General features: G+C 44.2%; 1 protein-coding gene across 7 annotated transcripts; it reads left to right on the top strand.

The window, feature by feature from the left end:
• Positions 1-22,764: 22,764 nt before the first annotated feature.
• LOC148055464 (ras GTPase-activating protein 1-like) lies at positions 22,765-123,281 on the top strand. Of its 7 annotated transcripts, none has more exons than XR_015705372.1 (4): positions 22,765-23,486; positions 41,874-42,023; positions 62,479-62,552; positions 122,812-122,829. XR_015705372.1 is itself a non-coding variant. In XM_087760412.1 (3 exons), exons 1-3 carry the CDS (start codon positions 23,017-23,019, stop codon positions 123,122-123,124), a joined length of 933 nt encoding a protein of 310 aa, XP_087616538.1. In that variant the 5' UTR covers positions 22,765-23,016; the 3' UTR covers positions 123,125-123,281. The 7 variants fall into 7 exon arrangements, 3 of the variants coding, with proteins under 3 accessions (XP_087616538.1, XP_087616540.1, XP_087616539.1); XR_015705371.1 differs by lacking the exon at positions 122,812-122,829 and adding an exon at positions 90,105-91,717; XR_015705370.1 differs by lacking the exon at positions 122,812-122,829 and adding an exon at positions 78,092-80,170.
• Positions 123,282-124,085: the final 804 nt, after the last annotated feature.

The raw sequence follows: 124,085 nt of genomic DNA, 5'->3' as shown, positions 1-124,085 counted from the left end.
GACGACACTGCTCGTGGAGATGGGGTTTTGTATAGTGTGGTGGGTTAACCTTGGCTGGCCGCCAGGTGCCCACCAAACCGCTCTATCGCTCCCCCCCCCCCCCATCAACAAGATGGGGAGAAAATACAATGAAAACCTTGTGGGTCGAGATAAGGACAGGGAGATCACTCAGCCATTACCGTCACAGGCAAAACAGGCTCGATGTGGGGAAATTAATTTAATTTATTGCCAATTAAACAGAGAGTAGGATAATGAGAAATAAGAACAAATCGTCCCCCCACCCCTCCCTTCTTCCCGGGCTCAACTTCACTCCCGACTCCTCTACCTCCTCCACCCCCAAGCGGCGCAGGGAGATGGGGAATGGAGGTTGCGGTCAGTTCATCATGCGTTGTCTCTGCCGCTCCTTCCTCCTCATGCTCTTTCCCTGCTCCAGCGTGGGGTCCCTCCCACGGGAGACAGTCCTTCACGAACTTCTCCAACGTGGGTCCTTCCCACGGGCTGCAGTTCTTCAAGAACTGCTCCAGCATGAGTCCTTTCCACGGGGTGCAGTTCTTCAGGAACAGACTGCTCCAGGGTAGGTCCCCCATGGGGCCACAGTTCCTGCCAGAAAACCTGCTCCAGCATGGGCTCTCCACGGGCTGCAGCTTCCTTCAGGGCACATCCACCTGCTCTGGCGCGGGGCCCTCCACAGGCTGCAGGGTGGACATCTGCTCCACCGTGGACCTCCATGGGCTGCAGGGGAATCTCTGCTCCGGTGCCTGGAGCACCTCCTCCCCTCCTTCACTGACCTTGGTGTCTGCGTAGTTGTTTCTCTCACATAGTCTCACTCCTCTTCTCCCAGCTGCTGTTGTGCAGCAGTTTTTACCCTTTCTTAAATATGTTATCACAGAGGCGCTACCAACATCGCTGATTGGCTCAGCTTTGGCCAGCAGCAGGTCCATCTTGGAGCCGGCTAGAACTGGCTCCTTTCTGACATGGGGGCAGCTTCTGGCGTCTTCTCACAGAAGCCACCACTGCAGCCCCCCCCACCAAAACCTTGCCACATAAACCCAGTACATAGAGAAATTCACTTAAACAAACAAACAAACAAACAAACAAACAAACAAACAAAAAACAGGATCCTTTCCTTTGTAAATTATTATAAAAATTTACAAACACCTGGTATTCCATCAATAAGAATAAAAATACATACCACAGTCTACAAGATATTCTTTATCTTGTAAGAGTAGCAACTACATTGGTACTAAAAATGTATTTAATCTGCACTTTCCTGAAATTATAGTGTTTTTTTCTTATTACCCAAGCCCATGAGCTTTCACGCCCAAACTTATCTTTGTCATTAGATAATTCTGCTAACTTCAGTGGGTTTACTTGGATACATTAGGTTCACCTCATAGGTAAGTACCTCCATGATCAAGACATTGTGTGACACTTTACCAGGCAATATAACATGTAGATATCTTATGATTTTTTTTTCCATTATTAAAAGAGCTAACAAAAAATAGCATGTTGACACTTGCATGTCTCTCAAGAGTTCTCAGAAGGCATCTAAACATTCAGGTTTTCAAAGCTTTGTATTACCCAAAAGTATTAAGTGAATTTCTCCTGAGGCCACTAAAACAAACTAATACTCCCACTTTCACAGCTTTCTGGCCAACATCCTTTTATCTGCTGAAATGAAGTTTCATATCTTGCCTACTAAAGGCAAAAGTTACTTCTGGTTACACCACTAATGTCAGTGGAATTATGCTGGATTTGTGCCAGCGTCAATGAAAGCAGAATCAGGCTCAAGTCCTCAGTTTACAGGATTCTAACACATTTATACCCTGCTGTTTTTCTGTTTAAGAAATTGCAGCTTCAATAGTTCTTATGACTTTGACTTCTGTATTACCATGTTTCAGTATTATATATGTAATTTCAAATAATCTTGTAGTTTACTGTCTCTGTGGGCTTCTATTTAGTGCTGTTTGCTTTTCCTCACAGATTTTCAAGTAAAATGATTTTAGCACAATCTTGTTGCTTTTGTAGAAGTGATATTCTGAAATATAGAAATGCAGCGTAAATATTTATAGGATTCCCTTTATGAGGCAGTCTTTTCTAAGTGCCTTCAAGGGCAACAGCATGTGTATAGGTATGTGGGAACTAGAAGGACAGCTGCGCTAAGAATTCCTTGCAGGAGAGGGTAATGTAACTGCAGCCCTCCTTCATGAGATTTGTTTTAGGGAGAGCAGTTTTAAATTCAGCAAGGATTCCACAGAAAGAGAGTTTCTTGTAAGATCAGCTAAATTGTTGCATCTCTGCCTCTGACACACCATTTCTTTTCATTTTACAGGCAAAGCTGTCTGTCCCAGGTTGCTTGGCATTGCAGGTAACATTAATACCCATGCGTTTCCTCTTGCCTCTGTTAAGGCCTACAAGTTGTCTTCCATTATACAAGCTTTCATGGGGCTTTATTTACATTACTATATTTGGATGAAGGAACGCTACCAAAAGCTTGCCATGCAAACCCAATACAGGCCAGCAGTCTGGGGGCAGGCAAGAGGTTGGGAGGGGACATAGCCAGGACAGCTGACCCAAACTGACCAAAGAGATATTCCATACCATATGACGTTGTGCTCAGCAATAAAAGCTAAGAGAAAGGAGAAGGAGAGGGGGCATTCGTTATTAAGTGGCTGGACATCGCCTGCTGATGGGAAGTAGAGAATAAATCTTTTTGCTTTGCTTTGCTTCCGCGTGCAGCCTTTGCTTTTCTTTATTAAACTGCCTTTATCTCGACCCACAAGTTTTTCATCTTATTTTCTTCCCCTGTCCCACTGAGGAGGGGGAGTGAGAGAGCAGCTTGGTGGGCACCTGGCAGCCAGCCAAGGTCAACCCACCACATGGTGGCTGACCCCAGCCAGTAGCCAAGCACCCAAGGGTAAGGTGAAAAGAATCCCCAAAGCAACTTATGCCCCACAGAGAGAAAGGCCTCTGGGTGAGCTCTTTGGTCTGCGTGTGGCTTTTAACCAAATAGTCCACATGGAGTTCAAAACCAACTACATCTTATGCTGTCTCTTCCTCAGGCAGTATTTAGGGAAGAAAAGAAGAAATGGTGATAATGTGGGAAGATGCAGGAAGCAGGAATGCACAGGAATGTACGGCACAAATAGATAAGAAACTTCTCCTTATGGAATTGCTTGGCTGATTTTAACCTTCTTGCAGACTCAGCTGAGACCTTGCTTCTCTGTTGCCAAGGTACCGTTCTTAAATATGCTATATTTTCTTTTACTGGTTTTGTCTGGGATAGAGTTAATTTTCTTCATAGTAGCTAGTATGGTGCTGTGCTTTGTATTTGTGATGAAAACAGTGTTGATAACACACTGATGTTTTAGTTATTGCTAAACAGCATCAAGGCATTTTCTGCTTCTCACACCACCCTGCCAGTGAGTAGGCTGGAGGTGGGCAAGAAGTTGGGAGGGGACACAGCTGGGACAGCTACCCCCAACTGACCAAAGGGCTATTCCATACCATGTGACGTCATGCTCAGCATATAAAGCTGGGGGAAGAAGAAGGAAGGGGGGGGACATTTGGAGTGATGGCGTTTGTCTTCCCAAGTAACCGTTACGCGTGATGGAGCCCTGCTTTCCTGGAGATGGCTGAACACGTGCCTGCCGATGGGAAGTAGTGAATGAATTCCTTATTTTGCTTTGCTTGCATGCGCAGCTTTTGCTTTACCTATTAAACTGTCTTTATCTCAACCCATGAGTTTTCTCACTTTTACCCTTTCCGATTCTCTCCCCCACCCCACTGCAGGAGGAGTGAGCGAGAGGATCATAGAATCATAGAATCGTCAAGGTTGGAAAAGACCTTTAAGATCATCGAGTCCAACCGTTAACCTAACACTGCCAAGTCCATCTATACCATGTCCTCGAGCACCACATCTATCCGTTCTTTAAATACCTCTAGGGATGGAGACTCAACCACTTCCCTGGGCAGCCTGTTCCAATGCTTGGCCACCCTTTCGGTGAAGAAGTTTTTCCTAATGTCTAACCTAAACCTCCCCTGGCGCAGCTTGAGGCCATTTCCTCTCGTCCTATCACTCGTTACTAGGGAGAAGAGACCGACCCCCACCTCGCTACAACCTCCTTTCAGGTGGTTGTAGAGAGCGATAAGGTCTCCCCTCAGCCTCCTCTTCTCCAGACTAAACAACCCCAGTTCCCTCAGCTGCTCCTCATAAGACTTGTGCTCTAGACCCTTCACCAACTTCGTTGCCCTTCTCTGGACACGCTCCAGCATCTCAATGTCCTTCTTGTAGTGAGGGGCCCAAAACTGAACACAGTACTCGAGGTGCGGCCTCACCAGTGCCGAGTACAGGGGCACTATCACCTCCCTGGTCCTGCTGGCCACACTATTCCTGATACAAGCCAGGATGCCATTGGCCTTCTTGGCCACCTGAGCACACTGCTGGCTCATGTTCAGGCGGCTGTCAACCAACACCCCCAGGTCCTTTTCCGCCGGGCAGCTCTCCAGCCACTCCTCCCCCAGCCTGTAGCGTTGCATGGGGTTGTTGCGACCCAAGTGCAGGACTCGGCACTTAGCCTTGTTGAACCTCATACAGTTGGCCCCGGTCCAACGATCCAGCCTGTCCAGGTCCCTCTGCAGGGCCTTCCTATCCTCCAGCAGATCGACACTTCCACCCAACTTGGTGTCATCTGCAATGGATGTGTGGGGCTTAGCTGCCTACTGGGGTTAAACCACAACGTTTCTATATCTGACATCTAGGATTTGCTTTTACTTCTTCCTAGACTCTGATAACACCCACGATCTTAGCTCGGGTGAGGAACCACGGCACAGGTCTATCTAAAAAAGCATGTTTGCTAGCTATGCTGATATCAAAAGTGTAGGATAGAAAAAGGCACATGTCCAAGCCCTAGCATTCAAACAGAGATCTTATCAGGCATTGGTGATGTCCAGGGGCTTTATTCCCTGGGAAATAGAGGTCATACCAGTAAGTAGATTGGCTGGTTAGGACAATGAAGTGTTTGGAAGGGTGAATAATCAGAACAGGAAGGGAACTGGAGAATTGCTAGAAAGTTTGGCATGGATGCAACTAAATAAATTTATTTTAATGCAAAACACTCTTCATGCCCACAGGAATAAATTATCCAGAGGAATTATTAGTTACAGAAATGTGAGTTAAACTTAAGTTGTAGTCTGGAACAGCATTATGTACACTGCTGTAAACCTCTCATATACACAAGCCCCTAACTTTTTAAATTAACATCTGCTTTATCCTGAGGCATGAAATCGCCATACATTTAACGGCAATACAATTAATAGTAGGAGGTGATGTGGTAGTGCACAATTTCCCTACTCATACACAAAAAATCAGAAGCACCCTTTGTTAGGGAGAAGGGACGATTCTGTTTTCTTGTGCAGACATGACACGACCTAATCTCTCATCAGTTCTATAGGAAAAACATATTTTAAATGAAGCAGCAGTAAGCTCAAAAGCCTAGATAGGTATGCACTAGTAAAGTCCCATCCCCACTGCCAGCTCTAATTCAAATAGATAACTTAAGCCTTGCCTGAAACTTGCCAACCTGACTTTATTCCTTTTCTAGTTGCTGACTATCAACCTACATGGATTTAGCCACAAGCCAGAACCCTTTGTTCTCTTGAGAGAAAACAGCTTGTGATTTACTGCAGCTTGTCTCACCAGCCCCAGAGGAAAACCTCCAGTCTCTAACCTTGAGAGCTTCATTGATCCTCCTCTAACCACCAAATGCAGAGGTACCTTTAGCTCATAGCAGTCTTTCAGATACAAGCTGCTTCTCTCAGAAAGCAGAGACTCTCAAAAAAACAACTGGACTATATCTAGATCATCTGCTTCCTCTTCTTTTTGAGGTACTATTAAACTGGTTTTTGTCTTAGTGTTATAAGAAGTAGCACATTCCAACACGTAGCCTCTATGATCTCTTGATGCAGGGACTGTGAATGTGCTTATTACTTCTGTATGTCAAGGAGGCTTCTTGGTTTATAAATTCATTTTAACCTTGTACACTGAAACTTCTCATTAGTTGGGTTTTAGTATTTAACCTCCTCTAATTTTCCATTTACTGAGCTAATACTGACTAGAATCTGCTCCTGTTATAAATTCTGTGTATGTACTGTATAGAAAAATTCTCAGAATAGAGGCCATAGCTTTGTGTATTCCTATTATATACCGATTGACATATTTCTCTAAATAGTTGCACCTTTCACAGTTATTCATATATACATATATATAAAAAAAAGTGTAATCATTGATTATGAGGAAATTAATATCATTGCAAATTGCACTACCTCACGGAAAGTTGCAAAGACATTCCTAGACTCATATTCCTACTCTTTATGACTGTGGAACTGATTTTAAAGTCAGTAAAAGAAATGCAACTGTCTTAAAAGAATTTCATACAAACAAATACTATCATAAGCAAGAAATAAAATAGTAATAGAAATAGAAATAAATAGAAAATCTGAAAAAAGTATACGTTTAGATTAACAGATTATAAGGTCAGAAAAGTTATGAGTCTGGGCAATTACATAACATAGGCCATAGAATTTCACCTAGCAGTTCCTGCAACTAGATTAATTCCCTGTCTTAATTAAGCATACCTACCTCCTTGTATCCTATAAAGAAAATAACTAAAAATTGGTTTTAGCACACTGGATTTTTTTTAACATTTTGTTTCTTCTTTCTACTTTAGAAACATTTCATAACTGAAAAAATTATCCTAGGATGGAGGACATATAGGAACTAACCTGTAGGTAGAAAAACTGGACACCTAAATTATCCCAGTGTAATACTTGAAGGAACTTGTGTCATGGGAGTATAAACATACCCATATGGGAATAGGAATCTTCATATACAGAATAGATACTTTAGATGTGTAAATATGACCTTACACACAGTTACCAATTTTGCAAATACATTTTGTATGCCTAACATGAAAATATTGGTTTCTGTACATTCAGTAGGTGTATACACAAATTTTGTTGGCACCATGTAAGTAGCCATCTGTCGAGGACTGTTATGGAACCAGAATTGTCTCGACATTGCCGTTACACCGCCATCTTCTGGCTTCGACATCCAGCCCCCGACGAAACCGCCACAGGACGCCTGCGCAGAGACCAAGGCGCGAAAGGCGGGACCATGAACTGCACGTACGCCTGCGCAGAGACCAGGGCGCGAAAAGCAGAAGCACGAACTGCGCGTACGCAGACACGTTCTGCTCATGTGCATGGCCCTATAAAAGGACCGCGTGCGCCTTTTGAGGGTCTCTTCTTCTTCTCCTCCTCCTACCCCGCGAACTCCTCGGAAGCTGCTCCTGCGGACGCAGAGCCTGGACCGGCTGGACATTTGATCGACGGGATAACGCCGGACTCTGAAGTATAATGCCTTGCTGCAACTCCCGTTATTTTTAAGGAGGGAGGGAAAATGGGACGAAGCTATGTATGCAGATATGTTTTTCACCCTCCGAAATCACCCTGAGTGGCAGAAAGACTGTGGTTTTAATTTTGCTCCCCAAGATCCCATGGTGTTGGCTTTGGAAAAGGAAAATCAGAAGGAGTTAGGGAAATTGAAGCGGTTTTGTTCAGCATGTAGTATTGGACAGAGGTGTTTGAAGGTGAAAGTGAAACCCAGAAAGGCGGAGGAAAGGATAGAGGACTATGTGGCACCCCCGGGTCTGGGACCAGCTTCAACTTCAAACCTCTCCAACGGTCCCAGACAGTGAGGAGGAGGTTTCGGAAGGAGACGTGGGACCCTCTATTTCCCCGAGACATACCCCAATTACGACCAGGACCCGCAGTAAAATGAGACCTATTATAGAGGCGCCTTTAAGGCAGGCAATAGGCCCTGGGGGACCCACGGGTAATAATGGTGCCTTTCCAGATGGATGATGTGGATAAGTGGAGGGATGCAGTTAAGGGGTACAGGGAGGACCCAAGTGGGGTTGCAAAAAGGTTTGAGTGGATTACTAAGAATTTAGACCCGGATTGGAAAGATGTGGATTTTATGCTAGATGCTATGACTGAAACTGAGAAGCAGCTTGTATTAAAGGCAGCCCGAGCTCATGTAGAAACACAGATTGAGGGACGAGTTTTACAGGACACAGCCGAAGATCATGTGCTCTCCAGGGACCCGGGTTGGGACCCTAATGATCCAGCTCAGTACCGTTCGTTGCAACGATACTGAACCTGGATCAAATTGGGAATAGAACATGCGATCCCAAAGGCAGTTAACTGGTCTGCTCTGTATGCTATCAAGCAGGGGCAGAATGAAACGCCCACGGAGTTTTTGGATCGCTTACGGGCTGCTGTGAGAAGATTTACTACTATGGAACCGGAGTCAGAAGCTGCCACACAGCAGTTGGTATCTCTGTTTTTGGGACAATCCACTAATGATATCAGAAGGAAACTTCAGAAACTTAGGGAACCAGATATAAGGAATTTAGAAAAGTTGTTGGAGGAAGTGTGGAGAGTATATCGGAATGGGGAGGGGGAAGACAGAAGGAAACTGGGAAAGGAGATAGTGGCTGCTTTAGCTCAGCAAAATTTGGAAAGAATGCAAACAGGAGGAGCTGGGCAAGTAGGGCGAGGAATGAGTAATAGAGGTAGAGGTAGTTTGAGATATAATCAATGTGCTTATTGTAAAGGGTTCGGACACTGGAAAAAGGAATGCCCCCAGCAGACACGTAATTTGAAGACTGTGGCAGAAATACAAGAGAATGATTGACAGGGACCAGGGGAATGCTCCCTAGCGGAACCCTTGGTAAAAGTTCAGCTAGGGAAAGAAGAGAAACCTGTAGAATTTTTGATAAACACAGGTGCCACATTCTCTGTATTGAATCAAACCTTGTTACCTATAAGTAAACAAAATGTTAATGTTGTGGGAGCAACTGGGCAGGTTGAAAAGGCTTTTTTCTTGAAACCATTGAAATTTAGAATTGGGAAGAGTGTGGGGATTCACAAATTTCTCTACCTGCCTGAGGCTCCTAGACCGTTACTGGGGAGGGACCTATTAGAACAACTAAATGCCGAAATAAAATTTAGAAATGGGAAAATTGAATTTAAAATACCAGATGAAAATCACATTGAAATGTTAAGTTTGGTTCTTACTGAACCCCATATTAAAGAAGAAGAAATTATACAAGAAATAAAAGACCAGGTATACCCAGGAGTATGGGCCTCAGGAATACCTGGAAAGGCTAAAAATGCTGAATTGGTTGTTGTTAAACTCAAAGAAGGGGCACGACCTGTTAGGATAAAGCAATACCCCTTGAAATTGGAAGATAGGCGAGGGGTAAAAAGTATTATAGAAGAGTTTATAAAATTTGGACTATTAATTGAATGCTCTTCAGAATATAACACTCCCATTTTGCTCGTCAAAAAGCCTGATGGCAAAACTTATCGATTGGTGCAAGATTTGCGGGCAATAAATCAAATAGTTGAAGATTTGTATCCTTGTATCCGGTAGTGGCAAACCCATATACTCCACTGACTGGTTTAAACAAAACCTATGAATGGTTTACTGTGTTAGATTTAAAGGATGCATTCTTTTGCCTTACCTTGGCTCCAGAAAGCTGCAATTTATTTGCCTTTGAATGGGAAAACCCTGATACAGGACGAAAAAGCCCAACTGACCTGGACAGTGTTACCCCAAGGCTTTAAAAACAGCCCTACCATTTTTGGGAATCAATTAGCTAAGGAATTAGAGACCTGGGAGAGGCCCCCAGGAAATGGGATTCTTTTGCAATACATAGATGATATCTTAATAGCCACAGGAAAGGATGAAGAGTGCAAGGAATGAAGGATGAAAAGGATGAAGAGTGTGAGCTTGTTGAATTTTCTGGGATTAAGTGGTTATTGAGTCTCATTACAGAAAGCCCAAATCCTGAAGAAGGAAGTAATATACCTGGGATTCGTGATTTCCAAGGGACAAAGACAGCTCGGGAATGACCAAAAGGAAGCTATCTGCAGAACTCCAGAACCGACCACGGTACTTTGAACCTTTTTGGGAATGTCAGGTTGGTGCCGATTATGGATCTATAATTATGGACTTTTGGTTAAACCTCTATATGAACTGTTGAAAAATAGCCAGACACAATTAATATGGACTGATGAAGCTAAGAGGGCATTCAAGGAACTGAAATTGGAGCTAATGAAGGCTCCAGCTTTGGGCCTACCAGATGTAACGAAACCTTTCTGGCTGTTCTCGTATGAAAGGCAAGGAGTGGCTCTGGGAATTCTGGCCCAGAAGCTGGGTCCTTATAAACGAGCTGTAGCATACTTCTCTAAACAATTGGATGAAGTAAGCAAAGGATGGCCGGGATGCCTTCGGGCAGTGGCCGCTGTTGTTTTGATTATCCAAGAAGCTCGAAAATTTACTTTGGGACAAAAGATGATTGTGCACACTTCCCACACTGTAACCTCCGTTTTAGAACAAAAAGGGGGACACTGGCTTTCACCATCAAGATTCTTGAAATATCAAGCAGTTTTGATGGAACAGGATGATATAGAAATCGTCACATCTACAATTATCAACCCTGCTTCCTTTTTAAGCGATAAACAGGAAATGGAGACTGTCATGTATGATTGTATAGAAACTATTGAAACTGTATATGCAAGCAGACCAGACTTGAAGGAGGAGCCGCTGGAGGAAGCCGACCGAACGTGGTATACCGATGGGAGCAGTTTCGTAAAGAATGGAGTTCGAATGACAGGATATGCTGGAACCACCACAGACCCACTGGTGGAAGCAAAGTCACTCCCTAAGGGCACATCTGCACAACAAGCTGAAATAATTGCCCTAGTGAGAGCCTTGGAGCTGGCCGAAGGGCTGCGAGTAAATATTTGGACGGATTCAAAATATGCCTTTGGTGTAGTCCACGCCCATGGAGCAATTTGGAAGGAACGAGGACTCTTGACTGCTCAAGGGAAAGGTATAAAACATGCTGATATAATTTTGTGACTTTTAGATGCTGTACAGCTTCCGTCAGCAGTGGCGATTATGCACTGCAAAGGGCATCAGAAAGGTAACACTGACAGGGAAGTGGGAAATAATTTGGCTGATTACGAGGCAAGATGAGCTGCGGAACAAGGTGAGGTATTAAGTATAATTCCTGAAAAATTTTTGCCACTACCTGAAACAATTGAATATGATGAAAAGGATCAAAAGCTGATCACTAACTTAGGAGCTGAAATCAACCCATTAGGATGGGCACTGTTGAAAGATAACAGAATAATAGTTCCCTTTAGCATATTATGGAAACTTATAAAAACAGAGCACGACAAAACTCATTGGGGAACTGAAGCCTTATACAACTCTCTTATTAAGCAAATTGTAGCTAGAAATTTATATCAGACTCTAAAGACTGTAGTTAATGGATGTGACGTATGCTTAAAGAACAACCCAAAAGCGGAAAACCATGTGAAATTTGGAAATATCAGCAAAGGAAATGTTCCAGGTCAAAATTGGCAGATAGATTTCTCGGAACTCCCCAGAAAAGGGGGATATAGGTATTTGCTAGTATTAACTGACACTTTTTCTGGATGGCCTAAAGCCTTCCCTTGCAGAACAAATAAAGCCCGAGAGGTAACGAGAATTCTATTAAAGGAAGTTATTCCTAGATTTGGAGTACCAGAGGCAATGTCTTCTGACAGGAGACCACATTTCATATCACAAGTGGTCCAGCAAGTTAGTAAGTTTTTAGGAATCAATTGGAAATTACATACAGCTTATCGCCCGCAAGCAAGCGGGCAAGTGGAGAAAATGAACCATTTAATAAAAACACAACTAAGTAAAATTTGTCAGGAAACCAATTTAAGATGGGATCAAGCCCTCCCTATTGCTTTGCTAAGACTCAGAACCAAACCAAGGACTACGGAAAAATTGAGCCCTTTTGAAATCCTATATGGGAGACCATTTCAAACCAGATATCAGGGGCAAGATCTTACCCAGGTGGGGGAGGTTAATCTGCAACAATATTTAATAGCATTAGGGAAACAATTACAAAAGGTAAATGAATTAGTGATGTCCAATAGGGCATGGGGTTTAGACTCCCCGATACATCTGTTTAAAGCTGGAGACTGGGTTTATGTTAAAATTATTTCAGGTGATCCCCTCGAAGAAAAATGGAGCAGCCCTTTCCAAGTTCTGCTCACGACCTACACTGCGGTCAAGCTGGAGAAGCACGCTGCCTGGATCCACTATTCCAGGATTAAAAAGGCTCCCGCTCCATGGACAGTAGAACAGCAAACTCCTCTCAAACTGAAACTGAAAAGATTATGATTGGACTTTACATTCTATCTATGACAATCATAGTAACCATGGGCCAAATTTGGCTGGACTCACAATGGAATCAAAATCTCCACTTTGTTATGACCCAGGAAATTGCTCAAACTTTACACAAGAATGATTGTTGGGTGTGTACTTATTTTCCCGAACACGGCAATAAGGGAGTGCCCTTAATAGGAATACCAATTCCTTTCAATACATCCTGGAATAATTTGTGGATAAATCCCAAATTCACCAAAAAGAATGAAACTAACCTTCAAATTTGGGATGTATGGAACCCTAATGTTTCAAATGTCAAGTGCGTAACAACAAACAAGACTGGAATGGGTAATATTTCAGTAGGACATTACCCATATTGTGATTGGTCGATGCAACTACAAGGAAAGAAACAACAGAATGATTATTGGAATGTTCCTAGAGGTAGCGGTTGGTATTGGTTATGCGGTGGTAAAGCCCAAAAAGCCTTGCCTCCAAATTGGTCAGGAACATGCACACTAGGAACATGACTAGGTCCCTAACATGACAATAATCAATAGGTTACAGGAACAAAGTGGTTGGATAAAAACCTATGTTAAACGAATTAAAAGGACTCATAATGCCATAGCAGATCGCCCTCATACTTTTCACAGCTTTGTAAGATGGTTTCTCCTTTGGCTTGGAGTAAGTGAGCTAGAGAAAACAATCGTAAACATATCTGCTGCAATGGAAAAGATAGATAGTAAATAGAACCACAGACACCATACAGGCATTACAAATCGAAGTATCCAGTCTGTCTCGGGTAGTGTTACAAAACAGAATGGCCCTTGATTTATTGCTGGCCTCGCAAGGGGGAGTCTGTGCTGTAATCAATACCAGTTGTTGTATGTATGTCGATCAAAGTGGGAGGATCTCTATGGATCTGGCAGAAATTTGGGAACGAACAAAAGTCCTACATCAGACTGCCCAGGACAACACATCCTGGGGTTTCGAAGAATTATGGTGTGATCTTACCTCATGGCTACCTAATTGGACATGGCTAAGGAATCTGTTTGTAATAGGGATAATGGTGATCTGTGTATGCATCCTAGCCTGTGTTATGATACAATGCTGCTCTTGTATTTCCAATCTCCCTAAACGTTGATTGAGGCTTGAGCTCTAAAGAGCTGCAACCCTCAATAGGTAAGGGGGGAATGAAAGGGTTAAAAACCACAAGAGCAAGAAAGATGTTGTAAATACCTTAGTCACTTAATTAGATCAAAAGACACCCTGGTGTGATTTAAGGGTGTTGTGAATGCCTTACATTTTGATGTGATTTAGGGAGTAGCTAGAAGAATAGTTATAAGATAAGGGGGCTCCGGGATAATCTCGTTACAGAACTCGGCCTTGGGAGAACAGATGCATGGAACCATGAAGACAGGAAGAAACAGAAGAATGGCAACAATAGTCTTGAACGACAACATCTACGTGATCCTAGGACTGAGTTTGCGCAGAAGCAAGGGTCAATCACCGAGCACAGTGAAGAAGACTACGAGCCTTCATCCGAAGACCCCCAAAGACCACTTGAAGACCACCACGGGAGAGGACTGCGCATGCGGATCGGACATTTGCATATGTTAATGAGTTCCAGGAAATCTCATGTTTATGTAAATGATTTTTGGGAAATCCTGTGAATATGTAGGACTTCATAGTATATAATCCCTGAAAGTCCACCAAATCGGTGGAGCACTTATGGTGGAGAATCCCCAGTGCTACCCAGCGCTGCAATAAAGAATACCTGCTTAATAGTGACTTCGTTGCTATTGAGTTTCATTTCAGGGACTCTCTGAATACTCCGTTTCTCCCTTGGGGAGATTCAGACTGTGAGGAGAAGCATCCGTGAATTTTTGTATCACTGCCACCACTCCGAGTCCGGCGTTATCCCGTCGATCAAATGTCCAGCCGGTCCAGGCTCTGCGTCCGCAGGAGCAGCTTCCGAGGAGTTCGCGGGGTAGGAGGAGGAGAAGAAGAAGAGACCCTCAAAAGGCGCACGCGGTCCTTTTATAGGGCCATGCACATGAGCAGAACGTGTCTGCGTACGCGCAGTTCGTGCTTCTGCTTTTCGCGCCCTGGTCTCTGCGCAGGGGTACGTGCAGTTCGTGCTTCTGCTTTTCGCGCCCTGGTCTCTGCGCAGGCGTACGTGCAGTTCATGGTCCCGCCTTTCGCGCCTTGGTCTCTGCGCAGGCGTCCTGTGGCGGTTTCGTCGGGGGCTGGATGTCGAAGCCAGAAGATGGCGGTGTAACGGCAATGTCGAGACAATTCTGGTTCCATAACAGTCCTCGACAGATGGCTACTTACATGGTGCCAACAAAATTTGTGTATACACCTACTGAATGTACAGAAACCAATATTTTCATGTTAGGCATACAAAATGTATTTGCAAAATTGGTAACTGTGTGTAAGGTCATATTTACACATCTAAAGTATCTATTCTGTATATGAAGATTCCTATTCCCATATGGGTATGTTTATACTCCCATGACACAAGTTCCTTCAAGTATTACACTGGGATAATTTAGGTGTCCAGTTTTTCTACCTACAGGTTAGTTCCTATATGTCCTCCATCCTAGGATAATTTTTTCAGTTATGAAATGTTTCTAAAGTAGAAAGAAGAAACAAAATGTTAAAAAAAATCCAGTGTGCTAAAACCAATTTTTAGTTATTTTCTTTATAGGATACAAGGAGGTAGGTATGCTTAATTAAGACAGGGAATTAATCTAGTTGCAGGAACTGCTAGGTGAAATTCTATGGCCTATGTTATGTAATTGCCCAGACTCATAACTTTTCTGACCTTATAATCTGTTAATCTAAACGTATACTTTTTTCAGATTTTCTATTTATTTCTATTTCTATTACTATTTTATTTCTTGCTTATGATAGTATTTGTTTGTATGAAATTCTTTTAAGACAGTTGCATTTCTTTTACTGACTTTAAAATCAGTTCCACAGTCATAAAGAGTAGGAATATGAGTCTAGGAATGTCTTTGCAACTTTCCGTGAGGTAGTGCAATTTGCAATGATATTAATTTCCTCATAATCAATGATTACACTTTTTTTTATATATATGTATATATGAATAACTGTGAAAGGTGCAACTATTTAGAGAAATATGTCAATCGGTATATAATAGGAATACACAAAGCTATGGCCTCTATTCTGAGAATTTTTCTATACAGTACATACACAGAATTTATAACAGGAGCAGATTCTAGTCAGTATTAGCTCAGTAAATGGAAAATTAGAGGAGGTTAAATACTAAAACCCAACTAATGAGAAGTTTCAGTGTACAAGGTTAAAATGAATTTATAAACCAAGAAGCCTCCTTGACATACAGAAGTAATAAGCACATTCACAGTCCCTGCATCAAGAGATCATAGAGGCTACGTGTTGGAATGTGCTACTTCTTATAACACTAAGACAAAAACCAGTTTAATAGTACCTCAAAAAGAAGAGGAAGCAGATGATCTAGATATAGTCCAGTTGTTTTTTTGAGAGTCTCTGCTTTCTGAGAGAAGCAGCTTGTATCTGAAAGACTGCTATGAGCTAAAGGTACCTCTGCATTTGGTGGTTAGAGGAGGATCAATGAAGCTCTCAAGGTTAGAGACTGGAGGTTTTCCTCTGGGGCTGGTGAGACAAGCTGCAGTAAATCACAAGCTGTTTTCTCTCAAGAGAACAAAGGGTTCTGGCTTGTGGCTAAATCCATGTAGGTTGATAGTCAGCAACTAGAAAAGGAATAAAGTCAGGTTGGCAAGTTTCAGGCAAGGCTTAAGTTATCTATTTGAATTAGAGCTGGCAGTGGGGATGGGACTTTACTAGTGCATACCTATCTAGGCTTTTGAGCTTACTGCTGCTTCATTTAAAATATGTTTTTCCTATAGAACTGATGAGAGATTAGGTCGTGTCATGTCTGCACAAGAAAACAGAATCGTCCCTTCTCCCTAACAAAGGGTGCTTCTGATTTTTTGTGTATGAGTAGGGAAATTGTGCACTACCACATCACCTCCTACTATTAATTGTATTGCCGTTAAATGTATGGCGATTTCATGCCTCAGGATAAAGCAGATGTTAATTTAAAAAGTTAGGGGCTTGTGTATATGAGAGGTTTACAGCAGTGTACATAATGCTGTTCCAGACTACAACTTAAGTTTAACTCACATTTCTGTAACTAATAATTCCTCTGGATAATTTATTCCTGTGGGCATGAAGAGTGTTTTGCATTAAAATAAATTTATTTAGTTGCATCCATGCCAAACTTTCTAGCAATTCTCCAGTTCCCTTCCTGTTCTGATTATTCACCCTTCCAAACACTTCATTGTCCTAACCAGCCAATCTACTTACTGGTATGACCTCTATTTCCCAGGGAATAAAGCCCCTGGACATCACCAATGCCTGATAAGATCTCTGTTTGAATGCTAGGGCTTGGACATGTGCCTTTTTCTATCCTACACTTTTGATATCAGCATAGCTAGCAAACATGCTTTTTTAGATAGACCTGTGCCGTGGTTCCTCACCCGAGCTAAGATCGTGGGTGTTATCAGAGTCTAGGAAGAAGTAAAAGCAAATCCTAGATGTCAGATATAGAAACGTTGTGGTTTAACCCCAGTAGGCAGCTAAGCCCCACACATCCATTGCAGATGACACCAAGTTGGGTGGAAGTGTCGATCTGCTGGAGGATAGGAAGGCCCTGCAGAGGGACCTGGACAGGCTGGATCGTTGGACCGGGGCCAACTGTATGAGGTTCAACAAGGCTAAGTGCCGAGTCCTGCACTTGGGTCGCAACAACCCCATGCAACGCTACAGGCTGGGGGAGGAGTGGCTGGAGAGCTGCCCGGCGGAAAAGGACCTGGGGGTGTTGGTTGACAGCCGCCTGAACATGAGCCAGCAGTGTGCTCAGGTGGCCAAGAAGGCCAATGGCATCCTGGCTTGTATCAGGAATAGTGTGGCCAGCAGGACCAGGGAGGTGATAGTGCCCCTGTACTCGGCACTGGTGAGGCCGCACCTCGAGTACTGTGTTCAGTTTTGGGCCCCTCACTACAAGAAGGACATTGAGATGCTGGAGCGTGTCCAGAGAAGGGCAACGAAGTTGGTGAAGGGTCTAGAGCACAAGTCTTATGAGGAGCAGCTGAGGGAACTGGGGTTGTTTAGTCTGGAGAAGAGGAGGCTGAGGGGAGACCTTATCGCTCTCTACAACCACCTGAAAGGAGGTTGTAGCGAGGTGGGGGTCGGTCTCTTCTCCCTAGTAACGAGTGATAGGACGAGAGGAAATGGCCTCAAGCTGCGCCAGGGGAGGTTTAGGTTAGACATTAGGAAAAACTTCTTCACCGAAAGGGTGGCCAAGCATTGGAACAGGCTGCCCAGGGAAGTGGTTGAGTCTCCATCCCTAGAGGTATTTAAAGAACGGATAGATGTGGTGCTCGAGGACATGGTATAGATGGACTTGGCAGTGTTAGGTTAACGGTTGGACTCGATGATCTTAAAGGTCTTTTCCAACCTTGACGATTCTATGATTCTATGATCCTCTCGCTCACTCCTCCTGCAGTGGGGTGGGGGAGAGAATCGGAAGGGTAAAAGTGAGAAAACTCATGGGTTGAGATAAAGACAGTTTAATAGGTAAAGCAAAAGCTGCGCATGCAAGCAAAGCAAAATAAGGAATTCATTCACTACTTCCCATCGGCAGGCACGTGTTCAGCCATCTCCAGGAAAGCAGGGCTCCATCACGCGTAACGGTTACTTGGGAAGACAAACGCCATCACTCCAAATGTCCCCCCCCTTCCTTCTTCTTCCCCCAGCTTTATATGCTGAGCATGACGTCACATGGTATGGAATAGCCCTTTGGTCAGTTGGGGGTAGCTGTCCCAGCTGTGTCCCCTCCCAACTTCTTGCCCACCTCCAGCCTACTCACTGGCAGGGTGGTGTGAGAAGCAGAAAATGCCTTGATGCTGTTTAGCAATAACTAAAACATCAGTGTGTTATCAACACTGTTTTCATCACAAATACAAAGCACAGCACCATACTAGCTACTATGAAGAAAATTAACTCTATCCCAGACAAAACCAGTAAAAGAAAATATAGCATATTTAAGAACGGTACCTTGGCAACAGAGAAGCAAGGTCTCAGCTGAGTCTGCAAGAAGGTTAAAATCAGCCAAGCAATTCCATAAGGAGAAGTTTCTTATCTATTTGTGCCGTACATTCCTGTGCATTCCTGCTTCCTGCATCTTCCCACATTATCACCATTTCTTCTTTTCTTCCCTAAATACTGCCTGAGGAAGAGACAGCATAAGATGTAGTTGGTTTTGAACTCCATGTGGACTATTTGGTTAAAAGCCACACGCAGACCAAAGAGCTCACCCAGAGGCCTTTCTCTCTGTGGGGCATAAGTTGCTTTGGGGATTCTTTTCACCTTACCCTTGGGTGCTTGGCTACTGGCTGGGGTCAGCCACCATGTGGTGGGTTGACCTTGGCTGGCTGCCAGGTGCCCACCAAGCTGCTCTCTCACTCCCCCTCCTCAGTGGGACAGGGGAAGAAAATAAGATGAAAAACTTGTGGGTCGAGATAAAGGCAGTTTAATAAAGAAAAGCAAAGGCTGCACGCGGAAGCAAAGCAAAGCAAAAAGATTTATTCTCTACTTCCCATCAGCAGGCGATGTCCAGCCACTTAATAACGAATGCCCCCTCTCCTTCTCCTTTCTCTTAGCTTTTATTGCTGAGCACAACGTCATATGGTATGGAATATCTCTTTGGTCAGTTTGGGTCAGCTGTCCTGGCTATGTCCCCTCCCAACCTCTTGCCTGCCCCCAGACTGCTGGCCTGTATTGGGTTTGCATGGCAAGCTTTTGGTAGCGTTCCTTCATCCAAATATAGTAATGTAAATAAAGCCCCATGAAAGCTTGTATAATGGAAGACAACTTGTAGGCCTTAACAGAGGCAAGAGGAAACGCATGGGTATTAATGTTACCTGCAATGCCAAGCAACCTGGGACAGACAGCTTTGCCTGTAAAATGAAAAGAAATGGTGTGTCAGAGGCAGAGATGCAACAATTTAGCTGATCTTACAAGAAACTCTCTTTCTGTGGAATCCTTGCTGAATTTAAAACTGCTCTCCCTAAAACAAATCTCATGAAGGAGGGCTGCAGTTACATTACCCTCTCCTGCAAGGAATTCTTAGCGCAGCTGTCCTTCTAGTTCCCACATACCTATACACATGCTGTTGCCCTTGAAGGCACTTAGAAAAGACTGCCTCATAAAGGGAATCCTATAAATATTTACGCTGCATTTCTATATTTCAGAATATCACTTCTACAAAAGCAACAAGATTGTGCTAAAATCATTTTACTTGAAAATCTGTGAGGAAAAGCAAACAGCACTAAATAGAAGCCCACAGAGACAGTAAACTACAAGATTATTTGAAATTACATATATAATACTGAAACATGGTAATACAGAAGTCAAAGTCATAAGAACTATTGAAGCTGCAATTTCTTAAACAGAAAAACAGCAGGGTATAAATGTGTTAGAATCCTGTAAACTGAGGACTTGAGCCTGATTCTGCTTTCATTGACGCTGGCACAAATCCAGCATAATTCCACTGACATTAGTGGTGTAACCAGAAGTAACTTTTGCCTTTAGTAGGCAAGATATGAAACTTCATTTCAGCAGATAAAAGGATGTTGGCCAGAAAGCTGTGAAAGTGGGAGTATTAGTTTGTTTTAGTGGCCTCAGGAGAAATTCACTTAATACTTTTGGGTAATACAAAGCTTTGAAAACCTGAATGTTTAGATGCCTTCTGAGAACTCTTGAGAGACATGCAAGTGTCAACATGCTATTTTTTGTTAGCTCTTTTAATAATGGAAAAAAAAAATCATAAGATATCTACATGTTATATTGCCTGGTAAAGTGTCACACAATGTCTTGATCATGGAGGTACTTACCTATGAGGTGAACCTAATGTATCCAAGTAAACCCACTGAAGTTAGCAGAATTATCTAATGACAAAGATAAGTTTGGGCGTGAAAGCTCATGGGCTTGGGTAATAAGAAAAAAACACTATAATTTCAGGAAAGTGCAGATTAAATACATTTTTAGTACCAATGTAGTTGCTACTCTTACAAGATAAAGAATATCTTGTAGACTGTGGTATGTATTTTTATTCTTATTGATGGAATACCAGGTGTTTGTAAATTTTTATAATAATTTACAAAGGAAAGGATCCTGTTTTTTGTTTGTTTGTTTGTTTGTTTGTTTGTTTGTTTGTTTAAGTGAATTTCTCTATGTACTGGGTTTATGTGGCAAGGTTTTGGTGGGGGGGGCTGCAGTGGTGGCTTCTGTGAGAAGACGCCAGAAGCTGCCCCCATGTCAGAAGGAGCCAGTTCTAGCCGGCTCCAAGATGGACCTGCTGCTGGCCAAAGCTGAGCCAATCAGCGATGTTGGTAGCGCCTCTGTGATAACATATTTAAGAAAGGGTAAAAACTGCTGCACAACAGCAGCTGGGAGAGAGGAGTGAGACTATGTGAGAGAAACAACTACGCAGACACCAAGGTCAGTGAAGGAGGGGGAGGAGGTGCTCCAGGCACCGGAGCAGAGATTCCCCTGCAGCCCATGGAGGTCCACGGTGGAGCAGATGTCCACCCTGCAGCCTGTGGAGGGCCCCGCGCCAGAGCAGGTGGATGTGCCCTGAAGGAAGCTGCAGCCCGTGGAGAGCCCATGCTGGAGCAGGTTTTCTGGCAGGAACTGTGGCCCCATGGGGGACCTACCCTGGAGCAGTCTGTTCCTGAAGAACTGCACCCCGTGGAAAGGACTCATGCTGGAGCAGTTCTTGAAGAACTGCAGCCCGTGGGAAGGACCCACGTTGGAGAAGTTCGTGAAGGACTGTCTCCCGTGGGAGGGACCCCACGCTGGAGCAGGGAAAGAGCATGAGGAGGAAGGAGCGGCAGAGACAACGCATGATGAACTGACCGCAACCTCCATTCCCCATCTCCCTGCGCCGCTTGGGGGTGGAGGAGGTAGAGGAGTCGGGAGTGAAGTTGAGCCCGGGAAGAAGGGAGGGGTGGGGGGACGATTTGTTCTTATTTCTCATTATCCTACTCTCTGTTTAATTGGCAATAAATTAAATTAATTTCCCCACATCGAGCCTGTTTTGCCTGTGACGGTAATGGCTGAGTGATCTCCCTGTCCTTATCTCGACCCACAAGGTTTTCATTGTATTTTCTCCCCATCTTGTTGATGGGGGGGGGGGGGGAGCGATAGAGCGGTTTGGTGGGCACCTGGCGGCCAGCCAAGGTTAACCCACCACACTATACAAAACCCCATCTCCACGAGCAGTGTCGTCATCCTGTGTGAAGACAGTCAGGCCCAGAAGTGGTGAATTGATGCTAGATCTTTTGAATCGTTCTGGGCTTTTTGCATCTAGGCTCTTATGCAGTATTTTCAAACCACTGTACAAGCACAGCAACTTTCAGTGTGCTGAGAAAATCTGGATCCAAGTACCAGAGCATCACCAAAAACTACCCCTGACTAAATCCTGTCAGAATACTACCCAATTTTACCCAGAAACTAACCCACCAGGAAGGCCCCACTTGCGGCTCGAAGCACACCACCGTCTGAATAAGCACGTGAGTACCCAGCGAGACCTTCATCACCGTGTATACGGCGGCTGGGAATGAAAACCGATTTCCTCTCGATCCCCTGCCACCCCCGCCCCTAATGGCCGGAGCCTGTGGCACCGCCCCCCACCCGGATCTGCTCCCCCCTCCCCAGCCCCTCGCCGAGCACGCCCGCTCTCTCCCCGCACTTGCAGCATCCGCGCTACGGTGCCTCACTAGACCTCTTCTCCCTGTAGGCAACAGCATAGCACTGAGCAAATTCCTGCTGCTTTTTTTTTTTTTTTTTTTTTTTTTTTAATCACGCTGGAATGACCTGCGAGCCACCCTGTTTTCCCTACAGACCTACGTGTGTATTTACTGCTTCACGCTTTGGTAATGCAAGAGGCTCGCACAGTTGTTCTCAACTTCGACGCCGTAACTCGGGGGAGGAATAAACTCTGGCACGATCTGGGGAGATCCGCCTTTTCCGGTTTGGTTGTTGTGGCGTTATTTTGCCTTTTTTTTTTTTTTTTTTTTCTCCCCTGAGGCGGGGATGGTGGGGGACTCCTTATTCTTCTCTCCCCTCCCTGTATCCCTTACACTCCTCAGGAGGGAGCAGGAAACCTGCCCCCATCTTCTCTCTCGGCTACCTCGCGCTCCGCGAGCTGCTGCCTGCTCCCTGCATGAGATAAGCTAAGCTGAGCCGAGCCACTAAACACGCAGGTGCAGCTCACCAATCTGCTCTTTTCTCTGTCGCTAGCTAGCTCCCTCCCTCCCTCTTTTCCTCTTTGCCCCGCCCATGCAGCCGCGCGCCCTCGCTGGCTCTCGGAGGAGTGGGGTGAGAGCGTAGAGCTGTGTCTCTGCAGGAGTTGCTCCCCTCGCGGCCGCAGGGGGATGAGGCAGCAGCGCTGGGGCCTTGTGGAATTGCTTTAGGCGCCCAGACGGCTATTGTTCGGAGCTCGTCTCTGCTGGAGAAATCTTTCCCTCGTCCCGGCTCTGCTCCCTGCAGGCGGAGGCGCGGGGAGGGGGAAGTCGTCGCCACCTCCCCGGCGTGCGGCGGTCGGCGGGGGGGAGGGGGGGAGGTAGGAGGGGGCGAGGCTCAACATGATGGCGGCCGAGGCCGGGGCTGAGGAGGGCGGCTCGGTTACCTCCGCCGGGATGGTGGGAGCCGTTGGCGGAGCTGAGTCGGAGCACTACCCCACCTTATGCCGGGGCAAGGAGCTGGGGCCGCAGGGCCTCTTCCTGGTGGGCTCTGGCGGGGACAGCCCGGGCGCCGGCGGTCCGGCTTTGTGTTCGGCGCTGGGGCTCCTGGCGCTAGGCTCGGGGCCTGCCCCTCTGGTGTCCGGAGGCGGTGGCGCCGTGACAGCAACTGGTCAGGGCCAGGGGCCGGAGGTGTCCGGAGGGGTGCTGCCCCCACCGGAACCCAGTACTGTCGCCTTTCCCCCGCTGCCGCCGCCACAGCCACCTTCCTTGGCGGGGGGGCTGGGGACCGTGGACGAAGGCGACTCGTTGGATGGGCCGGAGTATGAAGAGGAGGAGGTGGCCATCCCGCTCAACGCTCCCCCCACGAACCAGTGAGTAGCAGCGCTTCCGTGCCACGCCGGGCGCTCGCCACCCCTGGGCACTTCCCCCGTGGGGAGGGGGAGCGGGAGCGCCGCAGCGGGGAGCGCGGTGTCGGGCCCCCACCTTTTCTCAGTGGAAAGTTTGTGTCAAGCTTCCACAGAAGTGTCGCAGAAGTTTTTAATTGGGTTATGTTTGGGGAGAAGAGGCAATTGAAAAAAAGAAACTGCAAGTCTTCATTAAGGTTTTTATTATACTTATCCTTCCATTAGGTTAATCGGGATTCCTACAGTGCTAGTTATATAAAGAATCTTGCACTAGAGGCAGAGCAGTTCTGTGTTTATATTTTGTGAAATAAAAGAAAAAAAATCAGATAATGTTATATAGGGTTCATGTAACTAGCGAGTGCTCTAAACGCAACCTTTGGATTTAACAATGAACTAATTCTAGGAAGTCTGCAGATTTACATAAAAAGGTTGAAAGGCTTGTATCGGAACAGCCCTCAAGCAGGTACCTTGTTCTCCCCAAAATGAAACAGTTTCAAAGGCTTAAATTGCTTGCGTTGGTATCTAGAAATATGTTATTCCTGAAGTTATAGTAAGTATAGAGGATAACAGGGTTTCAAGATACAGGATGGCAGATATGTTCAAGGTATAGGTCAAAGTTCATCTGAAAACCCATCTGAATTTGGGTTCATTTTTACCTTCTCTCATAACTCCAGTGTCAGAGAGTTAACTTCTGCATTATTTCAGGTATTTCCAAGGTTTCAGAAGCCATTGCAGTTGTAAGGAGGAGGTAAACTGTAATATTAAATGATTTTTTTTTTTTTAAATTAATCTCTCTAACCTTGACAGGCTTTCTACTAATCCTTTCCTCTCTTAAATTCTTGACTTTTTGTGGAAGTTAATAAAGGATAAGACTTTGTTTTGTGAAGACAGTGTTTGAATAATTTTGAAGTTTTACACTTTCATAAAGAGCTAGCAATATAATCAGACAGTTTAGATAAAGGTGAAGTTACTTCTTCAATATTGTGTATTAAGTCAGAGAGATACAGAATTCTGGTCTTCTGGCTTTCTCTCTGAAAGATCAGACTGCTTTTTCTCTTAGAACTGTTTTCTCAGAAAGTAGGGTTTTTTTTTTTTGAAATATTTTTAGAAAGAGGGGTAATTCTTGATGAATGATCATGTATTTGATACTAAGTAATTGTTACTACTTTCACTGTCAGAGTGTTGTCTTGTAACTCATATGATAGCATGAAGGTTAACTTTAATAAAAGAGGATACAAAATTTCTGACAAAAAGCATGTTCTAGGGGGAAGACTGCGAAGGCCCTAATTTTCTGTATTGGTCGATGAGGCTACTTACCTTATTAAGACAAAAGGGATATTGAAGTCTTTGCAGGACCAGCATAACTGTGTAGTTGAGTATTTGCTCTTGCAGATACTTTAATATAAAAACATCTAAGCAGTAAAATAGATTTTTAAAAAATTGATTCAGAAACTTATACCTCCATCTACTTAACTGGCTTTTCTTCGTAACCTATCCTTTTTGTGACTTTTAAAAAAAAAAAAAAAGTTGTTGGCTAACTAAAAATAATCAGAAACCTTTTTCTTTTTCATGCATCTATTTTAATACAGAGTCAGTTTTTTACCATTCTTAGTTAAGTCATTTAAATTAGCTGTATGTTGATAGTAAGTTGTATCCTTTCAGTCCTGATGTTTTATTTTGGAAGCGTCCTTTCTTTGTAGTCACACCATCTGCTTTTATAGAATCGAACTCCTGATTTATTACCAGAACAAAGATCTGTCACCTTAATGTTATAAGCAAACACCTAATACACTTAACAGGGCTTTAAGCTAGATTCAGCGGGGGGAGGGGACGTACTTCAGAGGAACAGGGAAGAACAAGGGAACACCTCAGGAGGCAGCAGGGAAATGCCTGTAAATCATCCCAAAGAAACTAGTGAAGGCTCCTCCCAAAAGGTGACGAGGTTGGCAGCCCAGCTGTGAAGTGCCTCTATGCTAATGCATGCAGCATGGGTAACAAGCAAGAGGAGTTGGAGACCATGGTGCGATCAGATAACTATGACCTGATTGCTATCACAGAAGCATGTTGGGATGATTCACACAACTGGAACATGGCAATCGAAGGCTACAAGCTATTCAGAAGAGACAGACTGGGAAGGAGGGGAGGGGGTGTTGCCCTGTATGTTAAGAAATGGATAGATTCCAAAGAGCTGCCTCTGAGAACCAACCATGAGCTAGTTGAGAGCTTGTGGGTAAAACTTAAGGATCAGACCAATAAAGGTCACCTTGTGGTTGGGGTCTACTATAGACCGCCTGATCAAGAGGAGCCTGTTGATGAGGCCTTCTTGCTTCAGATGCAGGAAGCATCACGCTTGCCGGCACTCATCCTGATGGGTGATTTCAACCACCCAGATATCTGCTGGGAAAGCAATACAGCAGGCTGCAAGCAATCCAGGAGACTCCTGGAGCCTGCTGAAGATAACTTTCTGGTCCAGGTATTAGACAAACCAACCAGAGAAGAAGCATTGCTGGACCTGGCGCTCACCAATGCAGAGGAACTCGTTAAAGAGGTGAAGATTGGAGGCAGTTTAGGCTGTAGCGACCATGCCCTGGTTCAGTTCGTGATCTCAAGAAACATGGGCCTGGCAAAGAGCAAAGTCAGGACCCTGAACTTTAGAAAAGCAAACTTTCAGCTGTTCAAAGATTTAGTGGATGAGATCCCCTGGGAAACTGTCCTTAAGGACAAAGGAACGGAACAGAGCTGGCAACTCTTTAAGGACATTTTTCTTAGAGTGCAAGAGCTCTCCATCCCCCTGTGTAAGAAATCAGGCAGGGCAAGAAGGAAACTGGTGTGGCTGAGTGAGGACCTCCTCCTCAATCTAAGGCGTAAGAAGGAAATGCACGGCCAGTGGAAGCAGGGACACGTAGCCTGGGGAGAGTACAGGGAAATGGCTAGGACATGTAGGGATGGGATCAGGAAGGCCAAGGCACAGATGGAACAGAAATTGGCAAGGGATGTGAAGAATAATAAGGAGGGGTTCTATAAGTACATTAGTCAGAAAAGAAAGGCCAAGGAGAGTGTCCCCCCCTCTGATAAACATGAATGGGGAACTGGTGACAACGGATATGGAGAAGGCTGAGGTGCTCAACAAGTTCTTTGTCTCAGTCTTTGCTGGCAGCCAGGCTTCCTGCACCTACCAAGTACTGGAACCTCTAGGAGAGGGCTGGGGGAGTGAAGGCCCTCCCACTGTAAGCAAAGAGCAAGTTTGAGACCACCTGATAAAACTGAACAAGCAGAAGTCTATGGGACCTGATGACATACATCCCAGGGTCCTAAGGGAACTGGCTGATGTAGTTGCAAGACCACTCTCCATCATATTTGAAAAGTCATGGCAGTCAGGTGAGGTCCTCGGTGACTGGAAAAAGGGTAACATCACCCCTATTTTTAAAAAGGGTAGGAAGGAGGACCCGGGGAATTACAGACCGGTGAGCCTCACCTCTGTGCCTGGGAAGATCATGGAACGGATCCTCATGGAAGCAATGTTAAGGCACATGCAAGACAAGGAGGTGATCCGAGTAAGCCAGCACGGATTCACTAAGGGCAAATCGTGCCTGACCAATCTGGTGGCCTTCTATGATGGAGCGATTGCAACAGTCGATAAGGGAAGACCGATCGACGTCATCTACCTAGACTTCTGTAAAGCCTTTGACACAGTCCCACACGACATCCTTATTTCGAAATTAGAGAGATATGGATTTGAAGGGTGGACCACTCGATGGATAAGAAATTGGCTGGATGGACGCATCCAGAGAGTTGCGGTCAATGGCTCTATGTCCAGGTGGAGACCGGTGACGAGCGGTGTCCCTCAGGGCTCTGTCTTGGGACCAGTGCTTTTCAGTATCTTCATCAATGACATAGTGGGATAGAGTGCACCCTCAGCAAGTTTGCGGATGACACGAAGCTGAGTGGTGCAGTTGACACACCTGAAGGACGGGACGCCATGCAGGGGGACCTGGACAAGCTTGAGAAGTGGGCCCATATGAACTGAATGAGGTTCAACAAGTCCAAGTGTAAGGTCCTGCACCTGGGTTGAGGCAATCCCAGACGTGAGTACAGACTGGGAGAAGAGCTCATTGAGAGCAGCCACGCAGAGAAGGACTTGGGGGTCCTGGTGGATGAAAAGCTGGATGTGAGCCAGCAATGTGCACTAGCAGCCCAGAAAGCCAACTGTATCCTGGGCTGCATCAGAAGAGGCGTGGCCAGCAGGTCGAGGGAGGTGATTCTCCCCCTCTACTCTGCCCTCGTGAGACCCCACCTAGAGTACTGCATCCAGCTCTGGAGCCCTCAGCACAAGAAAGATGTGGACCTTTTAGAACGGATCCAGAGGAGGGCCACAAAGATGATCAGAGGGCTGGAGCACCTCTGCTATGAAGACAGGCTGAGAGAGTTGGGGTTGTTCAGCCTGGAGAAGAGAAGGCTCCGGGGAGACCTTATAGCGGCCTTCCAGTAACTAAAGGGGGCTTATATAAAGGAGGGGGAGAGACTCTTTATAAGGGCAGATAGCGATAGGACAAGGGGGAATGGTTTCAAACTGAAAGAGGGGAGATTTAGATTAGATGTTAGGAAAAAAATTCTTTACTGTGAGGGTGGTGAGGCACTGGAACAGGTTGCCCAGAGAGGTTGTGGACGCCCCGTCCCTGGCAGTGTTCAAGGCCAGGTTGGATGGGGCCCTGAGCAACCTGGTCTAGTGGGTGGCGTCCCTGCCCATGGCAGGGGGGCTGGAGTTAGATGATCTTTAAGGTCCCTTCCAGCCCAAGCCATTCTATGATTAACTTCCTCTTCTCTTTTCCAAGTACCTCAGGAAAATGGGAATACATTTTAATGCGATTTCTTTAATTTTCTAGCAGTGGGAGGAGTTTGTCAATATGTAACAGATTCTTTTTATTAAAATACTCAAAATCCCAAAGTATGATTGATATTTATCTCTGATCCTTGTAAGGGCCTAAGGTGGCACCGCCAAGTTATAGGTTCAGGATACAGTAACAGATGCTAGACCAACAGCTTTAGGGATAAACAAGTTATTGCTAAACATAGGTACAGTAATAAATACAGATCAGTAGTGTTGCACGTAATTGAGAAAACCCTCCAAACAAAAGACTAGAAGTCTAGTTTAGAGAGCCGACATTGCTTTATTCTGCGCAGGGTGCTCGGTGGTAATTCCACAAATCAAGCGCACCGTCATACAAAACTACAGCATGTTTGTCAGGTTACATGATTAGTATAAACCTGCCTAAATTTACACTTATTGGTTGGTGATTAACATTTCATACACTATTGATTAACTGTATTTAAATTAGCCTCGCTTGCTATGTAAATCAGCACGCATGCTCCTTTCAGGTGTGTGGGGGGGGCCAAGTCTTTTCGGTCCTGAATTGAGTCGGTGGTCGCGATCTTCCCTCGCAGCATTTACCTTTCACCCGGTTACTGCAGTTTTATCAGACTTCATGCTTCTCTGGCCACCTTCCAGTCTTTGGTGCCAAGATGTTCCCTTTTATTGGCTTGTTAGCTCTTCTTCAAGGTTAGAGCTGTTAGTTTTCCACGGTTCGTTACTTAAACAAATACTTTCATATCTTTTAGCTCCCTCCCAAATTCTTTTCCCAAGGCACAGATGGTTTGTAGTTTTGCTAAGTGGAAAATTTCACTTTCTGCAGGACATCAGTAGTACAATTATCTGTGTTGTTACGACAACAACACATCCAGTAATTCAGTAGTCCAATTATTCAGGTCAAAACAACAGCAAATCCAATAATTTACCAATATTGGGCTAAACTTAATATCAAGGAGTGCAAAGGCTTACATAACCATGGTTATCGGGCAGGGTGGCAGGAAGCAGGGCGTAGCTTCTTCAGATGAGTGACACAGACCAGCCGACGGGCTCGGGGAATTCAGAATTCCCTGATCGGGCTGTCCTACTTAATTGTTGAGTTGCGGAAGCACTATCCGGACGTGTTAACCAATCATCACGCATCCTACCTCTGTTCCAGTTCTGTCCTTGGTGTGCAGGGGGCATGCAAATACTGTGTAAGGCAATGCTAGCCCCACAATTCTGAGCGAGACTGACTTAATGATTGTCTGTTCAGTGTGTGCTTTTTCACTTGAGTATAGAAGTAGCATGTTTATGCTGTAGCTTAATGGTAGGTGGGAGGCACAGGATGCTAGGGAATAGAGTGAGCAATTCTCTGTGCGTTTTGGTCTTTTTCTCTGCATTCTCTACCCCATCTGCAAAGCTCGCTGCCAGAGGTTGATGGCAGTCTGAAATGGTGTTACGGAAATGCCTACAAAATTAACGAATGAATGATACTTAATTTAGTAGCAAACCAGTGATATGTGAAATAGTTTAGTTGTTTATGTATTTGAATAAAAATCTTAAAGTTGACAAGATATATTTTAGCATTGCATTAAGATGGCAGAAGCAGTTCTAGTATATTCCAACACAATTCATATTTTCATATGGTGTTTCTTTAAGCAGTGATTATCAGTTTGAAATGGAAATCGATTGAAGTCAAAAGATATTAACCTTACAAGATGAAATAGGTTGTCAAAATACTGTCTTGTTGAAACAAAAATCCTACCCACAGTAAATGTATTCTTACAGTCACTCTTGGTATCTGTTGAGGCAACATATTAGTGAGGGGAAGAAAAAAAAAAAAAAAAGAGTTGAAGATAGAGAGCTGGGTAGAGAAATATTAAATAAACATGGTTTGAGTGAAAGTAAAAAATGTTTTGTCTCAATGTAGTGTGAAGTTATCCTTTCTTCAGATGAGCCTGTCAGAGGTAGCAAGTCCAGAGTTCTATAGCATTTTTTTATTTCAGTAGCTAATAAAAGAAAACAATGCTTTTCTGAAAGTGCATAGTTTTACAATAATTATTGAAGGCCATACTCTGTACCAAAGAATAAATTTGTGTTGTGTTGAAAACTGAGGGGAAATACTGTTGGCATGTTTGGACTCTACAACCTCTCTGGGCAACCTGTGCCCAGTGCTCAGTCACCCTCACAGTAAAAAAAGTGTTTCCTTATGTTCAGACAGAACCTCCTGTGTTTCAGGTAGTGCCCATTGCATCTTGTCCTGTCACTGGGCACGACTGAAAAGAGCCTGGCTCTGTTGTCTTTGCACCCTCCCTTCAGGTATTTATATACATTGATGAGATCCCCCCTGAGCCTTCTCTTGGCTAAACAGTCCCAGCTCTCTCAGCCTTTCCTCATAGGAGAGATGCTCCAGTCCCTTCATCATCTTTGTGGCCCTTTCCTGGACTCTTGCCAGTATGTCTGTGTCTCTCCTGTACTGGGCTCCAGGTGTGGCTTCACCAGTGCTGAGTAGAGGGGAAGGATCGCCTCCCCCGACCTGCTGGCAACACTCCTCCTAATGCAGTTCAGGATACTGTTAGCCTTCTTTGCAGCAAGGGCACATTGCTGGCTCACGTTCAACTTGGTGCCCACCAGGACCCCCAGGTCCTTTTCTGCAAAGCTGCTTTCCAGCTGGTAAGTCCCCAGCATGTGTACTAGTGCCTGGGGTTATTCTTCCCCAGGTGCAGGATTTTGCACTTCCCCTTGTTGAACTGCATGAGGTTCCTGTCAGCCCATTTCTCCAGCCTGTCAAGGTCCCTCTGGCTGGCAGCATGACCTTCTGGCGTATCAGCCGCTCCTCCCAGTTTTGCGTCATCTGCAAACTTGCTGAGGGTACGCTCTGCCCCATCATCCAGATCATTAATGAAGCTGTTGAACAGGACTGGACCCAGTATTGACCCCTGGGGTATACAGCTAGTTACTGACCTCCAACTAGTAGTGGCTGCTGACCACCACCCTCTGGGCCTGGCCGTTCAGCCAGTTTTCGGTCCACCTCTCTGTTTGCTCATCCTGCCCATACATCAACAGCTTCTCTATGAGGATCTTATGAGAGACGATGTCAAAAGTCTTCCTGAAGGCTAGGTAGACAATATCCACTGCTCTCCCCTCGTCTACCAAGCCAGGCATTTCATCATAGAAGGTTATCAGGTTGGTCAAGCAAGACTTCCCCTTGGTGAATCCATGCTGACTACTCCTGGTGATTTTTCTTGTCCTTCATGTGCCTGGAAGTGGTTCCCAGGATTAGCTGCTCCATCACCTTCCCCAGGGATCGAGGCGAGGCTGACTGGCCTGTAGTTCCCTGGGTCCTCTTTCTTGAAGATAGGGGTGACATTTGCTTTCTTCCAGTCTTTGGGCACCTCTTCCAATCGCCGTGATCATTCAAATATTATCGAGAGTGGCCTTGTGATGGCATCAGACAGCTCCCTTGGCACTCGTGGGTGCATCCCATCAGGGCCCGTGAGCTTATGTACATCCAGTTTGCTTAAGTATTCCCTGACCTGATCTTCTTCCACCAGGAGTACATCTTCCTTGCTCCAGTCTTTCCCCCGGTCTCTGGGACCTGGGATTCCTGAAGGCCAGTCTTGCCAGTAAAGACTGAGGTGAAGAAGGCATTCAGTACCTCAGCCTTTTTCCATGTCCTGTGTCACCAGTCCCCCCGCCCCATTCAGCAGTGGGCCCGCATTTTCCCTAGTCTTCCTTTTGCCACTTGTGTACTTATAGAAGCCCTTCTTCTTGTTGCCTTTGGTGGAGGTGATCCTTGAATATTAACCAGCTTTCTTGGGCTCCTCTTCCCTCCAGGGCCTTATCCCATGGAACTCTTCCAAGCAGATCCCTGAAGAAGCCAAGACTGCTCTCCTGAAGTCCAGTGTTGTGATCTTGCTTTTTGCTCCCCCGAACTCTGCCATCTCATGGTCGCTGCAGCCAAGGCTGCCTTTGACCTTCACATCCCCAATGAGCCTTTCCTTGTTTCTGGGTATGAGGTCCAGCAGAGCACCTCTCCTCGCTGGCTCCTCTATCACCCGTGTCAGGAAGCTGTCGTTGATGCTCTCCAGGAACCTCCTGGATTGCTTATGTCCTGCTGTGTTGTTCCTCCAGCAGATATCGGGGTGGTTAAACTCTCCCCCCTTCTCCCCCCTATCCCTCGTGGACGTGAGGCTAATTCTAGCTGTCTGTAGCTGTGATGTAACTTGATTTTAGTGTATGAGGTTTCTCTTCTGTTTCACAGTTAATGTGGTTAGCAGGTAACCTTTTTTCTTCAGTTAACGAGTGTCTTACTAATGCCTGTTCTCGAATTGTAGAGGGAAGATACACACCTCCCCCCCCCCCCCCCCCCCCCAGTTGCTGGGTATTTTGCTGATTTGTCCAGATCTTATAATTTGTGTACTTACAGAATAGAATTGTATATAAATCTGGTTTTATTTCTGTCTGAATAGATGGTGTCAGAAATGCTATTTTAAAAGAATGGTTAGGAGCAGCAGAACAAAATTGTACTTTAACCTTATGTTGGAAGCGAAGCAGTAAGTAAACTGAACATAAGTACATATATAAATGGAAGCTTCAGATTTGGAAAAACAAAAGTGGAACAACATTTGATGCTGGAAAAGGTTTGAAGAGGAATTTTCAGGGGGGGAGGGTTGTTGTTGGGTTGTTGTGGGTGTGGTGTGTTTTTTGTTTTTTTTGTTTTTTTTGGTTTTTTTTTTTTTTGTCAGTACTTCTAATTAACATCAGTCGAAGGTTATTTAATCTAAACAGTGAATAGAGACTCTTAACCTGTACTTATTTTGTTGTATATTGCCTCCTAGAACTTCAACATGGGACTTATGCACTTCAGCTACTGGCCTACCCTATTGAGAAGCATACTATCATACTATCATGCCGTATTTCCTCACCTTTTGTCTTCCTTTTGGACTCTATGCTCTTAAAGGTCTTTTCCAACCTAAATGATTCTATGATTCCTCTGTTTGTGGGTTTGGGGTTTTTTGGTTTTGTTTTTTTTTTTTTGTGGGTTTTGTTTGTTTTTTTGTTTTTTTTTTGGCTGGGAAGGAAGACTAACTTTGCTGTTAGGAGGCATAGATCTCTTCAGCGTAGGAACGCATCTGTTGTTTCAGCCATAAATTCTTAGGATTCCTGCAGTAGTTTTCCTGTTTTCCCCCCATATCTTCCGTTTTCCTTTAAAAAAATCCCTTGATATTTATCTCGCTTGTGGGCACAGTAAGAGGATGGAGAAGGCATCTTATTTCAACATTGTGTTTGTGTTGCATAGAAGTATCCCAATGAAACAAGAATTCTGTGTTATTCTGCATTATTCTGTGTTCCTCTAGGTTATGGTCGGCACCAATAAAATTTTACCGGTTCTTGACAAGTTCCCTCTACTGTTTTATATACTTTCAGGCAGTCTTAATTATTTTTTATTTTCATGTAAAACATTTGCTTGATCACTCTGGAATAGAAAAAAAAGTTAATTTTTTTTGCATGGATCTATCTTTAAATTATGTTTTGTATATTTATAAATATACTGTTTATAGTTGAGGACCATTATTAGGGGACCTGCTTACTGAAACTCGTTACTTGAAGTAGTCTGAGATTATGTCAGTGGGAATAGTTATTAGCAAAGGCTTTGAAGAAAAGTACAAGAAAAGCCGAGGTGGATAAACAGGGTATTTTATTATTTTCTGTATAGACAATTTTCCTTCTAATTTCTTCTGTAGAAGCTCAAGAATTCGTCTTGTCTTTTTTTAATTCTTTCTAAGGTAGCTAACAGTGTTGCTTTAAAAAGGTACACATTACAAAATGATTAAATATTTATCTTTCTATTAATTATTAATGTATAGAAACCAATGTTGCTAAATAAACTTGTAAGCTGTGGTAACATTTGAGGAAAGGTGCAGCCAGCTTGCTAGGGCGCTCAGTGTACCCATTCAGTGTTCTGATAAGTTAGTTAGAAGTCATTCTCATCTTAATGTTCAACTTTATATTTTCAACAACTTCTTGGGACCAATTTCACATAGAAGCAATTTTTTTTTTTTTTTATTAAAGGTTGGTTGTTTCATTCTGTTAACACTGAAATTGTAATACTTGTTCATCCTTAAGTGGGATTTGAGATTATATAAGTATAAAGTTTCCTCAGGTTGGAATATGGATGTTAAGGTATTTTAGCTATATGTAATTGTATTTAAAGAAGTTGAGTATGTAACTATATGGAAATATGTAAAATCTTAGTTTGCTGTTAAGGAATCCTGTTATCGGCTCAGCAGGGGTGGGTATATGATTTTCTCTTGTTAATACCTACTTATAGATATTTGGAAAAGGGTTTCTTTTATGAACTTCCCCATGCAGAGTACGTTGCTTTATTTTTCTGGGATAGTTTCCAGAAACTGAGGTTAATGATGCGTTTAGATTTAGGTAACATTTGATAATCAGCTCGGGAGTCTATGGTGATTCTGTGTAGTTTGTATAAGCAGTTTTTCTCTTAATAAATAAAAAAATTAAGTCTACCTGTTTTTTCTGTAAAATTATGCATATGTATATACACGTTCCCCCATATGTAGTATCCCCCCAAAAGGATATTCTGTCTGTGGCTTACTCATTGGGTTTTGCTTGGTTATTTTATAGATAACGTTTATATAATATATATATATATATAATATATATATATATATATATATATAATATATATATATAAAAAGTTTGGTGCAATTTAAGAGGAATCATAAATCAATTAATTCCTTTTCCATACATCCATCTGTTAGTAGAATAAATAACATTGTAGACTTTGCAAGATCCCAGCTTGAATATTTGCTTAGTCTGGAAGATTAAGGAATGGCTTGCATTGTCTTGTTCAAACCACAGCCAGATTTCTACACCCTTTCTTCTTATAAAGATTTCCTGAGCATCTGTGGAGAGAGGGTATTTTTTGTTATTCTTTCTACTCCTTGGCAATCTAAGGGATGCTACAGAAATGTCTTTGTCTTTCCAAAAGCAGAATGTAACAAATAGCCTCTGTAGTAATCATCTTATTCTATATTCAAGTCTAGAAACAATGTTTTATTTATACCCATACACACACACACACACACAATTAATAGAATCGTGAGGTCGCAAGTCATTCAAAACAAGCATTGAGTTGGATAGTTTACATCCTATTTGTTCTTTTCTTAGTTCTACATGCAGTTCTTTTACATCACACTATTAGATTCAGTGTGTATATGGATCGTACTCTATAGGTAATTCCCACCTGTTCCTATTGCAGGTGTGAAGCATTGAACATCTATTGATTTAGGCATTGTTTCTATCTTGGATTTTAGTGTATAAAGCTCTAAATTTTGGAGTTTAGGAAACTCTGAGCAGCAGTTCTTCACTGATGAGACATACCTTACTAGTGAGCCATTTTAGCATCAAAGATTAGGTGAGAGTGGAGCACAAAATAAAAAACAAACTGTGCTTGGTTAGTTTGGTCTCTAATCCAGAGCTGTGCTGCTGACTGGGAGGTGAAAACAAAGATTGGTATGAAGTAAGGTTCAGCACTAGTAGAGGCAGGGAACTCTCTATTTCAGCCCCTTGGAACACCAGTGTTGCTTCCAATGAGCAAAGCTGACTGAGTGGGTAGAATAGTAAAAGGATGAGGAGAAAGTCCAAGAAGGCTGGAGGTAGGAGAGGATGAAGTGCAAGGAGAAAGTCAAGGAAACAGTGGTACTTTTAATGAAATTAATGGCAGACGAGACAAATAACACTTTAGAAATTCTTAACTATTGCCAACCAAAATCTGGTGATTTGCACAACAGTATTAATATTGTTTCCATAGGAGCATTACTCCTAGTTTAAACAGAAAAAGGCATATCTTTGACCTGAGGGCACAAGAATGAAGCATGTAAAAATGAGATACTTCTTGCTAAGAACTCTAATGAGTCCCAGAATTCATTTCCGAAGCTGAGCTTTCAGTAAGAAAATGCGAGCTGCTTCAAGAGCCTATTTAGCTAAATTTCACCTATTTATTTGTGCCTTCCCCCCCCCGAAATCTTCTGGAGTTGCAAAGCTTGATCTTATGCTGTTGTCACATCTCTGTCTGTTTTAAGGCTTATTATACTGTTTGTCCTTACAGTACTTGAAACTTTTAGAACCTTGCTTTAATAAAGTTATTAAAATGTATTACCTTTTGAATGTACACTTATTTCGCCTTCTATCCTTCTTTACTCTTTTTATGAAGCTTTATTGAGGTTTTTGTTCATGTTTTGTGTAAGTCCATAGTTTGTGTACGCTCTGAAGGTATTTTAATGGCTGGTATTGGTAATGTGTACAACTCCCACAGTTAATGTCTTGGCATGGCTGGTATACTGAGGAATGTCTATGAGAGTGACTTTCCATTTTAGTTGCCTGGTTCCTAATCTTGAAGTGCAGTAGTGTTCTGTTTTTCTACATACCGTTTCAAAGGGGTGTTAGAACAGGTAACTGAGAAAGGCAGACTTATTCTTTATTAGGCTTATATTTGCTTTGTACCTCCACTTAGAAAAATGTATAGGGATCAAAAAAGGATTAAAAACCCCACTTTCCTAGAAGAGTGTGAAACGCTCTTAATTTCATGTATGCTGGATAAAGGACAATTGCTTGGCTTTTTTGGTCCCTCCCCCCCCTTTTTTAGCTTCAGGTTAGTTTGAACTCTTCTGTTTCATTATCTTACACATGCATCCATCCACTGTAGAAGTTGAAAGGTTTGCAGAGCTTTTTCTGTCAGGAAGTTTTGTAAAGTGGAGAACTGCAAAGACCCAGTCAAAAATTGGTAACTAACAAGACAGAGGAAGGCAATGAATTTAATAAAGTATGAGTGAAACTAAACTTACCTTAATCTTTATGAATAATGCGCATAAAGGAAATAATGCAACCTTGCATGATATCTGCATAAATCTAACAAAGATGGGACAAGGTGTTAAAAGGCATAGTTTGGATAACTGCATTCTTAGCATCATCGTTTTTTAACATTTTAGGCTGAGAGAAGCTAGAAAGGCTAATACGAAGCTTGAACAGTGAAATATGAACATCAACTCTTCAGCTATTTATTATCAGGGATGGAAAGCAGAATAAAAAAGAAACAAATGAGAATACAGGATATCTTGGTTGTTTTTTCCCGTCTTCATGAAACTGTTCTTGAGATTTCTGTATGCCACTTAAATTGAGGATTTTTCCTGGTTCAAGGTAATTGTATCTCTGCTCCTAATGGGAATAGAACTCACATAACCTCGGGAAATGATAATAAGATTCTGTAATGTTGTGAAAGGGATGAAGGTGGTGATTGTGAATTTATAGGTAGGGAGCTTTGACCGTGTCTCCTAGAAGTTCTCCACTCTTCTTTTGGATTTTGTTGAAGCAGTCAGGTATGGCTAAGGAGAAGAGTGAAATGAGAGTGGCATTTGATGATGGATTTTTGTACTCACTATAATTTGTCTTTTAGACTGAAACAGGGAGGTTTCCAACAGTTATCAACATCTTCATTTCTACTAAGTTGCTGAAAAACATTTTTGCTCCCTTCCAGTGCTTTTTCCTTCCATTCCTTCCTCCCTGGGCTACTGTGTTCCTAAGTTAAAATTGCAGCATACTGTAAAAGCAAAATGCTTTAGTGGAACAACAAAGCCTCAGACTATTTGATTTTCCCATCTGTAAAAAGGAAATATGTAAATAAAGGGATTTGGTTGAACCACATGACCTGCTTCCACACGTGGTAGCAACTGCCTCCTTCCAGATGGTAAATTCACTTATCTACTGCCTCTCTGTGAACAGCCTGTCTTTCATGAACCTTGTAGTGCTTCAATGTTGGGGGCTGCTAAGTGTCCTGTGATTGTCCCATGAGCTTGCTAGGGGGCTGCAGTGTAATAACATTCCTGCTCACAGTAGAAGGTGTGTTAGCTGGGTCTAATGAGACTGGTGTGACTAGATTTCTGGTACCTAGCTTCTTCAGTGGAAAACTAAGGAGCTCTTGTTTGTAGGCTAGAGATAACAACTCTCTAACTCCCTGTGCAACTCATTTCATGAAATTAATGACCTGGCTTATGGCTCTTAACTACATAAAGTGGCTGAAGTGTCAGGAATGGTCTCTTATGCAGCTGTATGTTGCTTGTGCATATATCACAATGCACAGAATCCAAACTGTTTATGATTTCATAGCTGTGTCTTCATTCTGTTTGTTTACTGTAATTAAGGTTGCGATGCATAGGGTTGGAGTTTTGAACATGCTGCTTTTGATTTAAATTGACAGATGGAAATATTTCCTTGCGCAGCATCTGATTGCTTTGTGAAGCATGGAAGTCTATTATTGATATTCTCAGAATTAAAAAAAAAAAATTTTAAAAATTGCAATATAGGTAACAAGTTAGTTGTAGCAATGGTTAAACAGCTGATCATGGAAGCAACTACCTAAACCTATGGTCTATAATTAGAAAGACATCGTGTTGTTGGATCATTTCATAACCTTCTGTTGCAAGGCTACTTACGTTTTCTCTTTTGATGCATCTGATAATAGCTATTGTATTGTCAGGGCACTAGCTGTGTGATTCAGAATGTTGTTTAATTATATTTGCTCAAAACATTGTGAAAATAGTGGATTATTGTTGTGGTTTAACCCCAGCCAGCAATTACGTACCATATAGCCGTTTGCTCACTACCCCCCCCCGTGGGATGGGGGGAGAATTGGAAGAGTAAAAGTGAGAAAACTCGTGGGTTGAGATAAAGGCAGTTTAAGAATTAAAAAAAGGAGGGGGAGAAAACAAGGGGGGGGGCAGGGGGGAACCCACCAACAAACCCAAGAAAAACAAGTGATGCAAAAGAAAACAATTGCTCACCACCAACTGACTGATGCCCAGCCAGTCCCTGAGCAGCAGCAGCCCCTGCCAACCTCCACCCCCCACCCCCCCCACCCCCCCCCAGATTTATTGCTGAGCGTGATGTCATATGGTATGGAATATCCCTTTGGTCAGTTGGGGTCAGCTGTCCCAGCTGTGTCCCCTCCCGACTTCTTGTGCACCCCCAGCCTACTCACTGGCAGGGCAGCGTGAGGAGCAGAAAAGGCCTTGACACTGTGTAAGCACTGCTCAGCAGTAACTAAACCATCCCTGTGTTATCAACACTGTTTTCATCACAAATCCAAAACATAGCCCCATACAAGCTACTATGAAGAAAATTAACTACATCCCAGCCAAAACCAATACAATTATAATTGCTTAAAACTTGCAAGGTTAATGTTGGAAATACAAAAGTGTTCCTAGTCTAGGACTAGGCAGGAAAATAAGAGGTGACTAGAAATTATAGGGAACTCATCCTTGGCAATGATGAAGGGTATAAATCTTAGTAGTGGTGAGTTACTGTTTGGAATGAGTACACTTGATAAGAGTCATGGCCAGAGGGGCAAGGTTTTTTTACTTTGATACCCTCCTATCCAAACTTTAATTCTTTTCATGAAGCTAATATTATAGTACACTGTAGGTAAGACAACATTTTGCATCTCTTCAGGAAAAAAAATATATTTGGTGTAAAGCTGAGAGATGCTAAGCATTGCTTCTAACTGAATGCATTAAGCATTTGGCAGTCGGAACAGCATCAAATTGAAGTTATTGATCTTGACCTATAAAATTCTAAATGGTACAGAGACTTCTAAGAGAGTGTCCTGGGTCTGGCTGGGCTGGAGTTAACTTTCTTCATAGCAGCCCCTGTGGTGCTTTGTTTTGGATTTGTGGCTAAAACAGCGTTGATAACACACTGGTATTTTGGCCATTGCTGAACAGTGCTTGCACAGTGTCAAGGCTTTCTCTGTTTCTCTCTGTTCCCCCCTGCCCTCCAGCAAGTAGGGTAGGGGTGGGCAAGAAGTTGAGAGGCAGCCAGGACAGCTGACCGAAATTGGCCAAAGGGATATTCCATACCATATCAAGTCATGCTGGGGGGGAGGGAAGGGTGTGTGTGTCTTCCAAGGTAGCCATTGCTCAGAGACTGGCTGGGTGTTGGTCTGCTTGTGGGAGGTAGTGAGTGATTGCCTTTGCATTGCTTCTGTTGTTTTGTTTTCTGTTTCCCCCAGCCCCCTTCCTTCATTCTTCCTTCACTTATTAAACTTTATCTCAACCCACGAATTTTCTTGGGTTTGCTCTTCCTATTCCCTACCCTGTTCTGTTGGGGGTTGGGGGGAGTGAGCAAGCAGCTGTGTGGGTGGTTAGATGCTGGCTGGGGTCAACCCACCACAGACATGATCTTTCTAACATTGCCTCAAGTGCTATACAGTTGTACAGACAAAACAATTCTTTCGCTGGTTTAATTTGTTTTAATCAAGATGAGGAGAAGCAAAGGAGAGAGCTATACTAACAAGACTGCAGCTTTGCCAATGTAAACAATATCTACGCTCGTACTGCTTCTGCTGGTATATGTGATCTGTATCTGTATAGTCTATTTGACTTTCATTCTGATAGAAGTTCTCAAAGCTAACTTTCACTTCCATTTCATAGAAAAAAATGTTTCTGGCAAGTTTTTTATCAACAGCTAAGCTGTTCTTTATTTTTTACTCTAAACGTTGCAATTTTTCATTTTTTTTCTTGTGCATGTTAAGCCAAAAGATCACTTTAATTTCTTCCAAAATGCTGCTTTTTTTTTTTTTTTTTTTTTTTTTTTGCAACTCTTGCAAGACATGCATGAACTGGTAGAATCAATAGGTGAATGGTCTGAAATAGTTGATAATTTAAATAGTATAAAACAGTAGCTGTATAGAAGTTTTCCTTTTTAAGAGGTTTTGAGAACAACACTTGGCTTTGCTTCAATTGCTCCCTCCACTGCTGCTTCCCCCTCGATTTGATTGTTTGGGGTAGAAAGAGGTCTGACTAGAGTTTTGTAAATAAAAGAAAATTGAGGTAAGGGTAAGGAATGTTTGAATGATGAGTCTAACCTTTGCCTTAAACTGAAGTGTTCTTTTGTCATATTTTGCAGTCTGTGAGTTGCTGTGCATCTGTATTTGCTTTTAATAGGCTGTGTGTTGGGTTTGGGGAAGACTCTTTTTTTGGCTGAAATATGGTCTGGTGACTGCTTAAATTCAGGTTATAGCCTGAATTGAAGCCTGAGTAGGCTTAAAATACAACAGTCTGACTCAGATCAGTTACCTCTGGTTCTGCTTGTTTACTGAAAATGAGCAAATTGGGGAGGAAAGAAAAAGCTGGTTATAAGAGAGCCTTTGTCCTCTTTGGATGGTTCAGAGTGCTTTCCTCCAGTTTGAGTTATTAGGGGAAATGGCCTATCTGAACTTGTGAAGTTTTTAAAACTCTGTGTATTGGAAATGAGTAATTTGAGAGAGGTTGCACGTGTAAATATCTGATAACTTTATTTGAAACAAAGGTTTGGAATTGCATCAGTTTTAACTGAGAACTTTCATTAGTTTCACAGGTCTGGTCTGTGAAAATAAACAGAAGCCTTAAATTCTAAGGACACCCATTGTTACATTGTTTGTTTTTTAGGTGGTATCATGGAAAACTCGACAGAGCAATTGCAGAAGAACGTCTTCGGCAAGCGGGAAAACCTGGAAGTTACCTTATTCGAGAGAGTGATCGGAGACCAGGTTCATTTGTGCTTTCATTCCTTAGTAAAACAAATGTCAATCATTTTAGGTGAGAATTAAATGTTTTCTTTTAAAATGCTGTAACCTGTTTATTTGTGGTTTTAAACTTAGTACAGTATAGAAAACAATTGTGTTATAAATTGAATATTTTTTACTTCTCTTTTTATCCATGTATGGTATGGCTCTTTACTAGGGTTTAATTGTTTTAAACCATGCTACTAAAAAATTCCTTTATAGGCTAAAGAATGAAAATCTGAGGAAATCAACATCATCAGAACAGAGAAGCTACTTGTTGTGGTTTAACCTGGCAGGCAGCTAAACACCACACAGCTGTTTGCCCGCTTCCCCCCCCCCCCCCCCCCCCCCAGTGGGATGGGGGAGAGAATCGGGGGAAAACAAAGTGTAAAAAAAAAGGTAAAAGGTAAAAAAAAAAAAAGAAGGGTTAGAAAAGGAAGCATAAAATTTGTGGGTTGAGATAAAGGCAGTTTAAGAGGACAGAAAAGGAAGGGAAAATAATAATAATAATGTTGATAAAAAAAATATACAAAAATAAGTGATACACAGTGCAATTGCTCAGCCAGTTCCCGAGCTGTGGTCACTGACCTGCTGGCCAACCCCCCCAGTTTATATACTGAGCATGATGTCATATGGTATGGAATAGCCCTTTGGCCAGTCTGGGTCAGCTGTCCTGGCTGCGCCCCCTCCCAGCTTCTTGTGCATCTGGCAGAGCATGGGAAGCTGAAAAGTCCTTGACTGGTGTAAGCACTACTTAGCAACAACTAAAACATCAGTGTGTTATCAACATTATTCTCATCCTAAATCCAAAACACAGCACTATACCAGCTACTAGGAAGAAAATTAACTCTATCCCAGCCGAAGCCAGGACAATATCCACCCCTTGTTCCATACCATCTATGTCATGTCCAGGTCTTAACCTTTCCAATACATTCCAATTAATCACCACCGCTTTGTCTGTCTCTTGATATATACACACAGATATCATTCCCTTAGTCTATTGGCTATCCCTCTAAACTGTCCGATGAGTTCATTTAGTCCATGACTTTGGGCTTCACTCATCATAACAGTCTTTCAGGGTAGGAGAGATGGTGTGTGGTGTTGGACTGTTGCATGCTGAAGCCAGTTCTGGTTCCATCACAGTTCCATCTGGTTCCATGCTCGGTTTCCTCAAAGTTCATTCTTCATTAATCTGGGTGATTCTTACTGTAATACTGTTGATATGGCATATAGTCACCATAGAAGTGATGACATCCAGTATTATATAGCAATTAACATCATACAATTCAGTTCATTGGCTATTTTCACCCAAAATCACATCCCCTTGAGGTACACATCGGACTTCCCCATCCTCCTGCATCACCCACCAAGTGCACTCTGATCCTTGAGCAAAAGCAATCCCACGAATGGGTTTGCCTTTGCCCGAGGCGGGAGTAACCCAGACTGTCTTCCCCGTCATATTTTTTAGGTGCACTACAGGGTCTTTATCCCCCTCTACAGTACGTAACAGTTCTGACTGGGCAGGGCCAGCTCGATTGGCAGATCCCCTAGTGTTGACTAACCAGGTGGCCTTTGCTAAACGGGTATCCCAGGGTTTGAATGTCCCACCACCCATTGCTTTCAGTGTAGTCTTTAAAAGTCCATTGTACTGTTTGATTTTCCCAGAGGCTGGTGCGTGATAGGGGATGTGATACACCCACTCAATGCCATGCTCTTTGGCCCAGATGCCTATGAGGTTGTTACAGAAATGAGTCCTGTTTCCTGACTCAATTCTTTCTGGAGTGCCATGTTGCCATAGGACTTGCTTTTCAAGGCCCAGGATAGTGTTCCGGGCGGTGGCATGGGGCACGGGATATGTTTCCAGCCATCCGTATTTGTATTTCAGCCATCATCCTCTATACCAGAGAGGCTTTAACCACTTCGCTTGCTTGATTGCAGCGCATGTTTCACATTCGTGGACAACCTGTGCAATAGTGTCCATGGTCAGGTCCACCCCTTGATCACGAGCCCATCTATATGTTGCATCTCTTCCTGAGATGTCATGGCCTGAGGTGTCATGGGCCCACCAATCTAGCAATAATTCACCCTTATGTTGCCAGTCCAGATCCACCTGAGCCACTTCAATCTTAGCAGCCTGATCCACCTGCTGGTGGTTTTGATGTTCTTCAGTGGCCTGACTCTTGGGTATGTGAGCATCTATGTGACGTACTTTTACAACCAGGTTCTCTATCCGGGCAGCAACATCTTGCCACAATGCGGCAGCCCAGATGGGTTTGCCTCTGCACTGCCAGTTGCTCTGCTTCCATTGCTGTAACCACCCCCAGAGGGCATTTGCCACCATCCATGAGTCAGTACAGAGATAGAGCTCTGGCCACTTTTCTCAGTCAGCAATATCCAAAGCCAGCTGGATGTCTTTCACCTCTGCAAACTGACTCGATTCACCTTCTCCTTCAGCAGTTTCTGCGACTTGTCGTACAGGACTCCATACAGCAGCCTTCCACCTCCGATGCTTCCGCGCAAGATGACAGGACCCATCAGTGCACAGGGCATATTGCTTCTCATTTGCTGGTATTTTATTATACAGTGGGGCCTCCTCAGCACACGTCACCTCCTCCTCTGGCGATATTCCGAAATCTTTGCCTTCTGGCCAGTCCACGATCACATCCAAGATTCCTGGGCTCTCCAGGTAGGGCCGTTCCCCCCAGCTGCAGTGTAGAGCCTGCCTGGACTGGCCCAAGGGCTACTGCATGGACTATCTCCTGTTTAATTTGTTCAAAGGCTTGTCGTTGCTCAGGGCCCCATTTGCAATCGTTCTTCTTCCGGGTCACTTGATAGAGAGGCCTTACGATCAGACTGTAATTTGGAACATGCATTCTCCAAAAACCCACAATGCCCAAGAAAGCTTGTGTTTCCTTTTTGCTGGTTGGTGGGGACATGGCTGTTATTTTGTTGATCACATCCATTGGGATCTGACGACGTCCATCTTGCCATTTTATTCCTAAAAACTGGATCTCCTGTGCAGGTCCCTTGACCTTACTTTGTTTTATGGCAAAGCCGGCCTCCAGAAGGATTTGGACTATTTTCTTCCCTTTCTCAAAACCTTCTGCTGCTGTGTTGCCCCACACGATGATGTCATCAATGTACTGCAGGTGTTCTGGAGCTTAATCCTGTTCCAATGTAGTCTGGATCAGTCCATGGCAAATGGTGGGGCTATGTTTCCACCCCTGGGGCAGTTGATTCCAGGTGTACTGGACCCCCCTTCAAGTGAAAGCAAACTGTGGCCTGCACTCTGTTGCCAAAGGGACTGAGAAAAACACATTAGCTATGTCAGTTGTGGCATACCACTTGGCTGCCTTTGACTCCAATTCATATTGAAGTTCTAGCATGTCTGGCACAGCAGCACTCAGCGGTGGCGTGACTTTGTCCAGGCCCCGATAGTCTACTGTTAGTCTCCACTCTCCATTAGGCTTTCGCACTGGCCATATGGGACTGTTAAAGGGTGAGCGAGTCTTGCTGATCACTCCTTGGCTCTCCAGTCGATGAATCAGCTTATGGATGGGAATCAGGGAGTCTCTGTTGGTGCGATATTGCTGCCGGTGCACTGCTGTGGTAGCGATTGGCACCTGTTGTTCTTTGACCCTCAGCAACCCCACAATAGAAGGGTCCCTCAAGAGACCGGGCAGGGTAGGCAGCTGTTTAATTTCCTCCGTCTCCAAGGCAGCTATACCAAAAGCCCACCGGTACCCTTTTGGGTCCTTGAAATACCCTCTCCTGAGGTAGTCTATGCCAAGGATGCACGGGGCCTCTGGGCCAGTCACAATGGGGTGCTTCTGCCACTCCTTCCCGGTTAACTCACTTCAGCGTCCGATACAGTTAGTTGTTGGGATCCCCCATCACTCCAGAAATACGGATGGGTTCTGCCCCTTTATAGCTTGATGGCATTAGGGTACGCTGTGCACTGGTGTCCACTAGAGCCTTCTACTCCTGTGGGTCTGATGTGCTAGGCCATCAAATCCACACAGTCCAGTACACCCGGTTGTCCCTCTCCTCCACCTGGCTGGAGGCAGGGCCCCTGTATTTCTGGTCATAATATCCATTACTCACTTCTTGTAAATAAGTGTCAGGTGTTCTTTCATTACAGTCAGGAGTAAGATCAGCCCTTCTACTCTCTCTGGGGAACTGCTCACTGGAAACTGGAGCAGCATTTTTCCTGGGAGAACCCCCTTTTGTAGTTGTTTTTCCTTGCAACTCATGTACCCGTGCCTCTAGGGTCGAGGTAGGTTTTCCGTCCCACTTCTTCATGTCCTCTCCACGGTCACGCAGGTAAAACCACAGGGTGGCCCATGGTGTGTATCCACTATATCCTCTCTTTTGAGCAGAAGGACGCTTACTCCTAATGGCTAAGATACCGGTCTGTACAGGTGGAGAGTAGGACCTATCCTCTTTGAGTTGCTGGAACTCCTGGGACAGCTTTTCGGACAGTTTTTTCACAACTGAGTTGCAGGCCCATGGGGAGGAAGAGAGACTTTCTTCGTATTGTTGGAGTTGGCTAGCCATTTCATCCACCATTGGTTCCTCTCCCTCTTTCCAGGTCATTACTGATAATGAGTTTACACGTGATGATGGTGCGCTCCGTACAAACTTCCGCCACATGGGTCATGTGCACCTGACTTCATCTGGATCTTTGGATAACTGCTTGTTGTCTAGGTCACCATAAATCACTTCCAGCACAGCTAATTCCCTCAGGTACTGGAGACCTCTCTCCATGGTGGTCCACTTGCCTGGGTGACATATAACATCTTCCTTGAAGGGATACCTTTCCTTCACACCTGACAGGAGTCGCCTCCAGAGGCTGAGGGCTTGTGCCCCTTTTCCAATCGCTTTGTCAATGCCCCCTTCCCTAGAAAGGGATCCCAGCTGCTTGGCTTCCCTACCCTCTAAATCCAGGCTACTGGCCCCATTATCCCAGCATCGGAGCAGCCAGATGATGATGTGCTCGCCTGGATGGACAACGACTGAAATCTTTTCGCATATCTCGCAGCTCACTCAGGGACAGGGATCGGGTGGTTACCATCTCATTTATGGGTTCTGCCTCTTCCTCCTCCTGTTCTCATGATGGCCCTGGTTCATCTTTGTCCCTTACTAAACGAGCTGATTTTCTTGTGTATTTTTTCTTTTGTATAGGGGCGACTGATACCAGCACAGGTTGGTTCTCTGGTTCAGCTGCAGTGCCTGTCATGGGGGTTGGAGTAGCTGCATTGCCTGTTGCCGGGGTTTGAGTAGCCACAATGCCTGTCGCTGGGGTTGGAGTAGCTGCAGTGCTTGTCACCAAGGTTTGAGTAGCTGCAGTGTGCGTCGCGGGCGTTGGATTAGCCGCAGTGCCTGTCGCAGGAGTAGATCTCTGGATGGTATTTTTACATAGTTGTTTAACCCTAAACAAGACCTGAACCACATTCAGGAGACATAACAATAGGAACATGCTGGTTCGAACATCCCAAGGATATTCAAAATTCTCAAGAGCTGTTTTAACTAGCCTGAAGGAGAAAGGGAAGGTGAGGGAGAGGGGGAAAGTGTCCCCCCTTGTCTCCCCCATAGATTGGTTCTCCGAGGAGAAGAGGTAAAAAGTGTAATTATTAATAGTTTCTGAGAGATGGCTCCCGAAGTATGGGGATGACAGCAGCACTGAGTACAGTCTCATGACTGATAATTTTATCATACCATAAACCGGTGTTACACAAAACAGCAAAGTGATAACTTTAATCCAACTCCCAGAGGTGATAAACAGCACTACAGGGAGTGCATATGGCAAGTAAGGTGTTATATAACACAGCTCTGAGAGCAAATAAATCAGCATTGTGATCAGCGACTAGTCAACTAGTATAATGAATGCTTATCACAAATTTGTTTTAACACACTCTGGTCAGATCTGTTGTTATCTCAACCCTTCGTGCCCCACGTTGGGCCCCAGAAAGGACTGTTGTGGTTTTACCTGGCAGGCAGCTAAACACCACACAGCCGTTCGCTCGCTTCCCCCCCTCCCCAGTGGGATGGGGGCGAGAATCAGAAAAAAAGGAAAAAAAAAGTAAAATTCATGGGTTGAGATAAAGACAGTTTAATAGGACAGAAAAGGAAGGGAAAATAACAATAATAATAATAATAGAATATACAAAAATAAGTGATACACAATGCAATTGCTCACCACCTGTCAACTGATGCCCAGCTAGTTCCCAAGCAGCGATTGCTGCCCCCCCGGCCAACTCCCCCCAGTTTATATACTGAGCATGATGTCATGTGGTATGGAATAGCCCTTTGGCCAGTCTGGGTCAGCTGTCCTGGCTGTGCTCCCTCCCAGCTTCTTGTGCACCTGGCAGAGCATGGGAAGCTGAAAAGTCCTTGACTAGTGTAAGCACTACTTAGCAACAACTAAAACATCAGTGTGTTATCAACATTATTCTCATCCTAAATCCAAAACACAGCACTGTACCAGCTACTAGGAAGGAAATTAACTCTATCCCAGCCGAAGCCAGGATACTTGTCTAAAGCTGTTGTGACTAAATTTACAGTAACATGCAGGCTTCTTATTAGTAGTCTGAGGAGATTGTTTTGAGTCTATTCCTCAGTTATTGCAGCTCACAGGACATACTTGAATGTCAAAGTCGTTGCAAATCTGGGTGCTTCCTTTATAAGAAATAAATAATGAGGAGAAACAAAGAGGTTATGTGTTTAATAATACGAGGATTTGCTTGAATCAGCTTTCAGTATGCATTAGAATTAGTTGTTCTAAATACAAATAGCCCTTTATTTGAAATTGTAACCAGGATTATTTTACCATTAGCAAGTTATATACATTAATTTATTCTCATTTAGTTTAAATGAGGTATGTGCTGGGAAGCGCTTGAATGTTAGTCAGCAAGTAGTGTGCCGCAGTGTAATGTTCGTCTTCACAAAATAGGATATCAAGTGCATCTTCAGCAGTAGAAAAAACCTTTGTCAGCTATCTAGATAACAAGAAATAAACAGAAAGCAAATTTACTTGTAAAGCAAACAGAAATAGTATGCTCATGTTTGCATCATACTGTCTGAGCTAACAGTTCTTGCTTCTCAGCTATACTGATTCTTGTTTGGGAACTGATTACTATGTAGCAGTAGTAGAAAATTAAATTATGTTAATACTTGCTTTTTAAGTGCTGTTTTCAAGAGTCTTATTTTTAATAACTTCTGCTTATTGTAGCCAATATCAGGTGTTGAACGTTGGTTCATGTCCACCATAAAATTGTTTCTGGCATCTTAGATAGAAAATAGGAAACCATTAAAGACTTTCTAAGAAAGGGACCCTTATAATCTTTTTAAATCTTAAAGAATCTTTCCTTCTTGGATCTATTAAATATGTGAAGAGATAACTATTCAAAGGAAACTAATTTGTTTGCTGATACTTTTCTTCGTAGAACAGACCTGGTTTTGGTTTCATTTGTTGACTGCAGAGTGTATATGTTTTTTTTTATTAGAAGGGCAGATGCTACACTCAAACTTTTTTCAGTCTCCAGAATAGCAGTCTTGAAGTTATTTCAGTCAAATATAGGGGTGTGTCCACTGGGTCCCACAGACTGGAAGTGTCACTTTCACCAAAGCTTGTTCTTTGCCAATTGCAGCCTTCCAAAAATGGGTGAAATTTCCGTTGCTCAACAATCTCACTGATATTTTGTTTCCTAAAAGTGATATTTTTCGGATTAAACTTTCCTTACATATTTCTGTTTGAGTAAAATACCAATATTTTAGGTGAAAATTCTCCCAATCCCCCCCCCCCCCCCCCCGCCAAGTTGGATATGGGCATATGTTCATGCAGCATATGATTGACAGATAGTGTATGAGTCCATCATCAAAACTAAATTCTTTTTGGCTGAAGTAGTGTGTTTTTTGATGAGTTGCGGAGTGATATAAAATATTGGGAAGGAAAATCTTTATCTTTTCATCTTGTCCTTCAGAATTTTCTGTGATTACAGAAGTCTTTGTATTTACTAGTCCTGTGTGTTCTGAAGAAAGGTTTCATTTGAGCTTGATTTAATAATAAAATGTGAAACACTAAATTTCTTTTAGAAGCCTAATCTCTGAATAATTTACCATGGATTTTATAAGGAATCTGGTAGAAAATATGCCAAGAGATCTAGTCTAGATCCTTAAAGTTATATTATTTGCTGACTCCCCTTGCAGTGATATATGCTTAAAAACTTCAAATTTCATCTCTGAAGATTGATCTTAGTATACGTTTTACACTCCTGTTTGGGAGAAATAATATAGTTTAAACAACTGACCTGAGAAGAGATTTTTAAAGCAGGAATGTATCCGAATACTGACCTGTTAAAGAAAAATAGAATAAAAGTGTAAGAAACCAACTACAGATAAATAATATACTTATCTGAGTTTCTCAGCAGTTAAATTTGTTTTTTCCTTTTGTTTTTGAATTGTTCATGAGCTTTGTAAAGAAGTCAAATGCGAAGTAGAAAACTAAGTAGAGTCAGACATGTTTAACCTTTTTTACTGTAACTTGTTTTGAAATATCTAGAGATATAACTTGTCTTCTGGAAACTGGAGAGTGAGGTAACATGATGTTAGATGTTAAGTTTTTTCTTTAAGTGAAATTTGATTAGTTGACTAATAGTTTCTCTCAATTTCTTGTATTTTATTGCATATTTTTATCTTCACTGATCAATGACATTATATATTCTTAGACGTCAGTTTGTGAAGGTGTATCATAAGACTTCCTCCTTTGGTGGAAGTGCTCACCAAGCCACTTTCAATCATTTATCAGCAGTCCTGGCTAACCGGGGAGGTCCCAGTTGACTGGAGGTTAGCAAATGTGATGCCCATCTACAAGAAAGGCTGGAAGGAGGATCCGGGAAACTACAGGCCTGTCAGCCTGACCTCAGTGCCGGGGAAGGTCATGGAGCAGATCATCCTGAGTGCCATCACACGGCACATTCAGGACAACCAGGGGATCAGGCCCAGTCAGCATAGGTTTAGGAAAGGCAGGTCCTGCTTGACTAACCTGATCTCCTTCTATGACAAGGTGACCCACTTAGTGGATGAGGGAAAGGCTGTGGATGTTGTCTAACCTGGACTTTAGTAAAGCCTTTGACAAGGTTTCCCACAGCATTCTCCTGGGGAGAAACTGTCTGCTCATGGCTTGGATGGGCATACTCTTCGCTGGGTAAAAAAACTGTCTGGACGGCCGAGCCCAGAGAGTTGTGGTGAATGGAGTTAAATCCAGTTGGTGGCCGGTCACAAGTGGTGTTCCCCAGGGCTCAGTATTGGGGCGAGTTCTGCTTAATATCTTTATCAATGATCTGGACGAGGGGATCGAGTGCACCCTCAGGAAGTTTGCAGATGACACCAAGTTGGGTGGGAGTGTTGATCTGCTGGAGGGTAGAAAGGCCCTATAGAGAGATCTGGATACGCTGGATCAATGGGCTGAGGCCAACTGTGTGATGTTCAACAAGGCTAAGTGCCGGGTCCTGCACTTGGGTCACAACAACCCCGTGCAACGCTACAGGCTTGGGGAAGAGTGGCTGGAGAGCTGCCTGGCAGAAAAGGGCCTGGGGGTGTTGGTCTACAGCTGGCTGAATATGAGCTGGCAGTGTGCCCAGGTGGCCAAGAAGGCCAATAGCATCCTGGCTTGTATCAGGAATAGTGTGGCCAGCAGGACCAGGGAGGTGATAGTGCCCCTGTACTTGGCCCTGGTGAGGCCGCACCTCGAGTACTGTGTTCAGTTTTGGACCCCTCACTACAAGAAGGACATTGAGATGCTGGAGCATGTCCAGAGGAGGGCAACGAAGTTGGTGAAGGGTCTAGAGCACGTGTCTTATGAGGAGCGGCTGAGGGAGCTGGGGTTGTTTAGTCTGGAGAAGAGGAGGCTGAGGGGAGACCTTATCACTCTCTACAACTACGTGAAAGGAGGTTGTAGCGAGGTGCGGGTCGGTCTCTTCTCCCTAGTAACAAGTGACAGGACGAGAGGAAACGGCCTCAAGCTGCGCCAGGGGAGGTTTAGGTTGGGTATTCTGACAACAGAATGCCATAATTGTTTGAATTTCAATTTCCCCTTTCATTTGGGTTTTATGTGCTTTGCAAGTATTTTATAGTTAAGCATCAAGATAAAGTATTTAGAATTAGAATATGTTTTTGTATATTATATAAATACAGAAGTATATGTAAGCAACAGAAGTCCCGTGTGAAAGAAAATAAAAAATATTTCTTCTGTGAATTCTTTTAGCTCCGTGGCATGGTATCAGTTGTTGTAAGGTCAGAAATATGAAGTTATAAGCAAGATTTCTTGTGACAGTAAGTCAAACAATAATTTCTGTTCTTTCCTATTATCTCTTTTATCACAGTACTTATTGTGGAAAGGTGCTAGTGCTAATTTCAGTTTCCTCATATCCCAATAGCATGAATTCATCTGTTAGCAAGCTAGCATGTTCAACAGTTCATTGAGGACTCTGCATCAACAGTGTCCCAATTGGTTTTTAATTTTTCTAACCAATACTAACATCAGTAAGTCCTTTAAAATCCTGTATTCAATTATTCTTAGGTAAATTCTATTTCATAGTTAAAATTTATGTGCTTACAATTTAAGTCTAATATGTGTGTGTATTTGCATATGCATATTTACCAAAATAAGCTTTAAAGGAACAAATATCAGTGCTATGAAAACTACTGTTTTCACTGTATAGTACAATTTATTTCTCTAGGTTCTGAAGTACGAAAAGCCTTTTTTTGTCTGTCTTGTCTGTTTTACAGTAGAGAGGTTCAGTGACCATCCAGGTTGTGGTGTACAAAATAGAACCTAGGCTTGATTTGCAGAAGTGCTGAATGCTTCCAAATGCAATTGAAGTAAGCAGGAGTTTTTCACATGTAAAAACCTATATATATATATTGCCGAGTGCTTTGGAAAAACAGGTGTAGGCATCTCAAACTTGAAATTTAATATTAATGGACACTTGTGAACTCAGTCTGAATACCTCAGCTCCCTGTAAGTAAAATGGAATTAATACCATTTCTTTGTCTTGTGGGAGAATTGTAAGAACCAATTAGTTCATGTGTGTGATGTGTTCAGCTTTCATAATGGTAGCGCTATTGAAAACCTCCCAAGGTTATCAATAACTCTGCCTTTACAGCAGAATGTGAATGGTAAGTAATATAGTAAGCAATATAGAAAGCAGTGGAAAAACAATAACAGCTGCTTATTGTGTCAGCACTTTCCATCCTGTTCATGGAAACAAGCCAAGACCTGAGGGTGGTGGTGAGGTGGTGGGAGGTAACCAGTATGACATCATTTGAATTAAAGGCTGTCTCATAAATAGATACGCACCAAAAAAAAAGTTTGGACCGTGAACCTTAATTCTGCCATTTTCTGACTCTTAAGCGCTTACTTTAACAACCTCATTGTCCTCTTGCTGTATTTTTCATGTGCAATATGAAGAGATGAATGGCCGTACACTAATTTTTGGTGGTTTTCCATCTACAGCAGTATGCAGCCATCTGATAGATAAACCTTCGTTAGTATGTCCAGAGTGTGACTTATCACATGCATTCATGTGACTTAAGTGTACAAGCACTGAATTAACCCTGTTCCTATGAGAAATCAGTGTATAAAAATGCAGTCTCGCAGGACCAGTAATAAATGATTGTTTTGACATTTGACTTTGGTGAGGTTAAAGAAAGGTGTTTGTATCATGCAAAGTTTTATTATATTATTAGCTTACTGTGGTCTACCTTCACCGTCCAGTGCATCTCTAAACAATGGGGAATAAATACATGACTTTCATTCTCCAAATCTATGTACAAGAGAGACTTCAACAAGTCTTCTGTACATATGAAAGCTATGCAGTATGAACTTGAAAGTCACAAGACCAGAGGCTCCACTGAAGAAGGTAAACTCCATCCCATTACTATTTCCACTGATTCTGTTTCTATTTAAATAAATCAGTATTTGCTTGGAGTGAAGAGTCATCTGTCATCATAAGAGCCTGGCCACTTCCTCTTTAAAGTTAGAACTTTCTCATCTTTACTTTAAGTGCTAATGCCAGATAAGCAAGGGAATATGTACCTGTTTTCTGAGGGAGGACTAAGGTTAGGGTTAGGAAGATTTGGGGATGAATCATAAAGAGAAATATACGGATGAGGGAAAAGTTCACATTCTCAGTTGTGTCAAATTCCTGTTTGATGTAATTGCTGAGGGTTAACAAAGGCACTAAATGCTGGACAACCAAACTAGTCACCAGTGTGTCTTAACTTAGGTTGAATACAACAGTTTGTGTCTATTGGCACTGTACATCTCACTTTCATTCTGATCCCTAGGCAGATCTGTCTTTTGTCCTTAAATTCTTTAGTAGCCCCTCTGCTGAAAGGAAATAGTGAAAACCAGATTCTGTCAGTGTGACAGATGCATGTAGGATTCTGTTGTTCTCCACTCCTATGATGGCAATTTTAAGAAATCTCTAAGGTACTTTGTGCATTTTTGACAATAATAAGTGACTTCAGTAAGGCCCTGAGTATAAATATAGTCAAGAAGTGACATGTGACAGTTTATATCCTTTCTCCCCCCCCATACAGAAATCACCACTTCCTTTTGAAAAGTAATACAGAATATCTGAGTCATTAAGGGTCTGTCTCAGAATGTGATTTCTATCACATTACTGCTTCTGTGGTTTGTTTACCATGTGAGTTAACTACATCAATCTTTTTCTCTGCCTGTTTCACATTCATGACCTTGCCATCTATAGGGAAAAAAAAAGATAAAATTTTGAAGCAAACTGTGATATTTTGAGTTATTGTAGATTTTTGTTTATTTTGTTCAATATTGTTACATGACTTATTGGAGTTAAAGCAGTGGTGGAATTGGCTCTTTCTGTCCAATGGTCTGATGTGTAAACCTGTCTATAGCAATAATAAAAGTAATCTTAAATAAGAACGTCAAGAAACCGGTTGAGTAAATCAAGTAGGGTAATTCTGGCAAGAAAATAGATTTAACTAGTGCTAGAGTAATAGTAATACTAATAAGAGCTGGTAATGACAGGAAGGATAGTTGTATCGAACTTGTTTTTATTTCTTGCTATGTCCCTTCTCTCCCTTCTCTTAGCATTTTCAGTGTTTCAGATGTCTTTTTACATTAAGGACCCAATATAATTAAAGTAATGCAGTCTTCGAGTCCTCTATCTCTGTAACTTGCATTCCAGCCTTCCATTTAGATATTGTCCTGGTTTCAGCTGGGATAGAGTTGATTTTTTTCTTCCTAGTAGCTGGTATAGTGCTGTGTTTTGGATTTAGGATGAGAATAATGTTGATAACACACTGATGTTTTAGTTGTTGCTCAGTAGTGCTTACACTAGTCAAGGACTTTTTAGCTTTCCATGCTCTGCCCGGTGTACAAGAAGCTGGGAGGGGGCACAGCCAGGACAGCTGACCCGGACTGGCCAAAGGGCTATTCCATATCATATGACGTCATGCTCAGTATATAAACTGGGGGGAGTTGGCCGTGGGGGAAGCAATCGCTTCTTGGGGACGTGCTGGACATTGATTGGCGGGTGGTGAGCCAATTGTACAGTGTATCACTTGATTTGTATATTATTATATTATTATTATTATTACTATTACTACTATTCTATTTCATTTTACTTCAATTATTAAACTGTTCTTATGCAACCCACGAGTTTTCTGACTTTCACCCTTCCAATTCTCTCCCCCATCCCACTGGGGTGGGGGGAGTGAGCAAGCGGCTGTGTGGTGCTTGATTGCTGGCTGGGGTTAAACCACGACAGTCCTTTTTAGCGCCCAACGTGGGGCAGGAAGGGTTTGAGATAATAACAGATTAATCAGAGTGTATTAAGGAATTTGTATCTGTTAACAGTTGCTGGTCATAATATTGGTTCATCTGTTCTTGATATTAGTCTACCTGATTTGCACCATGCTCTCGTTTTTGCAGTACGTGTTAAAGATTGGTGTTGGGTTTTGCAGTTTGCTGTGCTCTGCAGTGATTAGTGGTGTTTTGCCTGGGAGATTTGTTATTAAAACACTGCCCTTGAGCGTTATCTGGTATTTGGGTTTTGTAGTGAAGCCATTACTGTACTTTGGGTACCACCTCATGGAGCCAATTAGCAATTATATCTCTTCCTCTGAGAGGTTTTTTATGGAGGAAATACAGAATGGCACCTTTGCTGCCGCCTTCTATAATGTTTCCTCCTTCATTACAACAACTTTTCAGTATATCTTGAACATCCTTGGGTAGTTAAGATATATCTATTGGTAGTTCTTGGGAATGTTCTTTCAGTTTTGTCTAAGGTCAATAAGCAGTTTAAGAATATCATCCAGCGATCTGCCCCAAGGCTGGATAGTTATGAGTGGCAGGGTGTGTGGGAGAGCATGGGCAAGTACCTAGGACAATGGGCCCCTCCGATGTTTTGGAACTTCACCCCTGAACAAGTGCAGAATCCTGAAAAACTAGTAAAGTATTTGGAAAAAGTATGTTGTCACCCTGGCAACTCCAGAGAGACACAAATCACTGCAATGTGCTGGGGCCTGGCCCATGCCTACCAAGCCCTATTCAACACTATTCAGAACCCTCAAGGGGAAGAGAAGGTCTCTGGATGTGATGACAAAATGACAGCCGCTGCGCCAGCCCCTGCACCAGCCCCCACGACAGGCACTGCGGCTGATCCAGAGAACCAACCCGTGCCAGTATCAGTTACCCCTATACAGAAGAAAAAATACCCAAGGAAATCAGCTCGTTTACTAAGGGCTGATGATGAGCCAGGGCCATCAAGAGAGCAGGAGGAGGAAGAGGCAGAACCCATAAATGAGATGGTAACCACCCGATCCCTGTCCCTGAGTGAGCTGTGAGATATGTGAAAAGATTTCAGTTGTCATCCAGGCGAGCACATCATCACCTGGCTGCTCCGATGCTGGGATAATGGGGCCAGTAGCCTGGATTTAGAGGGTAGGGAAGCCAAGCAGCTGGGATCCCTTTCTAGGGAAGGGGGCATTGACAAAGCGATTGGAAAAGGGGCACAAGCCCTCAGCCTCTGGAGGCGACTCCTGTCAGGTGTGAAGGAAAGGTATCCCTTCAAGGAAGATGTTATATGTCACCCAGGCAAGTGGACCACCATGGAGAGAGGTCTCCAGTACCTGAGGGAATTAGCTGTGCTGGAAGTGATTTATAATGACCTGGACAATGAGCAGTTATCCAAAGATCCAGACAAAGTCCAATGCACACGACCAATGTGGCGGAAGTTTGTACGGAGCGCACCATCATCAAACGCAAACTCATTGGCAATAATGACCTGGAAAGAGGGAGAGGAACCAACAGTGGATGAAATGGCTAGCCAACTCTGACAATATGAGGAAAGTCTCTCTTCTTCCCTATGGGCCTGTGTCTCAGCTGTGGAGAAACTGTCCCAGGAGTTCCAGCAACTCAAAGAGGATAGGTCCTACTCTCCACCTGTACAGACCTGTATCTTAGCCATTAGAAGTAAGCGTCCCTTTCATCAAGAGAGAAGATATAGTGGATACACACCACGGGCCACCGTGTGGTTTATCTGCGTGACCATGGAGAGGACATGAGGAAGTGGGATGGAAAATCTACCTTGACCCTAGAGGCATGGGTATGTGAGTTGCAAGGAAAAACAACTACAAAAGGGGGTTCTCCCGGGAAAATTGCTGCTCCAGTTTCCAGTGAGCAGTTCCCCAGACAGGGTAGAAGGGCTGATTTTTGTTTCCGATCTTAATGAAAGGATTTTTAATTCGCATTTACAAGAAGTGAGTAACGAGTGCTATGACCAGGACTAGAGGGGCCCTACCTCCAGCCAGGTGGAGGAGAGGGACAACCGGGTGTACTGGACTGTGTGGATTCGATGGCCTGGCACATCAGACCCACAGGAGTAGAAGGCTCTAGTGGACACCAGTGCACAGTGTACCCTAATGCCATCAAGCTATAAAGGGGCAGAACCCATCTGTATTTCTGGAGTGACGGGGATCCCAAGTGCTGACTGTATTGGAGGCCGAAGTAAGTTTAATCGGGAAGGAGTGGCAGAAGCACCCCATTGTGACTGGCCCAGAGGCCCCGTGCATCCTTGGCATAGATTACCTCAGGAGAGGGTATTTCAAGGACCCAAAAGGGTACTGGTGGGCTTTTGGTATAGCTGCCTTGGAGACGGAGGAAATTAAACAGCTGTCTACCCTGCCTGGTCTCTTGAAGGACCCTTCTATTGTGGGGTTGCTGAGGGTCAAAGAACAACAGGTGGAAAATTGCTACCACAGCAGTGCACCGGCAGCAATATCGCACCAGCAGAGACTCCCTGATTCCCACCCATAAGCTGATTCGTCGACTGGAGAGCCAAGGAGTGATCAGCAAGACTCGCTCACCCTTTAACAGTCCCATATGGCCAGTGCGAAAGCCTAATGGAGAGTGGAGACTAACAGTAGACTATCGGGGCCTGGACAAAGTCACACCACCACTGAGTGCTGCTGTGCCGGACATGCTAGAACTTCAATATGAATTGGAGTCAAAGGCAGCCAAGTGGTATGCCACAACTGACATCGCTAATGCGTTTTTCTCAATTCCTTTGGCAACAGAGTGCAGGCCACAGTTTGCTTTCACTTGAAGGGGGGTCCAGTACACCTGGAATCAACTGCCCCAGGGGTGGAAACATAGCCCCACCATTTGCCATGGACTGATCCAGACTACATTGGAACAGGATTAAGCTCCAGAACACCTGCAGTACATTGATGACATCATCGTGTGGGGCAACACAGCAGCAGAAGGTTTTGAGAAAGGGAAGAAAATAGTCCAAATCCTTCTGGAGGCCGGCTTTGCCATAAAACAAAGTAAGGTCAAGGGACCTGCACAGGAGATCCAGTTTTTAGGAATAAAATGGCAAGATGGACGTCATCAGATCCCAATGGATGTGATCAACAAAATAACAGCCATGTCCCCACCAACCAGCAAAAAGGAAACACAGGCTTTCTTGGGCGTTGTGGATTTTTGGAGAATGCATATTCCAAATTACAGTCTGATCGTAAGGCCTCTCTATCAAGTGACCCGGAAGAAGAACGATTGCAAATGGGGCCCTGAGCAACGACAAGCCTTTGAACAAATTAAACAGGAGATAGTTCATGCAGTAGCCCTTGGGCCACTCCGGGCAGGACATGATCTAAAAAATGTGCTCTACACCACAGCCGGGGAGAACGGCCCTACCTGGAGCCTCTGGCAGAAAGCACCAGGGGACACTCGAGGTCGACCCCTAGGGTTCTGGAGTCGGGGATACAGAGGATCCGAGGCCCGCTATACTCCAACTGAAAAAGAGATATTGGCAGCATATGAAGGGGTTCGAGCTGCTTCAGAAGTGATTGGTACTGACGCATGGATCCTCCTGGCACCCTGACTGCTGGTGCTGGGTTAAGTGTTCAAAGGGAGGGTCCCCTGTACACATCATGCAACTGATGCTACATGGAGTAAGTGGGTTGCACTCATCACCCAATGGGCTCGAATAGGAAACCCCAGTTGCCCAGGAATCTTGGATGTGATCGTGGACTGGCCAGAAGGCAAAGATTTCGGAATATCGCCAGAGGAGAAGGTGACGTGTGCTGAGGAGGCCCCACTGTATAATAAAATGAGAAGCAATATGCCCTGTGCACTGATGGGTCCTGTCATCTTGCGCGGAAGCATCGGAGGTGGAAGGCTGCTGTATGGAGTCCTGTACGACAAGTTGCAGAAACTGCTGAAGGAGAAGGTGAATCGAGTCAGTTTGCAGAGGTGAAAGACATCCAGCTGGCTTTGGATATTGCTGACTGAGAAAAGTGGCCAGAGCTCTATCTCTGTACTGACTCATGGATGGTGGCAAATGCCCTCTGGGGGTGGTTACAGCAATGAAAGCAGAGCAACTGGCAGTGCAGAGGCAAACCCATCTGGGCTGCTGCATTGTGGCAAGATGTTGCTGCCCGGATAGAGAACCTGGTTGTAAAAGTATGTCATGTAGATGCTCACATACCCAAGAGTCAGGCCACTGAAGAACATCAAAACCACCAGCAGGTGGATCAGGCTGCTAAGATTGAAGTGGCTCAGGTGGATCTGGACTGGCAACATAAGGGTGAATTATTGCTAGATTGGTGGGCCCATGACACCTCAGGCCATCAAGGAAGAGATGCAACATCTAGATGGGCTCGTGATCGAGGGGTGGACCTGACCATGGACACTATTGCACAGGTTATCCATGAATGTGACACATGCGCTGCAATCAAGCAAGCGAAGTGGTTCAAGCCTCTCTGGTATGGAGGACGATGGCTGAAATATAAATACGGGGAGGCCTGGCAGATTGATTATATCACACTCCCACAAACCTGCCAAGGCAAGCGCCATGTGCTTACAATGGTGGAAGCAACCACCGGATGGCTGGAAACATATCCCGTGCCCCATGCCACCGCCTGGAACACTATCCTGGGCCTTGAAAAGCAAGTCCTATGGCGACATGGCACCCCAGAAATAATTGAGTCAGACAACGGGACTCATTTCCAAGACAACCTCATAGACACCTGGGCCAAAGAGCATGGCATTGAGTGGGTATATCACATCCCCTATCACGCACCAGCCTCCGGGAAAATAGAACGATACAATGGATTGTTAAAGGCTACACTGAAAGCAATGGGTGGTGGGACATTCAAACATTGGGATACCCATTTAGCAAAGGCCACCTGGTTAGTCAACACTAGGGGATCTGCCAATCGAGCTGGCCCTGCCCAGTCATGACTTTTACGTACTGTAGAGGGGGATAAAATCCCTGTAGTACACCTAAAAAATATGCTGGGGAAGACAGTCTGGGTTACTCCTGCCTCGGGCAAAGGCAAACCCACTCGTGGGATTGCTTTTGCTCAAGGATCAGAGTGCACTTGGTGGGTGATGCGGGAGGACGGGGAAGTCCGATGTGTACCTCAAGGGGATGTGATTTTGGGTGAAAATAGCCAATGAACTGAACTGTATGATGTTAATTGCTATATAATACTGGATGTCATCACTTCTATGGTGACTATATGCCATATCAACAGTATTACAGTAAGAATCACCCAGATTAATGAAGAATGAACTTTGAGGAAACCGAGCAAAGTGCAGCAGTGATGGAACCAGAACTGGCTTCAGCATGCAACAGTCCAACACCACACACCATCTCTCCTGCCCTGAAAGACTGTTATGATGAGTGAAGCCCAAAGTCATGGACTAAATGAACTCAACAAATATTTTAGAGGGATAGCCTATAGACTAAGACTGGAAAAGTGGTAGTGATTAATTGGAATGTATTGGAAAGGTTAAGACCTGGACATGACATAGATGGTATGGAATAAGGGGTGGATATTGTCCTGGTTTCAGCTGGGATAGTGTTGATTTTTTTTTCCTAGTAGCTGGTATAGTGCTGTGTTTTGGATTTAGGATGAGAATAATGTTGATAACACACTGATGTTTTAGTTGTTGCTAGGTAGTTCTTACACTAGTCAAGGACTTTTCAGCTTCCCATGCTCTGCCTGGTGTACAAGAAGCTGGGAGGGGGCACAGCCAGGACAGCTGACCCAGACTGGCCAAAGGGCTATTCCATACCATATGACGTCATGCTCAGTATATAAACTGGGGGGAGTTGGCCGGGGGGCAGCGGTCGCTTCTCGGGGATGTGTTGGGCATTGGTCAGCAGGTGGTGTGCCAATTGTATAGTATATCACTTGCTTTGTATATTATTATTATATTATTATTATTTCTAATTCTACTGTTCTATTTCATTTTATTTCAATTATTAAACTGTTCTTATCTCAACCCATGAGTTTTCTGACTTTCACCCTTCCAATTCTCTCCCCCATCCCACTGGGGTGTGGGGAGTGAGTGAGTGGCTGTGTGGTGCTTAGTTGCTGGCTGGGGTTAAACCGCGACAGATATATAATTTCTTTTTCTAGAAAAGCTTTTAAATCTCCTCTTTCTTACGTATATCAATTGCTTTAACATCTGATCCTTACCTTAGTTGTTTTTCACTTTAAACTAGTTGAAAGTCTTGCTTTCTGGCTCATTTTCTATTTAAAGAGAGATTGAAGTTGCTTCCTTTCCTTTTGTTGTTACACTCTTGTTTGAGTTTTTATGTGTGTGTGTATATATATATATATATAGCTAGCCATAGTTTCTGTGCAAGATAACATTGCATGAGATTTTTGAAAACACACAGGGCAGGCAGCTATGTTAGTATTTTAACTGTGGTAGCCTATTCTGCAGCTGAGCCAAGAAATTGAGTCAAGATCCAGAAGATGGATTGATAAAGTTTTTCAGATGTAAAAAAAAAATCTTACAGATTTATGGCTTTTTCAAGTTCAGAGTTCTTACTTAGGAACAGTTGTACTGCAGTCTTCTAACTTTTTTTGTTTTTTTTTTTTTTAACATATAGAAAAGCTTTGTCTCTTTTGTGTTTTAACCCTGATAGGCAACTAAACACCACATAGATGCTCACTCGCTGCCCCCTCGCAGTGGGCTAGGGGAGAGAATCAGAGAGTAAAGGTGAGTAAACTCGTGTGTCAAGGCAGACAGTTTAATAGGTAAAGCAAAAGCTGCATGCGAAAGCAAAACAAAGCAAGGAAGTCATTCACCCTTTCTGGGTGGGGCTGCCCTCTTGCTGTGCTTGTGCAATATATCCTACAATGCATGCTGACCTCGGTTCTGTCACAACGCATGATAAAAATAGTAACGTTTTATCTCATTTGGTAACATTTCTCAGTCAAAACTGATTCACCCTTTTGGAGAATTATTTGCTATGCACACATCCTTTGTTGTTCGGCATGCATAAGTCAACCACAATACCAAACAAGCTGTTTATGGAGATGTTGCTCCTTTTCCAATTTGTACGTCTTCTCTTCTCTCTCATCCAACTACATTAGTATCTGTATTCTTATATTTTCTAGTTATAGATGATGATAACATTTGATCTTTGCTTCCGAGAGTGTCGTTATGTACAGAAATTACATAAATAAGTGTACTGGTTTTGGCTGGGATAGAGTTAATTTTCTTCATGGTAGCTCGTATGGTGCTGTGCTTTGGATTTGTGATGAAAACAGTGTTGATAACACAGGGATGGTTTAGTTACTGCTGAGCAGTGCTTACACAGCATCAAGGCCTTTTCTGCTCCTCACACTGCCCTGCCAGTGAGTAGGCTGGGGGTGCACAAGAAGTCAGGAGGGGACACAGCTGGGACAGCTGACCCCAACTGACCAAAGGGATATTCCATACCATATGACATCATGCTCAGCAATAAATCTGGGGGGGTGGGGGTGGAGTTTGGCAAGGGCTGCTGCTGCTCAGGGACTGGCTGGGCATCAGTCAGTTGGTGGTGAGCAATTGTTTTCTTTTGCATCACCTGTTTTTCTTTGTTTTGTTGGGTTTTTTTGTCTCTTCTTGTTATTGGGTTCCCCCCCAATTTTTTAAATTATTAAACTGTCTTTATCTCAACCCATGAGTTTTCTTGCTTTTACCCTTCCGATTCTCTCCCCTATCTCACTGGGGGGGGGGGGGGTGAGCGAGCAGCAGTGTGGTGGTGCTTAGCTGCCTACCGGGGTTAAACCACAACAGTAAGGCATGAGTGTTCTGATGTAGCATATGTGATGAACAAAACCTGGACACTAACCACAAGTAGTTCATAGGAAGCTTACTCCAGTCACTGTAGAGCAAATAATTCTGCATGTCTTCTTCAAAGATCAGTCTAAATTGATATCCTTTAAAATTTTTCAGCATACACTCTATGCTTGAGCTTCAGTGACTTAAAATATGTAAGCAGAAACAGCTCCATAAAGGACATGAGAGAAATGTAAACAATAAGGACTTTTCTGCATAAAAATGAAGTATATTAAGGACAGAGATTTTTCTATTATTAATGAAATAGATTGCTTTGAACAAATGAAAGTGGACGAGTTATAACGAAGTCATGAATTAAATGGCTTAAAAGCAGGAGCCACATAGCACTGCTGCACATGACACCTTTTCACTAAAGTTTGTTCACTTCGTAATTAAAGAAGAATGATACCTGTTTTAAAGAGAAGAAATAATGAATGGTCTAGAAAAATTACCTCATCCTCATAAATAGGAAAGTAATATCATGCACATATTGCTTCAGTCTTCAGATATTTTTTCCAAAAAATTTGATCATTTTTTCTTGTATTGGTCTAAGACAACTTGGTTTACTCAAAAATTATCAGTTTTAATTTATAAGTGACAAATAGTTTGATCATAATGAGCTCATTTCCGATGAATAGATGGGTCATTATTTATAATTAGTTGCTCTTATTCACGGAAAATCTCCATGGGTTCTGAAGCCGTAATGAATGGGAAGAAACAATAAAAAGAAATTAAAACAATGTTTTTAGTGAATATGGCACTAATCTAAAGAGTCTGTCATCATATGTGGTCTCTCAGTGAAACCTTTGAAGACAAGTGAGGACAAAGATCATTCTTCTGTTAGAACTATCTGAACTGGCTGATGTACAATCATATGGGAAATTAGAAGTTAAACGAGATACTAAGTTGAAGGTACCATATATCTACAAGAAACTGAAACATGAGCTCTGTCCTAGGGACAACTGCATTGCTGAAAACTGCGAAAATATAAATTCCAAGATTCAAATTAAAGGACTTCCCTGAATAATTTGTACCTTCAGGCCTATTAGATGTAATTGAGCTCAATGATATACATGTGTGTGTGTGTATATATGTATGTATATATATGTATATAGTAGGTTTCATCTTATCTAGCTGTAGCTGTTAATCACAGGTATTGTCTACCTCATTTGGGTGGACTCTGTATATAATCAGTGGAGACACATAAGAGCCTCCAGCGAGCAATTAATTGCATCACAAGATAGATGCTAAAGAGGGGATGAATCACCCTCTGGAGGGTGGCAATACAGGGCACCCACGCTAATTTAGACTAAACATTCAACTTTTAGCCATCTAAAATGAGGTGAAGTGAATCTCGCCCACTGCCCCCACAATTCCAGGTAGGCTGTCTATATTGTCAATTTTTTTTTTTCCCCTGTAGCTTTGCCTTCAATTTCCAGCCACTTGTTTATACCATTTTCATCTTGTTATACCATTTCTACATGGAAAAGCTCTCTCCTACCAAACTTCGGTTTAGACCAATAGACTGTGGTCAAAGTCTCACTTGGATAAGCTAAATGGATTTCAGTCCTGTAATTAAACCACATAACTCTTCTTTTTTTTCATACCACACAGTATACCAGTACCACCAGCAACAAATACAATGTTACCATAACCTTCTGAGTTTGCATTCTCTTGTTCAAATGTGCAGTAATCACAACTTATTTTTCATTTTATAGCAGCATTTTGGAAGGTCCTATTTGGATTATTTATCCATCATGACCAGCAAGTCTTGTTGCTGAAGGTTGGAGATGGCCTCTCCCAACAACAGCTGCCTACAGCAGTAAATTCTGTCTGTCTGGGTCAGAAGGGTGACCACACACATGTGGTAAGAGCTCAGCACTCTGTAACAAATATAGGAAGGTGTGTTTGGCTTTTGCTGAAAGTAGAAGGAAGTATGCCTGTATGTTTGCTTGCTCTCATGTGAGGGTTGGGGTAGGCTGCTTCTCTATCAAAAGGAAGAGGAAGTTGCCTGAAACCTGGATATGGCCACAGCGACTGCCAAACTTGAATCCTCATCCTGAATATATCAGAGGAGGCAGAGTTCATGTTAAAAGAAGAATACTGAAATTAAATCTGTGTTTGGAGACAGGATAGGGATTGAACCAAAATACAAACAATTAACTGAATAACTAGGTTAACTAATTACTGTGATTATCTTGCTGCCTCATGATTACAGTGTTGGCTGCTGAAAGGTAGTTAGAGGCTATAAGGTTCATAATGAGATCTCATAGGGTCTTCCTTTGAAACTCCTGCTATGCCTGTGAGATATTTGACACTGACTGCCATTGGGAGCATAAATTGAATGTCCTAATATGTACATTTCCATTTCCTATTGAAATGAATTTAGACATGCAGCTAGCCACTCTGATTACCAGCTGGTGCCAAGCAAAGTGACATTTATATTAAGAGCAAATATGTTTTCTTGAGGTTTTTTTCTTCTTCTTTTCATTTATATATGCAGCTACACTTGAAATTTGGGGGTGATGGTTAATGGTAATATATTCAATACATCTTCAGTATAATCTGGCTTAAAAAAACTTTCCCATTTCTTTCCCATGGCTTCACTGTGGAAGGATCATTGCATTTAATGCAGTAGGCTGGGCCATTTGTACAGTATCATGTTGGAATGATAGATCTTTTCCTCTGTGTGAGCTTCTACTTACAAAGTCAAGTAGAGTCAAGTCATGTATGGCCATTAATTCACCCCCACTCCTTTCCCAGCCACCCAAATTTAGCATGGACAGTACTTACTATTGTCACATCTCTCTGCAGAGCATACAGATCGGTCTGGATTGGAGCAGGTTAATGACAAGCTCAAACTCTGTCATATCCTGACTTTACAGTAGGACTTTGACCTAATGGAAGCAGCTAGTAATTCACTTTCTCTAATTGCAGAGGACTCTTTTTCCATATAAACTTTATCTCATCTTTACCCTTTAACTGTAAGCTCCACCTTATCTCCAATGAAGTCAGTGAAGCTACAGTGAATGAGTGGAGCATAAGCTCTTTGCTGAACTGGAACCTTTGGTTTGACCTTACAAAAGGGATTCAGACCCTTTTATTTGCACAGGGCTTTCTCCAGTCTTCCATATCTCAAGGACCTTCATTATTTTTTTTTCTCCAAATGATGTTTATTTTGTTTCTTTTATAGTCTTTCATAGGATTTGAGTATATTCTTTTTAAGAACATCTGTAGAACTGATTCTCATTTTGTTTGAATATCTGAACTGAAAACTCTACAAGCATAGGCTGCCTTCAAGATAAACATTATATTTTAGGTTTTGCCTGAACAGGAACACCATTTGAATGGCTTTTCAGCTGTTGTCCTCAATTGCAGTTCTAGCATGAAGAGGAAATGCAATGATATGAAAAGAACCAAAAAGGTACTAAAAATACTAATGTTTAGAATTCTAAGTTCTAATATTTTGTTTGAGTGTGAGGCAAATATTTATGAGAACATTCTTTTTATCTCTGATGACTCCTATTCGAGTGATCTTCTATTAAAATATTACTTTATGCTGAAATTTGTATGTCTTACATTAAACTAATGTAATCAAACATCATAAAACCAAAATTATACTAAAGAAAATAATCCAGAATTAACAGTGACAAATGTGGGGCATCTTATATATGCATCACAAACTACTGAAAATGTCAGTCTCCAGTACACAATGTCAAGAAATCCTGATCCAGAGTCATCTCTGGTGTCTAATTATTCTGCACTTAGCTCTTGTTTTTAATCTTCTCTGCTAAATGAGTTCCTCCACAGCAGCCAAAGGAAGCGATGAACCATCCCCACAGAAGACTTATTTGGTTGTAAGAATATTTTTCTAAAAGCTTGCTATAATTGCTGAAGCAGCTACTGCTACTCTTTTTTCAAGTGGAAAAAAAAATCTTCAAAGTGGCAAAAGATTAGAGGTAGTGCTAGTATACAAATTATGCATTTTGTTCCATAAAATTTCCATTATCAGAAAAAGGAAGTAATACAGGCAGTTCTTTGATCTACTCCAAGTTACTGATGTGATATTGCTATGCAAAAACTAGTAAAAAAATCCTCTGTGTTTCCCGATGAAGTGTATTTCTATGTGAAAGGTTCTATGTTACTGCATTATGGAAGCATGCATTATATTGTGTCATGACCTTTCCTGGTGTATAATCTTCAAGGGCTTTCATTACTGAACATTTAACTTGAGAGAGCAACCTACTCTCAGACCTTGGCTGCTCTCAGACTAATACATTGGAAAAACAATATCTTCATGTAACAGCATGGCATGCTTGCCTTCTTAATTCAGAAGAATTGTTGCTTGACACAGGAACTGTGTTAGTAAATTTTGATTTCTCACTACTACTCTTTCTGTACTCTATGCAGTTTTCAAGTTCAGGTTGATGGAAACTATTCACAAATTTGCATCAAATTTGCTGAAAAATTTAGTCACAGTGTATATTTCCCTTGTTCAAAATTTTCCCAAACCCCAGAATAATTTTATTTTAGTCACAAGTTGAATGAGCAACCTTGACAGTTTAAAAATTATTGAAATCAATGAGTATCACTTGTGTAGGCTAGAAGCATTGCTTTCCTGTATGATGAGATGGTTCTTTTTTTGAAGCCCCACTCACAATCCTACACTTGCTGAGAACAATGTCTCTGAACTGAAATTACCCTAAAATAGACAAATACTTTTTACTAGCTAATAAATTAGCAACAAAATTATTTAAAGATACTTTTAATAAGAGTAAAATATAAGAAATGTCTTATGTGTATCTTAGGCTATCAACATATGTGACCTATGAAAAGTAAAGTAGAATTAGTTCATAATATTGTTTATCTTCCCTTATAATCTCCAGAATTATGAGGGACATTCTTTATTTGTTCAATAGTGCATTTTGGAAAACTTTTATTACTGAATCACATTTCTACTTTTTACTACAGTTGAAAGACAAAATATGTTCAGACAGGTTGGAAAGGTTCCACTCCAGAATTTAAATAATGAGTTTCTTCAATATATTTATAAATGTATAAAGCCAATTTATTTCCATTCATTGAACTCTAGAACCTGTCATATACCTTGCTTAGCTGTTAGCACTGCTGTCATTAGTCATATGAGGGGAAATGTGTGAATCGGTCCAATTTGAAGCCTTAAGTTTTAGAGATGTGGCAAATGAGCTAAATGTGGTAGCTGTTTGGCAGCTTGTGGTTTGAAGTGTATTTCTAAGATATTGATGCCTGTGCTGTGTGATCCCTGCTGGCACTAATCCTAAACGTATCCTAAAACATCTTCTGAAACAAAACTGATCCCGGCTTATTGACACCTGTCAGGGGACCCCAAAACCAACTATGGCCTTAAAAGTGCTCTGGTAACTTCTCCCAGCTCCAGGTCAGCTGCTGACTTATCAAAACTTGCTACCTTGAACCTAAACCCTAGTTGTCACTTTAAGGCTAGTGGTACGTGTCAATTTTGACACAAACCTTGCTAGGTGTCTTTGAGCACTGCCTGTCCTAATTCTAGCCTATCAATCCTATGTAGACACAACACTAATCCCAAGCAATTGATCCTTGGGAACTCAACTTTAATTCAGATTAGTAAACACTAATGTTTTTCCATTTTGAATGTGGGCCCATAGAGTAGTAGACTGATATATCTCCATCTAGTGAAGACATCAAATAAGTGAACTTACTGTTTTTTTTAATGATGAGGATTGCTCTTAAATTCCAGATCTAAACCCAGCCTCAGCCTTTGTTCAAGGACTGTCTAATTTAACAGAGGCAGTTTAAGATGATACCACACCCAGCTGTCTACTCCACTTTTCTGCTGGGTATTATCACTTTCATAATTGAAGGGGCAAAATGAGACATGTATCCACACTTCCATTTAGCCCAATCTATTAACACAGGCCCATTTTTTTGGCATTTTATATAAATCAGGCTGTAAAGTAGGATCGCTGTAGTACAGAAATGCTTCTTGCTCCATTGTCACTGTTGTGGGAGCAGTAAAATCCTGTGAATGAGCAGGACAGCCATCTGAGTGTAATAGTGTTGTAAATGTAGCTTTACCCAATAGATCCTGTCTGTCAGAATCTAAGAAATCTGTCAGTGGCACTAAGGTTAGGATTAGGACTGGGGTTTGCAAGGTCTAATCATTAGTCTCACAGATTTGTCCAGAAGAGGACAGATTTGTCTGGATGAAGGTTAAAACTGACACTGGCAAAATCTGAGTTAAAGTAACTCAGAATAATTTCCAGCAAAACTCATGAGGACAATGTAATGCTCCCTTTGTGAATTAATAAAGCCTGCTATACAAATATACTCTGTCAAACATATCTCTTTCTTGGAGGGAAAAAAATACAATTTATAGAATTATTATAATTGCCAACTTTTTCAAAAAATAATAAAAATATTCTTGGAATAATTATGTTAGGAATTCAACTGTCTGACAGAATAAAGAAGGACAGGACTAAAAGAGGACGTGACCTCAAGGATACAGTAAAACTGGGGTAGGGAAGCAGGTTAGTGGACTGAATGTACTATGAACAAGAATGAGGGTGCTAACTCCAAGATATAATTTAGCAAATCTGGATAAAATATGGTTTTGGCATGTGCTCTTTGGAAAGAAAGAAATAGTTACTGCATATGATCGGGAAAGATGTAGGAGGGGGTGTGTTCTGCTTAACAGTTTGACAAGTAACCTGAACATGGTCAGAGCAGCAATTCTTAAAATGTGAATTAATTATTTCTCTTGGAAATTAATCCCCTAGCTTACTGGTCAGTACACATCTGGTACAAACTTGGTCTGAGTAGCCTCTTGCTTTGATTTTCCAGGGTTTCTAAAGTACTGAGCTAAGGAAACTTCCTGCTTAGACAGTAGGATCTGAAAACTTGTATTCATATTGTATTGGGTTGTGTGGCAAGGGTTTGGTAGCAGGAGGGCTACAGGGGTGGCTTCTGTGAGAAGCTGCTAGAAGCTTCCCTTATGTCTGATAGAGCCAATGCCAGCTGGCTCCAAGATGGACCTGCCACTGGCCAAAGCTGAGCCAATCACCAACGGTGGTAGTGCCTCTGTGAACATATTTAAGAAGGGGGGGGGGGGGGAAAGGGCAACAACAGGAACAGCAGCGGATAAAGGAGTGAGAATATGTGAGAGAAACAACTCTGAAGACACCAAGGTCAGTGAAGAAGGAGGGGGAGGAGGTGCTCCAGGCACCAGAGCAGAGATTTCCCTGCAGCCCGTGGTGAAGACCATGGTGAAGCAGGCTGTCCCCCTGCAGCCCATGGAGGTCCATGGTGGAGCAGATATCCACCCATGGAGGACCCCACACCAGAGCAGGTGGATGTGCCCAAAGGAGGCTGTGACCCTGTGGGAAGCCTGCACTGGGGCAGGCTCCTGGGCAGGACCTGCAAACTCGTGGAGAAAGGAGCCCACGCTGGAGCAGGTTTGCTGGCAAGACTTGTGACCCCACGGGGGACCCACTCTGGAGCAGTCTGTTCCTGAAGAACTGCACCCCGTGGAAAGGACCCATGCTGGAGCAGTTTGTGAAGAACCGCAGCCTGCAGGAAGGACCCTACAGTGGAGAAGTTCATGGAGGACTGTCTCCCGTGGGAGGGACCCCATGGTGGAGCAGGGAAAGAGCATGAGGAGGAAGGAGCGGCAGAGACAACGCATGATGAACTGACCGCAACCTCCATTCCCCATCTCCGTGCACCACTTGGGGGTGGAGGAGGTAGAGGAGTCAGGAGTGAAGTTGAGCCCAGGAAGAAGGGAGGGGTGGGGGGACGATTTGTTCTTATTTCTCATTATCCTACTCTCTGTTTAATTGGCAATAAATTAAATTAATTTCCCCATGTCGAATCTGTTTTGCCCATGATGGTAATTGCTGAGTGATCTCCCTGTCCTTATCTTGAGCCACGATCCTTTCATTGTATTTTCTCTCCCCTGTCCAGTTGAGGAGGGGGAGTGATAGAACAGCTTAGTGGGCACCTGGTGGCCAGCCAAGGTCAACCCACCACAGATCCCTGCTTTCCTGGAGATGGCTAAACACCTGCCGGGAAGTAGTGAATGAATTCCTTATTTTGCTTTGCTTGCATGTGCAGCTTTTGCTTTCCTTATTAAACTGTCTTTGTCTCAACCCACGAGTTTTCTCACTTTTACCCTTCCAATTCTTCCCCCCATCTCACTGTGGGGGGAGTGAGCCAGCGGCTGTGTGGTGCTTAGTTGCTGGCCAGGGTTAAACCATGACATATTCTCACTCCTGTGTCCTTGTATCTTATGCTATTTTCTGCAATTAGCTATTAGGCTCAAAGTAACTAACGCAAGGTGAAACCTTAACATTGGCTGGTGGAAAGGAAATTTGATCAGTCTCTCAAATCTTACAAATCTCTCAATTGTTAGAGATCTCCCACATCACAGTCTTCCGTATTGGGTTTTTTTTGGTCCATTTTCTGTAATTTTTCTTCTGTTCTCTTGTCACAACCCATCTTAGCTTTACTTACTCATCTTACTATTTGGTTTTGTTACTTTTGCAGAGACCTATATCAATTTGAAAGTAGTGAGCAGTCTCATATTTAGGCTATCTTTTTCTAAGTAATTAGGCTTGAAACCCACTTAGTATTTACAGTGGATCCTACTTTATATGTTGGCTCTCTTCAGCAGTTCAAACTGACCCATAAATGTCACAGAACTTCAGGCATGAGGTTAACTCCACTTCTTCTGAGGTCTTAACCCCATCTTCTTTTCATTGTGTTTCACATATACTGGAAGCTGTAGGCATCAAACCTAAGATGTTGGCCAAAACTAATCCTACAATTCTCTTGTTCTGGCCCTTCTGCCACCCACTTCTACTCCCTCTAAGTATATGCAAGCTCAAAGAGACTGTCAGGTTACTGGAATGCCTCTGTCAAAGAACCTGAGTTACATCTGAAAATGTCTTGGAAAAAATAAGCTGCAGAAATTGTGGTGAGGTACAAGCTATGGTGTAGCTAGGGAAGGATAGTTGAAGTTTGTTCTGAATAACACTCAAGCCCTGACTTAGAAATCAGCATAGATGCATCCTTATTGTTCATTAAGAGCACCCATCTAGGGAGGGGTGTAAAATAACTATCATGATGTTCATTCACACCTTAGCTTACAGCACACTAACTTCTGCAGACAGGCAAGCTGTGTGAAACCAGTCATTGGCAAAAAATATAACCTTATTTAATGACTTCATTAGTGTTCTAGAAAAGGGAACAAGCAACACATTAAGGAAATGTGCAGATTATTCTAAGCCAAGAGGAGTTGTGAGCTGTTACAAAATAGAAATACCATACAGGAACCTAGAAGGAGTAGAAACCTCAAAAGAAATGCCAGTGGTTTTAACTTGAAAAAAAGAAAAATACTACATTTTAAGAAGAGTCTGAAACATCATGCGAGAAAGAGGAACCTAGGAGGAAGTGAAGCTGGGAAACATGACTTCAACTAATAGGCAGCAAATGAGACATGAGTTTTCAGAGAAATATTTCTTTATTCCTAAGCATTTCCTAATAGTTATAACCACAATCACTCGGCATCTCAAAGACATTGAAGAGTAAGGCTTCAAAATATGAGGTTCAGCATTGCTGTAATACAAGCAGAATTACTGTGGAACAAAGAGGCACAATTCATTGTTAATGAAGTGAATTAGATACTAGTTACTGGTTTGCCTTATGGCTTGGCAAAATAGTTGTGTCAGTAAGAATAATCAATATAATTTTGTGGTCATTGTATCCACAAAATAGAACAAATAGATAACTTGCTATACAAGACCGTAAGAATGGCTGTACCAAGTCAGACCAACAGTTCATCTGTCCTAGCAAATATTTAGGAAAGACTAAGTACAAAACAAAACACACAAACACAGAAAACACCAACAGTCTCATCCTGCTGCCTTTTTTGTCTGGACAGGATGCAAATCCATTAGTGAGAATATGTATATATATATATGTACATATGTACAAGCTGGATCCCTCCAGCAGCTGGTCTCAGAAACTCAGTCTGCCCAGTAGCTGCCCCTGTATCCCAGTCTCCCTGCTGTCTGGCACCTGGGCATACAAGCCCCTGAGGCTGCAGCCCCACTCCAGTTGCTGGTACAGACCATCTCACTCACACACATATGCACACGCACACAGAGTTGGCCAGGACTCCCCTGGTCCCCCAGTAGCCAACCCCCTCGTGGTCTCACCCTTAGAGACACACACACATACCAGCGGGTCTTGCCCTTAGAGACCCTCCAGACCCTATGGTCTGTCTGGCAGCTGGCTGGGATTCCCCTGGTCCCTGATAGCTAGCTCATCCTGTGGTCTCAGCCTTAGAGACACACACACATACCAGCGGGTCTTGCCCTTAGAGACCCTCCAGACCCTATGGTCTGTCTGGCAGCTGGCTGGGATTCCCCTGGTCCCTGATAGCTAGCTCATCCTGTGGTCTCAGCCTTAGAGACACACACACATGCCTGGCTCCCAGACCACTTTACGTACTTAGCAGCTAGTCTGGCTTGATCTTCTCTAGTACTCACATGCTTATGCGCCTGCACTCACTCTAGTTGCTGACACCATGGACACATGGGCCCTCTGACCACTAGTCCCACTCCAGTTGCTGGTACTTAAGTCCATTCATTCCAGTCTCTCCAGTTGCTGGCATCACAGACACATGGGCCCTCTGACTCATGGTCTGACTTCAGTTGCTGGCACTCAGACCCCCATACACACACATGCATACAGAATAGAGAGTCCGTCACCCAGGAAAAAAGTTAGAAAGAAATTTAATAAGAAGATAGGACAGACTGTCCTGATCAGGTGCAGAGCATGGCCAGACAAACGTACTGACCAGAAAACTATTTACATGTGACAGGCCCCTTTTATCCCCTTATCCCTCTATTTTCCCACACTTGTTCCTCCCCAAATCACCTAGATCCCTCCCTTTCCCCGCCTTTGGTTCCTCCTCTAAGCATCCCATAATTCCTGTGCAATCCTAAAATGCTCTTCCCATGCATCCCATAATGTGTCCCACACCCCTAGGCAGCAACTGCCTTCAGTTCAAAAGATGCTCTGGCATTGACTCAGCTTGATGGGTTTCACATCTGGACACTGGAGCTGAGGCTCTCCTGGGACAGCCCTGGGAGGGGCCCAGACAGGGTGTCTCTTCCTCTGAGTCCTTAATTTGGGTTCCTGCCTGCCATTGTGCCTCTGTGCTCCTCTGAGCTTGTGGAGATGGACCTTTGATGGGGTGATGGCTCCTGTGATGGGCCTGGGAGTAGCCAGGCAGGATATTATTTGGGCTCCCCCCTACCACTGTCTCTCTGTGCTCCTTTGTGGGTATGCAGATGAACTTTCATCACATAAACTAACAGTGGGGTTACATGCACATTTTATTTGATCATTTTCCTGAACCTTTCTTCCATGAATTTGTCTAATCACTGTTTGAACCATTTCATACTGCTGACGTCCAAAACATCTAGTGACGACGAAGTCTATGGTTAAAAGATATTTTTTGAAAAAAATACTTGCTCCCCCCCCTTTTTTTTAATCCTGCTTCTTGATAATGTCTGGAATCTTCTGCTCATAATAATGCTAATTATTACATTATTAGAAATAAACAAAAAAAAATGAGTGACAAAGAAAAACAGGCAAACTGATCAGGACATTATAAAGACATTTCTGAGGAAAGAGTAAGAATTAAGCTAGAAAAGTTGGCAAACTCCTGAGAAATATAAAGGTAGTTATCAAATATATGAAAGTTAGATACAGCTTAGATGGAATGGGTTAAAATTAAGGATTTAGTCTTTTGCATAAGTTAATGGATGAAATTTAGAAAGGTGTGGTGGGTTGACCCTGGTAAGCTACTAAGCACCCACCCAGCTGCTTGCTCACTATTTCCCCCACCCCCAGTGGAATGGGGGAGAGAACTGGAAGAGGAAAAGTGAGAAAAACCTCATTGGTTAAGATAAAGACAGTTTAATAAGTGAAGAGAAAAAAGAAAAAGAAAAAAAACAAGTGATGTAAAGGCAATCACTTACCATCACCCACCAGCAGACTGATGGCCAGTCAGTCTCTGAGCAACAGCTACTTTGGAAAGACTAGCCCTGAGTTTTATTGCTGAGCATGACGTTATGTGGTATGGAATATCCCTTTGGCCAATTTGGGTAAGCTGTCCTGTTTGTGTCCCCTCCCAGCCTCTTGACCACCCCTAGCCTACTCACTAGGGGAACAGAGTGAGAAACAGGAGAAAACCTTGATGCTGTGCAAGCACTGTTCAGCAACAGCCAAAATGTTGGTGTGTTATGAACACTTTTAATCACAACTCTAAAACACACCACCATAGGGGCTGCTATGAAGAAAATTAACTCCATCCCAGCCAGACCAGTACAAAAGCAAAGGAAGCTTGGCTGGTAGTATCTTTTTGAGTGTAGAAAAGGGAAGTGATGCAAATCCTACTATTTAAGGCTCTCAAAACTAGTTGGAAAAGCACTTCTCCCTTGATTCTATAGTTAACAGACTGTATTGGGTTTACGTGGCAAGGTTTTGGTAGCAGGAGGGCTGCAGGGATGGCTTCTGTGAGAAGATGCCAGAACCTGCCCCCATGTCAGACAGAGCCAGTTCCAGCCAGCTTCAAGATGGACCTGCTGCTGGCCAAAGCTGAGCCAGTCAGTGATGTTGGTAGCGTCTCTGTGATAACCGAAAGGGTGGTCAAGCATTGGAACAGGCTACCCAGGGAAGTGGTTGAGTCTCCATCCCTGGAGGTATTTAAAGAACAGATAGATGTGGTGCTTGAGGACATGGTATAGTGAAGACTTGGCAGTGCTAGGTTAACGGTTGGACTCGATGATCTTAAGGGTCTTTTCCAACCTTAACAATTCTATGATTCTATGATTCTATATTTAAGAAAGGGTTAAAAACTGCTGCGCAACAGCAGCTGGGAGAGAGGAGTGAGAATATGTGAGAGAAATAACTATGCAGACACCAAGGCATGCTGGTTTTGGCTGGGATAGAGTTAATTTTCTTCACAGTAGCTAGTATGGGGCTATGTTTTGGATTTGTGATGAAAACAGTGTTGATAACACACTGTTATTTTAGTTATGGCAGAGCAGTGCTCACACAGTGTCAAGGCCTTTTCTGCTTCTCACACCACCCTGCCAGCGAGTAGGCTGGGGGTGCACAAGAAATTGGGAGGGGACACAGCTGGGACAGCTGACCAAAGGGATATTCCATACCATATGATGTTATGCTCAGCATATAAAGCTGCGGGAAAGAAGAAGGAAGGGGGGACATTCAGAGTTATGGTGTCTGTCTTCCCAAGTAACCATTGTGCGTGATGGAGCCCTGCTTTCCTGGAAATGGTTAAACATCTGCCTGCCAATGGGAAGTAGTGAATGAATTCCTTGTTTTGCTTTGGTTATGTCCTGGTTTCAGCTGGGACAGAGTTAATTTTCTTCCTAGTAGCTGGTAGAGTGCTGTGTTTTGGATTTAGGATGAGAATAATGTTGATAACACACTGATGTTTTGGTTCTTGCTGAGCAGAGTTTACACTAGTCAAGGACTTTTCAGCTTCTCGTGCTCTGCCAGGTGCATAAGAAGCTGGAAGGGAGCATAGCCAGGACAGCTGACCCAAACTGGCCAAAGGGCTATTCCATACCATATGACATCATGCTCAGTATATAAGATGGGGGAAGAAGGAGGAAGGGGGGGACGTTCGGAGTGATGGCGTTTGTCTTCCCAAGTAACTGTTACGCGTGATGGAGCCCTGCTTTCCTGGAGATGGCTGAACACGTGCCTGCCGATGGGAAGTAGTGAATGAATTCCTTGCTTTGCTTTGCTTGCGCGCGCGGCTTTTGCTTTACCCATTAAACTGTCTTTATCTCAACCCATGAGTTTTCTCCCTTTTACCCTTCCGATTCCCTCCCCCATCCCACCGGGGGGGGAGTGAGCGAGCAGCTGTGTGGTGCTTAGTTGCTGGCTGGGGTTAAACCATGACAGTCCTTTTTGGCACCCAATGTGGGGCTCGAAGGGTTCGAGATAATGACAGATTTAATTGGAATGTGCTAGATTGAATGTATAGCTGTTAGTGCTCGTTAGTGGCTGCTTTTTGCTTTTGCTGCTTGCTGAACTGCTTATCATCTTACTCTGCTGTGCCTGGGAACATTTTGATAACAACAACAGCCATGCGCCTGGGCTGGCAGATGGCCAGGGCATCGCTGCTGTTTCTGTGCTGCTGTACTAGACAGGCTGGAACTCCAGTGTGAACTCGAGTCAAAGGGACTGTGACCTGTGGATGAGTCCATGCGGGAGCAGGACACCCCGAAGCATCTGTGGACGTGGATAAGCCCATGCCAGAGCAGGTGTGTCTCGAAGTGTCTGTGGCCATGGTTATGTTTGTGCCGCAGCAGGTATACCTCTTGAAGGGATTGTGGCCCAAGGATAAGTCCACGCTGGAGAAGGTACACCTCGAAGCATCTGTGGCTGTGGATAAGTCCATGCTGCAGCAGGTACACCTTGAAGCATCAGTGGCTGTGCATGAGGTCATGCTGGAGCACCTCAAAGCGTGTGGCCATGGGTAAGGCCATGGTGGAGCAAGTTTACTTATGAAGAGACTGTGGCTGTGGGCAAGGCCACGCTGGAGCAGGTATATCTCTGAAAGCATTGTGGTCCATGGAGAAGGCCATGTGGGAACAGGTGCACCTCTAAGTGACTGTGGCTGTGGATAAATCCATGCCGCAGCAGGTATACCCCTGGATAGACTGTGGCTCATAGACAAGGCTCCACTTGGAGCAGGTACGCCCTAAGGGACTGCAGTCTGTGGATAAGTCCAAGCTGGAGCAGGGGCAAGGGGAGGAGTCCATTGCAGTGTTAAGCCCAATGGTCTGGTCCAAAGGGGCCAGGGGTGTAGATTGTAATGGAAATACCTTTAAATTGTTGTAACCCGGGATTTGAGTTGCATGTTATGGGAATTACTATAGCAGGAACCCCTTGTTGCTAGCCAGGCTAGGAGCAAGGGGAAGAGTTCCTTGCAATGTTAATCCTGGCCCAAAGGGGCCAGGGGTGGAGATTGTAATGGAAATACCTTTAAATTGTTGTAACCCATGATCTGAGTTGCATGTTATAGGAATTACCATAGCAGGAACCACCTGAACCAATGGGGGACAAGCCTTACAAGAAGCAGTGCAAGTGCAGCAGTGACCCAGCCTGAGCTGGCTTTGGTGCCCAATAACTCCACGCAACACACCACCTCTCCTGTCCTGAGTGATCACCATCACAGATGGAGCCCAAAGTCACGGACTAAATGAACTCAATGGACACTATGTGGACATTTGTGGATGTTTATAGACATTTTACAGAAATTTTACAGGAGTGGTCCATAGAATAAGTGGGGTGGTGGTTAATGACGATATATTGGATAATGTGGGACCTGAGCATGACGTAAATGGTATGGAATAAGGGGTGGATACTGTCCTGGTTTCAGCTGGGATAAAGTTAATTTTCTTCTTAGTAGCTGGTAGAGTGCTGTGTTTTGGATTTAGGATGAGAATAATGTTGATAACACACTGATGTTTTGGTTCTTGCTGAGCAGAGTTTACACTAGTCAAGGACTTTTCAGCTTCTCGTGCTCTGCCAGGTGCATAAGAAGCTGGGAGGGGGCACAGCCAGGACAGCTGACCCAGACTGGCCAAAGGGCTATTCCATACCATATGACATCATGCTCAGTATATAAGCTGGGGGAAGAAGGAGGAAGGGGGGGACGTTCGGAGTGATGGCGTTTGTCTTCCCAAGTAACCGTTACGCATGATGGAGCCCTGCTTTCCTGAGGATGGCTGAACACCTGCCTGCCCATGGGAAGTAGTGAATGAATTCCTTGCTTTGCTTTGCTTGCGCGCGCGGCTTTTGCTTTACCCATTAAACTGTCTTTATCTCAACCCATGAGTTTTCTCCCTTTTACCCTTCCGATTCCCTCCCCCATCCCACCGGGGGGGGAGTGAGCAAGCAGCTGTGTGGTGCTTAGTTGCTGGCTGGGGATAAACCACGACACAAGGTCAGTGAAGAAGGACGGGGAGGAGGTGCTCCAGGCACCTGAGCAGAGATTCCCCTGCAGCCCTTGGTGAAGACCATGCTGAAGCAGGTTGTCCCCCTGCAGCCCATGGAGGACCCCATGCTGGAGCAGGTGGATGTGCCCTGAAGGAAGCTGTAACCCAGGAGAGCCCACGCTGGAGCAGGCTCCTGGCAGGAACTGTGGCCCCCTTGGAGAGGAGCCCATGCTGGAGCAGGTTTTCTGGCAGGACTTGTGACCCTGTGCAGGACCCATGATGGAGCAGTCTGTTCCTGAAGAACTGCACCCCATGGAAGGGACCTATGCTGGAGCAGTTCTTGAAGAACTGTAGCCCGCAGGAAGTACCCACATTGAAGAAGTTCATGGAGGCCTGTCTCCTGTGGGTGGGACCCCATGGTGGAGCAGGGGAAGATTGTGAGGAGGAAGGAGCAGCAGAGACAAAGTGGGGGGGAGAAGGTACAGAAGTCGGGAGTGAAGTTGAGCCTGGGAAGAAGGGAGGGGTGGGGGAAGGTGTTTTAGGTTTGTTCTTATTTCTCATTATCCTACTCTGATTTTGATTGGCAATAAATTAAAATTTCCCTGAGTCAAGTCTGTTTTGCCTGTGATGGTAATTGGTGAGTACTCTCCCTGTCCTTATCTCGACCCACAAGCCTTTCGTCATATTTTCCCCCCCTGTCCTGTTGATGGAGGAGGAGTGATAGAGCGGGTTGGTGGTCACCTGCTGGCCAGCCAAGGTCAACCCACTACACAGCCCTGTCCTGAGAGATGGTGTTTTTACTATTTGTAAAGTTACTGTTTCTCCCTTACAGTTTCTGACAAACTATATGATAAGCATACATTTCTTCATTATTCACCTGTGGATTTATCTCACTTTTTTCAGTTCAAAATATCATCTTTCTTGCAGCCTTAAAGATTTGAGTCCATTTGTTCTCGAGATTTCTGTCTGTGCTTACAGTCAAAAACCTAATACTATGTTTAACCCTTCCTCTTTGTTCAAATATCTTTAGTTGTATGTAAGGAGACTGCATGTATATACAGCTTGAAAGTATAAGGCAATTATTCACTGGCTAACAGATGCAAAAGAGAGCTAGGATTTAATGAGCTACAAGGCTAAGCATTAATGTGCTCATCATCCTGATAACACAGTCAAACATCTAGAGGCATGTGGTAGTAAACTCTACCTGGCCCTGGTTTGAAATCCAGAAAATTAGTTATAAATAGCTATTCATAAAAAATTGCTATAAACCTCAGTGGAACTTTAAACCCTGATTTCCTATGGAGCAATTATCTCATTAGACACATGCCAGAGAGACTGTCAGGGCCCTGAGGGGACTAATAAACCTTAATGGTCCTGAACAGCCTCAGGTGAGGTCTCCACCCACACCCTCTGCCTGTGGCCCAAGGGATCCATTTAAGCTCAGCCCAAGGCCTTTAGTCTTTGTTTAAGCTTTTTTGTGATTCTGTCTGTCTGTAGTTCTACCATAGCCATGGCGGTGTCTGACTATGGATACTGTTGATTGGGGACCTCAACTCACAAATTGATTTCCAGGCTTGATCTCAGACCTGGTTTGTTACTAGGGGCCTTCCTGATGATAAGTGGACTGCGTCTGGCTCTGGTTACCCTCATGAGACCAGATCCTGACTTGTGGATTGACTTCCTGGTTTGACGTTGTACCTGTCTCCTCACTATGGTGATGATCTGGGCTGCCCCTTCCCCCAGGCCTGCCTTGTTCTTTTTAGGGGTGGTGGGACAGGGCTGTGGCTGGTGAAGCCCCTGTCCTGCTGGATATGCTGTCTGTTTTGGCTCTGGGATCCCCAGCCTGTATGGAGCTGCCAGCTCTTGCTGTGCCCTGACAGATGCAGAAAAAGCTCTTCAATATTATTTTGAGAAAGCTCTCTTTATTCCCTAACACTGCCACCTGTGGACCCATGCTGTAGACTTGTCTCTGGTCCTGTCTCCCTTTACTCTTTACTGGGCTCCCTGGATGGACCCTGGACCTAGTTTATCACCTTGCCTTGTCTGGGAATGTTGATGGGCCCTGTTACCAGCACCTGTTTCTGCCTGCTGTGTTCAGATGCTTTGGGATTGTACCAAAGTCCACTGCCTGCACTGGGGTTACCCCTGGGTCCCAGCTCACCTGCCCTTTGGAAGCAGTTGACCCTTGTTGCTCTCTGACAGACCCTTAAACTGAAAGCCCAATGTTTCTTCCTCCAGATAAAGTCACTGGCTTTCCTGAGCCACTCTCTCAAGGACGGCTTCATCCTCTTCCAGCTGCTTCGGGTGGGGGAGGGACCCTCAAATGACCACTGTGCTTTTTCCTGGCAGCTGTGCTCTCCGTACTGGTGCACAGGGTTGCATTTTCTGTGGCTAAATCTTTACCAGTAAACAGACCCAGATACAGGGTCACATGCTGACATGGATAATACATTCCATGACAAAATTCTGGACCATGCCAACTAGCATTCTACAAGACAATGCCTGGTACTGCTCTGGGACTGGTACAGACCTGGGACTGTTCCCAATATGAATGTGGCCATCTTTTGGAGGGAGAAGAGAACTCAGCCATATGGATATGACCTGTGCTATGCTACATGCCTTCAGGGCCAGGAAATACCTTTGTGTGCACATGTATGCATGTATAATGCAGCACTTGAGAAACCAAAGGAAAAAATGCCTTCAAAGCAAGTTGAAGTTGGTGTTCCTTGAGAGGAAAAATGTCACATAAATTCCTCTGAAGGAAGAAAAAAGAGATAAACAACTGACAGTTTCAATAGGAATTTACTAAGAGATAATTTTAAGCAAATTCCTTTATCCCACCATCTAGTAAATAGTCAACTCTATATAAATGTGACAGATGCTGACTTTATAGTTACTGTGAAATTACCCAGTAAGAGTAGGAGATTCAGGGAAATTTATTTCTATTTGTAGTTTTCCATTATTTTCTATAAGAAGAGCAGTAGGAACAAGCTGAGGTTTACTGAATTGCTACACTTTTCTAGTGTATAACGCCCAGAGCTATGATGGCTACTAATCATTACATACTGGGTTCACATTTGGGGAAAATCAGCATGGTTTATATCAAAGTCTGCACAGTGTCTATTTTGCAGACTGTCAAATTTGCAGACCTAAAAGGTCTAAAGCACTGGCGTAACTCTTGTGCAGTTCAGCAGACGTTTGAGTGCAGGCAGAAATATAAGGCCTGAAAGAAGAAATAATTCACTAATTATAGCCTGCCAGCCATTCCTGTCAGTAAAGACCTTCCATTTAAATTTAAAAATGAGGATACTCTGAGTTTGTTCCTGTCTTACACGACATGGTTTTGCTGATTTCCAGTTGTCCTTGGCAAAGAGAAAAAGTTCTTGTAAGGGCCTTTTCTGACCTGGAAGAAATGACTGCAGCTCAGTGGACAGGATAACTTGCTTTCAACTTGCTCACCTGCAAAAAGCATCAACCACCACTAACATTTTAAAAATAAAACTAGCCATAAAAGCTTATAGAGCAAAATAAAACAACCCTCAACAACACTGACAAAAAATGCCCCTGCCTTTTTGTTGTTGTAGTGAAACCAATGGTCTTCCTTTACAAAATTTTAAGTGTGTATAAAGCCTATATTTAACAGACTTCAGGAAGTATTTACACTTTGGAACTCTCAGCAATCTCAAACAAACAGCAACAACCAATAAGCACATTTTTACTGCTTTCTCTTTCTCCCTATGCACTTTTCCACAAATATACATTTTCACCAACTTCGCTTGCCTTACTTGTTCCTAAAAAACATATCAACATTTGTCCTGGTTTCCGCTGGCAACTAAGCACCACACAGCCACTCACTCACTCCCCACACCCCAGTGGGATGGGGGAGAGAATTGGAAGGGTGAAAGTCAGAAAACTCGTGGGTTGAGATAAGAACAGTTTAATAATTGAAGTAAAATGAAATAGAATAGTAGTAATAGTAATAGTAATAGTAATAGTAATAGTAATAGTAATAGTAATAATAATATAATAATGTACAAAGCAAGTGATACACTGTACAATTGCTCACCACCCGCCGACTGATGCCCAGCCCATTCCCGAGCAGCGATCGCTGCCCCCCGGTCAACTCCCCCCAGTTTATATACTGAGCATGATGTCATATGGTATGGAATAGCCCTTTGGCCAGTCTGGGTCAGCTGTCCTGGCTGTGCCCCCTCCCAGCTTCTTATACACCGGGCAGAGCATGGGAAGCTGAAAAGTCCTTGACTAGTGTAAGCACTACCTAGCAACAACTAAAACATCAGTGTGTTATCAACATTATTCTCATCCTAAATCCAAAACACAGCACTATACCAGCTACTAGGAAGAAAAAAATCAACACTATCCCAGCTGAAACCAGGACAATATCCACCCCTTATTCCATACCATCTATGTCATGTCCAGGTCTTAACCTTTCCAATACATTCCAATTAATCACTACCACTTTTCCAGTCTTAGTCTATAGGCTATCCCTCTAAAATATTTGTTGAGTTCATTTAGTCCATGACTTTGGGCTTCACTCATCATAACAGTCTTTCAGGGCAGGAGAGATGGTGTGTGGTGTTGGACTGTTGCATGCTGAAGCCAGTTCTGGTTCCATCACTGCTGCACTTTGCTCGGTTTCCTCAAAGTTCATTCTTCATTAATCTGGGTGATTCTTACTGTAATACTGTTGATATGGCATATAGTCACCATAGAAGTGATGACATCCAGTATTATATAGCAATTAACATCATACAGTTCAGTTCATTGGCTATTTTCACCCAAAATCACATCCCCTTGAGGTACACATCGGACTTCCCCGTCCTCCCGCATCACCCACCAAGTGCACTCTGATCCTTGAGCAAAAGCAATCCCACGAGTGGGTTTGCCTTTGCCCGAGGCGGGAGTAACCCAGACTGTCTTCCCCGTCATATTTTTTAGGTGCACTACAGGGATTTTATCCCCCTCTACAGTACGTAAAAGTCTTGATTGGGCAGGGCCAGCTCGATTGGCAGATCCCCTAGTGTTGACTAACCAGGTGGCCTTTGCTAAATGGGTATCCCAGTGTTTGAATGTCCCACCACCCATTGCTTTCAGTGTAGTCTTTAACAGTCCATTGTATCGTTCGATTTTCCCGGAGGCTGGTGCATGATAGGGGATGTGATATACCCACTCAATGCCATGCTCTTTGGCCCAGGTGTCTATGCGGTTGTCTTGGAAATGAGTCCCATTGTCTGACTCAATTATTTCTGGGGTGCCATGTCGCCATAGGACTTGCTTTTCAAGGCCCAGGATAGTGTTCCGGGCGGTGGCATGGGGCACGGGATATGTTTCCAGCCATCCAGTGGTTGCTTCCACCATTGTAAGCACATGGCGCTTGCCTTGGCAGGTTTGTGGGAGTGTGATATAATCAGTCTGCCAGGCCTCCCCGTATTTATATTTCAGCCATCGTCCTCCATACCAGAGAGGCTTGAACCGCTTCGCTTGCTTGATTGCAGCACGTTTCACATTCGTGGACAACCTGTGCAATAGTGTCCATGGTCAGGTCCACCCCTCGATCACGAGCCCATCTAGATGTTGCATCTCTTCCTTGATGGCCTGAGGTGTCATGGGCCCACCAATCTAGCAATAATTCACCCTTATGTTGCCAGTCCAGATCCACCTGAGCCACTTCAATCTTAGCAGCCTGATCCACCTGCTGGTGGTTTTGATGTTCTTCAGTGGCCTGACTCTTGGGTATGTGAGCATCTACATGATGTACTTTTACAACCAGGTTCTCTATCCGGGCAGCAATATCTTGCCACAATGCGGCAGCCCAGATGGGTTTGCCTCTGCGCTGCCAGTTGCTCTGCTTCCATTACTGTAACCACCCCCAGAGGGCATTTGCCACCATCCATGAGTCAGTATAGAGATAGAGCTCTGGCCACTTTTCTCGTTCAGCAATATCCAAAGCCAGCTGGATGGCTTTCACCTCTGCAAACTGACTCAATTCACCTTCTCCTTCAGCAGTTTCTGCAACTTGTCGTACAGGACTCCATACAGCAGCCTTCCACCTCCGATGCTTCCGCACAAGATGACAGGACCCATCAGTGAACAGGGCATATTGCTTCTCATTTGCTGGTATTTTATTATACAGTGGGGCCTCCTCAGCACACGTCACCTTCTCCTCTGGCGATATTCCGAAATCTTTGCCTTCTGGCCAGTCCACGATCACATCCAAGATTCCTGGGCTCTCCAGGTAGGGCCATTCCCCCCAGCTGCAGTGTAGAGCCTGCCTGGACTGGCCCAAGGGCTACTGCATGGACTATCTCCTGTTTAATTTGTTCAAAGGGTTGTCGTTGCTCAGGGCCCCATTTGAAATCGTTCTTCTTCCGGGTCACTTGATAGAGAGGCCTTACGATCAGACTGTAATTTGGAACATGCATTCTCCAAAAACCCACAATGCCCAAGAAAGCTTGTGTTTCCTTTTTGCTGGTTGGTGGGGACATGGCTGTTATTTTGTTGATCACATCCATTGGGATCTGACGACGTCCATCTTGCCATTTTATTCCTAAAAACTGGATCTCCTGTGCAGGTCCCTTGACCTTACTTTGTTTTATGGCAAAGCCGGCCTCCAGAAGGATTTGGACTATTTTCTTCCCTTTCTCAAAACCTTCTGCTTCTGTGTTGCCCCACACGATGATGTCATCAATGTACTGCAGGTGTTCTGGAGCTTAATCCTGTTCCAATGTAGTCTGGATCAGTCCATGGCAAATGGTGGGGCTATGTTTCCACCCCTGGGGCAGTTGATTCCAGGTGTACTGGACCCCCCTTCAAGTGAAAGCAAACTGTGGCCTGCACTCTGTTGCCAAAGGGACTGAGAAAAACGCATTAGCGATGTCAGTTGTGGCATACCACTTGGCTGCCTTTGACTCCAATTCATATTGAAGTTCTAGCATGTCCGGCACAGCAGCACTCAGTGGTGGCGTGACTTTGTCCAGGCCCCGATAGTCTACTGTTAGTCTCCACTCTCCATTAGGCTTTCGCACTGGCCATATGGGACTGTTAAAGGGTGAGCGAGTCTTGCTGATCACTCCTTGGCTCTCCAGTCGACGAATCAGCTTATGGGTGGGAATCAGGGAGTCTCTGTTGGTGCAATAATGCCACCTGTGCACTGCTGTGGTAGCGATTGGCACCTGTTGTTCTTTGACCCTCAGCAACCCCACAATAGAAGGGTCCCTCAAGAGACCAGGCAGGGTAGACAGCTGTTTAATTTCCTCCATCTCCAGGGCAGCTATACCAAAAGCCCACTGATACCCTTTTGTGTCCTTGAAATACCCTCTCCTGAGGTAATCTATGCCAAGGATGCATGGAGCCTCTGGGCCAGTCACAATGGGGTGCTTCTGCCACTCCTTCCCGGTTAAGCTTACTTCGGCCTCTAATACAGTCAGCTGTTGGGATCCCCCTGTCACTCCAGAAATACGGATGGGTTCTGCCCCTTCATAGCTTGATGGCATTAGGGTACACTGTGCACCGGTGTCCACTAGAGCCTTCTACTCCTGTGGGTCTGATGTGCCAGGCCATCGAATCCACACAGTCCAGTACACCCGGTTGTCCCTCTCCTCCACCTGGCTGGAGGCAGGGCCCCTCTAGTCCTGGTCATAGCATTCGTTACTCACTTCTTGTAAATGCGAATCAAAAACCCCTTTATTGAGATCGGAAGCACGACAACATTTTAGCTTGTAGTGTAATCCTTGGAAAATATCAAATTATGTGAAAGCTAAAAGCTCTCCACAGCTTGAGTCTCAAAAACCATCCAATTAATTAGAAAACATCAACTATTACAAATCATAGATCAAATCCTCTTCAAAAAGTTAGCAGAAAACCAAAAACACTCCAAGCATGAGAAAAGAGAACACATCTTATTCAGGGATGATAGAACTGCAGTAGCACTTAGCAGGAATATGGCTCAATTAATCAGCTTCATAAGGCAATTGGTTCTTAGGACAAACAACTAAAAAATGTTTACAGAATATAATCCCCCAAACAATCAGCTAGTCGTCAGCAAAGGACAACAAGCACAAGTTCAGAGTTAAACAAAAATTTCTATTCCAGTGTTAAACAGTGAATGTATTGGGTCTGGCTGGGATGGAGTTGACTTTCTTCATAGCAGCCCATATGGTGCTGTGTTTTGTATTTGTGGCCGATAACACACCAATGTTTTGGCTATTGCTGAACCTTGCTTGCACAGTATCAAGGCTTTCTCTTTTTCCTATTCTGCCACCCTCAGTGAGTAAACTAGGGGTGGGCAAGAAGTTGGGAGGGGATACATCCGAGACAGCTGACCCGAATTGGCCAAAGGGATATCAGAATCATAGAATCATTTAGGTTGGAAAAGACCTTTAAGATCATCAAGTCCAACCGTTAACCTAGCACTGCCAAGTCCACCACTAAACCACGTCCCTAAGCGCTACATCTACACGTCTTTTAAATACCTGCAGGGATGGGGACTCAACCACTTCCCTGGGCAGCCTGTTCCAATGCTTGACCACCCTTTCGGTGAAGAAGTTTTTCCTAATATCCAACCTAAACCTCCCCTGGAGCAACTTGAGGCCATTTCCTCTCATCCTATCACTCGTTACTAGGGAGAAGAGACCAACCCCCACCTCGCTACAACCTCCTTTCAGGTAGTTGTAGAGAGTTATAAGGTCTCCCCTCAGCCTCCTCTTCTCCAGACTAAACAACCCCAGCTCCTTCAGCCGCTCCTCATAAGACCTGTTCTCTAGACCCTTCACCAGCTTCGTTGCCCTTCTCTGGACGTGCTCCAGCATCTCAGTGTCCTTCTTGAAGTGAGGGGCCCAAACCTGAACACAGTACTCGAGGTGCGGCCTCACCAGTGCCGAGTACAAGGGGACGATCACTTCCCTAGTCCTGCTGGCCGCACTATTTATGATGCAAGCCAGGATGCTATTGGCATTCTTAGCCACCCGGGCACACTACCGGCTCATATTCAGCTGGCTGTCGACCAACACCCCTGGTCCTTTTCTGCCAGGCAGCTCTCCAGCCACTCTTCTCCAAGCCTGTAGCGTTGCATAGGGTTGTTGTGACCCAAGTGCAGGACCCGGAACTTAGCCTTGTTGGACCTCATACAGTTGGCCTCGGCCCATCGATCCAGCCTGTCCAGATCCCTCTGTAGACCCTTCCTACCCTCCAGCAGATCAACACTCCCACCCAGCTTGGTGTCATCTGCAAACTTCCTGAGGGTGCACTCGATCCCCTCATCCAGATCATTGATAAAGATATTAAACAGAACCAGCCCCAATACTGAGCCCTGGGGAACATCACTTGTGACCAGCCGCCAACTGGATTTAACTCCATTCGCCACAACTCTTTGGGCCCGGCCATCCAGCCAGTTTTTTTACCCAGCGAAGAGTCCTCCTTCCAGCCCTTCTTGTAGATGGGCGTCACATTTGCTAGCCTCCAGTCAACTGGGACCTCCCTGGTTAGCCAGGACTGCTGATGATAGATGATGGAAAGTGGCTTGGTGAGCACCTCCACCAGCTCCCTCAGTACCCTTGGGTGGGTCCCATCTAGTCCCATAGACTTGTGTGTATCTAAGTGGTGTAGCGGGTCGCTAACCATTTCCCCTTGGATTATGGGGGCTTCATTCTGCTCCCTGTCCCTGTCTTCCAGCTCAGGGGGCTGGGTACCCTGAGAACAACTGGTCTGACTATTAAAGACTGAGGCAAAGAAGGCATTAAGTACCTCAGCTTTTTCCTCATCCTTTCTCACTCTGTTTCCCCCTGCATCCAATAAAGGATGGAGATTCTCCTTAGCTCTCCTTTTGTTGCTAATGTATTTGTAGAAACATTTTTAATTGTCTTTTACGGCAGTAAAGAGAGATGGAATGAGAGAAATTGAATGAACAAGAGAGACAAAGTAAAGACAGAGCAGGATGGAGTGAGAGAGATATGTAGTAAGACAGAGGGGAGGGAGGGAGAGATGTAGTAAGAGAGTGAGGGATGGAGTGAAGAGAGACACGGAGTGAAAGATATGGACTGAAACAGATGTGGCGGGAGAGGGAGTGAGCATGAGAGTGAAAGGGAGAGAGACAACTTTGAGTGAAAGAGTGGGGGAGAGAGGGTTTGAAAGAGAGAACAAGATGGATGGGGGAGAGAGACAATGGAACAGAGAGACATAGCAAAAGAGTGACAGACAGTGTTCTGCACTGGAGGTGGAGGGGGACAGGTGAGAGACAGTGCAGGGTTCTTTCTGGATCTCAGTAAGAAAGGCCTGACAACAAATGGCTTAATACAATAGCTGTTTTAATAAGACAGAATAAAAAGAGGAATATAGATAGTGAGTAAATGTTATGTCCCTTCAGATGCTGAAGTGTTGGACAGACCCCAGATGGATTTTCCCACAGCGTGCTGCACAGATCCCGTCCGTGGAGAAAGGTTCCTCCTTTTTGGTCATTCAAGCTATTATAGAGTTGTTTTCTTGTTAGAAACTTATATTCATAAAGGATGTTCACATGAGAACTTGTTGCACTTTGGTGGTGTAATCGCTGGTACCAAATGGGAGCTGCCTGCAGGCTCCTTTGTTACAGTGAGCTGGCTGAGTTTATTCTGCTGCCAAGGAATATGTGCAGCACAACACAGGCCTGAAGGCTGAGCTGTACCTGCAGCATGGCAGGTATGTGGATCACTAACTCCTCAATGTACAATGGTCTCTGGGTCAGGATTGCTACATTCCACCCCTTGATCCACATACAGTTTACCTTTCCCTTCCTCTTAAAGAGAAAAAGATATTCCCTTAAAGATGTCTCACCATCTAGCCTTTGCAACATTCAAATGTTTTGTCATTTGTATAATTTGTTTATTTTGATGGAGCATGGTTTGGTAGTATATACTCTTTACTCTTTGGTTAGGAAAAAGATACTAGAAGAAAGAATCTGATGACTTCATAAATGGAAAGGGTAAATAACTGGAGTTGAAAGCTGAGTTTTGCAAATAGCTGGAAATGAGTGGGGGGAAAAAAATTCCATCAGTATTACCTGCACAAAGACCCCTCAAGGTTCAGATAATTGTTCCAGTCTGTGCCTGTTCTGTTTTCCTCCTACAAATCCCCTATGTAAAATGGTGGAAGAAAGAACTGCTGAAGTTTGGGATCTTTTATCCTGGGAGAACCTGCATTGTTCAAGACAGCTACAAGATTAATGAAGCATTAGAGACAGGAAACACTAGTCATTTATCCTTTTAAAAACAAGTGAATGCTCTTGGTTGTCTAACTTGGTAATTTTTAACAACCATCATTTTAAGTGCATCATTTGGAGATGATTAAGGAAACCTTGCAGAACAAATGTTTGATGTCAAGATGGACAATGCTAATCATTTGGAAAATTGACTTGGGGGAGGGCAAACTAAAGAGGTCAACTTAATTTCAATTGTTGCTTTGTGGCAGGTTTTCATTAAAGTTACTTGTACCAGATGAGGTTTCCTTTATACTCTACTTCCATTTCCAGTTTGGGAGTCATCCCAGAAGGAAACTGGGGAGTTTGGCTGAAGCTCCTCTACAGCACAATTTCAGCCTTCTTCAACAAGACCGATAGTTGGAAGCAATCTTCACTCAAAGTAGTCAGCAATTTAGGCAGGGCAGGTTATCAGTTCTCCATTTAATCTATAGATGGAATGGTCTAGGGTGAGATAACCACTAATATAGTTGCAGCCTAAAGAAATTATGTCTGCGTGTGTTCCCTACTATCTGGGATACTGTTTCTTATATCAAGTTGTAACTTTCTCACTTGTTTGTTTGCCCAGGGCTTGTAACTTTTGCTTGTACAAAGACCGAGATATTTATCATTAGTGCGGGGCAAACCTGTATAAATCTGTGTGTGGTTTTAGCTGATGTTTTTAGATGGAATAATGCCTGTTTTCATGGATCACAGTAGCTGGGATACTGCGAAATTTTTTTCCATGCTAAGTTTGCAAGATTGTATTATTGGGTGTACTTGGCAAGATTGGGGGGGGGGTGGGTGCTGCAGGGGTGGCCTCTGTGAGAAGAGGTCAGGGGCTGCCCTGTGCCGGACATAGATGGTTCCAGCCGGCTCTGCAATGGACCCACCGAAGGACAAAGCTGAGCCAATCAGTGAAGCTGGTTTTGCCTCTGTGAAAGCATATTTAAGAAAGGGCAAACATGCCACACAGGAAGAGGAGGAGGGCAAAAAAGAGAAACAGTAGTGCTAACACCAAGGTCAGAGAAGAAGGAGGGGGAGGAGGTGCTCCAGGTGCCAAAGCATAGATTTCCCTACAGTCTATGGAAAAGACCACACCAGAGCAGATATCTACACTGCAGCCCATGGAGGACCCCATGCCAGAGCAGCTGGATATTTCCTGGACTGCAGCCCATAGAAGAATCCATGCTGGAGCAGGGGAAAAGTGTGAGGAAGAAGGTGGCTTCTGTGAGAAGATGCCAGAAGCTGCCCCCAGGTCGGACACAGACAGTTCCAGCTGGCTGCAAGACAGACCTGTCGCTGACCAAAGCTGAGCCAATCAGTGATGTTGGTAGAGCCTCTGTGATAACATATTTAAGAAAGGGTAAAAAATGCTGCGCAACAGCAGCTGGGAGAGAGAGGAGTGAGCCTATGTAAGAGAAACAACCCTGCAGACACCAAGGTCAGTGAAGAAGGAGGGGGAGGAGGTGCTCCAGGCACCAGAGCAGAGCTTCCCCTGCAGCCTGTGGAGAAGACCATGGTGATGCAGGTTGTTCCCCTGTAGCCCATGGAGGTCCATGGTGGAGCAGATATCCACCCTGCAGCCTGTAGAGGACCCCACATCAGAGCAGGTGGGATTGTGCCCTGAAGGAAGCTGCAGCCTGTGGAGAGGAGCCCAAGCAGGAGCGGGTTTCTGGCAGGACCTGTGATCCAGTGGGAGACACACACTAGAGCAGTCCATTCCTGAAGGACTGCAGCCCATGGGAAGGACCCATGTTGGAGAAGTTCATGAAGGATTGTCTCCCGTGTGAGGGACCCCACAGTGGAGCAGGGAAAGAGCATGAGGAGGAAGGAGTGGCAGAGATGAAATGTTATGAACTGACTGCAACCTCCATTCCCCATCTCCCTGCGCTGCTTGGCAGGAGGAGGTAGAGAATTCAGAAGTAAAGTTGAGACCAAGAAGAAGGGAGGGGAAGGTGGTTTTAGATTGGTTCTTATTTCTCATTATCCTACTCTGATTAATTGGCAATAAATTAATTTCCCCAAGTTGAGTCTGTTTTGCCCATGACGGGAGTCTGTTTTGCCCATGACGGTAATGGCTGAGTGATCTCCCTGTCCTTATCTCAACCCATTAGCTTTTTGTCATGTTTTCTCCTCCTATGCTGTTGATGGAGGGGGAGTGATAGAGCAGCTTGGTGGGCACCTGGTGGCCAGCCAAGGTCAACCCACTGTTGTCCCAAAAACTTGGGTCCGTTACCCGGTGTGCATCGCCCAATTTACACACAGACTCGAGGTATTTTCCTTTATTATGTAAATGCGCAGATATGGGTGCATGGTACAAACCAGCACACCGTTGGTGTAAACTAACAGTTATTTATACACAAGATTTTAACATATCTAATCATCTAATACATATTCATTGTTTCTCTGTTAAATGATTGGTTAAAATTCTTCGCCTGCCATGTAAATTACTATGCATGCTCACTATGATTTTCGAGACCTTTACTTCCTTAATCTTTTGGGTTGGTGGGTTTCTTGAGTGGGTGGTCTTTGAGTTGGTGGTCGTGATCTCCCCTTGCTGGAATTACCTTTACCCTAGTTTCACTTAACTTTGGCCCTTCACGGGCAATTAACAAAACAGACTATCATTCACTTTGGGGTTTTTGTTCTGAGACAGATATCCTGTTTCACGATGTCATGGTATTGTTAGGGTAAAATGAGCTAAGATAATCTTTACCAATATCACCACCACCAAGCCAGGATGCTATTGGCTGCCTTGGCCACCTGAGCACACTGCTGGCCCATGTTCAGGCGACTGTCAACCAACACCCCCAGGTCCTTTTCCACCAGGCAGCTTTTCCAAGCTTGTAGCGTTGCGTGGGATTGCTGTGACCCAAGTGTAGGACCCAGCACTTAGCCTTGTTGAATCTCATACAGTTGGCCCCGGCCCAACGATCCAGCCTGTCCAGGTCCCTCTGTAGGGCCTTCCTACCCTCCAGCAGATCGACACTTCCACCCAACTTGGTGTCATCTGCAAACTTCCTGAGGGTGCACTCAATCCCCTCATCCAGAGCATCAATGAAGATGTTGAACAGGACCGGCCCCAACACTGAGCCCTGGGGAACACCACTCGTGACCGGCCGCCAACTGGATTTGACTCCATTCACCACCACTCTCTGGGCTCGGCCATCCAGCCAGTTTTTAACCCAGAGCAGAGTGCACCCATCCAAGCCGTGAGCAGCCAGCTTCTCCAGGAGAATGCTGTGGGAGACTGTGTCAAAGGCCTTACTAAAGTCCAGGTAGACAACATCCAAAGCCTTCCCCTCATCCACTAAGCAGGTCACCTTGTCATAGAAGGAGACCAGGCTAGTGAAGCAGGACCTCCCTTTCATAAACCCATGCTGACTGGGCCTGATCCCCCGGTTGTCCCGCACGTGCCGCGTAATGGCACTCAGGATGATCTGTTCCATAACTTTCCCTGCCACCGAGGTCAGGCTGACAGGCCTGTAGTTCCCCGGATCCTCCTTCCGACCCTTCTTGTAGATCGGCATCACATTTGCTAACCTCCAGTCAACTGGGACCTCCCCGGTTAACCAGGACTGCTGATAATAGATGATGGAAAGTGGCTTGGTGAGCACCTCCACCAACTCCCTCAGTACCCTTGGGTGGATCCCATCCAGCCCCATAGACTTGTGCATGTCTAAAAGTGGTGTAGCAGGTTGCTAACCATTTCCCCTTGGATTATGGGGGCTTAATTTTGCTCCCTGTCCCTGTCTTCCAGCTCAGGGGGGCTGGGTACCCCGAGAACAATTAGTCTGACTATTAAAGACTGAGGCAAATAAGGCATTAAGTACCTCAGCCTTTTCCTCATCCTTTCTCACTCTGTTTCCCCCTGCATCCAATAAAGGATGGAGATTCTCCTTAGCTCTCCTTTTGTTGCTAATGTATTTGTAGAAACATTTTTAATTGTCTTTTACGGCAGTAGCCAGTTTAAGTTCTAGTTGGGCTTTGGCCCTTCTAATCTTCTCCCTGCATAACCTCACAACATCCTTGTAGTCGTCCTGAGTTGCCTGCTCCTTCTTCCAAAGGTCATAAACTCTCCTTTTATTCCTGAGCTCCAGCCAAAGCTCTCTGTTCAGCCAGGCTGTTCTTCTCCCCTGCCGGCTCGTCTTTCGGCACATATAATGTCATGCTCAGCAATAAAAACTGGGGTAGAGGAAGACTGGAGGAGGGGTGTGGGTGTAGGTTGAAGGTAGCTGGTTAAAGGGTGCCCTGAGACTGGTTGGGCATCAGTGTGCTTGCGGGAGGTGTTGAGTGATTGCCTTTCCATTGCTTGGTTGTTTTTTTTCCCTCTTTCCTTCATGTATTAAACTATCTTTAGCTCAACCCATGAGTTTTCTTGCTTTTGTTCTTCCTATTCTCTCCCCTGTCCTGCTGGGAGGTGGGAGGGAGTGAGCAAGCAGCTGTGTGGGTGCTTGACTACTCGCTGAGGTCAACCACTATGTGGTGAGTTGACCTTGGCTGGCTGTCAGGTGTCCATCAAACTGCTCTATCACTCCCCCTCCTCAGCAGGACAGGAGGAGAAAATAAGATTAAAAACTTGTGGGTCGAGATAAAGGCAGTTTAATGAAATATGAAAAGGCCATGCATGGAATCAAAGCAAAAAAAATTATTTATTCTCTACTTCCCATGAGCAGGCGATGCCTAGCCACTTCCTGGGAAGTAGGGCCTCAGTATGCATAGCGGTTGCTTTAACTTAGTAACCAATGCCCCTCCTCTCCTTCCTCCTTTCTCTTAGATTTTATGGCTGAGCACGATGTCATATGGTATGGAATATCCCTTTCGTCAGTTTGGGTCAGCTGTCCTGGCTATGTCCCCTCCTAACCTCTTGACCACTCCCAGCCTACTGGCCTTTGGTGGTGGTGGTAGAAAAGCAGCCTTGATGCTGTGAGAGCACTGCTCAGCAGTAGCCAAAACACTGATGTGTGGAAATGAGTCCCACTGTCTGACTCAATTCTTTCTGGGGTACCATGTTGCCATAAAACTTGCCTTTGAAGGCCCAAAACGGTTTACAGGGTATGTTTCTAGCCACCTGGTAGTTGCTTCCACCATGGTGAGTATGTAGCACTTGCCTTGGCAGGTTCGTGGCAGTGGTCTGTTATAGTCAATTTGCCAGGCCTCGCCATATCGGTATCCCAGCCACCGCCCTCTGTTCCAGGAACACTTTACTCACATGGCTCGCTTGATTGCAGCACATGTTTCACATTCACGGGTGACCTGCGTGATGGCCTCCATGGTCAGGTCCACCCCTCGATCACGAGCCCATCTGTATGTTGCATCTCTCCCTAGATGTCCTGATGTTCCATGGGCCCATCAAACTACAAATAGCTCACCCTTACGCTCCCAGTCCAGGTCAGCCTGAGCTGCTTCAATTTTGACAGTCTTGTCTACCTGTTCATTGTTTTGATGTTCTTCAGTGGCGCAGCTTTTGGGCGTGTGAGCATCTACATGACATACCTTTAGAGCAATGTTTTCTACTCGGGCAGCAATGTCTTGCCACAATGCAGCAGCCCAGATGGTTTTACCTCTGTGCTGCCAATTGGTCTGCTGCTGCTGTAGCCACCCCCATAGGGCATTTGCCACCATCCATGAGTCAGTGTAGAGATAGAGTACTGGGCACAAGCATTGATCATGCAACAGGCTCAAATGGGGGACCCTAACCACCCAGGAATCCAGGAAGAGATCATGGACTAGCCAAAAGGGAGAGATTTTGGAGCATTGCCTGAGGAGGTGGCTCTTGCCCAAGAGTTATCAGAAGATGAAAGACATTATGCTCTGTTTTCCAATGGATCCTGTCGTGGTGTAGGAAACCATCAGAAGTGGAAAGCTTGTGTGGAGCCTGACACAACAAGTTGTGGGAAGCCAATGCTAGCAGCAGCAGCTGCAGCAGCAGTTGCCGCATGCTAAGAGGAGTGCGAGGCTTGCGAGGTACCTGGGGGGTGTCTGAGGGGATTTCTTGGCCCCTGACACCCTTGGGCTGTGTGTGGGGAGGGACCAGGTGGCAGCAAGGATGACCAGCTGCTGGAGGACACCAAGACGCTGGGGGACTGTGGCTTCACCAGCCAGACTGCCTGCCCCCAGGCCCCTGCCACCAGTCATAATCCCCCTGCAGGGAGCTCAAGTGGTGACCACCTGACAGAAAGCTATGTCCTCTGCATCTGCTCTGTAATTAGCACCCACTGGGACTGATGTAGCTACCCAGACAGAGCTCCCAAGGAAACATGCAGCCATCCAGGTCTCCAACTACAAGGTGTACCCGAGGTTTCTACTGGTGTCTGAGAGCAGTAGTGAGAACTCCTGTGGGAGGTGCACCCAGGTAGAACTGCTCAGCTTGGTGGATGAGCTTTGGGAGGAAGTGGACAGGTTGAGGAGCATCTGGAAGTCCAAGAAAGAGATTGACTGTTGGAACCATACTTTGCCCTCACTGGAACAGAAATGTCAACTAGGCATAGCACATGACAAGGGGGGATCCTGCATCCTCTCTCCACCAGGCAGAAGGCAGGGACTTGAGGGATAGAGCTGAATGGAAACAAGTCTCTGCTCGGGGAAGCAGGAGAATCATAGAATCATAGAATGCTTTGGGATGGAAGGGACCTTTAAAGGTCATCTAGTCCATCCCCCCTGCAATTGGCAGGGACATCTACAACTAGATCAGGTTGCTCAGAGCCCCATCCAGCCTGGCCTTGAATGTTTCCACCGATGGGGCATCTACCACCTCTCTGGGCAACCTGTTCCAGTGTTTCACCACCCTCATCGTGAAAAATTTCTTCCTTATATCTAGTCTGAATCTACCCTCTTTTAGTTTAAAACCATTACCCCTTGTCTTATCGCTACTGGCCCTGCTAAAAAGTCTGTCCCCATCTTTCTTATAAGCCCCCTTTAAGTATTGAAAGGCTGCAATAAGGTCACCCCGCAGCCTTCTCTTCTCCAGGCTGAACAACCCCAGCTCTCTCAGCCTTTCCTCATAGGAGAGGTGTTCCATCCCTCTGATCATTTTTGTGGCCCTCCTCTGGACCCTCTCCAACAGGTCTATGTCCTTCTTGTACTGAGGACCCCAGAGCTGGATGCAGTACTCCAGGTGGGGTCTCACGAGGGCAGAGTAGAGGGGCAGAATCACCTCCCTCGTCCTGCTGGCCACGCTTCTTTTGATACAGCCCAGGATATGGTTGGCCTTCCTGGCTGTGAGAGCACATTGCTGGCTCATGTCCAGCTTTTCGTCTATCAGTACCCCTAAGTCCTTCTTGGCAGGGCTGCTCTCAATCCCTTCATCCCCCAGCCTGTATTGATACCAGGGGTTGGCCCAACCTAAGTGCAAGACCTTGCACTTGTCCTTGTTGAACCTCATGAGGTTCACACGGGCCCACCTCTCCAGCCTGTCCAGGTCCCTCTGGATAGCATCCTGTCCCTCAGGTGTGTCGACTGCACCACTCAGCTTGGTGTCATCTGCAAACTTGCTGAGGGTGCACTCGATCCCGCTGTCTATGTCATTGATGAAGATACTAAATGGTACTGGTCCCAGTACGGACCCCTGAGGGACACCACTCGTCACTGTTCTCCATCTGGACATTGAGCCATTGAGGAGAAGCTCCTCCTTGTCTGCTTTGTCTTCCCAGGTGCCCTTACACAACAGATATGAGGCTCTGGAATTGGAAGGACAGGGACATGATGACCATCCATCTATGCTAGAGGAGTCCCCAAGGTCAGGTCAGCCTATCCCCCACATCATGACCACCTCCATGAAGAAAAAAATGATGGATTATTCTCATAGGTGACTCCCTTCTGAGGGGACCAGAGGGCCCGATCTGCTGACCAGACCTGCCTTTTAGGGAAGTTTGCTGCCTCCATGGCCCTTGGGTTAAAGACATTAATAGGAAACTTCCTAGCTTGATACAGCCCTCAGATTATTATCCACTATTGCTTTTTCATGTCGGTACCAATGAAGTCGTGATGTGAAGTCCAAGGGCAATCAAAAGAGATTTCAGGGCCTTGAGAAGACTGGTAAAAGGATCAGGAGTGCAGGTAGTATTCTCTATCCTCCCATTTGTAGGGAATGAAATTGAAAGAAACAGGCAGACCCAGCTTATCAATACCTGGCTCTGAGGCTGGTGTCATCCACAGAATTTTGGGTTTTTCTATCATGGGATGGTCTATGTGACACTGGGCCTGCTGGGGCCTGACGAGCTTCACCTTTCTCAATGGGGGAAAAGTATTTTTGATCATGAGTTAGCCGGGCAGACTGAAAGATCCTTAAACTAGGTTCAAAGGGGGAAAGCGATAAAATCAGGCTTACTAGTGATAAGCTATGGGATGGCATGACAACGTTTGAGGGACAGTGTGCTAGTGAGGGCTTTTACTCTGCTCCACGATGTACTGAGTACACTGGAGCACATCTGAAATGTTTGTACACTACTGCATGCAGTATGAGGAATAAACAAGAGGAACTAGAAGCTTTGGCTCAGTCCCAGAGCTACGACATCATTGGCATAAGTGAGACTTGGTGGGAAGAGTCCTGTGACCGGAGTGCTGTGATGGGTGGTTATAGGCTCTTCAGGAGAGATAGGCAGGGAAGGTGAGGTGGATGGGTAGCACTGTATGTAAAGGAGGGGTTGGACTGTACAGTGCTTGCAGTTGGGGACGACATGATTGAGAGCCTCTGGGTAAGGATTAGGGGGAAAGCTAATAAAGCAGATGTTGTTGTGGGAGTCTACTATAGATCACAGAATCATAGAATCATAGAACGATAGAATGGTTTGGGTTGGAAGGGACCTTTAAAGATCATTTAGTCCAACCCCCCTGGCACGGGCAGGGACATTCTTTCACTAGATCAGGTTGCTCAAAGCCTCGTCCAACTTGACCTTGAACACTTCCAATGATGGGACATCCACAACTTCACTGGGAAACCTGTTCCAGTGTCTCACCACTCTCACTGTAAAAAAAAGTCTTCCTTATGTCCAATCTAAATCTACCCTCTTTCAGTTTAAAACCTTAAGCCCCCTTTATATATTGAAAGGCCGCAATAAGGTCTCCCCGGAGCCTTCTCTTCTCCAGGCTGAACAACCCCAACTCTCTCAGTCTTTCTTCATAGGAGAGGTGTTCCAGCCCTCTGATCATTTTCATGGCCCTCCTCTGGACCTGCTCCAACAGGTCCATGTCTTTCTTGTACTGGGGACCCCAGAGCTGGATGCAGTACTCCAGGTGGGGTCTCACGAGAGCGGAGTAGAGGAGCAGAATCACCTCCCTCGACCTGCTGGCCACGCTTCTTTTGATGCAGCCCAGGATATGGTTGGCCTTCTGGGCTGCAAGCGCACATTGCTGGCTCATGTCCAATTTTTCATCCCCCAGTACCCCCAAGTCCTTCTCTGCAGGGCTGCTCTCAATCCATTCATCCCCCAGTCTGCATTGACACTGGGGATTGCCCTGACCCAGGTGCAAGACCTTGCACTTGTCCTTGTTGAACCTCATGAGGTTCACATGGGCCCACTCCTCAAGCCTGCCAAGGTCTCTCTGGATGTCATCCCTTTCCTCCAGCAAATCAACTGCACCACTCAGCTTGTTGGCATATGCAAACTTGCTGAGGGTGCACTCAATCCCACTGTCCATGTCATTGATGAAGATATTAAACAGTATTGGTCCCAGTACCGACCCTTGAGGGACACCACTCATTACTGGTTTCCACTTGGACATTGAGCCATTGACTCTTTGGACGTGGCCATCCAGCTAATTCCTTACCCATCTAACAGTCCATCCGTCAAACCCATATCTCTCCAATTTAGCGGCAAGGATGTTGTGGGGGACCATATCAAAGGCCTTACAGAAGTCCAGATAGATAACATCCGTAGCTCTTGCCTTGTCTGCTGATGCAGTCCCTCCATCATAGAAGGCCACCAGATTAGTCAGGCAGGATTTGCCCTTGGAGAAGCCATGTTGGCTGTCTCTAATCATCTCCCTGTCTTCCATATGCTTTGACATGTCTTCCAGGAGGATCCGCTCCATGATCTTACCATGCACGGAGGCGAGGCTGACTGGTCAGTAGTTCCCAGGGTCCTCCTTTCTACCCTTTTTAAAAATGGGTGTGATGTTTCCCTTTTTTCCAGTCACTGGGGGCTTCACTTGACTGCCATGACTTTTCAAATATGATGGAGAGCGGCTTGGCAGCTACATCAGCCAATTCCCTCAGGACCCTGGGGTGCATCTCATCAGGTCCCATGGGCTTCTGTATGTTCGTGTTCCTCAGGTGGTCTCGACCCTGATCTTCTCCTACGATGAGAAGGACTTCATTCCTCCAGTCCCTGCCCTGAGGTTCAAGGTCTTGAGAGATGTGGGAAGAGAGATTACCAGATCACCCAGCCAGGATGATAACACCGATGCATTACTCTACAAGGAATTAAGGATTATCTCTAGATCAGTTGCCCTTGTCCTTGTGGGTGACTTCAACGTCCTAGATGTTAACTGGGACTATCAGACAGCAGACATGAACAGGTCCAGGAAATTCCTGAAGCACACTGAAGATGATAACTTTTTGATACAGGTACTAAGGGAGCCAACTAGTAAAGGTGCCCTCCTAGAGCTATCGTTTGTAAATAGAGGTGGTCTTGTGGGTGAAGTGATGATTGGTGGCTCTCTTGGCCACAGTGATCATGAAATGGTTGAGTTTAAAATCTTTGGTGATATGAGGAAAAACTGTCAGCAGAGCTACTACCCTGGATTTTGGGAGAGCAGACTTTAGGCTACTCAAGGAACAAGTTAATAAGGTCCCCTGAGAACCTGCTTTCGAGGGTATTGGGGTCCATAAATGCTGGTCAGGTCATTTTCTAAGAGCCATCTTTTAAGAGCAGAGGAGCAGGCAATTCCAATGTGTCAGAAGTCAAGCAAGTGGGGCAGAAGGACAGCTTGGCTGAACAGGGATCTCCTTCTGGAACTTAGGTGGAAAAAGAAAGTGTATGATCTCTGGAAGCAAGGGCAGGCTACCCAGGAGGACTATAGAGATGCTGTTCGCCACTGTAGGGAAAAAATTTCTGTGGTCAAAGCTCAATTGGAGTTGAAGCTGGATAGCACTCTGGTGAATAACAAAGTCTTTTTTAAATATGTTAACTAACAGCAAAAGGAGGACTAAAGAAAATGTTGGTCACCTCACAAATAGGGGGAACCCCTGCAATGGAAGAAGGCCCAGAGAAGATATGCAAGGATGATGTGCTCATGAAGCTCAGAAAAGAATGTAGGAGAGGACCACAGCTATTGAAAAGGAAGCTGAACTTACCTCAAGGGGACCAGAGGATGGCCTTTGTTGTAGATAAATGGCTGTATCAGTTGAGTGGGTCAACTGGTTATGTGAATGGCCTTCCTAAAATAATCAGTAGAAAGTATTATCTTCCTGAGCCAGGCAGACCAACATGGGGGAAGGGTATATGTGGCTCAGCCCAACACAAAGTATAGAAATCAAACAACCAACAAAATGGACTTTGAAGCGAGGAACAGGCTCGAGCTGGCTTCAACCCACATATTCCTTCCTGGCGATTGGGGATGCCCAGCATCATGATGGTGAGCATAGAGACTGGTAATGAGAATCATATTTGTACTGTGATTCAACTGTATATTGCAATTGCTATATTGTGCTTGTGTTGTGATTTCAGGCTATTGCTGTATCACTTTTCTAAATCAAAATCCCATGTAGCATGAAATATCTTCAAATAAGTAAATATAGTATTAAAACATTAAACCCTCCTCATGTAGAATATCTAAAAAAAAAATAGTCAGAGAGTTTTGGACTCTGACCACCTGGACTGGGAATGTAAGGGTGAGCTATTCGTAGATCGGTGGGCCCATGAAATATCAGGACATCTAGGGAGAGATGCAATGTACAGATGAGCTTGTGAATGAGGGGTGGACCTGACCATTGAAGCCATTGCACAGATTACCCATGAATGTGAACCATGTGCTTCAATCAATCAGACAAGCCAAGTGAGTAAAGTCTCCCTGGAATGGACGACAGTTGCTGGGATATCAATATGGGGAGGCCTGGTGGATCGACTATAACAGACCACTGCCATGAACCTGTCAAGGCAAGCACTATGTTCTTACCATGGTGGAAGCAACTACCGGGTCTCTGGAAACATACCCTGTTAACCATTACACCGCCCAAAATACCATCCTGGGCCTTGAAAAGCAAGTCTTGTGGCACAAGTCACTTCCTTGGGTGATGCTTTGAAATCTGCTTCCTGGCCAGTCCATGAACTCTCTTACACACACACACAGAGAACTGGGCTCTCTGGAAGATGGAAAAATGCATTTTGTCATCTTTTCAAAGGCTTCCCCTTCCTCATCACCCACCTAGTTTTTAAAAAGTCTACTCGAAGACCATCTGGTAACTGGAGAATGAATGAAATAAAGATTTATTCTCAGCCATCTCTGTGGAAATATAAGACAGATTTTTACACTATTTAAAACTTTGTTTAGATGTTACCACATTTAATTTCATTGGTGCCTTTTGGCACAGCTTTCCAGCCCTTCAGTTTATATAGCAAAAAAAGAATATGCATCACTTACTCCCGAGGTACACAGCCAGCCATCTGCCCCATCCCTCTAGAGGGAAGCAAATTTCTAATGTTTGCTAATCACCATGAACTAGTGCAGTTCCTGACCCAACATACAGAAGTCAGGTGAACTCAGAGTTATTTTATATTAATACATTGGACTGATAAATGTGTTAACACATTGCAGAACTGATGATTAACATGCTGATGCATTACTATGTTGAGAAATCAATGGATCAGGCATCTTGCCTTGGGGCAACAACGACCAATCAGAAGTGAGGTACATTGGTGCAGCTGCTAACTGCTCCATCTACTCCATTTTAATCCTCCACAGTATACCTGTCAGACTCTTCCTTACCATCTGATAAGGTGATTTAACTGTGCTGCTTGCATAAACTACATCCTCAGTAAAGCTTTATCTGGTATAGCTTTCTATACCGAAAAGATTTGGTATAAAATTTAGCAGAGCTTTGAACACCTCTCTGTTGCCAGAATTATCATCAGTATTATAGATATATCTACAGGGCTCTTCAAAAGACTTAGAGCTCTTCACATTAATTTACTCATTATTTTTCTCATGATGCTTTAAAATAAAAAGAATCTCTCAATCTCTTTATTGAGACTCTAGATGATTTTAATACAGGTCACTGAAGACCGGATTGATTTGGAGTTGTAAGTTCTGTGAACCTTAATTTTTAAGTGCACTGCATGTGGAACACCTGAAATTAAATTTTAAGTAGTACTTATGAAGGAGTAAATTCAAGTCTTAGCATTGACATAATTAAGACAGATTAATAGGGTTTTTTTAGTAATAGGTCCCTTTGAAATCTGTAAATGAACTTGTCCATTCTTAGAATCTTCCCCTTGGTTAAATATATGGCTCTTATTGAAGACAAATTCTAATACATATACTTTTATTACCCATATGTCCACATGAAGAGATTGATAGATGAAGCCATATACCATCCCATAAAATCCTTCTTGAAAAAGATTGAAACATTAAGTGGAACACTTCTATTAAATCCTCAAATGTTAAGCATTTCTGAATATTACCTAAGTAAGAACTTATTAAAAGTATTATTGCAATGGTTATATTATTACGGTAAACTATAGAATTTATCCAGTTTGTTCTTAATCCAGATAAATGCGCAAAGTTGCTAACATAAAAGTTATGGTGGGAGAAAGGGTTGTAATCAAAGGATGTCATTAAAACATGTGACACAAATTTTACATTTTAGTTTTCTTTTTATCCTCCTCAGATCAATGCTCTAAAACTCAGAATATGTCCTGCAGAGCATCAATTTTGCAATTGGTTCACCACTGTTTAGTGATGAAATTTCTTTTTTTCAGAAGAGTTGCAGAAGGTAAGGGGACACAGATGCAGGAGATGATAGATAATGGTTTGTCAGTGCTGAGCATGAATTTCCACCTAGGATGCACTGCTTTTCCATCACTGTCTCCATACATCTTGTTCTGCTACATGGGGTCACATTTAGGGATAGAGATGTTCCCTCGAGCTAATAGCCAGCTATTGGGCTCGATCTTCTATGTGCTGTCAGTCTCTCCTATAAAGAGCACAGTATTCAGTGTTGCTCCAGTGAAATAAACTTTTCAGTAATGTGATATCTGTGTGGGCAAATCCTTAACTTCTCCCAACAAATTGGACTCCATATGATTTGAATTTTTAAAATCCTCTTCAATAGGCTTATACAAGACTGAACAGGCATACAAGCAACATACTTGTCTTCAAAGTCTTTGCCTCATTGCCATAAAAGGCCAAGTGTTCCAACTGAACATTCCTGGGTGTACAGTAGGATAACACAATTCCTCTAAAGGTTGGAAGCCTTAAAGAGTTTCTTGGGCTAATTGAGAAAAATATGCATGAAATCAATTAGCAATTTGTTAGCTGCTGTTAATTATGGACAGCAAGGAAGTCATCTGGGAATTATGGTAATTCATGCTTGCAAGGTATTTCCAGCAATTAGATTTGCATGAATTGAGAAGGCTCATTCAAGTCTCCTACTTCTCAGGCATTAACTGCACAAAATATATTTATCCTTCAGGGGAAAAAAAGCCTGATGTCAAATATGCTATGTTTTGCAGCAATTTTGGCATAGCGGCACTATGCAGAGTCCCTGAAGTTCAAAGCACTACATTAGAACCTGCTCTCCCCACAGCATGCCTGACCTGGGCCTGCAGTGCTGGCCATGTTGGGCTTACAGTATAGGTCTTGGTAGTCGCATATGCCTCCATGACCACTTGTTTGCTTTAAGGGTGTGGTGGGTTGACCTTGGCTGGCAGGTAAGCACCCACCCAGTTGCTCACTCACTTTCACCCACAACAGGATGGAGAGAGAATCGGAAGGGCAAAAGCAAAAAAAAACCCAACTCGTGGCTTGAGATAAAGACAGTTTAATAAGTGAAGGGGGGGGGGGGGAAAGACAAGTGATGCAAAAGCATCTGAGCAACTGCTACTTTGGAAAAAAACTACCACTCAGTTTTATTGCTGAGCATGACATTATGTGGTACAGAATATCTCTTTGGTCAATTCAAGTCAGCTGTCCTAGCTGTGTCCCCTCCCAGCTTCTTGCCCACCCCTAACCTACTCACTGGTGGGACAGAGTGGGAAACAGATAAGGCCTTGACACTGTGCAAGCACTATTCAGCAGTAACTAAAATATCAGTGTGTTACCGACACTGTTTTAGTCACAAATCTAAAACACAGCACCATACAGGCTGCTATGAAGAAACACCATCCCGGCCAAACCTAGTACAAAGGGGAATCCTTCCGGCACAGCTTTGTCTTACAAAAGGAGAATATAAAAGGAGAGTAATAGGGATGGAAACATCTTTTTTAATGAGTGGCATGTCCTGCTTAGCATTGGTTGTAGAATGAGAAACTAAAGGACTTTTTCTCCTATCTAACTGCTAGTACTTTCCTCTTCACCATCAACACTCCCCCCTCCCCTTCCCTTACTTTCATATAGCTCAGTGCCTGTTTTTTCTGTCCCATGGGTTTAGGACAGTTGTACTGATTTCGGGCCCAGTGGCTGTTTTGCCCATGCTTTCTTCTCACTATCCTTGTTGGTTAGTTTGGCACTTGCTGCTGGCCTTTTATTCCATATTTCTTGTTCACTTGCCTTGCCTCAGTGTCTGTGGACCTGTTTTGCTGAGGTCTTACAACAAGAATCTTATGGCAAGAGTGTTACTGTAGAAATCCACCTTCCTCAGGCTACAGACCAGCTATGAAGCTGTCATACAGCTTCAACTATATACCTTGATCCTTTCCCACCTGGTTTCCGTGGTGCCTTCCTTATGAAGACACCAGCCCAAGGGTTCTCCTTGGAAATCTAGGTTATGGTGAACAAATGAAAATTGTATTGCATTCACTCTGCTAGCTCTCCAATGAATATGTCAAGGTCAGGTGCATGCTTCTATGACTCCACCTTTGATAAAATAAACACACAGTATGATGTATAGATTACTCCTGAATCTTGCACATATTATTGGGAGAAATCATTATGTCTGTTTACTAACAGACATGTTGGGTTTATTTATTTTTCACTACCTTGCTTAATACAATGAGTACATTCAGACACCTGAATTGGGAGGGTAAGAATCCAAATTAGAACACAGTAGCATGGTTCTGCTGGGAGAATTACAACTCAATTATCTGAATAGCTAAAGATGTTTAAAAAAAAAATCAAAGAAAATTAATACACTTTATATCCATTGAAAATTCTCAAAAAGTCAAGCATTTTTGAAATATATATATATGAAAAATATTTATTCAGCTCCATTATGACCCCCTTATCTGCTTGTGGGCCCCAGTCTAATCTCAGAAAGGAAGGATAAAGAAGGAACAATCTGAATAGTAATGGTTCATTCAGTGCTAGTCTTGTCTCTCTTTCTTATGCCCTTTACCTGGCATTATGTGCTAGAGTGTAGATACTGCACTACCTGTGCTAATTCAATTTCCAGGACAAAACAGAGGAACTGGCATTATTTCTCTGCAAATGTGTATTCGTGATTGAAAGTCCAAGATGAAAATATCTTCTCTTGAATAACAAGACCAAACACCCTGAAACTTCATTGTCTTTGAAATGTTTTACTACAGTGATTTTTTTCAATACTGACTCCCAATAGATATAAGACACTTCTGATCAGATAGATGGAGGTGGGTAACTCACAGTCAGTTCTTCATGAGACTTTTTTTTTTCTGTCATTCAGTGAACAGTTTGCAAGTGAATGGATTATCAAATTGAATAGAAAATCTTTGGTCCAAACCTGTAACCTAAAATCATTGCAGCTTTTCTTATCAGGAAAGGAAAAAGAGGAACTCGAATAGCTATAGGAATTTATGGTGACTTGGACTTCTAATATTTTGAGGGAGTATCAGGGAAAAGAGCCCATCTCAAATTCCTTGGGACTGAATACTGCATTGGAACTAATATCATTACCTGAACTAGTATATTATATATGGTATATTAATATATAAGACCTGTGTTGTGAAGGAGATCAGACTTGCAGTTCTCTTACTGACACCCATTAGTTTAACATTTACATATCTCTGCTGAGATCAGACCCTCAGTCCCTTCCATAGCAGTCGAACAGTATCTGCAGCCATGACTTGAAAGGGTAAGAACAGGATTACATTGTTCTAAAATACAGTAATACTTTCTTATGTTGCAATGAGAAGAAATGCAAGTAACTGAGTCGTGGTTGCAAAACAAATGGTAATTACTGTTTCTCAGTCTTTTAAAGATAATCACAGAATAATAGAACAGTCCAGGTTGGAAGAGACCTCAAAAGATCATCTGGTCCAACCTTTCATGGGAAAGGGAGCCTAGATGAGATTATCTAGCACCCTGTCCAATCACATCTTGAAAACCTCCAGTGATGAGGATTCTACCATGTCCCTGGGGAGGTTGTTCCAGTGATAGATTGTTCTCACTGTAAAATACTTCTTTCTTATATCGAGATGAAACCTCTCATGGTGCAACTTGTAGCCGTTGCCCCTTGTCTTCTCCATGTGACTCTTTCTGAAGAGAGAGCCTCCGTCCTTTTTGTACTTTAAGTATTGGAATACTGTGATGAGGTCCCCCCTGCGCCTTCCCTTCTCCAGGGAGAAAAGACCCAACTCCTTCAGTCTTTCCACATAGGGCAGATTCTCTAGCCCTTTGATCATCTTTGTTGCCCTCCTTTGGACACTCTCCAGCCTGTCCGTGTCTTTCTTGAATTGTGGGGACCAGAACTGGACACTGTACTCCAGGTGCAGCCTGACAAGTGCTGAGTAGAGTGGGATGATCATGTCTCTATCTCTGCTAGTAATGCCACTGTGGATGCAGCCCAAGATGTGATTTGTCTTCGTTGCTGCAGCAGCGCACTGCTGATGTTCAGCTTGTTGTCCACCGGGACCCCCAGGTCCCTTTCAGCAAGGCTATTCTCCAGCCACACAGATCCTAGACTGTACTGGGCTCTTTGGTTATGTTGTCCCAGGTGCAGGACTTTACACTTGTCTTTTTGTTAAGCTTCATACTGTTCTTGCTGTCCCACTCTTCCAGCCTGTCCAGGTCTCTCTGTAACATGTCTCTTCTGAGGTGTCCACCTCACCACCCATTTTGGTGTCTTCAGCAAATTTGGTGAGGGTGCTTTCAAAACAAGAAAGACAGAAGGAAGGAAGGGATGTACTGGTTGTTAGCTGCAATACGGAAAATTGAGAACTAATAGGCTGAAAGGTTAGAGGAAGAAAACAGAAAGTTGAAAAGTAAATTTTCAGAAAAAAAATTAGAATTAAGTATAGCAGAATTGCAAGTTAACAGCGAATCTGCAAAAAAGGGCATCTCTCAAAAAACAATTAATGCCACAAGTTATAGAGAAGGCAAGAAAACACTGTGCAAAACTATTACAAGGTAACAACATAGACCCCATAAAAGTTTGCACAGCTATGTATGATAGTGATTGGGGCAGAGACATTTGGGACAGCCCAGATGAATTTGATGGGGAAGTAAATTATTCCATATCAATGCAACCCCTGATTAAACAAATCATAGAATCATAGAATCGTTAAGGTTGGAAAAGACCCTTAAGATCATCGAGTCCAACCGTTAACCTAGCACTGCCAAGTCCACCACTAAACCACGTCCCTAAGCGCTACATCTACACGTCTTTTAAATACCTGCAGGGATGGGGACTCAACCACTTCCCTGGGCAGCCTGTTCCAATGCTTGACCACCCTTTTGGTGAAGAAGTTTTTCCTAATATCCAACCTAAACCTCCCCTGGAGCAACTTGAGGCCATTTCCTCTCGTCCTATCACTCGTTACTAGGGAGAAGAGACCAACCCCCACCTCACTACAACCTCCTTTCAGGTAGTTGTAGAGAGTTATAAGGTCTCCCCTCAGCCTCCTTTTCTCCAGACTAAACAACCCCAGCTCCCTCAGCTGCTCCTCATAAGACCTGTTCTCTAGACCCTTCACCAGCTTTGTTGCCCTCCTCTGGACATGCTCTAGTACCTTGATGTCCTTCTTGTAGTGAGGGGCCCAAACCTGAACACAAATCACTACTGATGATCCAGAGGGGACATTCCACATACAAGAGATACCACTAAAGTTTGAGATTTTAATGCGGATGATGCGCAGAAAATTCACGCAACATATCCAAAATGACCAGCGGAATCAATAGTTGAATGGTTATGCCAACTTTGGTGTAATGGAGGGGGGAGGAGTATCCCTATTTGCAAGAGAGGAAGACAATTTAGATTTAGGTCCTGGAATTTTCCTCACCCTCTGAGGGGATGCTGCCCAGACCTTATGGACTTTAGCTATTAAATGGATGAGAGGGGTCCATTATCAAGATCAGGGTGAAGAACTGATGATTCCTTGGTGAAGCCCAAATGAATTGCAGGAAGCACTATTACAAACAGCTATAGTAACCTTATTGCATAAGTCTGAAGCCCAAGGTGACGAGCCTAGTCCTTGGGACATTCTTGCTACATCCCTCTATTTGAGGTCTGTTGGGAAAGGAGCCATGGGGTCAGGATAATTAGTTTTTATGCAACTACGCCAGTGTCTACCCACAGGAACCCTTTTTTCTCAAGTGTTCTGTCAGACCATTGCACAAATGTACGACCTAAGCCCTGACCCTCCCATATGAAGGGAATGGCGGTAGATCTTAACCACCTTGATCCAACCCAGAGGTCGAACAAATATTCCACAAAATCAACAGGCTAATTTAAACAAACAAAATAATAATACTGCTAAAGAATCTCCTAATCAAACTGAAAATGAGTGAGCTAAGCGAAACAAGGGAAACTAGATAGGGGGCCTGGACTGGTGGAGGTACAAGCGGCCCTACTTTCTGCTACTCGAGGACCAAGCCCCATACTTTGGGCCATAGTGAATAATACACTAAAAGCTAATTTCCTTATAGATACTGGGGCACGATTATCTATGATTAAGGCAGAATCGTGCCCTGGAGTTGCCCCTTTAAAACATCAGAAAATATTAGTAATTGAAGTAAACAGAACAGTAGTTCCTTATTCAACTGTTAAAGCAAAATTGGAACTTCCTTTTTGTGCCCCACGAAAATATCAAATGTTATTGGCCAGCCTAAATATATTAGGTATGGATATTCTGAAAGGCAAAAGTTGGGTACAGGACATGTATCCACCCACCAAAAAGCTAACACTAAAGAAAAAGAACTCAATGCCAAGGCTAGCTGGCATTAATATTGCTATAGACTCTGATTCCATTAAATGGAACCAGTTAACCTACTGGCTGCATGCCTCATTAGGACATACTGGTAACAGAGGACTTACTTAAACAAGCACATATTAAGGGGTGGCCACTAACCACTTGACAAGCACGTGAATTGATCTCCAGCTGTGAAATATGTGCAGAAATCAGAAAACATTGCAAGGAAGGCCAAACCTTCGCTAATATCAGAGACTGTAAAATTCCCTGGCCCACTTGGCAAATTGATTATGTTGGACCTCTCCCTCAAACACCCGAGGGGTGGCGCTATATCCTTACTGGAGTTGAAATGGTATTGGGCTTAGGGAAAGCTTTCCCCTGTTGGAGAGCTGATGGTCTTGCCATTGTGTCAGTTCTTAAGCCATGGTTTTCTGATACTCCTATGCAATCTGACAACGACACTCACTCTAAAAATAAAATTGTCCAAGAATGGTGTGAATGCCATGGAGTCACCTCGGTATTCAACCTACCCTATAGACCTCAAAGTACTGGTATGGTTGAGAGGTGGAATGGTCTGTTAAAATGAGCTCTAGGACAAAATTTATATACAGGAAAATGGAGTAAAGTCTTACCCAAGGCCCTTCAACACCTAAATAACCAACAAACACCCACTGGGTGCCCAGTGGAGGGAGCTCATTTTCCCATTATCCATCCCACAAAAATCTCCAGAAATCCCACTGTCAACCCATCATTTTTATCAGGGTGACACTGTTCTTATTGACCACCCTTCAATGGGTAAAAAGCCTGTCACTTTACTGTCTCCCCAAGAAAAAGGCATATGGATAGCCATTTCCAAATGGGGACTCTTTAACTATCAGTGAGGCTTGGATAATCTCCAAGACCGGATAATCTCCAAGACGAGATAATCTCTTATCTCTTTCAGGTAATAAATGAATGGATCCTTTGGCCTGTATGAGACTAGAGTGCACCAAGGAAATCATAAACATAAGATGATCATAACATCCGTTGTACTGTGCTTATCCTTATTTGTATCGTGTTTTTCTTTGTCCCAAGAATGGAACAATAATCATATAATTCAATTTATGAATACAATTTCCCAATTAGGTAAAGTACCAGATTGTTGGTATTGCCTATACCACCCTCAATCATTAGATGGCTGAACAGGGAGCTTTGGCTAGAACTCAGGAAAAAAAGGAGAGCCTACTACCTTTGGAAGAAGGGGCAGGCGACTCAGGGGGATTACAAGGATGTTGGGAGGATATGCAGGGAGAAGATCAGAAAGGCGAAGGCGCAGCTGGAACTTAAACTGGCCACCGCCGTTAAAGACAACAAAAAAAGTTTTTATAAATATGTCAGTGACAAAAGGAGGGCCAGGGAGACTCTCCATCCTTTGTTGGATGCAGAAGGTAACCTTGCCACGAAGGATGAGGAGAAGGCAGAGGTACTTAATGTCTTCTTTGCCTCAGTCTTTAACAGTCAAGCTAGTCATCCTCGGGTTTTTCAGGCCCCTGAGCTGGGAGATGGAGACAGGATGCAAAGTGAAGCCCCAGTTGTCGAAGAGGTGGCAGTCACTGACCTGCTCCTCCACCTGGATGTGCACAAGTCCATGGGGCCAGATGGGATCCACCCAAGGATACTGAGGGAGCTGGCAGAGGAGCTCGCCAAGCCACTCTCCATTATTTATCAGCAGTCCTGGTCAACCGGGGAGGTCCCGGATGACTGGAAGCTAGCAAATGTGACGCCCCTCTACAAGAAGGGTCGGAAGGAGGATCCGGGGAACTACAGGCCTGTCAGCCTGACCTCGGTGCCAGGAAAGGTCATGGAACAAATCATCTTGAGTGCCATTACGCAGCAAGTGCGGGACAACCGAGGGATTGGGCCCAGCCAGCATGGGTTTATGAAAGGGAGATCCTGCTTCACTAGCCTGGTCTCCTTCTATGACAAGGTGACCTGCTTAGTGGATGAGGGGAAGGCTGTGGATGTTGTCTACCTGGACTTTAGTAAGGCCTTTGACACAGTCTCCCACAGCATTCTCCTGGAGAAGCTGGCTGCACATGGCTTGGATGGGTGCACTCTATGCTGGGTTAAAAACTGGCTGGACGGCCGAGCCCAGAGAGTGGTGGTGAATGGAGTCAAATCCAGTTGGTGGCCGGTCACAAGTGGTGTTCCCCAGGGCTCAGTGTTGGGGCTGGTCCTGTTCAATATCTTCATTGATGATCTGGATGAGGGGATTGAGTGCACCCTCAGGAAGTTTGCAGATGACACCAAGTTGGGTGGAAATGTTGATCTGCTGGAGGATAGGAAGGCCCTGCAGAGGGACCTGGACAGGCTGGATCATTGGGCCGAGGCCAACTGTATGAGGTTCAACAAGGCTAAGTGCCGGGTCCTGCACTTGGGTCACAACAACCCCATGCAACGCTACAGGCTTGGGGAGGAGTGGCTGGAGAGCTGCCTGGCGGAAAAGGACCTGGGGGTGTTGGTTGACAGCTGCCTGAACATGAGCCAGCAGTGTGCTCAGGTGGCCAAGAGGGCCAATGGCATCCTGGCCTGTATCAAGAATAGTGTGGCCAGCAGGACCAGGGAGGTGATAGTGCCCCTGTACTTGGCACTGGTGAGGCCGCACCTCGAGTACTGTGTTCAGTTTTGGGCCCCTCACTACAAGAAGGACATTGAGGTGCTGGAGCGTGTCCAAAGAAGGGCAATGAAGTTGGTGAAGAGTCTAGAGCACAAGTCTTATGAAGGAGCGGCTGAGGGAGCTGGGGTTGTTTAGTCTGGAGAAAAGGAGGCTGAGGGGAGACCTTATCACTCTCTACAGCTACCTGAAAGGAGGTTGTAGCGAGGTGGGGGTTGGTCTCTTCTCCCTAGTAACAAGCGATAGGACGAGAGGAAACGGCCTCAAGCTTCGCCAGGGGAGGTTTAGGTTGGACATTAGGAAAAAACTTCTTCACCGAAAGGGTGGTCAGGCATTGGAACAGGCTGCCCAGGGAAGTGGTTGAGTCCCCATCCCTGCAGGTATTTAAAGAACGGATAGATGTGGTGCTCGAGGACATTATATAGATGGACTTGGCAGTGTTAGGTTAACGGTTGGACTCAATGATCTTAAGGGTCTTTTCCAACCTTGATGATTCTATGATTCGATGATTCTTTGATTCTATGCTGAATTTGGGTGGTTAGCTGATTCTGTTTCTGAAGCATCTTGATATTAACCTAATGTGGCATACTTACTCCCCAACACTCCAAATTATCAGCATCAACCTTAGAATCATAGAATATCTCAAGTTGGAAGGGACCCATAAGGATCGAGTCAAACTCCCTGCTTCTCCCAGGACTACCTAAAACTAAACCATATGACTAAGAGCATCATCCAGACAGTCCTTGAACTCTGACAGGCTTGGTGCCATGACCACTTCCCCGGGGAGCCTGTTCCAGTGACCGACCACCCTCTCAGTGAAAAACCTTTTCCTAATGTCCAATCTGAACTTCCCCGATGCAGCTTCATTCCATTTCCTCGTGTCCTATCTCTGGTCGCCAGAGAGAGGAGATCAGCACCTCCCCCTCCCCTGCCCCTCTTGAGGAAGTTGTAGACTGCGATGAGGTCACCCCTCAGCCTTCTCTTCTCCAAACTGAACAAGCCAAGTGACCTCAGCTGCTCCTTGTAAGCCTTGCCCTCGAGACCTTTCACCATCTTGGTTGCCCTCCTCTGGACACACTCTAATAGTTTGATGTCGTTCTTATAGAGGCGCCCAAAACTGCACACAGTACTCGAGGTGGGGCCACACCAGCGCAGTGTAGAGTGGGACAATCACCTTCCTCGACTGGCTAGCTATGCTGTGGTTGATGCACCCCAGGACACGGTTGGCCCTTTTGGCTGCCAGGGCATACTGTTGACTCAACTTGCCATCAACCCAAACCCCCAGATCTCTTTCCATGGAGCTGCTCTCCAGCCTCTCCAGACTCCCAAGACCGTTGAAAAATAATGGAGAGAGGTCCCGCAATGACATTGGCCAGCTCTTTCAGTACCCTGGGATGAATCCCATTGGGCTCCATAGATTTATGCGCATCCAGCTGGAGCAGCAAATCTTGAACAAGTTCAGGGCTGGCTGGGAGTTTATCATTCCCCCAGTCACGGTCTTCCAACACAGGGCTCTGGGGGTCCCAGGGCCCATCATCAGTGTTGAAGACAAAGGCGAAGAAGGCATTAAACGTCTCTGCTTTGTCTACATCCCTATTTGTGAGGTGACTGACCTCGTCAAGCAACGGACCAATGTTATCTCTGATCCTCCTTTTGCTGTTAACATATTTTAAAAAGCCCTTTTTGTTGTCCTTCACAGTGCTGACCAGCTTGAACTCTAATTGAGCTTTGAATTTTCTCCCTACAGTGGTGAACAGCATTTCTGTAGTCCTCCTGTGTCACCTGCCCTTGCTTCCAAAGTCCATACGCTTTCCTTTTCCACCTAAGTTCTAGAAGAAGATCCCTGTTCAGCCAAGCTGGCCTTCTGCCCTGCTTTCTTGACTTCCGACACTTTGGAATTGCCTGCTCCTGCGCTCTTAAGAGATGGCTCTTAAAAAGTGACCAGCATTCATGGACCCCATACCTTCAAAAGCAGATTCCCAGGGGACCTAACTAGCTCCTTCAGCAGCCCAAAGTCTGCTCTCCCCATATCCAGGGTCGAAGTTTTGCTGGCAGTTTTTCTCCTATCGCTAACGATTTGAAACTCAACTACTTCATGGTCACTGTGACCAAGACAGCCACCAATCACCACTTTGCCCATGAGTCCCTCTCTGTTTACAAACAACAAATCTAGGAGGGCACCTTTCTTAGTCAGCTCCCTTAGCACCTGCACCAAGAAGTTTTCTTCAACGTGCTTCAGAAATTTCCTGGACCTGTTTGTGTCCGCTGTATGATATTCCCAGTTGATGTCCAGGAAGTTAAAATCACCCATAAGGCGCATTTTTATGATAGAGCCCCGTGGTGTATTAGAATGCCCCAGAGCACAAATTCAACTTGGGTGGGAAAAACAAGCAATTGTGATTACACTCTGTATTACAATCAAACCCAAATGTGGTTTCAATTTAAATGTAACAGTACAAGTTTGTATTGGTTCTGACCTGAAATCCTCATGGACCTGCAATAATGAGTCAGCAATAACAACTGATCACATTTTTGCTAGCCTAAAACTCTGGAATCTTACACGGAATGTTAACAATACAAATTGTGACAGATTCTACAATTTCAGTGGTCCTAATTCTACACATTATACTTTGCAGAGTAATGGTTGGCTAAGTACTACCAATAACTAGGAAACGTGGTCCAGGCGACACAGATGACTATGTAGGTCACCATCCCTTTTGGATAATCCTATTAAGCCAAATGTGCTTAATGAAATTTGATTGTCCTTCCCATCCACGGTGTTTACTTTGCCAATATTGCAAAAACTTATGGCAAAACTGTTGGCCTACCATTTTAACACCATGGTTCTGGCTCTGTGGCACAAACACCTGCAAAAATCTGCCACCACAATGGGCAGGTACTTGTGTTGTAGAAGTCACTTTCTAGCTCAAATAAGAATCCAAAGACCTGTTGAAGCCTTAGACTGCAAGCTGTGAACTTTCACCTAGATACACTGACCATATGCTGAACTCCTATGTAGCTACATGAAGGAAGGCCCTGAAACTGGTGAAAACCAGGAAGATAAGGTAGCCACAACCATCAGCAGAAGCTACAACTATTAAGATAAGAAAAGGAATGTCCTGCCTGGAGACAGGGAAAGGATCCAATAAGGAACAAGAAGACCCCAGACCCAAATATTACTATTGGACCAAACCGTCGCATGAGGGGAGGGGAACTTAGACTGTAAGGGTATAATTGCCCAGGGATTTCTTTGTTCAGGGTCCCTCTCCAGAGGCACCCAGCTCGAGCTGCTCTTCACCACTGTACCACTCAATAAATTTGCCTGGCGTACATGGTGTCACAGACTCTGCTTCAGGGAAACCTAAGGTCAAGCCTGAGGGGAGACAAAGTGCCCGAGGGTGAGTGTGTGTGTGAGCGAGGAGTCGAAAAGGGGCACCTGTTAGCTCAATGGAGCTGCCCGCTGCGAAGGGACTCTGGTCCTAGAAGTTAAAGTCTTGGGTGGGGTGTGTGTGACTTCCTGAATGGTGTGTGAATGCTCGGGCAGCTGCTGCTCCTTTAACACTTGTACCATAGCACATCTTGCTCCCTATGCATTTCAGTCCAAAAATTTAACTTACACAACCATTACCCTGTACACAATAAGTGTAATGTGATGAATCCCTTGGTAGAGCGACCAACGAATTTCCACCAATTTATATGTGCATTGTTTCCAACTTTAGGTACTATTGAACTTGAAACAGCTACTGTAGATATTTCTGCTATGCTTGAAGTTATCAAAAACACTACTGTAGAGATGAAAATATTTGCAATCTGAAATTGACTTGCTATCACAATTAACCATTCAAAATCATTGGGTTTTAGATTATCCTTTAGCATCACAAGGAAGTGTATGTGTATTGTTAAACACCACTTTGTCCCCTTGTACTTGGCACTGGTGAGGGCGCACCTTGAATACTGTGTTCAGTTTTGGGCCCTTCGCTTCAAGAAGGACATTGAGATGCTGGAGCATGTCCAGAGAAGGGCAGCGAAGTTGGTGAAGGGTCTAGAGAACAGGTCATACAAGGAGCTGCTGAGGGAGCAGTTGTTTAGTCTGGAGAAGAGAAGGCTGAGGGGAGACCTTATCACTCTCTACAACTACCTGAAAGGAGGTTTTAGCGAGGCAGGGTTGGCCTCTTCTCCCAAGTAACAAGGGATAGGACAAGAGGAAATGGCCTCAAGTTGTGCCAGGGGAGGTTTAGGTTGGATATTAGGAAAAACTTCTTCACTGAAAGGGTAGTCAGGCACTGGAACAGGCTGCCCAGGGAAGTGGTTGAGTCTCCGTCCCTGGGGGTATTTAAAAGACGTGTAGGGATGTGGTTTAATGGTGGACTTGGCAGTGCTAGGTTAACAGTTGGACTTGATGATCTTAAAGGTCTTTTCCAACCTAAACGATTCTACGATTCTATGTTGGTTTTATGCTAACAAATCTAAACAAATTGAATATGACATAAACATCATTCAACAACATGTTCATACTTTTCAGCAAATAGCACAAGAGCAACCCTTATTAGAAGGCCTATCAGCTGACTGGTCTCATCTCTGGTCCTGGCTACCTGACTTTGGATCATGGGCCCATCACATTTTATTAATATTAACGCTGCTTATAGCTACGGGAATGATGTTATTTTGTGTTATATCATGTTTCAAATCTTTGTGTATATCAGATGCTAGAATCAACATTTTGTAATCTACTCTCCCCTCAGATGAACAGATTTTGGACAATGCGCAGCCCATTGCCATGGAGTCCTCTTTATGACCCTGTTACTAACCTGTATGCAAGAGGTGACGGTACCACCACCACTGGCATCCTTCTCTGTTCCTGATGGTGTCAAGGGGTGGGGTGTGACTTGTACTCCCTGCTCTTGACACCTGGTACAGCATTGTTGCCAGGATATGGTGACACCCATTATGGAACAGGGAAGAGTAACAGCACATGAGATATTCTGGACAGCAAAACTCGTGATCCCCCAGTGGTCAGGAATGCCTCCTGAGACTGTTCACTCAACTCCTGTTCAGATTTTGGCTAACACACAGCTCATGCTAAGGCCTGATGCATGCTGGGAGCAGCACCATTAGGTGAAAGCGAGAGCAACACATAGGCAGAATGCAATGGACAGGAAGAGATAAAGATCATTATGCAGCCATTACCATCTGCAGCTTGCTGTCTCCTGCAGCCATAATCCTTGCATATTGATTGTCTGGCAGCCTCTTCAGAATCCACTAACTTATGGAAATGGTAAAGATCAAACTCCCAAACTGAGAGGTATAAATGTATCAGCTTATCCAAAAGGTTTTTGAAGCAACAGCAGCTGGACTGCTAAGGCCTTCATGCTTCCCGGGGAAGCATTCTTACACTCACCCATTGGCTAGAGTACCATGACAATGCTTCCATTGTTCTTTTTCCTCCGAGGACTGAGTGACTCATGTACTTTTTAAAGTCAGAGTCTAGATTATGATTATTGTATCACACGCTGATTATTGAGAATTTGACCCGATCTGCAGAGGGTCCAGGTGGCTGAAAAGTCTAGGTGACTAGCTATTAGCTATGCTAATTGCTAGAAATTCTGTGTAATGATAAGCTATGCTGATTGCTAAAAACTTTATATAATAATAAAGCTCTAATTATAACTACAACCCTGTGTCCAGTTCTCATTCTACCAAGGATCCTTAAAAAAACCTGCCTGTTCCCATAGCTTCAGGTAGCATCAGGTGACAATCTCACAAAAAAAAAGTTACAAATATCTATGCCTCGTAGTTGCATTTCAAGGTGAAATACAGCTATTTCTAATTTGGCCCTTGAAGTCATAACAGGAGAAGATTAGTGACTCATAATAGAAAGGATACATGAAGGCAACCTGTGGTTTTTCTGACACTCTCAGTCTATGGCATACCTGGGAGAAAGACTCTCCACATTACTTTTGCTACCTGTTTCAAGTTTTGGCAGACAGATAATGACTCCCTTTCCCCATGTTTCTCGTCAGTCCTTATAATTTCTATTTTCTGGCTGAAGAGAGTTGTCCTCTTACAGGACTCTTCTTTGGGTCTTATGTGTATTCAAAGCACATTCATCCTTTCTCTGCCTGTTCTTCTTTAACTCTTATCTTTTAAAGAACTCTAATCTTTCCAGCTCTGCAAACACATTGCAGCTGTGACATGTGGCTGAAACACTTGTAGGCATATCTGAGATACCTTTTATTGAGTCAGTTCAGGTACCAGTGATATGCCTGGGGCATATTCTGTACAGAGCTGCCATGAGCCCACAGGTTGTTTCCTTTAAATCCTGTTTAAACAAAACTCTGGACCAATGATGTCACTGGTTTTGAGCTCAGTGCTTTGTTCTTAATGATGTTTTGTGTTGGTTTTTGGTTGCAGGACTTGTTGACTCTGTGCGTTTTTTTTCCCTAAAAGTTTTGCTCACACTGGTACTCAAATGTACTCACTGTGCTGAGCATGTCTGGTCTCAGCTTCTGCTCTTTGTCAGGAGCTTATCTCCTATCTCTGCTCTAAACGTAGTCTGCAGCTTACCCAAGCCTCCTGCTCCTGCCTTGGCCTATGCTACTGCAGCTTCCTTAAAGGATCGTTCTTTTGTCTGATGCACACTGTGTTCCCTTCTTCCTCCTAGTTGCAAGAGGAAGATCAGGTTTGCTTTTCTGCTTAGGAGGATTAGGTTCATCTGGGAATTCCTTCTGCAGCAGATTCATCACTGCTCCTTTTTTATGTACTTGTAGAAAGGACACAGAGTTAACAGACTTCTTATCGGTGCATGAAACTAACATGAAAATACCAAAGTGCTGTTACACATTTGAAGCTGGGAGGTGAATAAAATGTATCTAAAATATAAGAATACATTAATATTTAGCTACATCTTCTCTGACATATACAGAAGCACCTCTGGGGAAAGACGACCTCCAGGCACTTACAAACTTGCTGTTCTTGTAGCAGAGGTATACCTGAAGTTGAGTTTATGCATTCCTGCTATGAAACATCAATTTACTGTAAGGAGAGGTAAAGAAGTAACGACACAACTGTAAGGAGTGGTGACTTCTAGCTTTATAAAACAGATATATACCTGGGTCCAGTGGCTGGTATCAAGATTCACAAGTTATTTCTTCTCTGAAACAGACTGACACAGAACCACTCTGGGCTCAGCACTGTAAAATCTTACTTGCAGAGATGAAGTCCAGCAAAATTCAAAATCTTAGGAAAGCCAAACTGACCAACTGTACAAACCATAAGGAAAATTAAGTATCTATAATTAGGCTGCATGAAACCAGCATGGTAAGGAAACCTGCCTGTAGCCTTTAGGAAACTCTGTAGACAAAGGTCTTTTACTCCTTCAGTGACATTTGCTTATATATCTGTGGGGAGAAATAGATAGGCCCATGCTGCAGACTTCAGTAGCATGTATGGGCCAACCTCTAGATTGAACATCTTAACTATAGGTGGTGCTTAACTGTACAGATACCCAAGCTAGCTTTTAACAAGGTATTGAAAGCAGTCACGATATTGTACTGTACAGTTCAATGTCATCCAATTTATGCTGCTTTTTAGATGAAGTCCATATCCTAGGTCTGTGGAACAATCCATTTGTAATCCCTTTTCATGTATGTATAATGGCAAGTTTTTCAGTATGGACACTCATGTTGATCTTTGATGTAGCAGAATGATAGAATGGAAAAGACAAGACATCTCATCAGACAGAGCTTTTCATAGAATAGAAAATGGGACTGGAAAATAAAGATGATCTCACAAGGTCACCTAGTCAATGTTCTGGCCCCAATTATAGCTAAACCATTCCTGACAGGTATTTGTTTGACTCTTATTTTTCTCATCCCAGCACGTCTTTCTTCTTTGGCTGAACTTAATATATTATGAATTAGGCACTATCAATTCTCTATAAAAGATTAAAAGTTCTCTTTGAACAAGAGACTGTACAGTGTAAGACAAATTATGCATAAAAGACAAGGGAAAATGTCAGAAATAAAAATACATAACCTAGAAACTGATGTCATGATGTATTGGGTTTATGTGGCAAGGTTTTGGTAGCAGGGGGACTACAGGGGTGGCTTCTGTCAGAAGATGCCAGAAGCTGCCCCTATGTCCAATAGAGCCAGTGCCAACCAGATCCAAGACAGACCCACTGCTGGACAAAGCTGAGCCAGCCAGCCATGTCAGTAGCACCTCTGTGATAACATATTTAAGAAAGGGTAAAAACTGCTGCGCAACAGCAGCTGGGAGAGAGGAGTAAGAATATGTGAGCAAAACAACCCTGCAGACACCAAGGTCAGTGAAGAAGAAGGGGGAGGAGGTGCTCCAGGCAACGGAGCAGATTCCCCTGCAGCCCTTGGTGAAGACCATGGTGATGCAGGGTGTCCCCTTGTTGTCCCAAATGCAGGGTCATTAGCCCGATGTGCAGACGCCAATTAACACACACAGCAGAGGTATTTTATTCCCTTCATATTTATGCAAAGATGGGTGCTGGGTGGCAGTTCCACAAATCTAGCACACCTCCGTACAAAACTACAGCATATTTATCTTGCTACATGATTAGTATAAACCCGCCTAAATTTACACTTATTGGTTGGTGTTTAACATTTCATACACTATTGGTTAACTGTATTTAAATTAGCCTCGCTTGCTATGCAAATTAGCACGCATGCTCCTTTCACGTGGGGGGGGGCAAGTCTTTTTGGTCCTGAATTGAGTCGGTGGTCGCGATCTCCCCTCGCCGCATTTACGTTTCACCCAGTTTCTGCAGTTTTATCAGACTTCATGTTTCTTTGGCCATCATCCAGCCTTTGGCGCCAGGATGTTGCCTTTTATCAGTCTGTTAGCTCCTCTTCAAGGGTATAGTTGTTAGTTTTCCACAGTTCATTAATAAAACAAATACTTTCTTATCTTTTAGCTCCTTCTCCTTATTGCACAGGTGGTTCATAGTTTTGCTCAGAGGAAAATTCCACTTTCTGCGGGATATCACCCCTGCAGCCCATGGAGGTCCACAGTGGAGCAGATATCCACCCTATAGCTCGTGGAGGACCCCATGCTGGAGCAGGTGGATGTGCCCTGAAGGAAGCTGCAACCTCATGGAGAGCCTGCGATGGAGCAGGCTCCTGGGCAGGACTTGTGACCCCATGGAGAGAGGAGTCCACGCTGGAGCAGGTTTGCTGGCAGGACCTGTGGCCCCAAAGGGGACCCACACTGGATCAGTCCGATCCTGAAGGACTGCACCCTGTGGAAAGGACCCATGCTGGGGCAGTTTGTGAAGAACTGTAGCCCGTGGAAAGGCATCACGTTGGAGAAGTTCGTGACGGACTCTCTCCCATGGGTGGAACCCCATGCTGGAGCAGGGGAAGAGCATGAGGAGGAAGGAGTGGCAGAGACAACGTGATGAACTGACTGCAACCCCTATTCCCCATCCCCCTGTGCTGCTCAGGGGGAGGAGGTAGAGAAATTGGGAGTGAAGCTGAGCCCAGGAAGAAGGGAGGGGTGGGGGGGAAGGTGTTTTAAGATTTGTTCTTATTTCTCATTATCCGTGGTTAATTGGCAATAAATTAAATTAATTTCCCCGAGTCGAGTCTGTTTTGCCCGTGACGGTAATTGCTGAGTGATATCCTTGTCCTTATCTCAACTCACGAGCCTTTTGATATATTTTCTCTCCCCTGTCCAGTTGAGGAGGGGGAATGCTAGAGTGGCTTGTTTGGCACCTGGCATCCAGCCAAGGTTAACCCACCAAATATAGCTACACTGACATTTAAAAAAAACCCCACCTACATAAAATAAAAGCATAATTAAAAAATAAATTCTATTTTAAATGGTGTTAATAATGTGTATCGTCCTCATAGGAATAAACAGTTAATGCTTATTAAATGAGACCATTGGCTGAAAGGCACCATATAAATGCATGCTATTATTACTAGAAAGAAGTATATCCAGTAGTTTTTCAAATTATATGGTTAAAACTGCTTTAATGAGCAGGGTTCCTTTCTTTGCATGTATCTTGCTTTTGCCGCCTTTACAGACTCTAGCTTTCTCACAAATGCAAAAATCCTTTTCTTGGTGCTGACTGCAGCCTGGGAAACATTAAAGCCACTGTAAAGTCGAAAATCAAGATCAGAGATATGTAGGTTTGTTGGAATGATATATTTTTGGCACAGTATCCCAAGTCTGTGATGTATTAAG

The sequence above is a fragment of the Nipponia nippon genome, unplaced genomic scaffold (genome assembly GCF_047370975.1).
Source record: "Nipponia nippon isolate SJK-2023a ecotype South Korea unplaced genomic scaffold, ASM4737097v1 scaffold_22, whole genome shotgun sequence".
Lineage (NCBI taxonomy): Eukaryota > Metazoa > Chordata > Aves > Pelecaniformes > Threskiornithidae > Nipponia > Nipponia nippon.
The sequence above is the reverse complement of the archived record's forward strand: the minus strand, read 5'-3'. Positions and strand labels throughout refer to the sequence as shown.

Coding starts and splice junctions, on each gene's coding strand:
- LOC148055464 (XM_087760412.1), top strand. CDS start 23,017: ATGATGGCGGCCGAGGCCGGGGCTGAGGAGGGCGGCTCGGTTACCTCC. Junction 23,487..41,873: donor AACGCTCCCCCCACGAACCA/GTGAGTAGCAGC, acceptor TTTGTTTTTTAG/GTGGTATCATGGAAAACTCG. Junction 42,024..122,811: donor ACAAATGTCAATCATTTTAG/GTGAGAATTAAA, acceptor CTTATCTTTTAG/CTCCTTCTCCTTATTGCACA.